The 144,179-nt window shown below is 39.9% G+C and overlaps 1 protein-coding gene and 1 long non-coding RNA gene across 2 annotated transcripts; one reads left to right on the plus strand and one right to left on the minus strand.

The window, feature by feature from the left end:
• Positions 1-339: 339 nt before the first annotated feature.
• Positions 340-78,543, minus strand: LOC147162138 (ephrin-A5b-like). The gene is made up of 5 exons (XM_086097463.1): positions 77,828-78,543; positions 15,365-15,657; positions 7,559-7,624; positions 7,392-7,472; positions 340-5,315 (listed from the first exon to the last, which is right to left on the minus strand). The coding sequence occupies exons 1-5, from the start codon at positions 77,950-77,952 to the stop codon at positions 5,191-5,193; spliced, it is 690 nt and encodes a 229-aa protein (XP_085953589.1). The 5' UTR covers positions 77,953-78,543; the 3' UTR covers positions 340-5,190.
• Positions 59,438-62,069, plus strand: LOC147162139 (uncharacterized). Its single transcript, XR_015097294.1, has 3 exons — positions 59,438-59,666; positions 61,109-61,182; positions 61,716-62,069. It is a non-coding gene; the product is annotated as an uncharacterized LOC147162139 (long non-coding RNA).
• Positions 78,544-144,179: the final 65,636 nt, after the last annotated feature.

Here is a 144,179-nt window from a genome sequence, read left to right on the forward strand (position 1 = left end):
TATATATATATATATTAGAGACGTGCAGGTGTGAAGGAGTGAACTGTAGCCATGGTAAAGCTGCCATTAACAATTTGCTTATTAATTTGAATTTAAGATACAGAAGCCATGCAGAGTGCGGAGCTCCGAGGCATAAGAAACCCTTTTGTGGTGAACCTCCGAGAAGGGCTTCACATTCCTGCAACATTAATCGAAGATGTTCCCCCACTTCTTCTGAACTTAGTCTGTCTGTGTGATGAAGCATAACAGCAATCCAGACAAACAGGCTCCGACTGAGCCTCTGTAATATTTTTGTCACTCATTTGCAATATCATTAATGATAGAAATCACACACCATGCTTACAATGACAAAGAAATATTTATTACATATTTTTTCCATGATTGTTTTGATTAGTTATAGCTGCTCCAACACGTGTATTTACAAATAGACGCCCTTTCTGTAGAAAAATCTAACAAGAGACTGAGCAGGGACACGGAAACATTAGAGGAGATGGAAAGGGATAAAGGGTACACACAATACAAGGGTAAAACAAACACGTTTGGGAGACTGGTTGTTGCAAACGTAACAAAAATATTTTCCCAGGCAATGCGCACCAGAGCTTTTGTAGGTGCAAAGGATGAGAAAATGATTCTGCAAACAAAGTGGCATTGGGCTGCCAGTTACATGGGAGCAAATTCAGGTCAAATAGAAACAGAACTCTTCGGACCAACACTCCTTGCGACATCATTTGTTCAGAACATACAAAACATCAGCAATAGAAGTTAAATGCATCTCCTGAAACATCGTCACAGCGAGTTTATAAAGCCAGAGGTGATGATTAACAAAGGACCACCAAGATGTACTTTAATCCAACACCTGCATGAATTGGAGTGACTATTAAAAAAACAAAAACAACAGAGAAGATTTTGTAGCTCTTAAAGATCCATCTGGTCTTCATTAAGGCCCTTTTCATGATTCATGAGTGTAAGATGACCACTGCATGTTCAAAATGCTCCACATTTTCCCAAGGGTGTTATGTCGCTATGTTTTATATAAAATACATATAACATGAAAGCCTTTTCTAATATCAAACATTATTTTCTTACTGATCACCCATCAAGAGGGGTGTGAACAAAGTATCTAACGGCGTATGTTACAATAGATGCATTGTTGGATACACAGTATCCAGGAAACTGGCTGTTTTTCTCATGGTGACAAGGTGAACATTTTAGGGTGACGAGACTAATATTGGTTGAAGTCTGATGTACGGAGATTTGTGGTAGATGTCGGGGAGACAAACCAAACAACTAAATCCATCTTTTGTTATCTGCACAGATCTGCAGGGATGTGAATACCCCCCCCCCCCCAAAAAGACAAAGACGAGAAGCGAGTTCAGTGAATCTGAGATCATGCAATGCAAAAATGCAAATAAGTTAGTGAATGCAGTGTTACAAAACATCAAACTTGAACATGCATGTGACCTATGAATGTGTTTAGCACCCACACTGAGCAGCGTTCTCAGCACTCGGCGAGTAAATATGCGCTTGAGAAAGAAAAAGATTATTCACATTAGAAGTGAACTTCAGACGACAAAATTAAAACTTGGTGATATTGTTCCGACTTTTCTAATATACAAGCTCACTCCTATAGATTTTTGTATGTAAAAAAAGCTTTGACTGACATTATAGGACTATTATTTTTATTATATCATTTGTATTTACCTACAGAATATCTGTCACTATTCTTTAAGTTCACTGTACTGACATTTGACTAAATCAAAACGGACATAGCTACAATAGCTGCTTGCTTTCTCTCCTATTGCTTGGCACAACAAAAAGAAATGAGCTCAGCACATCTCGCTTCCTCTTGTTTTCCTTAAGCCAGGGGTGTCCAAACGTTCTCTTTCGAGGGTCGCATAAAGCAGAATCGAAGGATGAAATGGCCACTTCAACATTGTCCGACTTTATTAAACATGCTAAAAACAATCCATCAAGCAATTATGTATTATAGTCACTTTAGTATTTTTAGGGTTGTTATTTTATAGGTGATAAAGCAAACACATTTTTCATGATTTTGGGGTGGCCCACAGCGCCGTATCTCAATATAACCACCCACGTCCTGTGCAGAACTCCGCATTCAGAACCAAAGCAAGAGTAATCGGTAATAAGATGACAATTTTGAAAGCAGTGTTTACTTGAAGATCTTGGATTAAGTGCAGCAGCAGTGGGAGCAGAAGGAGAAAGAGAAAATGCAGCGGCAATATTATTAATGTGATATGTTCACCCAAAAATATTTTTGCTTCAGAAACTGGAATATGTTAATTCGTGACACATTATAAAGCGATGTTAATAGTTTCTCAAGTCGAATTTAAAAGTAGCACCATTTTGTATGGGCTATAAGTCACACTTTTTTTCATAGTTTGGCTGGTCCTACAACTTAAACTCAGGTGCGTCGCTTTTCTGTGACAAACGCATGTCCATTTTGGTCTTTTTTGTGTGTGCATTTTAATGTTTTTTTTTTAAATAAAATTTAACACAGACATCCCAACAATGTTAAAAAAAAAATGGACGTAAGTGTTTTTCAGAGGACAGCAATGATATATTAAAATATTTAGAGCTCGGACTCGCACCCAAAATCCCCCGTTCCCTAATTGTGTGATTTTCTTTTTACATTTTTGTAGAGTAAATTTTACTAGAGTGGCTGTGTTCCATGCTGAAGGTTGTGGAATCATTCCTCAACCCTTGAGCATTTTTTTATTTTTTTTTGTATTTTACTCTCTTCCAAGTGTAAAAATGTACTCTGTTTAAAATGGGACCAAATATAGTTGTATTTTTTTTTACTCTTTGAAATTTACTGTGTGGTGAACTAGAGAAAAGGTTTTCTTTTGATTTGAAAACGGCTTACCTTGACTAGAATCCCGCGACACATTGTGGCCTAAATTAGGACCCTGTTTGGTTATTGCAAATAGTAAATCCTTGTTGTGGCAGAAGCCGCACGCTAAAATATCGATACGTCACACATTCCTTCCCATGATAACATTCTATTTTTACTTCTATTATAGCTAAGGTAAGCCGTAAAACTTTTGATCCAACTCCAACTTGATCGCCGCTACGATTAGGAAACAGGTATTTTGGGTGTGAGCTTTACTGTTCTTTCTCTCGATTTTTGTAAATTAAATTTCCGCCCACAATGCGGCTTGTGTGACTTCATGTTTTTTTTTTGTCTTCTTCATGGTGCATTTTTTCACTGTTGTAATATATACTCTGAAGTGGCTTCTACATGTAAAAATAAGGTTGTTGGCCCCCGAGCTGTAGTTTGGACACCAGTGCCTAGGTGGTTGAATTTCAGCCGACAATGCGAGCACAATTCTGCTTTTTCTTCTCTTTCGATGCGGTTGATTTTTCATAGCAGCAACCAGCCAGTAGGTACACCAGTGCAGTGCAATTTGTATAAAGGAGCTTTATACAATGTTGGGGCTCTATGTAAATTCTTCCACACCAAATCCAAGTGTGATTCTATGTCCCTTGCTTTGTGCCACAAATGTCAAAATGTTTTGGTAAGATGAATAACTCATTCGCTGCCATTGACAGCTATAGATGTCAAAAATTAATTTGGACTATTTTTATTAGTTTCACTTTTCCCCCCACTTTTGTTAACAAGAGTATGCAAACCTAGAAAAAAAAATATTGTACATTTAGAACAGATATAAAATTTGTGATTGATCGGGAGTTAACTAGTGAAGTCATGTGATTAATTACAATGAAAATTTTTAATCTCCCGATGCCCCTAATTAAAAAAAAAGATTATTAAAAATTAGGGGCGTCAGACGATTACATTTTTTAAATTGTAATTAATCGTATGACTTCAATAGTCATAATCATAAATGTTATATCTGTTCTAAATGTACAATATTTTTTTTTTTCTGTTTTCATATTCTTGTTAACAAAAGTGGGAAAAAATAAAACTAACTAGAAATAGTTCAAATACATTTTTGACGTCTATAGGCATCAATGACAGTGAATGAGATCATTTTGATTCCCAAGAAACAAAATATTGATTGATGAACCGGACGACATCATGATCGTTTGTCCAAATCTGTGCTGCTGAATATGAACAACAACAACAACAACAACAACAACTCACTGTTGCTATCTACATACTTGAATTTCGGTATTGAAACATCCCTGAACTCTTTTGGACATGTGTCACTATATACAATAATTGTGTCATGTCAGTGATTCACAAAAAGGAATAATGCAAGAACAAACCTACAACTGTGACATTCATTAATAACATTTTCCAACACATACTGTACGTATTCCACGATTTGTACACCCTGATAGCACATCAAACTTTTTTTTTTCCTTCCTGGACTTTGTTAAAACCACTAAAAACATTCAGATTAAAACAAATACACAAACTATTCAGTATTATTGTATGATTTTCCCAAATGAAATGTGTCTTATGATATCTAACCTGATGAGTTATCGTGACAATGTTTTTATTGCCTTTTTACCAGAGCTACAGGCTGACTAGACCAAAAAATCACAATAAATAAAAGGCATGTTACCAGGACAAAAAACAAAATATCCTTGCACAGGTCATTGCAATATTTTACTGTACACCGGTGTTGGCTGCTACACTTGAAGTATGTGATCTATTACAAAACAAACAAAACACCACTAAATTGCTTCAATTCAGACACTAAAGATGAGTTCTTCTTTAAATGGTCTCAATGTATTTTCAACAAAGGCTACTGTAACTCCACAAATCAATGAACACCTTTCTAACCTGAGGAAGGTTACAATTGTGAGAGGCTTGCCCTCACTCCCCACTCCTTTCTTCTGACCCGTGTGTCATCTTCTGATGTGAGATGTCGTCATGTTTGAGTGACCCTTCAGTGCTTCTGAAAACAATGTCAACACTGCAACAATGTCAACACAAATGAATGGTTATTTTTTCGGGAGGTGAATAGTAAGAGATTCGACCTCTTTCTCCATGGCGTACCTGCCACAAGGTCAATCACACAAGTTGGCAAAATGAAGTTTTCCTTCCTCTTTCACCGAGAGAGATTGTCAGTATTTATCTTGTTCTTTTTTTTTTTTTTTATGTAATAAAAAAGTGCTCAATAAAGGAGAGGAGTTGCAGGGTAGGGCAGCCCGCGGTCCAATCAGGACAGTCAATTCCTGGCAGTTTTCTCAGAACGAGCGCTATAAAGACAAGATGGCTGCCAGGAGTATGAGGGCGGAGCTAAGCAGGAGCGCGGAATTGCGGCAGCGGGCAGCAGAGTTCACGTCCGTTTTAGAAGGCTCCGGCGACTCGTGGCTGATGTCATCTGAAGGCAAAAACATAACAATAATTGTTATTATTGAATTGGTCAATTATCCAATCAACCTGGAAGTAAGTCAAGATTGTTTGAGAAACGAAACCGACTGTGAGTGTGCCTTTATATTACAAATGAAAAGAGCATCAAGAAGTTAAACACGCATGAACCTCAACCACCAAAAAAATCTCTGTGGGGCCAATAAAATAATGATTTGGCTGGTCTGTGGTGTTTGAAAATCAAAATCAAAACCACAAATACTATACTGAGAAGACGGCAATTACTTCACACAGTGAGGCGTGCTGGGCCTGTTCAGGCACCCACTTAAACAAGCAATCATTGTTTTGTGTTTTTAATAAAGGACTAGAGAAATGTTGGTATGTGCCGCGGCATCCACTCGTGACTTAAATATTGTAAAATCAAGTGGCGATGTTACGAGTCACAGTGTGAAGACATGTGTCAGACAGGCTGTCAGGATAAAAGGTAACAGATAGTCACTGACGCTGGGGGAAATCATACAAGTAGAATCACTTCTGCAGTTACAGTTATTTTCATAATTTGTGTGTGTGTGTGTGTGGAAGGGGGGTAGAGTTTTCATAAATTTTCTGTCTTAGTTTTTATGAGACATGGTTGGAATAATGTAGATTAGAAAAACATATTTACATAGATTTTTTTGGTATATTTTGCAGACCTCCAATTACTGTATATTACTGCATTTACTGTTAACGATTTATTTATTTTAGTTTGTGTTTATTTTTGTTTAGATTTGCGTAAAACATGAGTATCGTATATATAGTTTGCATGTGATCAGCTAATTTTCATAATAATGAATAAATTAGTTATATTTAAAAAAAAAACTAAATCGTCATTATTATAATTTGCTTATGCTGTATTGATAGATAGTTTGTGATTAGACTAAACACAGCATTGTTAGGTAAAGTATAGCAAAGTAGAGTAAATCTGGGGTGTTGAAATTGGTTTAACAAAATAAAACTTGTATCAGTAAATCATTTTGGCGTTGGGCTATGAGCACTTCAAATACAGAAAATCACGGGATGCACACAAACCGGAATTTATATTAATTACACAATATATATTACAAAGGGCTGTGCAATTACCGTACTCAAAATTCAATTACAATTTCAATTACACTCCACAATTAAAAAATCGGCATAATCGTAAACAAAAATAGAAGATTATTAATACTGATTTTGAGTTGTTTAAATTTATATATTTGCACCTTTTTTATTTTTTAAATGACTAATTTAATGAATCTTGTTTGGTCCAAAAGGAACTTGCATAATTATAGTGTTTCAAAGAAATGTATTTGTCTTAATATATTTTTTTAACATTTTCTTGTTTTGTACCAAAAAACAAATGATTGTCCTAATTGTGATTTCAATTATTACCAAATTAATCGTGATGAATATTTTCTTCATAATCGAGCAGCCGTAATATTCCGTAATATTACATACTGGGGGTGTGAATTGCCTAGTACCTGGCGATTTGATCCGTATCACGATTCATAGGTCACAATTCGATTCAATACAGATTAATCCCGACATAAATCTGTAAATCGATTATTGCGATTTTTTAAAAACTAAAATTTAGAAAATACTAATCAGTCAACTTGTACATGTACACTGATTTGTATGAAACTGTATTTATTTTTATGAAACTTCAACATTTAACAAACAAGTTGCAATCTGTTTCATATTTGAACAGCATTAAAATAAAAATATTAAGGCTTAGTGTTCTATTAATATAACATTCTTCCATGCTTAAAGTGTGAACCATAACCCTAAGTAAGACTTTTTGTTGAATATTTCCATTAAAAATTGATGTATAAACATCGATTCGGCCTCATAATGAATCAATACAACAATTGTGTGCTATATATAGATTTTTTTGCATACTGTATTTTGAATAGTATACTATAAAATATTATTTTAATGTGTTAACATTGTTAATTGTTAAACAGGGTCAATAAATCTACTTCACTGATTCTCAAGAGAATACCAAAACCCCTCCCCGCCCCACACACTCACGCACACACAAACATCTACATTGCCGTAAAACCCCACCAACCTCTGGGTTCTAGACTGTTGTGACTGTTTTCGTCAAAGTCGACCCCTTCCTGTACGCTCCCAGAGTTTCGCACACAATTGTCTTGAAACACAAAGAGGACAGAAGAAGACGTGTGATTACTGAAATCCGACGTCACTCATCTCCAGTTCCAACAATGTGCAACTTACTTTGGGGCCTAACAAAGACCTTAAGTCGAAGGCAGCTCCTTCTTCCTTTGGCGTCAGTGAGGGAAGCTGTGGGGGAGGGGAGGATAATAAACAGTCACTATTAATTTAAATAGTGCAAATGGTAACATACATGTTTCCAGTTTTGAGATATTCTGGTACATTTCAAACTAACCAACAATTTACATTTTTATGGCAGCAGCTATTGAATATTTTGCTATTCAGATTCAGAGATCCTACTAAAAATTCAATCAAATAATCACAAATTCAGATAAAATTGAAAAAATATATTTTTTGCTTTGGTTGATGAACAATTATGAATACACAAGGGAAAAGAGCACATCCCCCCTAAATTTTGGGCTATGAGACGACGTGACGTCAGAACCACAGTAGTGAGTTTGCCACCTAAAACAGCACCTTTGAGTAAGCCAGGTTTGTTAAAAATGGATCAGTAGGACCTGCTGTCATCATCAAAGTGTGCATAGTTCTTTTCCGTCTATTAAACTGCCTTTGAAAAGAAGTTCAATGGACCTGCCAGCCTATATGGAGCACTCGATTAGCGGCTACCTGCTAACCACTAGCCGCTAACGCTTGGAACGGGCGCTACATTTTAGAATGTCAGCGTACTTAATCTTTTATTATTATTATTTTTAATCATCCTTAATTAGCGATTGGATATAATTTAATACAATAGTTTGTGATAACAATTTTAACTTAAACTTGGCTCCAACTACCCAATATCAAGTCAGGAAGACGAGTCAAGTCAATCGCCACGCCACCATGCGCTGCCACGAGGAACTTCCAAATAAAAGTGTTACCAAGGCACTGATGTCTGTCTGGTTTTGATTACTGTATCTGAGAGGATTTTATTTTGAAGTTGGCCTTAATTCTGACCATGATGGCGGCGTGTAATTGTCATGCATAGCATTGCTACGGCTAGCTTGACTGTCTTCCAGACCATGCACACCAAATAAACGGGTACCCAACGCAGAAAAAAATCCTCAAGCATTTTTTTTTTGTTTCAAACCTAGTCACAGCAGTCTTTTTTTTTTTTTTTTTTACCTCATAACATCACTCTATGGCACTATACAAAAAGATATATACCTAACAAAACATAAATTCAATTGTACATCTACTACCAAATGAATAGTTACAATATGTCAGTTAAAATATTTTGTTGTTGTTGATTATGCGCTGACTTGGTGAATATATAGTAAATACCTAATTGGCATCCTCATCAACATCTGGTATCCAAACTGTGCACAATCTTTTCCTTCATTAACTGCTTCAAGTTTAGCTTCAAGAAATGAACAAGCCGACAAGGTCGATGTTTTTTCAGGGGAGGAATTCAACTTTATCTCTTTCAAAATAGTCCACCCCAGAGGAGCTTTATCTCTCTTTCTGAACTTCCTTCCCTCATCGTTGTGTAAAAGCGTTTAGACTCCATATACATTCCCATGAAGCAACTCAATGTCATCTGCACATTTCCATTCCTCATTTCTCTTCGGCTCACCTTCAAAATCTACAGCAGTAAATGTGTTTCCAGAAACTTTTGCGTTTCGTTGTTAACCGGCCTGCCTTTCATTTGTGCTTTCACTATTGTCTGGAATATTTTGATGTGTCGTTTAGCACTATCTTCATCTGACAATCTCCCCTCTCTCTGACTTCTCATAAGCATAGAAAGACTGACCTCGGTCATTTCCTGGTGCCTCAACCTGCTTAAAGGGTACATTTACAAAATAAAGATCTAGTAAAAACGGCAATGGTTTTCCTTTGTGTTTTTTGTAGATTATTTTCGACTGTGTCAAAATGACCCTGGTTCACATGAAGCTGCAAAAATGGCTCCAACCTCACTCATCTGGACGCTATCCGTGTGACAGATTGTGAATCTCTGTGTTTCCACTCTTACCCATGACTGAGGCTCTTATTTCAAAAAGTGCAATATTAGATGCTGTATGGCCGTGAAAGGAGATAAAAAGTCATCGTAAACCTCGCCATGAGTGGAATATTGGATGTCAAGTAGCAGAGGGAGGATATAAACGTGAGAGAAACAATGTCAATCACGCTGTGTCTGTCCATGTCAACCATATCCAGTAACTTAGCTCACAGCCAGACAAAACTTACTACAGTAGTCTCACTTTGCAAGATCCCGGCAACACACTTCAAAGACACCGTATGGTCTTATTCGGTTGATTTGAACTAATCTTGCATTTCTTGGACTAATATACAACAAATATAGACAATATTTCATTAATTAATTTGACAACTAACCAAAATAAAAATAAATAAAAGCCAACAAAAATAAATGTATGCAACACCTAAAGTAACAAGTATTGGTAATTAAAATTAAAACATTTGTTCAAGGTTCCGTAATGGATAATACACAAGTATGTAGAAACTTGTTTAAAAAAAAAAGAAGTGATATTATAATAATAAACATTTGTGTTTCTTGATTTTGCTGTGAAATTATAGTTGCCTAATTGCAGTTCTAAACTAAAAATAGTGGTTGAATGTTATGTTTTTAATTGATGCTTGAATTTGATGAATTTAGTGCCACATGCCTCCAAATGTTCAACTACTAGTAGCTCACTGAAATTAATCCACATTAAATCACTTCCTCACTACTACGGCTACTAACACAGTAAATACCAATATAGGCAATCAGTCTATGCATGTCCAACATTTTCAAATGCCGCAGAGGACATCAACAAAATGACCACAAAAAAAAAGAAGTTGCATTGTTGCTGTTAGTTCTGTAGTTATAACTTGCATCAACCATAACAGAGGCCGCTGTCATGTTTTTGAATGCTAAAAAGGCCAAACCACTTTAGAAATACAAGAAAATAAACCTCAGCACAAAGAGTGGCAAACACACAGCTGCTCTTGTTATTTTTCAACAACTTTGACTGCGAGTGCAATTATGCACCGTGAGGTGTCATATGACAGAGATTTTATTATTATTTTTGTCTGTGAACGCATTTACATTTGTCATGTAAGAATCAAGAAAAATGTTCCTGTGTTCTTATCAACAATTGCTCCAAAAGTTTATTTGGGTTTACTTTTTAACTTGGGCACTCACATTTCATTCCAGTGTACTCTGTTGAGCTACTTTCTCAGCAAATGCAAACATCCCTTCAGACTCCAACGCACCAGCAATTACACGAGTGTCTCCTTTGCTTTGCTCATGTCTGCTACTGAGGTCAAAGTCTGGCTTTTCTATCCCGGAGCGACACGGCTGAGCTCCACTACCACTCACTGAAACAACAGCTCGACCAGCAATTCCACCTCCAATTCCCACTCAGACCAGTATTACATGGTGTGTCACATGACTTAGTCACAGGCATACACAAACTCTGAATTTTTTACTTTCATACTCTTTGGTAAAAATAAAATAAAAAATACATTAAGGACCATTCATGGGCTGTCAAGTGAATGCCAAAGCAACAGGTGGTATTATAACCTGTAAGGTTAAGGCCATTTTAGCATGAGAAACCTGAAGGGTTTAAAGTACAACAAAATACAACAATGTTTAATAAAGAAAAATGTAATTACACTGACTCCCAGACTTACACTTAAATACTGTATACATAAAGTTAGTCACCTTTGTTACAAAAAAAAATAAGTCTTATAAAAGCATACATGCTAATAAGCATTACCTTGAAGTCTGAAAAGTCATTGTGCTTCATTTGATTAGGCGGTGTGTTTAAGCATTAATGAAAAAAATAAAATATTAACGGCATCTGATTCCTTGAAAAAAAAAAAGTTCAAGCTAAAGTTAAAGTATCAAAAATAATGACTTACCATGTGCAGCGCCATCTTGGCCATTTATGAGCTGTTTTTTGAGCACGGCCAAATCATACTCTTAAAATATTATATTTTTTTATTTTATTGACATCGTAAGGTTGCCACTTCATATGCCTCGCATAGAAGAAAAAACAAAATCAATGTAAAAAAGCCTTGATTGATTCATAACATTTTATGTGAACAGGCATATCTATGCCCAAACAGTAATCTAAAAATATTAGAACGAAAGCTGATTCTATTAACGTCATAACTGATATATTGCCTCATTCATATGCCTCCTAGAGAACAAACATTATGTTACTTAATTTATAAAAAAAAAAAAACATCGATTGTAACCAAAATTTATGTGCACGTATGTATGCTTGACAAAATCATAGTCCAAAAATATTACAAAGACTGTCCTAATATTTTGTATTTTATAGATGTCTTTGATCTGCCTATGAAGAGGACACATTGGGAGCCGGTTCCTGTCCATAAAATAAAATAAAAATTATGACTTTCATTATTTGGCCCTGCAAATACAGTACAACTGCACATACATTTTGATGAGGATCAGTCACGCTTTATGCGTCGTTGAGCTTTTCATAGACCGCCTTTTGGAAGCTCTCAGCCATTCGCCAGTTCCTTCTGCTGTAAATGTCTTTTTTTTGTCTCAAAAGAAGAATATAAATATTGCAATGGTTACGAGTGTTATCTAAATGATGACAATACTTGACAACATCATATTGCATTTTTATAGCGAAATAGACCAGGATGCAAGTACAAAATGAACAGTCTCATCACACACCCTGCACAGGGTATGTCATTATTTTCATATTTAATTGGCTTAAACTTTTTTTCAGAGAATCAGATTCTATTGATGTTTGCACCGTTAATGTTTATACGCATTGAGTATGTTTTAAGTAACCCTTCTAAAACCTGAATATTGGCAATATTCGAGTTTTGAAAGGCCATGTAAACACACAACACCCCAAATATGCTCTTAATTGGGTGGTTACCCCTTTTCTAAACTGAATTCTCTTGTCATATAAACGCATAAACACATTCAGAATACCTTGATGGTGGTGTCAAGCATACGGTCCGTGGGACAGATCAGGCCCGCAAAGGCATTTAATCCGGGATGATTTTGGAGAGTAAAAAAAACAAATTGTAATGTTGGACCAATTAATCAGTCGGCCACATTCAAAACAAAAATTCGTAATTTCATAAGCAGTCCTCAAATCAACAATGCAACTTGTACACGGAATTGTCTTGTATGTCATTATTTTACACACAACCTTAAGTTACGGTTTGTTTATTTTTTTTCTTTTAAATCATAGACCGCCATAAACGAGTTAAATACGACAAATTCAATTACTGGTAACATAAACACATATGACAAGGATTAACGTCCTTTTAACTTCATTAACTGCGCCACACAATGCATTCTGGGAACAATATATATGCAAAGCAGGTCGATTTAGCACGTCAACAAACAGGCAAAGTGCTGCCGCATGCCATTTGCATTTGTGATTTTTTTTGGAACAATATGATTACAGTTGAGCTACGGAATTCAAGGCAGGCCCAGAAATAGCGAAACTGCGTATAATTGATGGTAATTGTTTTTAAGTTATATACCATTATTTTACAAATCCGGCCCACTTGGTAATATATGTTCCTCCATGCGGCCCCTGAGCTAATATGAGTTTGACAACCCTGGCTTAATCGAATGAAGAACAACTTCTCATTGGCGTGTTGCTTTTAATGTAAAAGTTTACAAAAGTGGCGTCAAACAAATAAAATTACACTACAGCCGCCCCATCTACATTCCAGCTGTAGAAAGTGTTTCTATCTTTAATTTTACAAAAAGTACCTTCAGTGGGCAAAAACATGTTTGTCTATGGACAAAAGGTAATAATACACAAATATATAGTCTGTATGGTCGCAGTTGCAGCCTCATGATCACCATTATTTCTGGTTTGGTGCAAACAGAGCATAGCAGTGAGACGTGTAAGGTCTCTTTGTAAGGGGAATTAGGCCGACCCTGATATAAATACTGTGGGATCAAATGTGTAAGGATCGGTTTATGCCGGGGCCTTTTGTGCTTGTTTCTCTGTGAGAAGTTAAAGGGAAAGCTGCTTGTGCTATCCAAGCCCGCGTCATTATCGATGTAGATCTGCGCTGAGTATACACAAGCTCTGAGCCAGGCCGTTTGAAGCGTTGGGGGCTTTACGGGGAGTCAGTCATCTCTCTCACACGGGGAGAGCCAGACTCTCAACTGTCTCCGCTGAAAATTGGATTTCTATCCCCTGAGATTAGGATCAGGCTTCCCCTGCTCTACTACAGCTCTAGAAGAAAAACATGCCGCCCTCTGAGGCCTTGAGAAGCCAGCAGCAATGACTTCATAGTCATCTTAGTAACCTTTGGCCTTGCTGGACCAGCCGGCAATAGTGCTTGGCCCTTATGCCTGTCTGCCAGACGGCCAGTAGCCAACAGCAGGTGTCATCTATTTGACGTGACCCCGCCTCCACTTCCCTCCTGCCTGGGGCCAGTGACAATCACCGTGGAGGAGGATAAAGGAGTATCTGTCTCACTGAGGCGGGCAGACATGACCCCCACCCCCACCTCACTTTGTCACTTACAGAATCCCAACCCGAAGTTGACGCGTAATTCTTCAATGAGCTACCAGCTATTGTTATGCTTTGTCCCAATAAGACACAGTCTGCAGTGGGACCAATAGCAGCAGCTGCTAAAACATACTTTAATGTGTATACAATTAACATAATCATAGCATAATACAAACATCCAGTCTGAGTTCAATATCTGATTCATCACTGAGATATTCAACAGCCGTGCCACATTATTTTCTTGTCCATTTTGTACAGCGCAGCACATCTGATTGGCTTCCTGTCAACAACAACAGTTTAAGCTAAGGATTCTGGGTATTTTCCCTTTCATAACCCTCTGTACACGCTTTCAAAAACAAATATAGAACGAGGGGGAAAAAATGGCCGCACCGTATGCTTGCCGAGCTTAAAGCAGGAAACAATGTAGTTCCATTCATACAAGTACAGTGAAGCTGAGCTCAGCTCAGTGCACATCAAATATTGAGAGCCAATAAAAAAACATCTTGTAATACAACACAATACCAAAATCCTGCAAACATTTTACAGACTTAAATTTGAGACTCAATTCTAAAGGATCTGTAAGAAACAAAACATTTGAGTTTCCACATGAATATTCCATTCTTCTTGCTACAATTTAACGTTAAATGTCTGTTGTTGATTGCCAAACAACTTATTATTGGTTCATTTTACTTGTCCTTGACTCCAAGTGTTAACAAAATACCTCAAATCTACCATCGGGAGCCACTGTATCTGGTTTAGTCCCTCTGTTCTGCCCCTGCAGGGCAGTGACATCACTTATGAAAACAGAAGTTTCCAGCTGCTTGTTTTCCCGAGTCTTCTCACAAGGACAAAAAACGAAAGCTGAGCTCATCCAGTCAGCAACAAAAGTCAGTTTAGTCCAAAACCTAAACAGTTGAAGTATTTTTCTCCTCGCGACTTCTCATTTAAGTTGAACGTCACTCCAAAGAACCAGAACCAAACAGTTACAGTAAAATGTATCCTTATTTTTATGCAGTGTTGCTCTTAAATATATAAAATATTTCTAAAAGCTTAATATTTTCCAAAAACTGTATAATGGGAAGTGAAACACTCATGTTGGATGATTTAGAATGTATCCGAATTCTTTGGGTAAACATACTAAATGAATACTGTATAAAGTATTAGTAAAATGTATAATTTTGTAATTCAAACCACTGTTACGCATGATGTTGCTTCTGACACCGAACCACTGTCTTTAAAAAAAAATTGTGTTAAACTTAAGTGGTACTACTGTATAAATAACGTTGAAACCTGCATAACATAACTCATAGTGTTAGCCATCATTATAAAGGCAGACTTAATAGAACAAAGTCATTCGTTTGTCAATGATACAGATGAGTACTGTAACGGCCATACTCACAAATGTAGTAGTACTCTCTGCCAGGACGGAACTCAAAGCCTAATGAGAAGGGTGTAAATAGCTGGAACTTTTCGGAAAACTTGAGTGGTCCATTTGAAGACAAAGGCCTGTTGCACTCCCAGCGCTTGAAGCCCTTGGCGGTGTGGTCACATGAGCTGTAGCCATCATAGTTCACCATGTAAAGAACATAGCGCTCGGTCCGCTCATCCGACACCGGGCTGATGTAATGCGGACAGTAGACGTCAAGGTAGTCATTTATGCAGACGTCAATGTGGTAGTCTCCCCGGTAAAACCTGAAGAAAAGACAGAAAAAAGTCAAATATTAGCATATCAAGATGGGACGGTACAGAACAAGTGTCAAATCTCCAGGTTTTCTTTCAGGTGAATTTCCGAAATGACGTTCTGGGATTGTTGGATTTTACCCAGTCAAACCTTGCAAGACGGTTTTTCTCAAGTCAGGTCAGGAGCGAGACTCTAGAAAGTAACAGTCTTGAACGGGAACTTAACCAAAGATGTCAAAACTTTGTTATATTTCAAATGTGCACATCTTTATCATCTTTTTAGCTGCTGTGTACATAAGTGAACATCTTTTTATTTACAAACTTTTTAAATATACAGTATAACAATAATAACACACACAAACAAAACGCCCCTGTCTTTTTTCCCTACACCCTCGCGATCGACTTGGGAACAGTCAATGGTCTACTCGTCGCGGTAACAAGGTGCACTCCGCCTTCCATTTGTCGCAAAATGAAAACCGGACATTTTTATGACTGTATTTAAAACAAACAAACAAAAAAAACAGGACGCCCAGACAGGATATAAAAAGTGGACATGTCCAGGCAAAAGAGGGTGTTTACTTAAATCTACAAAGTATTTCTCCTAAAAAAAATACATTGTATTGTGACTTTTTTTGACGCGGTTAGGCAGGTAAAGGCAGTGAGGAGGGATCTAAGGAAGGTAATGTGATTTAAGTTGTGTTTAACACGTACAATAAGAATCAGGTGCCCTGTGCCAACAAGTCTATAAGTTAATATCGCCTGTATTTGCTCTTTTGCTTGATGCATGATGACAGTGTGCCTGCATGTATCCACTACCCAGTGCAAAATCGTCCAATGTCACTCGCAGTCATACCTGTGCTCCAAGTTGTAATAGCTGTAATGTAAATAAACAAAGACGAGCTAATGGTGTAATGTAGAATGACAAGTTTTGTAGGTAAAAGTTTTTATTTTTTTAAATAAAAGTAGACATATACATTAACATGTACATTAGACATGTACATTGCTTGCCCACGACACAGACGCCTTCCGGCACTTTGTCGCTACGATCGGCTAACATCGGTCATGCGAAACCTTGACTTTGCCTTGTACATTAAAAATGTAATGGAAATCTGTGAAGATTTCTTACAAGAATTTGGAAGATGTTTGTGGTAACCGACAGGGGCAGCAGACAATATTTGATCCCAGAAATGTTTGATTGGTTTGTGGTACTGTGTGTACAAGTTCGGTTTCGCCACTCAAAACTAATCTGGTCATTCCTTTGAAAAGATTGCTTTGTCTGATGATGCACGTGCTGAGCGAGAAAATTGACGTTCACAAAATGTACCAATAACGTTAAAAACATAGATAAGATGAAAAATTATGATTTAGGCAGAAGACTTTATTTGTGATTTTATCCACACTAATGCTTATACAATTACAAGCCTCTAAATGTCAAACCTGATGACAAAATGATATTATTGAAAAAGTTCCAGGCTACGTCTCCGTAGTGTTTATAAAATCGTAATACGTCAGACTAAATTACCCAAACCCTCTCATAAGACTCCACTGAATCCCTCAGCAACAAGCCAGCGCCCTGGCAGAAATCTTCCTTTGATACCCCTTCATCAGTCGAAAGCCATGTATCAGTGTCAGTGCTAACTGCTAAGCAGTGATGGCGTGTCCTGGTGTAGAAATGAAGGCCCCATACAGGGTTAATTGTCTGGTTAGCATCCGCCTTAAGAGGATCCCATTCTGGAATGTGATTTTAATTAGCAAATAAGAAGTCTTGAAGAAAGCTTATGCAGGAGTTTTGAAAAATGAGGCATGTGTTAAAGCTTAAGTATGCCCCCCAATTTTGCCTACTGTAAATTGCGTGGAAAAGAGATAGGGAGTAAAAATTCAGCAGGGATAAAACAGGTATTCATTCGAGACAGGAATGATTGGAAACATATATTCCCAAAGGCGCCATATAAGCTTGCATATTTGAGGCTTTTAGCGGACGGCGATTAAGGCTATTGCGGCTGGTTGTGTCACTATAACTGCTAATGGGCCTTGGATCAGTATCACTGACATGCTACAGATGTCTTGAATACTCCTCTGTTCACTGACACAGAAGTCATGAAGAGGGGGAACAGGCCGGCGACTGTGTCCAAGCAGCCAACGGAATGGGCCGATGCTGTTGCCAAACAACACAACAGGTTTGCTTAGTTTGGTAAGACCGCAATTAGCTGACTCAAGATCAGAAAATTAGACAAGTCCTGTTCCTATTGGAGAAACAGTAGCTGATCTGTAGTCAGGTAAGACTGGAAAAGAAGAGGTTTGATACACAGCTGTTGCAGCTGACATGTTGCAGCTGACATGTTCAGGCTACATGAGACATGAGTAGCATGGTGGAAGGTGTTCGGGGTATCAGGTTGTCACTACACAGATTGTACACGTGCTGCAGGATTAGTGACCACAGATGAGGGGATGTGTGTTTTGTAGCATTGTCATCAACATTCAAATCTTTTTTTGTCTCTTTGATTACAGTCTGGTCACATACGAAACCAAAGACCTTGTTTTCTCTAGAAAACCCCCATCACCCTGAGAGTTTGGCTCCAGGCAAACACAACATGTCCTACCATAGCCTTATAGTTTCAGTACGGCTTGCTGATGTTATGACTAGCAGGGGTCAAGCGTCTCCACGATATCATGACCTTAGCCAGAAGCAGTGGATGGTCTTGCTTTGTCCTTCTGTCTTTACTGAACCCCATATGTCAGCATTAACACGGCTAGTGTCAGCAGCTGTCATTCACTCCTGACCCAAATTGACGAACTTCCACCTAATCAATGATAAAATGTGCAACCAGTCTTTGAAAATGATGATCAACCTCTTAGTACACACACCAAGATTGTGTCTGGAGTGGGCACAGTGTTTACTCCGAGTTTCAACAAGTGTCTACAAAAGTAGTCTCTAGTGAACAATTCAGACTTCCTCTGCATACAAATGCATTTATCACCAACAAATGAGAAGTCAAGCACCAAGGGGCCATTGTTGCGTCTTGCAGTCAGGTCTAGAAATACTGTAGGTTGCTCTGTGCCAAAGGATTGGGCCCTTTTGCTACAGACAAAAATATAAATATATGTCATGTCAAACTTGACTAGATTTATACAGCAAGGCTGACAGCTCAAAGACAGTATCTCGCAACACACCAAAACATAATACAAATGCCTCAAGAGACTTGGGAAAGATATGACAAGGAATTGAGGGAACAGTAAAAAGAAAGATCAGGCAAGGAAAAGAAAAGGAGAAGTGATTTATCTTTCAGTTTTTGAAAAAGCACTCCAAAAATGCTTTCCCAGTGAGGATCGTACAGACTTTTATTTCCATCAGTTGATGACATCAATAGCAAGATCGACCATAATGGAAGGAAGTCCGGGGCCAACTAACCTTAGCTGCAGGGATCACTGAATGATTTGTTTCAAGATGTGGGTCAAAACATGTCTTTAGAGTGCTGACATATATTTTTGAGGTGCATATAATCTACGCATTCAGACAGCCCGTTGTCACTGGTTGTGTCTTATACGGTGTATAATTTAATGATGGTTTTTAGGGGTGTGTATCTCTCCACAGACGATTTGATACAGTTTTCGCACATGGGTTGTGAAACAATTCAAGGAATGTTTGATTTAAAAGTGGAAAGATTTGATGCGGTTTGCCTAAGTGGTCTTATGACCAATTCGATATGGTACGGGTCAGTTCGAGGGGGTATGATGCAATGACTATTTTGCTGTCATTTTACATACATTTGAATGAGCTTGTCAGTAAGGGTGTGCCATATCTTACCTTTCTTTGATGTTACCGCTATATTTTGTTTTGGGTGGTAAAAATGTTTAATATAGCAAAATTGACACTGTGGGGATGTGATGACGTAATCTGTAACATCAAACATCATTGGGTCCATTTGGAAGTACATGTTCGCTACTGCATAACAACACTGGAGAGCATGAGCGAGCAGCCAGTTCTGTCACATTCTCGGCCTCAAAAGAGGATTTAGTGCCACAAGTAACACAAAACTGTTACCGCTAAAGTTAAGATGAACCATAAGCTAAATCTTTAACACAGCCGAAAATGCGCAGGATAAAGACACATGAGGAGGACATGAAAACAGCTTGTGTTGTTCGGCGCAAAAGTGAATAAAAGTTTTAATTGAGCATTGCTGGAACACTTGTTAGACGGATTCCTTATGACCAAAAAAATTATATAAAAATAGCACACAATGGTTGGATAATATTGACACGGTCGCATATTGTTTGGCCAAGATAAACAATCCGCAGTAGTTATTTTTCTTTAACCGGGAACTCACCACCTACTTGCCGTGACTTTGCTAAGCTAAGTGCTAGCGTAGGGTGTCCATCTCGAATTTCTCACTCCTCTGATTGTCCAAGAGCTGTTCACGGCAAAATAACGTAAGCAGGAGAGAGTTGCCAGTCACAGCAAAATAACCACTGGCTAATCACTCACAGGGGGGAAAAAAAACATTTTACAACACATTTGCCTGCGATGTACAAAGCACTATGCCACAAAATGGCTACTGCCATATCATCGGTTTGGTTTTTTGCTACTACTACACGAGGATTAATCACACAGGAGAAAATATTGGATATGACTGACTCGTGGAATCTGCATATTGTCAAAAATATCATCACCGCAAATTTCCTTGAAATATCATGATATAATTTTTTAAGCTATATCGTGCCATTTTCCTTCTAAAATATCTCTAACAAAAAAAAAAGACTCGCTATGTATCTTGACATATTTTAAAGTAAAACGATTTGATTCAGTTCGCTTTGGCGCCATCAACTTTATTTTTATTTTTATAAAAAATACTGATTTTCTGATTCAAACCATTTTTTGTTACTCTCCTACTGGGTTCCCATCTAGGGGTGTGAGAATTCAGATTTCACAAATTCCATTTTATTATAGATTCTAAATATTCATTGATCCTTCTTCTTCAAATGAAATGTTACTTTACTGTATTTAATAAGAGTATTCTAGGGCAGTGAGCCAGAAATTTTGGGGGGAAAACAATATGCACATTAGGTGGATAATATTGCAATAGACAGTGTGGGAACTGGGAAGAATAAGCACAGCAGGGTGCCCCAGATGTTGGCCAGATGAACGTATGATGGCGCTTTTTAGCAACAGAAATAAAATACGGCAAAGCTACAAAAGCACAGCTTTAAGTTTTTATTGTCCTTTGGTTTTGATTAAGGAAGAAGCTGATCAGAGTTTTCTTTCTGCTGATGTCTACTTTGATGTTGACTATCTTTGCCCTAAGAGCATCCGGAATCCCCCACTGTGCCTTCTCGAGACAGTTTTCCTCCCAAGTCATCAAATACAGATGTAAAAGTGAACCGCTGGCAGTAATATGAGACACACCAAGATTTCAATTAAGTGAAAAGTAAACACATCGAAGATAATGTGAAAATGGGAATTCATGGTAAAACCCAATCTGTCAATGTAAAAAATGGTGTTCATTTCTTTTACTTGGTATTGTTATTATCAAAGTTGGGAAAACCATTGTTACTTTGGCCCGTCGTTGAAGAGTGCTTCCACATTTTCGGCGAGTGCTTTATAACGCCAAACCATGTAAAAATATACGGACTGAGAAGGACCGTCTGTATTGATTTTTTTGAGGCTTCGCATCATAAAGCACTCGCTGAAACACCCGCTGAAAGGTTGGCATCCGTCAATTACGGGGCGATGTATTGACGGTTTTGCCCAGCTCTTGGTATAAATTGGTTTAGTTGGTTCCTTGGTATCTTTGACTACAGATAAAAGTTTATATTTGCAGAAGGTGAAGGCTTGGTCACCTTGTATAAAACAATTCAAGATGTGAAAGTCTTTGACAAAAATGTTGACAATGTGTTGTGGATTACTTTGAAACTTCGAAAACAACTTTCATTTATCAGTATTTTTAGTTGGCTTAGTTTTTTGGTGGAAACTTGGTGACATTGAGCATTCACAGGCAATTTCAAGAGTGGGGATTTCCAGTTTTTTGTTTTGTTTTGTTTCTTTACAGCTACGGGTGGTAGTGTTTAGTTGTTTTTTTTTTGGGGGGGGGGGGAAACAAACAAACCTTAACTTTAAAAACAACACCACAGTTCACCACTCTAGTATTATAATGATCCCTCTGTAAATAAAATAACCTAGAATCCTAAATCCATTTGTTGTGTGGATTAATGATTCCGGATTGGTTGAATGTCTCAGCCAGTAAAAGGGGCTTATCAATGAATCTGTAACTGGAGCTCTTAGCAAGGCACATAACTACAGATAATCCCCCTTTTCAGTCAACTCCCTATACCTTGTTTGCTTTCTTTATCCCCATCTGTTGTGTTGGCCTGGCACCTTTAAGGTATGGCAGAGTCAGTATGGAAGGAGACGAACACAGTGTTTAGTTTGTGTGCATTTGGGAAGTGATAAAAAAGAGAGAAGGAAAAAGACTGCAGAGGGAGCGATGAAAATAAATTACGAGAGACGGCAACGTTTTGGAACAGGTAACCAATAAAGAGAAATGGACGGGAGCATAGGAAGGAAAATATTTCTATTTCATTTATCATGCATTAAGTGTGCTTTTAGATGATCTGCTGGAGATCTGCTGTGTAAAGTGCTGATTTGAACCAGAGACAGGGGAAAGAATCAAAAAAAGATGGTGTGAAGGGGAGGAATTAAAACTCTCATGTTGTTTTCCTCATGACTACAGTTAAGGATTCCCACAGACTTACTTGTCCTTTCAACATCTAAACATGAGTTCCCCGGCTTTCCCACTAGGGGGTGGTCTGCGCAAATAGGGGGGGGGAGGCAAAGGTTGTGACATGATGTCACTAAATGAGGTCAGACAATCTGCCCACGGGGTTGGGGTCTCCATCGAGCTCACTCCCTCTCTACGCATGTCCCATCATTCGTAGCATTGCCTCAAGGAAATTAAAGTCATTATTACAGAGTTAGCTAATTATATACCCACATCTGTTTGTGGGTTTTTGCTCATGTGCACATACACACATGCACACGTACAGTTATTAAACACATAATGTTCTTGTCAATGGACTCAGTCCGATGTGGAGTTGACAGCAGTAAGATGGGAAAATAGCGCTTGTAAAGTATAGACAGTCCTCAATTTCTCTCTCTCTCCCTCTCTCTGCTGGGAACAAAGCCAAAGGAGATGAATAATTGGTCTCAGATTGAAAACACATTGCTGCTTGTGGGAAGGCACCTAAGATACCTAAAAAATACAAGTGAGGCCAGGGAGCGACCAAGAGGAAACACAGACAGGAAGAATGTGCAAGTGCTGTCTGTTTATGGAAGCTGGTGGTCCTCACTGTGCAAATCACTTCTCTTTGACTACAGCTGGCTCCAGCGTGTGTGTGTGTGTGTGTGTTATGTGCTATGCAAATCTGTGTGTACAGTTCTCTATCCGTATGCATCATCCAAGTCATTGTATACACAATGTGTGTTTTCACTAAATTTTGCAAAATCATTTGTCAATCATAAATTACATATCTTAAGTGAAGCCATTCATCAAGGCTAAAAATAAGTTCATGGGTCAAATTTTGTATTTTGTGCCTCATTTCAACACACAGAATAGAAAACTACCGAGACAACCGTCAAACAAAAATAGAAGAACAACAAGAACCACTGTGAGGGTCCTAAAAAGCTTTACTGGGCTCACGTCACCTATCGGGTGAAGGAAGCTCTGTGCTACTTACACAGAAGCAGCTCACTAGCAAAAGCTTCCGCTGGCTACTAGCGTGCCTAAAAACATTGCAGAGTCGCACCTAAATCATTAATCATCACCTGCGTGGAGGCAATCAAGCTACATTTCTGATGAGTGTCATACTCACAAGGGAATGACGATAAAAGATAGAGAAGCCATGCTAAATGCTAAGCTAAACTAACATTGACATGGCTATTGTATTTAACATTGTAATTTCATTGTAAATTCTTGGGTGATCGATTACACTTTTAAGTTTTCACCGTCTGATTGGAACTGTGCTAAAGCAGAGCGTATCCAACATTGAACAAAACTATTGCAAGATAATCAATAGGTGTATGGACTCTGGAGTAAAAACCAGAATGGCTAAATTGAACCGGAAAGGAATTGATTTCCTTTATGATGTACGTCAGCCAGGAGGAGGGGCCTCATAAGATTAAAGGTTACTTTACATTGACATTACATTACAGCAGAGCTTTAAAAAAAAAAATATATATATATATATATATATTTTTTTTTTTTTCCCTACAGGTACACATTTTTATTAATTTTTTACAGGTAAAAAACACGACTTACTAATACACTTTTTATTATTTTTAGGTACAATTTATTTATCTATTTTTTGTTTTACGGTACAAATTACTTTTGCACCCATTTACCTCCATACCCTTGATTATATATATATATATAAAAATAAACCAATTGTTTATTCATATTTTATATATATATATATATATATATATATATATATATTAAAATAAACCAATTGTTTATTCATATTTTATATATATATATATATAACTGCTGTTTCTGTTCCCTGGAATTATCTTGCAAAAAAATACAAACACAAAAAAAATACATTGCTTAAACAAAGTTAGAAGTTGCTCCTCAAACAAAGTCGATATTGATTCTCAAAACTGCTTTGCAAAGAGGGAGAACAAATCTAATCAAATCTATCGAACACATCTCAATGACCCTTTTCGAGGAAACCAAAACCAAAAAAAGGGCAAAATGATTGTGGGACCACTTTTCTTGTTTTTTTGTGATCAATTAAGTCCTTTAAAAGGCAAATTTACATTCAAAACTGACATGAACTAGTTATAGTGACTAGCTCACGCAATAATGATGCAATAATGATGAATGAATTATCTTAAACTTAAGGACAAATATTTTTTTCCCATGAAAGGGAATTTTAAAATAATGATAATAAAACTGGTTCACAGTGGAAACATGTCTGTCCACTCTTAATTACTGTCATTACGATGCAGTGGCGAGTTCAAAGCCACAATAGCAGCATGGTGTTGGTGTCAGTCAACATACATGCACATACGCACGCACGCACGCACGCACGCGTACACCCACACGCGCACACCCACACACCCACAAAGGTCGACAAACCGAATTCATAAACCTTCTTCTGTAACAACGCTGCCTGTCGTGGTTGCCATGACACCAGTTTACAGGATAAACGCTGATCAAAGAAAGCTTCCGCTTTTGACCAGCACATAGTGTTCATACTTGGACCGTCTATACATGACATTCACGGACATACAAGAACATGCACCCTAATGCCAACATAACTCCAGGAGGCCCAGAGAAGGTCCCGTTAAAATAACCCCATTAATAATGTCCCATCATCACCTGCAGGTTGCAAGTGTGCTGCCGAATGCTAAAAGACACGTTTTAGTTATGAATGTGTTAGTATGATAGCCGTTAGTTTTGAGCACCCAGAAAATGACCTCTAAGAGCAAGCATCCCACGCTGCTGCTCAGCAAGCTGACATTGATCTGACACCGAAGACTGTGAGCTGAGGTCAAGGGTTAGTGACAGTCCATTATTCAGTTGGAGAGCCCAGTCTTTGGTCAGTTTCTGAGTCCAGGTGATGGACTGACCTCACCAATGTCCATCACAGTTGCTGATGAATGAAAGGTATAGTGCAAAACGCGTTGGCCTCCATTCACTTTCATATTAATACCCCAGGAATTTTTCTACCTGGTTAAACGCCACAAATGCTATTTTTTAGTCGCATATACAATTAGAATAAGGCTGATCTAAAATGAAAAAGAAGTCATTTCCACACAATAAAGTAAAGAATGTATTCCACTGAGCGGTGAAGGTTTGCAAGTGTTTGCGAAGTTAGCGAATGTTTTTTTGCCAGGGTTTGTTCAAGGTTGCAAACTCCTGAAAAGACATTGGCCAACAGTTTTATTGGTCGCAAACAGTTTTTCATGGCACAACGAAGTTTTGAACATGTTCAAAATTTCAAGTAAGTTTGAAGGTAGCTTTGAACATGTTCAAAATTGTAAAGAAATTTTGAGCATGTTCAGAATTTCAAGACAGTTTCAACAATGTTTTGTACCCCCCAAAAAATTTAATCAAGGTTTTGAATATGTTGAATATTTCAAGGAAGTTTTGAATATGCTCAAAATTTCAAGGATTCTTTTTTTTAAACACAAATCTCATGGAAGTTTTGAACATGTTCAAAATGTCAAAGGTATTTCAAGAAAGTTTTGAACATGTTCAACATTTCAAAACAAGAAGGTTTCAAGATTTCAAGGACGTTTGGAACATGTTCAAATTTTAAAGGATTTTTTAAACAAAATATTTATTAATAATTTTGAATGTTCAAAATTTCAAGACAGTTTCAAAGGAAGTTTGATGTTTCTTGGCGACAAGAAAAACAGTTTGCAACCAATAAAACCGCTGCTCAGTTGGATATGAGCTTAAATTTGTAGAGAGAAAAATGTGATGTTACAAAAATTTAGTTCTTAGTTTATGACAAAAATGTAGGATTACGAGGATATATACATTTACAAATATATACAAGGCTTATGATTGTAATGTATGTTGGGACAAATATATAGCTGCATTAAACTAAGGAGTGATGATGTCATCAGGTTACACTACAGTATAAGCTTCACGTTCCACCAAATGTTATATACTTAAATTCTCGTAAAGCCTTCATTTTTTCCCTTGTAACTTGTATATATTTGCAGTTAACAATGGACAAAGGACAGATTAACGTCATTGATCGATTGAGCTATTTTATAGTCTGTCAGAATGTCTATTTGGGTACACATGTGATACATCATATACATTATTTGTGATCTGAGTTCATTGGGCTGAACTTTTTGGGAGATGGCATAAAACTGTGAGCTGAGGTGAAAACAAGGACTACATTTAGTCATACGCACATTCACACACACGCACACAGAGTGGTTCACACCTGAAGTGTGTTTGACGAGCATGGCCCTGATCACCACAGTGCAGACTCAGACCCCTGACCTTTCTCCCCAGGGGCGATCGCAGCTCCCCGGCCTCCCCTATCACTTTACTGCACCCCAGGGAGCTCAGGCCGCCCCTCATGCTGCTGCTCCCCACACATTCTAAAGCCGCAATCCATGGGAGGAGGGGACGGCGGCAAAAGAGAGGAACCCACAACGTCTGGAGTCAATCACCCGCCCATGACAAGCCAGCAAAACTGCCCCCTCCAACACACACACACACACACACATATTATAACACCAGCACTTATCCACGAGTGAGGTCTCACACACTTCAAAGTGTGGTAGAGCTGTCTTGGTTGAGTAATATGTGCTCTATGGGGAGATCCTAAAAAATAAAAACACAACAAAATCCCCGAAGCATTTGTGTTGGAAGTTTGGAGCAGCGATAGGAGGAACAAGAGGAGAACATGTGAGAGATGGTGAGCGATAGAGAGCGAGAGAGCAGCAAAGTGGCAAATCAACTTTTGAGGAGTGAGAGGAATGTGAAAGACAAGAAGCCAGAATGATGTGAGAATATGTGAGCGCTCTGGAAGAAGGGAGTGGGAGAGTACACGTGCGACTTAGGCTTCCTGTAGGTCCTGTTTGTATGCGTGTCTGTACGAGCGCATCCAGTTCGGTTCTCAATTAAAACTCCAGTGTCGCAAAATGCAAAAGAAACACACAAAACAAGGATTTGAATAAATCTTATTATAAAAAGCCAACTTGTAACTTGCAGCATGGCAGCGCAGCTGGGGCGTTCCACAGGGAGTCTGCTAATTCATGCATGCTGAGGGCCACTTGGTTAACTGCGGCAGGTAAGGGCATCAGTAGGTTAATGCGACTGGTAGAAAATAACTGTAAGAGCAATATGCTAAAAGCAGGCCACTGAGACTGTCCTTGAGTTTCAACTAAAACTCACTCATAAGGTTCTGGAAAACATTAAACCATAGCCATATGCCTGCTTCCTCTCGATTTCCCTCTTGAGGGTGTTTAAGCAGACCAGGGGTCATATTGGTGCAGGCATGTCGCGTTCCAGCTTTACAATACATTGAGTGGATGGCAAAGAAAGGCAATTACAAATTAAAAAAAAGAGGGCAAACTTAATAATATGATTATTGTAGTCAACCTACTCTAAAATATCCAATAACCACTTAGTAGCTACAGTTCCTTCCCTTTCAACTCCCACAGCAGGCTCAGAAAAACAGCACATGTAACATCATGTAAGGGCTAAACATAGAAGTGCCCCGCATGCCAGTATGGAGCTGTAACGCCACCTGGTCCGCTCAATCTGCCCCTGCCGGGCCTCATAACACCACACAAGTGTCTATCAAAGTCTTGCCCATCAGTCAGCAAATCAGAGACCGTCGTCTCTGATCTGTGCATGCCGCTAAAAAGTTGAGACCCCTCTCCGATTTGTAAATGAGATTTTAAAAGTAACATGGTGTGTTTCATATTCACACCCGCTGAGGTATTCCAGTTCAAGGCCGGCGGTGGTTCTTTATTCACATGTTCCCCAATGAGCAAAGCAGTCAGTTATAGTACTAGGGCAACACCTTGGCTGTTTGTGGGTAAATATTCAATGCATACAAAATGAATACAAACTTTTGCCCGACATAATTGGGCCTGAGACGCATGCCAAAAATGTTATATTGTACCTACAGATGTTTACTTGTTATGAATCCGTGGGACAATTTGTGACAAATACTGTATAAATAGCAATTACCTCACCAAGCAATGAACTAAGGTACATCAGTAATTTAATACAGGTGGTTCCAGTTTTTAGCAGAATGGGTCCTACGACAGTTGAGCCAAATAAACAAATTTCAAAAACGTTTTAGTCCTTAAAGCTTTAAATGTTGTTAAAATACAAATATAAATAAATGATCTGTGTGCTACCAGTTGTGTTAGATTTAGTGTTGATGTGGACACAAATGCAGGGAAGCAAGGGGGCAAGGCCAGCTTGGACTCAAAATAAATAAATAAATAAATAAAAAGGCAAACAAAGTATTTTGGTATTTAAAAAATACAAAAGGAACAAAAGTCTAAGTTACAAGGTAATTAAACACATACTATAAAGATTTAGGTAGACACTCTACAGCAAGGCATGAGAATGACGTGATATGGACAATAAACCAATAAGAATTGAACGAAAGCAGCGAACTAAATACACACAAACTGAAGAGACAACGAGAGACACCTGGACAAGACTCACGAGTATGAGGGAGCTGATTGGATGACATGAGGGTCCGTGATGGCAGGCAAAGGTGGATATAACACTTATTTATTTATTTTTATAATAATATAAACATAATGTGTGTTTAAAACTCATTTGCTCCCAAAAACGTATAAATACATTCTATGTTAAATATTTTAAGTGTACCAAATATGTAGTTATATGTTTTTTTTTTTAATGCTAGAGCATACAGAAGGCTTTGATGCAGCCTCTGAACTGCACAGAAAGGGTGAAGCAATGGTAGTAATTACAAAAACGGCCAGCAGGTGGCAGCAGAGTATAAGAGATAAACCAGGGCCATGTTGCAAAAAGGAAAATGAAAAATGATGAAACTTAGCTATCTTCTAATGCTAATTGCTGCAAAAAAGAAGAGACTCTAATCTTTATTTTGGTGTTTTTATCGCAATAGAACACAATATTCTGTTGGCCTTGCAAAATCAGTCAAAATCCAGTAAAACAGCCGGGAGCAAAGGGGGTTGCTTCAGTGAAAATGGCTGGGAGTGAATGAGTTAAGTGGGGAATTTAGCTAAACCAGTAGTTCCAAATGAAAAAAATCCACCTCTAAGTGAAATGTAGGAAGAAAAAGACATTAAATGCCCAGCACGAGTCGAGTGCAAAGCACGGTCTAACTGCGCACATGGGTGGAGTTTTCTTTCTTTTAATTTTTTTTTAAATTAGGGTCAAAAGTTTTGTACTTCAAAAAATAAAACTTGAAACAATTTTTTTGTGTGTTAATCTTGAATTTTAAAAATAAATTATATATATTATAAAATAATAAGTGTGCGAATGTTTTTTCATTTTTTTCAGTTGAATGTTTTTTTCTTTTGAGATTCAAATCTTTTTTCACTTTTCAGTTCAAATCGTTTTTGGGAGTTTCACTTTTTTTATGTGGGGGCGTGGTATCAACTGAGTTGTCATTTACAACGTAGTGTTTACGGATGTAAATAAATATGATCCAGCATGTCAAGACCACAGACTCATACTTATCTACTGTCGTTTTGTAATCTCATATCTAAAGAGGAGCGATTTGGGAGGAGGTAATAAGGAGGGAGGAGGGCTTTCGATATCCTGATTTCATGGAGATGTCTACTAAAGATGATGCCACGTCATTGCCTCATGTAATAAATGCACCGTCTAATTGTCTGAATTACTGATAATTGATTGAACTGATTAAATTAAAGTAAAATATAACGTCACCACTGCTACTCAAAACAACTTTGCAGATTCACGGACGATTGTTAGTATTCTCCCGACTGCCATTGACTGCCCTGGCCGTTCATACCGAGGTCGCGTTACAAAAATTCGGGTACATGTTTGACACATGACTGACTGGCATGAATTAAAATCATATATATACAGGCAATAGAAAAAAAAATCTGAGTTGGGTCGCAATTGCCTGCAGTGTGAACCTAGCCTTAGAAAGAGTCGTTTGTGTCTTTATGGGCATAAACGCAGCCTACTTGCTTCATTGCCAATAAAAATGGCTCTTCTTATTCCCTTTAAATTCAGTGCAGGAGAGGTGCACACTCTACATGGCGCAAGCAGAAACTGACAAGCTGGAGTCAATGCAGGTGATCGACGCGCACACATTTATAAGGTGTTTATAAGTACGTTTATAAGGAACATCAAGAAGATCTCCACTTGCGGATGATGTTAAGTTGGCTAGGAAGATCACTAGTGTGAAGTATGCATTTGGAGATTTCTACCCCGATCGTTCGTGTCCGCGTGTGTAGTTTGTGATTTGAAAAATATATTATAGATTATAATAATAATATTGAATTCAGTAAATACATTTCTACAAGTTCACCAAGATCACATTGCACTACCTGCGCCACAACTTAGACCTGCTTCCATCAGGTGAAACATGTAGTGTATGTTCAACCAGCAACTTGGCAGGTGCGTCTGGGCGTGTAAAAGAAAACACCCTCGGTCCGCCAAAATGCCCAGCATGGCGCAGCGCAGTCTGCCAAAATCCTAAAACGCTAAACGAGGCTTGAACCTATATGACCGTCAAGATGCGCCCATTTTTACGCCCGAGCGCACGAGTGCTGACTGCGAAAATAGAGCCCATTATGTCAAGTATTAGTGTGAGCAGAGGGACCACAAAGAGCAAGAGAAATCTGGATCTGATAGGGAAGACTGGCCAAAAGTAATATCACCAGCTGCTGGCCACTCACATTCAGTAATGCACATTTCAAATATTTAACTAAACTCACATCCAAGACACGCTATCTACACCTCCTGCTCCTCATATCTCATGACCGATATCTCTGAAGTGCACAACTGACCCTGGATCAGCTATCAACATATTTCTCACTGTGATGAGCGACGTCCCTTGGATCAAGATTTTGGCGATGACAAAAAAGGAACCATGTCAGCAGATGCATGTTAGTTTGAAGAAGGATTTACAACTGGATGTGCTGATGGAGAAGGTCATAAAGAAGTGATGGAACCAGTGCTGATAGATCACCTCATTTCAGGCCGCTTTCCATCTCTCAGAAAAACACATGCGAGGAGACGTACGACACATGTGCGTCTCTTTTTCATATGTCTTAGTCAGCAAGTGCTCTTTCCTTGCCTGAGTTAAAAAAGGCATTTTCAGGCAGTCCATTCCAACACTCTGCCGGCCATTATTGGCCTGTTTTAGGGATAACAGACTGCAATGATTAGCCTCAGCCGCTGAACCGTGTGCCGCCTCGTTTAACACACCGCTTGATATAATTGTTATAGTAGTCTGCTGTCCACACCGCAGCACACCTGCTCTCACCCTCCGACCTGTCTCTTGACAGTGAGTGAGTGGCAGCACCATCAGTGTTGGAGTAAAAACATGCGGGTACTAAAAAAAAATTAAACAAAATTAAGATCAAAGGTAACTCATCATCCAAGTTTAATGTTAATCCGAAAACATTATTTATCGTCATTGATATTATTGTCAACGTTGCTTTCACAATGTCCACTTTTACAAGATTGAGTATTAATACTGTCTTGAAAAGAAAAAGAACGACTCCACTGATTGGTTGCAAAGTAGGAGGAAGTGATGAACGTACCTTTTGGCATTCTGATCGCTGTAGTAGTTGGCAGTGGTGGACCAGTACTTACTGCAGCTCAAAATGTGATGGTATCGACAAATATTCACAAAAATCAATGAAAAAAGTTTTTCATTGTTAAATATTGCCGTAGAATATCGTAAAATGTATGAGCAAATTAAAATACAAACAAGCAGTTGTTCAGAAACGCTGTCTATAGTTGATCTGTAAGGCGAGTGCTGATTTATAAGATTTTTTTTTGAATTTCGTCAAAATATTGTTAAACTTTTATTTTTATGTTTATTTCCTTTTAGCCTATATCGTCCACCCCTAGAAAACATTACCGAAAAGCTGTTCACACAGACCTGTAAAAATGACAAAAGGGATGCCTTGTTGGTCATCAAATAATTTATTAAAGCGACTTGCCTGGTTTGAGGCACAAGGAAAGTTGGAGGGCACTGCTGATACCGGTATAAAGAATGACCGACATACAATTAAAACAAAAAACAAAAAAAACATGCCCTCCTTCAAAGTGTAGCGTGTAAGATGAAGCGATGTTTACCGGTAAAGACACATCTGCTACAAAAGGAATTTTCATTTTCTAAGTGTGCTATATTTTCCAAATGGATTTCTATGACATTCACAAGTCTCAGGAAATCTCATGATTTACAGCCAGCTCCAGATTTTAATGATCAGTGCCTCTTTGGTGGCTATGCACAAATTTCCAGGTGATGCAGGGTGTGTGTATCATTACTCTGAATGGGAGAATGCATGTAACTAAAAGGTGCACAAATGTGACATATTAAAATAAAAGACTTACACATGAAACAAATCAAATTACGAGAGGGGACAGGGGTTTTGGTGGAAACAACAAATTCTTATATTGTAAAATAGTATAGCCTGTATTGTTACCTATTAATGTCTCTTTACATTATAGTTAATGTAATTGTCTTTTCTCCAGGAGTCTGCCCTCTGTTAAACCTTCATTCATGACTATATATTTGGTTTTAATCCACAAATTTTCCAGAGTTCTTTTAATGGAGCCCCCCGTTTATTTATGTAAAGACAAACATAAAGTACCTCAATGTTTAAGCACTGAAAGTTCAGGAATAATTACTTGAATAATTCCAACATGTTTTATTGTTGTAATGAGTCTGCAAATCCAGCTGATAAAGTAAGATTTTTAATACCGCAATATTGCATATCTTGCATATGTATCTATAAGTCAAATTGGCCATTATGAAAAGAGAAGGGGAAAAAAAATCTGATATAAAATGGAATTCAGTGGGAGTGAGTGGAGGTCAGGTTAAGAAAAATATACAGCCATACATTGAATGACTCCCTCATCTCTCATCCACTGCCCTAAGGGAAGCAAAAAGAGAGCAGCAGGGTGGACCTGTCATCTTTATCCTTCATCTCTGCTCATTTTATACCACCATCACTTCTTTCAACTCGTCACCTGATCTTTATTTCAATCATGGGCAGCCGTTTTACCCTTCATAATGCTGGACTTAACCCTTTTCTCTTTCTATATCCACATTTACTACCACCACTATGGACACTCCTCTGTTCTCAATGGCTTGACCATTATTACCTTTTGGAAAAAGCACCGTCATCTTATGTGCAATATTTTTTCATCCATAATCATTAGAAAGGCTGTAGAAAGAAATGAGCACTCTCACTGAGTTCTCACATAATGGACCTAAGCACTGGTTGGACTGTGGTTGCTCACAATCATCAGCTATCATTATTTTTTATGACTTTAAGTACTGTGGCCCTTAATGTACATCCTTCCTCTCATTGCATTTGAACCCAAAGAGGTGGGAGTAGGGGGTGGGGCATCCGGTTATCAAAAGTGCCACAAGTTTGATGTGTGTAACAATTAGAACTAATTAGTCAAGCCATTTGACCAAGGAAATGCAGCAAATACATTATTGGACAGTTGTGAGTTTAATTTTCATGACAAAACACACACACACACATTATATATATATATTATTATTATAATTATTATATATATGTATATATATATAGACACACACACACCATATTTTTTCTCATCCATACAGGCCAAAGGGATGGGGAAGGCAATACACAGCCACTCTGGATAAAATGCAAGTATAAAAAGGATAGAAAGCCGTAGTTGAAAACACTTGGAACCTGGATCAATCAGCACATGCATACACACTTGCTCACAAACGCACGGTCAAATACACAGTGTGCACACTGCTCTCAGCACTCACCGTGCTAAAACACACATAAAACACTTCAGAGGATCAACACTTCTCAGATAGCGTCCACCCTGTGAACAACAGCCAATTACGCAGACACAGAGGCTTTCAGCAGCTGACTCAGAGCCATTACAATCACGTATGGACACAAACAGTTGGATATATTCCATTTCCACTTTTTTCTGTTTGCTTCCCCGGTTAAATTAATTGGACATCACTGTAAATGAAACATTTCATTGTGGAAATAATAAATGGATTGACAGATTATTCATATGGTCACGTGGAAAACTGGTCAATGTGGCTAAAACTGAAGACATCATGTGACACATTCAACCTGTCCCATTGCACAGTCAGGTCATCTCAGTTGAGGAGAGGTCTCAGTTTAACGCCTACAGGTCACAGTGTGCTGCATTTCTATATCATCTGGCACTTGCTGAGTCTAACCCTGAGCGTAACCCGAGTGCGGAGCTTCAGGCGGCTAATCCACTTTAACAAAGCTTCTATGCTACCCTGACAGTCAAAGCCATCATCAGTCAGGTAAAGCAAACTGCTCAGATCCAACCATACACACAGGTGGCTTTACTGACCACTCTGTGTAGGCTATGGGTGTGGACTTGTGTGTGTATTCAAGTGGCTGGAGAGAGGAGGAAGCACATTTGTGCCTGTTTGCTTTTGTGGCTATATGTGTGTGACATGCCCGGACCTGAGGGTATATACATCACTCGCTTGCAGATTGATTAGATCGCCTTTTCTCACGGCAGGTAAAAACTCCAATCCCCATAATCCCTCATATGATTACGTTTAGGTCAAGACACACGCCCGCATACACACACAGTCACACAAAGACCTGGTCTCCCCAAAACCCGACTTACTAAAGTGTTTGCTTCGTTACGCCGCCAATCAATCTACATACTCTTAGATACAAACCTGTATTCTACCTTTACAAACATGAATTCTCATTTTGGATTGGTTTATTCCATAATAATACCATTTCTGACCGGCAAATAGCTTCAAATGTACGCGCAAATCAATACCCCATGGCAAAAAACGCTGATCGGAAATCACGCATTACAGACAGAAAAATCACCAATAAACAACGTTAAATTACTCATTTTCCGAATGTATTAGTATAATGTAGACCAAAAGCTAAAATAATAATAATAATAATAATAATAATAATAACAAGAAGAAGAAATAATAGTTTTTAAAAATGTTTTTAGCATTTACTACAAGTACGTACAAATGTACTTGCAAATATGTTCAAACATATTTGCCAGTCAAAAATGTTTATTTAATGTCATTTTATTTTAAATGTCTCGTCTATACAATGCTAATTGGATGGGGCAGTAATTATACATAAAGTTCAAATACTACAGGTAACAATCTCATTGCACATTAACAACCTACAAACACTTAATATTGAGACACTTAGTTGCTGGAACTGTACAAATGGAAATCAACGACAATGATATTGTGGCAGTTTTAATATTACAATATTGCTGTTATACTTCCTACTTTATAATTAATTGGAAAAATTTTGCTGTAGCATAATTTGGCGTACTACATACAAACATGCGACATCGTAATATTCTGATTAGGTTTAAAAGTTCTTTTAATTCCTCTTCAATGCTGCTCATTTTATGTTTGAACTGTATTGGTTGTTTCTATATTATTAAATGAAGTGCTTACTTTCACTTACAGGATGAATAAGATAACAGCTCAGTGGTGTTACAAAGTAAATTAGATTTTTTTTTTAATCCAGCAAGCTAGTCAAGATTCAGATGCCAGAGGCAAATAATAAAAATAAAAAAAGACTTGCCCCTAATAAACTAGGAAGACTAATTCTTACAACCCGCACACCGGCAGAGTGAAACTGCATTCTTGTGTGCCTTCTGGCTCTCGTCCCTCTACACTTGTCACCAGGAAGCGCAGGGCCGTGTGTGTGTGTGTGTGGGGGTGTGTGTGTGTGCGTGTGTGTGTGTGTGTGCGAATACGCCTGCCGGCCTGAAGAGCCTCTCACAGGCCCCGTTAGCATGCAGCCGGTGTCAGGTGACAAGAGCCCGAGTAGCAGTGTGCAGATGGGAGGCAAGTGGCTGCTGTAGCCAGATTACAGATTTGTTTTACAAGAGCAAAAGTAGGTTGGTTATGTTTAAAATTCAACATCCTGCATTAGCATGTCTGGAAAAACCTTCAGTGAATTTGTGTGTCTTGTGGCATTACATCTTTTGATGTTTCATCATTAAAAAAAGTGAAAAAAATGCCACCCAAAACGGTAATGGAACTTCCAGGCAAATATTCATACTGTCAAATTGTTGCAGACATTCAGTTATTGCTTTAGTGAGGTGTTACTTCTGCTAACCTCTGACCCGTGAATAAAGTACCAAAGATTGTATCAGAGGCGGAACTGAGGCGGACCGCCAGTGTGTAGACTCACTGCTCATCCCTCTTAATTCTGGAAGCTGCTATCATGCTGACATTGCCGCACATCAAATTGTCTGAAAGCTGTAATGGTGGTATGAATGCATACCTAAGACTACGTTACACCTTCAATTTGCCATGAAACCAGTGTAAAAATGGCTTCTGTCTTTCACTTTCTACAAGTTAAGCACATAAGAGTCTGACTCTCGTTGCAATCTACTTCTTTAGCCAGCAAACTCATTGAGAGCACTGCAAAACAGTAATTACTGAACAGTGTATCGTGGGTACAAAGTGTGCTGTGAGAGATCATCAGGTGTGCCACGGGAAATTATCCATTGTCAATTATTTGGATGAAAATTTATTTATTTTCCATTTAAAAAAAAGTCTGTTAATTTATCTATGCCAACCACGCATAGTAAAAGTCAGAACAATCAAATTATCTTCCACTACATGACTAATTTATATGAAAACAATTATGGTAAGTCAAAAAAGTTGACTTTATTTTATTTTTTTACAAAAAATCTTATCATTAAACATTACATTGGAAAAATCAATTGTCATCTTTGTGTTAAGTGGATTTGTCAGCGTCTGCTGAAAGTAACTAAAGCAACTTGTAAACTCATTGAGTAACTTTTACATTCAAGTAATCAGTAAAGTGAATTATGCTTTAATGATTGAAGCGTCTAAATGAATTCAGGGATGACACAGGCATCTGAGTTATAGACAGAGACAGTCAAATAAAAAAAAATAAAAAAGTCTACATAAATATATGTTATATAAAAGAAAAACAAATGGACACATGACATTGAAATTTAGATATGCCATACTTATAGTCATGAGAACTTTGAATACGATTATGGCATAATATTCACAATATATGGCACTAACAGGTAACATAGGTCAGCAACAAATATGGTATTTCCTTGTGTAATGTATTGCAGAAAAGATATCAGGCACTCAATTACATAAAGTAGGCATTCAGATGATGACTCACATTTTGAGAATATATTTTGTGTTCAGGAACCTGAACACATCTCTGCTCGGGAGGCCAGCCAGCGTGAAGTTGGGCCTAGTAGCTCCCCTGGACAACATTAACTTGTAGACTCTGAAGGACAGCTAGCCAAAGCTATGCAGCGGTCTGGGCATGGTAGAGCAGCCGTACTCCATCAAGCTAAAGCCAGATGCAGTGCCATATTCGCTCAAGACTTTACAACGGATTCCTCTTCCTTTAATGCCTTAAGTCAAGGCGCTGGAGCGCATGGAGAGGATTGGGGTCATCAGTAAGGTGGAGGAGCCCACTGATTGGTGCTCAGGCATGGTGGTGGTAAAGAATGATGATCCACGAATATGTGTCGACCTAACCAAGCTAAATGAGTCAGTGCGGAGAGAAAAATACATCCTCCCGTCGGTTGAGCAGACCCTGGGCTCACTAGCTGGAGCCAAGATCTTCAGTAAGCTCGACGCCAACATGGGGTTCTGGCAAATACCGTCGGCCAAGGAGACAGCAAAGCTGAGTACCTTTATCACTCTTACCCATAGCTTTATTGTGTGGCTCGTCAGCTTTATTCCTCTGTAGTTGCCACAACTCTGGATGTTTCCCTTGTTCTTAAAAATGGGCACCAGCGCACTTCTCCTCCATTCCTCAGACATCTTCTTACTATCTAAGATCCTGTTGAACAACCCAGTCAGAAATTCTACCGCTACCTCTCATAGACACTTCCATACCTCAACAGGTATATTATCAGGACCGAGTGCCTTTCCACTCTTCATCCTCTTCAATGCCCTTCTCACTTCGTCCTTGCTCATCTTTGCTACTTCCTGGTCCACAACAGTCACCTCTTCTACTCTTCATTCACACTCTTAATACTTTCATCAGTACGGCTCAACAGCACTGCAAACTATCCATTTCTTTAGAATTCCGTCCTACCAGTTTCTGTAGCACTTAAGCTCAAGCTTAATATTCTTAGACTATATTGGTGTTAAAAATGTCCTTTTTTTTTTAAATCTTCATTCTGCGTTCTCTAACTTCACCTTGACAAAATGCACACACATTTAGTCATTTGTATCAAATTTCTGTATAGGCTCCTAAGCCCAGTTGGGCCAAAGAGCAAAGGAAGTGAGCTAAGACTTCACCGATGGGTCACACGCCAGCTGTGTTCCGTGTCACTTCGGAGAACAGAAAACAGAACATTAAGGAAAATCAGATGTCTGCGTCATCTCACAATAATAATGCTGTCACTGGAGCACAAAATCCATATTATGACATTTTTGGAGCACTTACATAATTAGTCAGTGTATCTACATGGTCTTGTTTGTCACATGTGTTTTGCAAACTTTTTTCAGAAAGTGCTGTCAGCAACAGCATTCAGACAAATTATTCCCTGTTCAGTTTCCTGGTGATTAATTGATTTTTGATGAAAATCCTCTCGTTATTCCGCATTTCATTATCCTAAAATGCGACTGAGATCAGAAGATTGGCGACATGGAGAATTATAGAAGCAAAACAAGTACATATTAATGAGTGCAAAGTAATCGTTTTATTCAGTTTTATGTTTCCACTTCATCCTATATTTGTCTTTGTAAAGACACATTATGTCACTTTGGAATAAATATTCACTTCTTTGCTATCTCGTTGCAGCAATGATGTGACATTGGTGAGAGTGTGCACACCCAGAGACACACACACACACCTCGGGCTATTCTGCTTCTCATTAGCACTACACTGAAGTTCACAGATGTATGCATACAAAAGGCATGCACATAAGCGTAAAATTAAAAACGGACACGGGGAAAGCTCGCAAGTCACAAACCAAATGTCTTTCCTCCATCACAACTCACGTCATCACATATTTGATATAATTCTTTGAGTGTGCCACACACTTCAAACGGGGCTGCATTCAATCACTCACTAGCTTGTGCTCTAAAACCTTCTTGGGCATTGCCAGCTCAGCCCCCGGGCCTCTCGTCACGAGTGAACCACTCAAAGCCACACCATAAATGGAGCAAAGCATCAGGGTGGTCAAGCACTTAGTGGGTCCGCTTCACTAAAATGACAAGTCATAGATTCTGACTCAGCAACGGCTGATAGGCACATCTGTGGCCATGCTAAGTGGGTGGCGCTGACAGCGAACACAGCACAATTGGATAATAATCCCACGGATGAGTTTTTAAATGGGCCCAAGTGGTTCCTAAGCACAGAATGGTTGCTCTAACACCAACATGAACCCAAGAGTAAAGAACAAGCTGAAAGTGTGACTTGACATCATTACTGATTTGAAGGATTAAGATAGTAGAGAGGTGGCATGGTGCCTGAGTGGTTAGCGCATCCGGCTCCCACTTTTGAAGCTGGAGATTTGTATCTGACCACCGGCCTTCCTGTGTGGAATTGGCATGTTCTCAACATGCTTGCGACTGGCAACCATTCCAGGGTGTATGCCAACCTTTAGCCCAAAGTCAATTGGGATAGGCTCTAGCTCGGCTAATCAGGATACGCAGTAGGGGCTGGACTCGCTCCTAAAATGACGATACGCTAATCGAATCGGACTCAGCGATCGAATTGGATTCATAATTTAATATGACATATTTACGGGGGGAAAAAGACATACTTCCTGGAAATAAGCCGTATTGCTGCCGAATTGTTCTAACTACAGAATAGTCGTTCTTTTAAGTTTCAAATGGTTTACCTTAGTAGAATCTTGCATTGCATTGTGGCCAACGGTAGAATGTGTGTCAGGTATTGCACACTTTAGTGTTGTAAAATAGTGGCCCTCGCGCAAACATCCTGATTGCTCGATGAGTTAGCCTGCATGCTACTTGGTACAGGAGCTAGCTGTCAAGACGATAGATACATTAGTTATAGAGCAAGCTGAGTGTTTGGATCCAATAAGTTCATAATAACTCATTGAATTCTTTAGCAAATTTGACACGGATTGGTTTGTTACAAATGGCAGACATGTAGCTATGCTACAAGCCACCTGTGTCATTTTAAAAATTGTGGCTTTAACATATAGACCATCACAGGACTTGTTCAACATGGCGGCCACTCAGAGTGAAGGCTCTATGTATTGATAGCTATGCCAACGGCCACTTGCATGTGCGTGTTTTGCTTCCTTTTTCTAAATGATCGTGTAGCATTTCAAAATGTCTTGTGCATCTTGGCAACTTGTTGCGCTATTGGCATTTTAATTAACAACCAGGAAGAAGAAAGAACCGGGATCAACACCCGCTTGTGTTTGCTTTACGGCAAATTAGCGGACAACATTTGCAGGGTGCTATGAAATGATTCCAAGCATTGTCAAAAGAACATCAGGTATGGTTTAATGTGTATGGACTCAATACACTTTCTGATGTTCCCACATACTGGTAGTTTAAGTCTGTATCTGTCATAAAAAGTAACAGTTGCCATGAAAACAAAACAAGATAATTGGCTGCATTACAATAGTGGGGAGATGAGAAAATACTGGTTATAGTTTGAGATTCTTTCAAAACCTTTTAAAGAATAAAGCTACTAACTTGTAAACTCAAATTTTACTAGTACAGCTTCAGAATGTCAAGATAAAATGCTGCAGATCTTTCAGAGCAGTCAAGCATGCTAAACTCACCTTATCTATTTTCTTTATTTGCCAAGATTTTTTAAAACACTTTCTTGCACACATTTTCACCCTGCAAAGAATTAACTCCAAGTAAATATTGCAGAAACTTTTTTTTCCATCGGCAGGACATATTTACTAGTATATTTTAGGAACTTCTGGCTTCCAAGAAACTTGCTGAGCCATCCATAATTTAAGCCAAGAAGTGCCAACTTCAGTTTCCATTCAGTTCAAAATCACCGAAATGCCAGGTAGTTTTTTATTTTATTTTTTATTTCTTTAGCTAGTGTGACAGGTGAGATAAGTTGTACCACACTCCTACGAGCAAAAACCGGAGGCTGGTTCAAGAAATTGAAAGGCATGGTGAAGAATGATGGGAGCCATGGAGGAGGGGCTGTTAGGGCCTCAAATTGGGATCTAATCTGCATGGGCTCAAGTGAAGGTGTCGGCTTGGAGTGCCGGCCTGTCAGCGCCAACATCCTCCACCGTTTCCCCTTCATTCCCACATTCCTCAGATAAAATGGCAGGTAGGAGAGGAGAGGTGGAAGAGAGACTGTTGAAGGGGGTTAAGGCCAGTGGAGCTGTGTTGGTAAAGACTGCCACTGAGGTCTGATAAACGTATCTCCCTAACTTGTGTGTGCCAGACAGAACCCATTTGTTTCTCATCTGTTCCCTTGATTTGGGCCTGACAGGTTAGAGTGAGCTTTGGTGTTGCAGAGAAAAACACTGGGAGGTACCAAAAACAATTACGATTTGGTAAATTGGACTACTGACTACAAAAAGTAGGCATCAACTATACACTGTTTATCTTTTACAACTACAGTAATTTCTAGACTATAAGCCGCTACTTTTTTCACTTGCATTCGACCCTGCGGCTACTACAAAGTTGTGGCTTATCCATCAGATCACAAGGGGGTGCACTATAATGGAAGCGCAAGAACGTCAGGCAGAGTAAAACACACCAAGTGAGCCCAAATACAGTAGGAGAGAGAACAAGAACAAGACAATTTGAAACCTCATTATGGAAAAGAAAGTAGCGGGAACACGGTGAGTTAACATTAAAACACCTGCACCTTACAGTCGTGTGCGGCTTATATGTGTAACAAACTCGAGTATTCCCCAAATTTAGCTAGGCCGGCTTATAGTCAGGTGCGCCTTATAGTCCAGAAATTGCTGTAACTATGACCATATTCATAGGATCACCCAAAAAAGGACAATAATAATGAAATTAGTGCTGTCAAGCGATTATTTTTTTAAACTAATTAATCACAGAGTTTTCCATAATTAATCGTGATTAATTGCAATTAATCCCATTTTCCTACTTCTACTTTTTTCTCCAAAGCTTGTAGCAGATATTTCTTGAGAAAAATCTTGGAAATTAATGCAAACTCGTCAAATAGAAAGTATATTTAGAATCAAAGACTGTTCTAATAGCTTTCTTTGATCCTTGACTAGAATTCCTCTTCTGTAAAATCCATCCATCCATCCATTTTCTTAACCACTCATTAATTTTGAAAAAAAATTATCAAAATGGACTCAGCTTTTCTGGCTTTTTTTCCCTCATAGAAATAATTCTCAAAACTTCTCGTTTCCAGGTTTAGTTGTGCCCACCAGCAGCACACTTCAGAAGGGATGATTTGCGAGGCCCTGTGGAGGGAACTTGAGAAGAGTATTTTGCTCTGAGATGATACGCCAAAGATGTACTATAACATATTATGTCTAATATGGTATTAGAATTTGGCTGTGAAAAGTGCACAAATTACTTGAAAACTGTCCATCTGCGTGTCACTGGCTAAAAGTAAGTAAGATGCAGGATATTGGCCGAACACGAACTAAATAAAACTGAGTAACTAACCTCTTTAAGAATTTTAATTAATCCCAAAAAAATTCAAGTAACGCTTTAATTTTGACTTCCCTAAATGAAATATTGTTATTTTTAGGCTGTTTATAGATAGCGCTGATGGGACTCTGGGCCATCATATTGTTCAATAGTGGTTAGTGCTCGTGTTTTTTTTAAATCTGAAACCACTAGATCAATGCATTCACAAGCTGACGTCAAAGATGTCCAGTGTCCACATATATAAATATGTACAAAATGTCAAGGTCTTGTACTTTAGATCTGAGCATCAAAGTTTAGGACAAAAATTGGACAAAACCAGAACGCATCCCTCTGTTATGCATACGTGCCAGACGAGCAGAGTGTTCGGGCAGGTGAGGAGCGGCTTTGGGGTTCCCCCTCATGAAAATGTATTCATGTACAGTATGGAGAAGTACTTAGGATAATAGCTGGCTGTTGCAGGAAAAGAAAGGAGGAAAGGGGACAGGCGGAGAGCACGTCTGTTGATAGGAAATTAACTCTCACTCTTTCCGGGTTCTCCCCTTCTTCATGTTCTGCATGAATGTCGGTCTCTCATCCCTCATAATCCCTTCTTCAAACACAGATGAGTAAGTCCTGACACATCGCCACATTGTACAACTCGGCCCTGCCTGCTGGGGATTTACTTTCTAAATAAATTCTCCACACACAAACAAATCAAAGCAATGCACACTGATCTGTTACCAGTCCTCTTAATTTGATACGTTTCACTGTACTACAGACTGATTGTCAGAAGCAAATAGCACTATTCAATTTTCCATTGAGTGGGACAGTCGAGCAATGTCTTTCTGTTGAATTGCCTAAGAGATGCATACATTTTTCCCCTCCTTTCTTCTTTTTTTAAGACCAAGTGAAGTGAAACCTGAAGCTGCTACCATGGTAGCTTTCTACAATAAGAAAACAAAACAAAAAGGTGTCTCTTCACTGAGAGATATAATTGCTAGATCTAAAACCATTTTAAGAGTCTCTGTTTACATTTACTGTAGGCTAATTAGTTAAGCATCAGTCACCTGTCTACATACATAGGGTGTTTGTCCAAACTGTATTTAATTTTGAACTATTCTACACTGCCAAAACCATTACATTGGTGACCCTTGTAAACCATACAGCACAAAGGGCTGCATTTGTTTTCTTCACTGTTGATACATACAACCCACCCCCCTTTTTCAATTTAGAGGTTTCAATTTACCTAACTAACATGCATAGTTGTTTATTTTATTTATTTTTTGTTTAATTTGGGAGGAAACCCGAGTATCCGGGAGGGGTAAAACCCACACTCAGGAAGGCCTAAGCCAAGATTCTAACCCAGAAAGTCTCCACTGCAAAGCACAAGTGTTAACTACATGCTCTACTGTTCCCTCTTTTTCCAAAAAAACCTTTCAACCTTGCAAAGGACTTTATTTTTGTACTTTAATTAAAAGATTGCTTGAGGTTAAAGCTATATGCAGAGGGCATTAATTATGCTGTCTGTGGCCCCTTCTTCAACAAAAGTTGATAACATATTGATGACATTTTTTGCTGGCGCTTACTATTGTCTACTATTAGTTCATCCACATTAGTGGAATGTGGATGGTTTTTTTTGGGTTTTTTTTGTTTTACAAATTATTAGCCCCGCTAAAGATGAAAATGGCTTGCTCTCATTGATGATGTAACATTAATGGTTGAACAAACATGGAATTTTGGGATCTTCTGAAAAATGATGATTTCAGAAGTATGAGGTACATCAGTGCTTTCTTTTTTTTTTTGCGAACTTGCATGTTTGAAGTAGTTTATAAATCTGTTTACTTTGTGTGAACATACGTCACACTACCTGAGGAATTAATTAGTGTCACTTTCTTCGAAGACCTGAAGTTCAACTGATCTGTTTTATACAAGCCGCTGTTAATTCTAGGCCAGAATTCAAAGTTAAAATCCTTGTCCTAGTCAAAGGTTTATGTTTGTCTTAATGTCAAACACAGTTACAGAGACAGGAAATGCCTCCCATGAGGTTTAGGTTTCCCTCTTTTTTCGCTGTCTACTTCCTACTAATGACCATGCAGTCTGCTGGCACATGTCCCGTCTCCATCAATAAGCACCTATTTGGCTTTGTACTGCCTGTGTGGCAATTTGATGAGCCCATGATGAATGTGTACTCTAATTAATCAATAAATAGTGTGAGTTACACCACATACAACCTAACAGAGATCCCAGCACTGCGGATGCAAAGTTTTGGGGGTAAGCTGGGTTCTCTGGACACGTATGAATGAGTGAGGAATGTGGCACAGATGTCTCTTGACTCTTGGACCACATGCACTAATGGCTAAGACAGCAGGGGATTTCCGTGGATTTGATATGAAACCAACAAAGAAATCTGAAAGCTGAATTAAATCATGAGGCAAAGTGGTATAGTCCACCTGCCTGTTTAACAAAAAAGGTATTTAATTTTATTCAAATTTTAGGACCAACATATTGTTGTATGTACTTGTATAATACAAAATTCAATTAATCATGTGGCATTCAATGAGATCCAGAGTTTTTTTTCTTCATAAAATTATGCCTTTAAAAACATGAGAATATTTAGCCTTATTGCATATGTCTTTTTTCTATACTGAATTAAGAGGTATATCTAGTATTTTTGATTATTGAGTGAGCTACAGGGCTAAGCACCAAACAGTGTAAATCCACAATCATCCAATAATAATAATAATAATAAAACAAATAAAATCAAATACAATCATATTCAAGTGAATCCTCATTTTTACAAATGATAAATTGATGTTTTTTTTTATATGTTATACTTGGCAACAAAAATAATAATCTGGGGGGAAAACCCCCAATAACTACTTTGGAGCATTGATAGATCATAGGGTCTCCCATGGACAGATTAACCCAAACAAAAAATAAATACATAAAAAAAAAAAAATACAATCTAAACTGTGAATCATCCGACCTATCTCAGCAATGCTGCAGCTCCCGCTGCATTGCAAGACAAAAACACACAAACAACTTCAGCAAGGAGACAATGGGGCAATAACTCTTCCTCCCTAAAAGGACTGTTATGGCAGCACACCCATTAGCTAAATGGAGAATATGTACAGCATTTAGCGCTAGCTATTTCAAACTGCATTCCTCACACTGACCTCCAACAATCAGTACCCCAAAAAGAGTCAGAGGTATAATTCTAGATACTTCATGACAGCCTTCCCTGAGTTAGGTCGCATTGTAAATCTTACACTCAAAAGGGGACCTCTCTTTTTGAAAGCAGATAATTAAAGTAATGAGTACAAAGTGCTCAGCTCAGCAATTATTGGTCCGGAAGACAATCACATATGCTAGCTTTTATTTTTATTTTTTAAACATACCATATTTGTTTTCTTTCAGTCAGCGTAGTCAGTAAAGTCTGTGTGCTTCCAAACATCAATTTGAGTGTATATAACAGACACATAATCTATAAAAACAAAACCTATAGATTTAGAAGAAATTTGGAAAGATCTTGAACAAACTCTGGAACCCCAAAAGCAGACCAGAGATGGACATCAGCTAGGAGTTAATCCTGACAGATGAGAACAAACCAACCTAGGATCCATTTCTCATATAAGCATGACACCAAGTCATAGAAATGACATCAGTTGGACCCAGAAACATGTCAAATTGAGCAATAAATCTCCGTGCATAAGGATACACCAATGTTTTATTTACACTCTCATCAATCACTTCTCATTTCCGGGTTATCCATCCAGCAATCTTGGTCGGTTAGTGCGGCTAAACAGCATTTTATGAGCTTCCATGTAAAAAGGAAGGCAGGCTAAAATCTACATGAATCATCATTTTTATGAGCTACGTTGAGTCTGACAGCATGTATAAATTACATTACCAAAATATAGTGTGGAGCTGAAATCAGCATGTTTGGGGTGCATTTAAGTCTTGAAATGAAACACACAACACGAATGCTCAAAATGCCAAATTTCATAACAAGTGCAACTGTCAAAACATGCACAACTCCTCTAAATCTATGCATACTATTTATCAGTATTGCACATTTACCTCACTATATTAGATAACAAAGTGATATAAACTCTGATTAAACCTCATATATAGTGTTGCAATGAGAGTAAAACTTTGACCACAGATGGTCGTTCTGTCTGGGTGACTACGTTGCACCAACCCAAACAAATATCTGATATTGACCAGTGTTCTGGCCAGTCAATATCACTTGTCTGGATGGCTCTCTGGATGCATTACCACACACCGTATTGCTGCCCTTTCAATGTGTCACAGGCAGCTGTATTGAACTGTTTTGGAGCATCTCCTCTCATCTGCTGCATGTGCCTAAGAATGCCTGTGTGTGTTGGGGGGATGGAAAGCAGAGACACCCAGATAAAGTCCGTCCCTCATTACATCTATGTGCTGATAAAGCAGGCAACACACATGCTGAGACACCTACAGCAAATCATCAAAAAGACAGATAACACACTTGAGTTTATCTGTACCTTTGTCTTTATCATACTCATTTTTCCATGTGACCAGTTTAAATTAAAGTAATCAAACACTAGGGTGGAAAATTATTAAAAACAAACAAACTGTTATTTAATGATATTATGGCTGTTACCATTTATTGCAAATGTTGTTTTTTTTAATGGTAAATTATTTGCAATGAGATACTGTATCCAAATAAAATTCCTTTTGGATTTTCACAAGAATGATTTAAATTGTCATCATTGTGTTTGCAAATGACCCCTTAGTGTACAGCAGGATTAATTCTGATGATAAATAAACTAGACATTCTTTGCAATCCTACAGAATCTCAGACTTTCTTCTTGAAGGAATTTCAGCCTCTCAACAAAAGTCGTATTCCTCATTCAGTGCAAAGCCCATTCAGTCAACGCTTTCATCTGTGCAAACAGGGCTGGCGGTGGTGAAAACATTTGGTGGAGCCAAAGTTAATCTTTGAACAGTTTTCACTCGCTGTGCTTTGTTGAAACAGCACCTGTTGAAGGATCTTCACAACACTTTATTTTTTTTGTTTGTGTTTAAAGGCATCAATTTTCTTTGAGATTCATGATCTTCCCATCATGAACATTAAAGACACTGTAAGTGGATTTAGAGATTTGTTACTAGATAGATGTTTGAAAATTCCGAAGTAATGAATTGTGAAGTTGTTGTGATTTTCGGTTTGTCCCTTTCGGGGTTAATTGCAACTACAAAGCACTCGCATTATTTGCATATAGTTTTTTACCATTTTAGTTGTCCTGATTTTTGGATGCATGCGGCAAAAACGTCACCTTAGTCGCCTTTCCCCCACTAACAATATGGAAGAACTTCAGCGGCCCAGTGACACCTGAATGTGCATCATCCCTTAACACCACAGAACAGCTCTGTATTATTGTATATACATATACCGGTACATATTACATAGCACATTACAAATTACAGTTATAATACCGCAGACGAGCCTGCCGCCTGTCCACCGGCCAAGAGAGCCCTGGAAACCGGTTAGCTAACAAGCTAGCTGGTGGCTATTACCACTTTTCACAGCATGGAAAGCCCCGAGATGAACCAGTGGGCTATATTCCAGCCTGTGGAGGCTTTAAGCAAATATATTTTCACACCTGAATCTTTAAGGTGTGTGTAGGCATAAGAAAGTTGCTATAGACCTTGCATTAATTTTTCAGCGAGTATGGCTTCACAAATTCAACGGACATGCTAGCAACAGTGGCGAGAATAGCTTAATTTTTCACAGGTTTTGAGCCTTGTTTTATATACAGTATTTTTTATATTGTTGTTAACAATACTTTGCGGTGTGTCAAGTTTTGAAGAAATTCATTTTCACTTTGCTGGGACTTGAATTGTGCTGTGGATTGGGACAAAGAGTTTAAATGCATGCTATAAGTAGAACAAAGTAGTCTGTAATCTATTTTAATAAGGGAAAAAAGCAATATGGGGACATAAGATTATTAAACTTCTGAACCAGACAGGATAGTGTTCTGTAAGCACTATTGTGTGATTTCAGTTCAGTGGTGAATCGGGCTTGCACAAACTTTGCAGGCTAAAATGATCTGACAATATTTTTGTGGGTTTATTTATTTTTTTATCCGAATGTGAGTAGGTGATCTTCTAAATGCAAAATGCAGTTGACTGATGCCAAGTTCAGTTTGTGCCCAAGTCAGCTAGGATAGGATAGGATGGATGGAAGATAATGTTAATGCGAACATTTTCATTATTTAGCAACATGTCTCTTTGTCTTATAACAATGGATTGTTGACTATGGAACACAGCGGCTTAAACAGTATCGGATGTTACACAGCTGTAGGGGGAGGGAGCCCTGGATCAAATAAATCAAATTCATATTCATTGCAATTACAGAAAAAGTAAATATTATCTTTGAGTCATTTGTGCGGTTATGTGTATTTGTATGACATGTGTGGGAGTGACCAGTAGACACAACAGTATTTAAAAAAAAAAAAAAAAGATGCCAAAAATATGACAAGAAACCCAAAATTAATGATTAGTTGGGAAATTCAGGACCAATGACTTCAATGACTGAACTCATGCCATCACTTTGACCATATTAACATTGATATCCCAGAAACAGATGCGCAAGTTTTGAACAGGGCGAGACTCTTTGTAAAACCCGAAAACTGAGCTGCATGATAAAAGCTGTCCCGGCAAACTGTTGATAAGGTCATACATGTAAGTTATTAAAGGGCATGAAGTAAACAGCCAGACAGAACTCGACTCCTGCAGCACACCAAGCATCTATGTCACCCGAGCCTGGGGGAAGTCACTGCTGTAAATCAAGAGCATCCGAGATCAGTTTGTGAGACCAGACCACAACAGCACAGACAGGAACCGAGATGCGTGTCTCTAATAACACGCACGTTCATAAAAGTCTTGCTCATAGCACACATATTTGACGCAGCATTCATACTCGCATTACAATAGAGCCTGACATACAATAGGACAAGGAGAGATCACAGGACAACTGACATAGCTGTATACACACTAATTAGCCACACTGGCCAGGCCACAATGGACCTTTTCTTGGCCTCCATTCGCAAATCACTCGGCACAACACATACTCATAGGATGGCTATCATGTTCGGGATTGCTGCCACGTTTGCTATGATACCCTTTTTGATCTCGGGTGAGAAGGTCTAGCCCCCCGATGCTAAAAAAGAAATGAGACAAGCTGGTTTTCTTCTCCTTTTTAGAGAAGTTTGGACTGTTTATTCAAGTGTGTGACAGTCGCAGTGTGAATGGAGGATGCTGTGTTTTGTTCCGGCTCTGTATGAACGAGTGTTTTGTTTGCAGGGTGACATTTAGACAATGACGATGGGGCGGTTGCAGGGAGAGGGTGGGGAAGGGGAGGTGGTACGGGGGTTGTTGGTGACGATCATATGAGCAACGTCTGAAGCTTTTGTGGAAGGCTGAAGAATGGAGGGTCAGGAGGTGAAGACCGGCCAACATCAAGGCTCAAAACATAATGAGCAGGAAACAGTATTTCCTAGATGCCGATGTTCCCATTATTGTCAGAATGCAGTGAAAGTCCTGCTTTCATGTTAGTGCTTATCTTCTACATAAAATGCCAAATGTTTACACTTAGTGGCAGGATTGGCATTTCTAAAATGATTAAAACTCTAATAAACAACAAGAATGTGCAGTTCATTCCATAGAGATGAGTCTTTATTGTTCTCTGCCCAAATTCTTATTGGACTCTATGGAAAACCAAATAAAAAAAAACAATGAAGAGGTAATGGCATTCAATTATTTCTTTAGTCCAAAACAAGATATGTGCAAAGTTCCTCGGGATTGATACTATTGTGATCGGTACTGTGGGATGCAATAGTGAGTAGGAATTGACAAGACTTAAATACACATACTTCACAGCCATAGTGCTTATGCCACACATGTAATGTATTTGTAAAACAAATAGCTAATGAATAATGAAGTACAGGAGAAAACCTGATTCCTAACATTATAGTACTCACTTAAGTCACCAAGCAAATAACTATAAAATATAGAACACGAAACGCTGGTATTGAACATAGTGAAAAGCACTGTGGGAGTACAGTATTATCGTTATCAGCACATTGACGACTCACGTCTCCATATACAGTGTGAGGAAGAAAAGTGATTCACATTTCCAAGATGGTAGTACAGTCACTATTTTGAGTTTGTCAGTTGAAAACTAAACTATTAAAGCCACAGTGTGTAAGCTTTAGCACCGTCCAGTGGTGAACTAATAATTAATTCAATTTAAAAACCCTCTCTTGATTTCAGTAAGATGCAAAAAAAATTATATCACATCAATGTACGTTATTTTATATAATCGTATGTCTAGTAATCACTAATTTTATTACATGGCTGAAGTCTCACCTCACAAGAGGCTGCCATGTTTTGCACCCATTTTAATGCTACAGATGCTCAAAGGACAACTTCGTGAATGTAGTTAGCTTGCATCGAATGTTGGACCCAATGAGTCGACCGCCGCTTATTTCTACAGCTGGGCTCCCGTCGCTTGTCATGTTCTGCTTTACTCTCGCAAGCTTTTACTAGTTTTTTTGTAGCTTCTCCGGCTAGCCACTCGTTAGCCACTCCAGCCTATGGCTCTGACTAACTCCGGCTAGCCACACTTGTTAGCTGCTCCTGCTAAATCCGGCTCACGCCGGCTGACAAGTCGCCGTCGAGCCGAGATGCTCGTTTGCTCACGCAAAATACGAATTGGTGGTAGGCTTGTGAAGTATGGTCTCTCTGAGCCACCATAGGGTGCATGCTTCTGCGTGCTTCTAAATGCATGCATGTCGGCTGCATTTTGTGTTATAGCGACAACTAGTGGTCACTTGTTACGCGTTGTGCCTTTAAAAGGTTTATTGCCTGCACGTAAAAGTAGTCATTGTTACGTAACACTACTCTTCGAACTGTACTCAACTAAAATTTATGAAAATCAGCTGATTAAACAGTCTTAGACATTTCATGGTAAAGGAATATTATTCACAGGCTGTCAAATTGTGGCTTTAATGACTGCGGTGGTTTACAGTTTTGCCACTGACAACCCAGCTTAAAATCAGGGGCAGATCTCAATGATAAACACTGCACTACACGCATGTATATATGCAAGTATTCATGTAACTCCTCAGGCTGATGTGTCGTGTTACAGATGGTCACCAAGCTCGCACGTGTGCACACACAGCGGCGGCGTGGGTCCACGAACGATGATTGATGGAAGATTAGAGCAGCATGCATGGCGAGACATAAGAGCAAGACTCAACAGATCATCGCTGATGTGTATATGTTTATATTATTAAGTCATAAGGTTAAATCGCAGGAAAACAAAAGAAGATAAGGCCACTAGGGAGTACAGTAATCCCCGCATATTGACAATTCACTCAAATTCAGTTATGTTTTTATGGATTTGCTTTTCTAAAGGATACTAAGAACTTTATACAGTATGTGTGGGAGGAGCTAAGTTTAGAGTTGTCAGCGCAAAATGCACTTAACTTTCATATGTAAGTCATTTACTTAAAGTTTGAAATTATATTAAACTGTTTTGGAATCACAATTTGTGGTTTAAACTATTAATACAGGCAATTATTTTATTTTGGGGGGCAAATTACTCATGGTTTTTCACTATTTGTGGCAAACCTCATTCTCTATTCTCCGCAATTACTGTATTAATAATCTTCAATGAAGTTCATCCCTGAGCTCACTTTCCAACTTTAGCTACAATTCGTTTGGCATGAGAAATGCGCTATTGCTAGCTAGCTCTCATACATTAGCTATGTTCCAAACATAAGATTGATGATGATGGTTTGGACTGAGGATTTTTGTTTGATCAGCAAACTATGTGACTTTACTGTATATTCTACACATCATAACTTTCTATAAGCTCTTAGTGATAAAAAGATCCCAAAATATATACTTTGCATAGTCAAAAAAATAAACATAAGTTTCTCTGTCTGCTGGTTTAGAGGAGACTGACTCTCTGAGATGCTACAAGGCAGCGGTTAAAGGGAATCACATGTTTGGCTTTACATGAGGAAACTGTCAGAAGAGCAGAAAGCAAAACATTGAGGAGAAAGAGTGTGAGAGAAAAGAAGAAACCGTTTTCAATTCAGTTGTTGTTGCTTTTATGGCCAAATTCTGACCTCCAGTAATGTGGCCGCTGTTCAGCAAGATGATTTAAAAAGAACCACATTTTCTCGATGATTTAAAAAGAACCACATTTACTGTGTGTAAAATATGAGGTGTTGATAAGGCGCTGTATGGTTGTTGGGAAAAGAATAGAGAAAGCAAGAAAGACATTTTTTAAATCGTAAATGTTATATTTCATATTTTGCGTCTCTTTAAAAGTTCCAGAAGAGACAGAAGCCAAAGTGACATCCATCTCCTATGCATCCGCACAGCCCAAAGAAAAGTAATGAAAAAAAGTTGGTCAAGTTGTATGTGCCGGTGCCCACAAGAAAAACACCGTCTTTTGAGTAAAATCCTATCAATGTCACAAAGGTTACGCTCCCTCAAGATAACCCGCAGCGTTGCTGTGAGCTCAGACAGATTTTTTTTTCACTCCTCTCTCTTTTTTTATGTGATTAGGTGTCAGCAGAATTTTCTTTGGTGTGCAGACGACGCCTTTCATGTCGGAGGTTTCTCATGGTCTCATGCACTATCGAGTTGCCCATTTAAAGTCCACAAAAAGTGTGAACAAAGTACACAATGTCCTTTTGGAGTGTAGTCTGGTCAAGTGTGAATCCGTATGTATGGCAGCAAAATAATTATGTACTTATGTCAGTATGTGTAGGGGAAGGTTCGTTTCACAGAAAAGACACAAAGATGAATTTGAAAGCTTAAGGAAACGAAAGATCGGGTCATTTTTAAAACCAGTGGATTAATTGTCTGGGACTGGGCTGGGGATTCTCATGTCATCTTGACACTTCGCTTCGACAGTGGTATGGTATGACCTCACTTTTTATGTACTTTTCTACTCAGCTGTACAGTATGATCACGTAAAGACCACCACATGGTTAGGATTAGTATCCATCGAGTTTGCACTCACTGATGCTGTATTAAGAGCTTTTCACGAAATAAACGTGTCTACGGAATGAATATATCTGTGCCAAGACTTACAAGATGGGATATTTTAGTGCTCTGAAACATTATTATGTCAAGTATACTGTACACTATATCCTCACGTACTTACTCAATTGCTTACAGTGTCAGTCGTCTATTAAAGGGGGTGAGTTTGTTGCAATAAAAATATGGACAAAAAAAGATTAAATGCAAAAAGCAAAACAGTTACCGGTACCTATATATTCGGCTTTATCCCACTCGGATTGGGTCAGTTCCGACCTCAAAAAGCGTTTGAGGCAAATGTCATATGTTCACGTGACACAACATGATTTGGAATGATTGCGTTAACCAGAACAACAAACAATTAATCAGAATCTTTGTTGTTTACATTTGCCTTGAACACTTTGAGGGTGAAATGGGACCCTGAGTAGGACAAATCTGACTTCAAACCTTCCTTGAATGCAGCATAAGACCGCCATTTTGACTTGTGACGTAAACTCGGAATTGTCAATACCGCATCCATTCGAATCGGTTACTAACTGTGCTTTTGCCCAAAAATAAGTCATAGTCCCCAAAAAACAAAAGGAAAATCCAATTTGATCATAATGGTAAATAGAGTACATTTATATAACAATTTATCTATACCAATGTTCTCCAAAGCACTTTTTGAAAACATATTGGAGTGTACATATGCGGCTGATGCGCTAACACAGCCACGTCAACCTACGGAATGGTATTCCTTATTTGTTTACAATAACTTTCATTGACCTCCAGGATCCCTCGCCATACACTGGCCAACGAGGATGCTTTTTAAATTTTTGGTGAAGTTTTAAATCAAACCGTGTCGTGGCTATCGTAAAAGCTAGCTAGCGCTAAGCTTACCCCTGTAAGAATTTGTATCTCCAGTCCAGCGTCTGATTTTGGAATCTCCCTATGAAGTCATCAGAGGCAAAACGCAAATTTAACGACAAGCGTGTTGATAAACTGCCTAGATTTGCTTTATTGACTGATTGCTTAGCAGTTTAGTATAATGCTCATTAGCCGGCTAAATGTTGCCGTACACACACAAAGACTTGTCAGGTCTCAAAGTGTGCGCGTCACAAGACACTGTGCGCTCCCTGCATATGTATTACGTCACATGCGTGGCTGCTCAATCATTACTGTGATACTTTTTTTTGTTTTTTTACCTGGCAACCAGTTCACCAGAGCAAGGGTGAGCGGCTAAAGACCGTAAAAGCATCCACTTGTGTTTTTACTCCACATTATCATCATGTGGAGTAATTTGTTAACTTTTGCGTGGTTACAAAACCCTGTCAAATACCCGCCAAGCAGCTCACATGCGATTTGTATACATGCAATTAAAAAGTCAGTTTTCCATAAAATGTCCCCCTTAAGTGTTATTTCTTTCATTCGTTTCTGCCAAACGTCTGAACTGATTGATATGCGACCAGACTTTTCTTTGGCATTTGCAGTTGTACATAAGATGACATCGCAGGCCGTCCTAAATAGTTTTTTAATGCAGTGCTGCTGTAGGTTAGCATTCAAAGGGATGCTTGAAATGTTAATGGGAATGTGATTTACCATGGGAACTTCATTGCATTCTTCTTGTTTTAGACAACACTGAAAAGAAGCCGACTTTGGCCAGATGAAAAGAACAGTGAGGTCTCACAGCCAGGAAGCGGTAGCAGCGAAGCTAAATCGAGAGCGCCATATAAATCTTGGCTTTAAAGGGTGCGGCAGCAATGCGCAATTGCACACACACATGCAGACGCATGCACACATTGCAGCTCTGCGGCAACAACTGCTCACAGCTGATATGTTAATGGTTCATGTGAGGCCAGTTTGGTGCCAGGGTTCCACACCAGGCCCAGTTCTGTTGAAGAGGCATTCATAAAATGTATTCGGAGGCCGGGGGAAAACACGAGAGGTGGTTGTGTAATTAAACAAGTCTTACAGCCAGTCTGCATGTGCACATGTAAGATTGTGTGAAATGTGTGTGCGTGTTCAGTATGTGTGACCGAGAGGGAGAGAAGAGGTTCAATGGCAGGGAGACGGCGAGAGGGTGCAGTGTGAGCGTCAAATCTAAACCGCCATCCTAGTGCTAATGTGCACCTAGGGCAGAAATGTCATTAGCAAGCGGGGAGGGAAGAATGAGTTGGGGAGTAGTACGAGCGGTCAGTGTGTGATCCCAAAAAGACTCAGGTGAATAGAACTAGCAATGGAGGGGGCAACAGAATGGGAACGGGTCACCTCACGGCTGTAGAAACAGCATGTGACGAAAAGGTGAGGAAGAGCAAGTCGTTAATGTGACGATGGAGGAAGCCAAGGGTGAGAAATGTGTCATGATGGGGGAGGCCTTTCACCAAAGCTAACCTCTGACTGCCTCAGCCTGCTTGATGCCTTTCAAGCAGTGGTGCAACTATCGTGATTTTAATTTTGGCTTCTCTCGAAGATTAAAACATAATGAGCGAATAAAAACGATTAATGTGCCGAACGCCGCGGCGCGTTTACAACTCCCCTATGTTGTGAAAGTACCCTGAATGCACCATGTTGCTTGTAGCAAGCCCAGAGCGAATCAGTGTGTTTCGGCCGTCTCTTGTGGATAAGTCTCCAAATTTAAATTTTTGTCCGAACGACTTATTTTTTTTTACTCAAAATTAATTTCCGCGACATACGTCTGATTTTGTGAAAACACATCACAAAGGCAAACCAATTGTGATTTTATTTTAAGTCTATAATGCTGTATATTTCTGTAAAATAGACTACATCTTCACCCTAATTCAATATGATGGTGCATAAAATTTAACTATTTAATACAATTAATAATTTTTTTAGAAACGTTTAACAATGTTGAGTAATTAATTACCATGCTTTTTGTTTTTAGTACCATTAATTCAAGCTCTTCGTTAGATCAGTGGTTCTCAAATGGGGGTCCGTGAAGGCACTCCAGGGGGTATGTGATATTTCAAAATATATTTTAGAAGTACAGTATATGTAATTATTTCAGAAAAATGTAAGTTCATAAAATAAATGTTTATATTCAGTAGGCTATTAAATTTTTTTGTGCCCTTAAGTCCCACCATCTTCCCCATACCAGAATGGTTCAACCCAACTTGTCATATGCCACCTGTCAATCACTTGTAAACTTTTTTTTAAAGTTCAGTTATTTATTTTTGAGAACAGAGCTTTATTATGATACCAAAGGAGAACACTTTGTGTTGATTTATGTGCACAAATGTTTGTTTAAAATAATTTCTTTCTTTTTAGCTATATCTTTTTATTTCCAAATAATTCGAGAGACCATATAAATAAAAATAGAGTTCCAATGTTTAATAAATCAGACAATGATGGCACAGCACTCTTAATTATTTTTTATTTTGTTATCAACCAGAAATGGTTTGCGTTGGTTAGGGGGTACTTGGCTGGAGAGAAAAAAATCACAGGGGGTACGTCTCTGAAAAAAGGTTGAGAACCACTGCGTTAAATAATGAGATAAGACAAAACTTTTTTTTTTCTTTTTTATGTTCTCTTATGGTTTCCCCCTCATTCCCCAGCTCAGTCAGCACGTGCTCACACTCTATCTGCAGGCCAAGGCCAAACATCCCGCAGGGAGCGACGCCATCCTTCTTTACACATTGTGCAGCTTCTTACCACCTCCCACTTAACCCTCACCACAATCACAAATATGCTTCCTGCTGCCCGGAGACCAAACAAATACGCTGATGTAGTTCGGAAATGCGAATAAATGTTGAGATGCAAAGCAAAAATTGGACGGACGCGAGAGCCGACAGCTGAAGGGATGCTGGCGAGTCACCATCACAATTTCACACAAACACACTCACGCACACACGCATTTAGGTCTGCAGCAGAGCGAGGTGTCAGAGCCCGTTAGAGGCCTTTGGCTGGACGCAACCAAAGAACAAGCTGGACAAAAGCGTTGCCTGTCTCCCCTCATTAAGTGATTTAGGATCCCATGTTCCCCCTACTCCTTTCATCGCCATCCAAAGTGAACACACTTAAAAAGCTCAAGAAGAATGCCAGGGCCCGCTGACACGAATGGGGTGAAGAGGGGCAGGAAAGCCAAGTTCATGGCAGAGGACCAGGGTATAAATTTGAGCTACGCTTGCCATGCTTATAAACCAGCATTCAGATTAAGAGGGTGGGTGAATAAACTGGGCTACGCTAGAGGCCTGGCCCTCGGGTGGGAAACAGCAGCCACTTAATCCATTAACAGTTCTTCCTCCACAGAAGAAGCCACCATTTCCCATGAAAGTTGAGTTAAGCTGAAATGTGCCGTTCCAATGCTACACATTAAGTGGGACACAAGATGAAGGGGGGTGTGATGGAATATCAGCGAGAGATCCGTAATCGGCCTTGTGAAAGGATGGACTTGGTCAAGCCGTTCGAGGCTCAAGGGGTTAAAGTGGCCTATTGTATACCATACAGTTCGGAGGATTTGCAATCCAAACTGCGTTAATGCATGTGATAGAGTCAGCCTTAACATACATCCACGGACACATCTCAATCTAATTGTGCTACACTATTGAGCCTCATTATATTGAATTAAAACAGGCTACTATAAATGTTCCCTTTTCAAAATGCATCTGCTTGATTGATGAGACAAGACAAAATAATTGAAAGATCGAAACAAAAACTTTCTAGAAATGAAAGACAAAATCCTGAAATCTGTGCTGCTACATTTTGTGATTTTTATTTCAAGTGCCTCATAAAGGCTCCTGTTTGATTGTTTAGCCACGGCAGTCTCATTAGTAGACCCAACAGTCTCAATCCAAACAGCCACTTTAATACATGCACTGCACTATTTTCTTCAGTAAAATAAAATAGCTCATGACTTAATAACAGCAACGTCCCCTTTGATAAGAGAGAGGCAGCATAACTACATTTTAGCTACACGACATACAAGTAGAAGAAGACCCAAAAGCTTCGTCTGGGTCATTATGTCATGGGTTAGCCTTTTGGTGCTAAGAAGCAGCTATCTGTCGATGAATTCTCACATGCGTTTGAGGACAGATGTGATGTGTGATGTCGGGAAACCTCTAATTTGGACTTCTCGATACAGCCCTGTGACGCATCCGAGCCATCTCTCCATGGAAGAAATCTTTAAAGTGCCATTAAAAGTAGGCCTAATTGGAGAGAATGTGTTTTTGGAGGTGTATGGAACATGCATAATCTGGACATGGAGGAAAGAAAAGATCCTCTTAGGAGCCAGTGTCCAATTAGTGCGGCATAAAAGGTGGAAGCCCAAAATTTGTTTACAACAAGGCTGCTTTTTTTCCCCTCGCGCGCTGTGAGACGAAGGGAACCCGGTCGGAGACAACGGAGTGGGTGTGGCTATACGCCCTGCAAACCTTTGACATTAACGCTGCGCAAACCGTGAGGTCAGAGGAAGGTTGTTTCTTCCGAGGCACAAAGGAGTGATTTTTCACTCGCCCCGTGAGAACAGCGAATAATAATGAACTGTCGAGCCCACTGCTGCTATCGCGTTCGGATTCGCACGCGTCAACCGCATTCTGGAGCGGAACAAAAGGGCGGTAGACCAAACATCGGTGGGGAAGGCACGGCATGAGCTGGACATGTCGTGCCGGGTGAGTCGAACTCATTTTAAAGCATTTGTGCGAACATTGAATGCTATTTCATAATATTTCTCACTCAACAAAGACATAACAAACAATCATCTGAGGTGACGTGATGGGTCGACAGCTGCTGTGTAACTTGTAGTGATACAAATAAAAGCAGATGTTCATAAGTGCACATCTGTTTCACACAATATCGGCATATTGACAAGTCAACATGACTGTGACGATGATTCTTGACCAGTAGGGAGTCATTGAGTTGCTCATCAAATACAAGATGGAAGAAGACAGCTCGTTTGGTGATTAAATGTAGCAGAAAACTAGCGAAGTTTAAACCTAAGCCAAAGTTTGCCAATTTTTTTTGCGTACACGTTTATAAAAAATTTAGATATTTTCACTAATTTTTTTTTATGTGAGCTGGTTTTCCTCATTTGTATCTGTTATATTATTTATTTTGTATTTTTAATCAGGCATCAAATCAATAGAAGAAATGATCCGTAAAATCCTGCCACCCAAAATCAACCTTAAAAAGCATTTCTATTTCTTCTGTACTAATAGGCTCCCCTGATTTGCTATCTTTTTTTGTTGTTGCAAATTTTTTTTATAATTCATTGGCATTTACAGTAATTTTATAGTTTTATAGTTATGTATGGGTAATTCCAACTACAAAGGTCATACGTATAACATCTGCATCAACCCCATAATGAAATATGTTCCAACCAAGGGTTTCCAATTGTTTGCAATTTAATGTATTCCAGTGTCATAAAGTGAATATGTAAATGGTACCTAAATAACAGCTCAGCATCAGACCAGTAATTGGACACCCTTTGCAAATGTATCAATAAGTGATATGGTGAAATGGTGAATCGCTGTACAGAAAATTGTCATTGCGTGCAACAACAGAGATTTTTAAACAAATGTTTTTCTTCTTTTCCAATTGTATTAATATATATAACTTAATTCACTTAACTTAATTCATTAAAAGTTTTCATTGTCTTGTGCTGGTTTGATGTCAAACCTTGGTCACACAGCTTTCACGATCCAGTTGAATGTTTGTGTACCACTTTAGGAATGAGACTTTAAGTTCTCGCAAGCCTTGATTTCCATTGCTCATCTGGGAGTATTTCAGCGGAAAACGTTTGTGGCCTGGCAAATGGCTACACTTGAACGAACAGCTGCAAATCTTATTCCCCAAGCAGATGCTGCATCCAAGGCAAATGTTGGTGAACATTTGAATGGATATAAATGTTTTGATTTTATTTATTTTTTAACTGATTGAGTACAAAATAAGAGAATTACGTATGAGTAAGCCCTATATATAAATGAATGAATATCAGAATTATTTAACCTTAGTAAAAGTTTAGGATCTGATTGACATTCATTTGAAATAAGTTTCAACAAAGGAATAACTCATATATTCCAAATATCAATAGATATTCTTCTTTTTTCCTCAGTCTGCTGCACATATCAAAGGGGCAAAAATGGATTGTTCTCAAGAAACTCCAGACTAAACCCTGCCGCATTCCAGGTACGGGCCGCCACCATGCACCCTCCTCTGTCATCGTCTGCTCGGCTAAACTAGAAAGCATTTTGGACTGGCCAGACGGCTCAAGCTGCACTTACTCTGACATGAAAAGCCGCGCTTAATTCGGACTGTCTCATGGCTGATTAATCACAATTTATGATCAAACAGCTGACTTACAGGATCAACATATGACACCCTGCTCACAAGTCCATGTGGGCTTCCCTCTTGTGCGCAGGCACGAGTGGCATGTTTGGGTCACACTGTCTCCCCCAAAGTTTGCTGGCACTGAAATATGCATATGAGTGTCCGTGTTAGATAAACACCCTTGTTGTTTAGAGGCAAATAGAGGCAGAGATAATTAAAAATACCTACAATAAAATCAAACATTCCACTGACCCAAATAGTTAATTTAAAAGATAAGTATTAATACTAGTAAAGGTTTAGTCCTTGTATGTCTCACACATGGAAAAGTGAAAATTGGCAGAGTCCTCTGAATAGTCGGGGATTAAGGATTTTATTTAGTTTTTTTTCTTCAGAGCAATGTGAATTCTCAGACGGAGCAGCCTTAATCAGTCTGTCCTATCTGATGGCAGAGCGGCAGCAGTCAGCATCTGGATGGCGGGCAATGTGACAGAGTGCATGCACGCCACATTAGACATTTAAAATGTCATTTATTTGTCTTTCGTTCAGACTACAACTGTGCTCATTCATGTTGGTTTCATAACATCGACTTTTGACCATAAAATATTTTAATTTCCATATAGAGTATTGTATACCTTTCCATATATTGGTTGTCATAGTTGCTACGGCCCAAATACATACATACATATTCATCTGTTCTTGTTATGTTAAATTGTATGCAATAAAAATAAGTATGACTGCAAGATACAGAATTACCCACATTAGATTTGTGGATTTTGGTTTGTCTTCATCTTTATATAATATAATATAATATAATATAATATAATATAATATAATATAATATAATATAATGTAATATAATATAATATAATATAATATAATATAATATAATATAATATTTGAAATAAAATGCATGTGGTTTGAAACAACTTAACTCCATGAATTGATAAATCTGTATATAATGATGTATACACGATGTTTGTGGCTGACATATTGAAACCAAGTTACTGAGATGGAAAGACTGAAAAGGATTAATGATGAAAGTATTTGCTTTAAATATTGTGTGACTTGAAATAAAAGAGTTGAAGAAGCAGCACTTTTATTAGCTGCATAGTTCAGTAGAGGTCCCCATGGTGATGCTATCAGCAGTGTGACAATAATCAAGCAGAGAAACTTGAACCTAAATGGATTAACCAAAAGCTTTTACACTTAAATGCCTCATTTTTTTGCATTAACCAAAAACTTAAATAATTACCACAAATATACCAAACTGTTAGCCTCACCAAATGACAAAAAAGAAAATAAATCAAAATATCGGTGTATAATGAATGGGATGGGAACAACTCGTCAAACGACATACTGTATAATAATATGGAAACAAATGTATTTTTTTGTAAGAAATAAAATAAAATAATAAATATTACAATGAATACATATGAAACTGTCTCCGGATAATTTTTCTTGTTTTTTTGTTGTTGTTGTTTTTAACTTCCTTCTGTGTGTGTGTAAGAGACAAAGATCAGGAATCGGGAGGATTTGGGACTACCACGACACATTTAAATGAAAAGTAAAAAACGACGGCTCCTTGTAACCTTGTAAAGTCCTTGGCAGGATACACACGCAGATCATACAAATAACAAATTACTGAAAAAGTTGTTGCCTTTCACTTTCCATCCCCAAGGAAGCGGCAAGGATGAATCCATCTCCCTGCTCCCTTCGGGCGAAAGGAATTGTGGGTTATTTCTGCCCTGGTGTATCTGGCATAGTTTTGGTGATCCGTCCTCAGCGGGCCAATGACAGTACAGCTGCTTCATGGCTCATTGGTTCTTTTAGGGGTGCAAGCTAAATCCTGATTGGTGACTTTCGGAGAAGACGCGGCACTCCTTCGCCCCCTCCCCTTCACCCCTTAAGTGAAGGGAAATCATTTGCATATCGATCCCTTTTTTATAGCAGAGATGAGGGGCAGTAACCTTTTTTTGTACATTTTGGGAGCCAGATGGCAAAGTATTTTTTTACATGATGATGACGTAAATATAAGTAACTCTGATCTGGTAACTGCTACTGAGTTTGTAGTTCATACTGTACAGTAATTAAAAAAAAACGATTGAAAATGCTTTGCTACTTGACAAAATATAATGTAGTCTAAAAAAGAAATTATACTATTTTTTGTAATTCTAAATACAGTTTGTAGCGGTGTGACCGCGTAACTGTGTCAAACAGCACCGCATCTCCGACTATACACGGTTGCGTTGCTGGGCAAACTTTCCAGCGGGCCTGCCTCCATACAGGAGTGGCTTGGCGTATGGTAAACGTGTGTGACGACGTCTTAGCTGCCGTGCTTCTTGAAGCACCCCCACCGCCACAGCGTATCGTGTGTCAAGACCTCACTTGCACTACTTCTTCAAGGACCATGCGAACCCGACGATCGACCATACGACCACAAGTATCTTTGTAGTCGATCTATTTGTCCCCTTTAGTCAAGCTCATAACCGAACAGGCTGAAATCATGAAACTGAGGGCAAGTGACAGAATTGGAACCTGAGGCCAGTGACACATGGTGCTATCAAAGCAAGGTCCAGACATGCAAATTACATTTTTGCCTACAACATTTTTTTGCGGTTAAATTCAATATAATTCTTTATAAGACAAAAAAGCTGATTAATTTGCCTGAAGAGTCCAAGTTTTAAATAAAATAAAAACAATTGACCAAATGATGCATGAAAGTCAAATAACAAAAATGTTATGTATAGAATCCCACTTATCCCATATTTACCCATTTATAGGAAAATTATGAATAAATTGAATAAATGTTTTTCAAACATTTTAACATTAGGAGTATAAATATTGGTTACTAACAAAAACTTTAAATAGATTGCCACAGTTGATTCATGAAATTAAATACAATAATTGGCTAAATATGTAATGTTAAAAAAAAAATTATGATTACTTCTTTTTTTTAAGTGGAGCCAATATGTTTTAAAACCAAAATTATATAAGCATGCTTACAATTGTATTAACTAAAATAATACTGAAATAATATCACACATTTTTAGCATTTGGGTATTTTTTAATTAATTATACACATACTTTCTCTTTTTTTTTCTTCTTCCAAAATCAGGATTCATGCCAAAGGGACACAGAAAATGATTTGTCAAATTTGGTGACCATGTTTTTGTAACTTACAAAAGTCCACTTAAAGCTTTTTGTCCTCCCACCCGTGCCAGATTCAGAGACAGAAATATGAGCAGCAAAGCCATAAAGACTACTGATGGAAACCTAAGCAGCCAGCATACTCAGGAAACAAATAAAACATCTTTATGAGTTTGCTTTTATGACCTTAATAGGCTGAGTCAAGGTCCAGTGACCTCTAAGTGCTCGGCTGGACAAGTCGGGTTTTCTCAAAAGGCTTCAGACACCAGCTACTGTCGACACAAATTCGTCTACAAGTCTGCACAGCGTCACTGTTTTTTTGTTTGTTTTTCATTAGGCTGACATGTAGTCTTTCAACAAAATGACAATAAATTCTCATTAGCAGTATTTAATGTGTACTTTACACTTAAGGGCATTAAATAAAAATAAATAAAAACAATACATGACCAGTTACATATAAGTAGCAAATCATTGAACTATTATAGGAAAGACACTCAATAAATTACAATTTTTAATTCTTTATGTACAAGAATTACAGAAGTATACAATAGTTTAGTGCTGTTGTTTTTTTTGTTTTATTTAAATGCTTGTTTTTTTTTAATGATAATTAGTACTCATTATAACAGCACAATTTGCGATATACTTGCATTTTCTTTATTATCATTACTTTACCTGCATTGATCTGCTAGGAGAAATTATGTGAGCGGATCTTATTTTTATTTATGTACTAATTTCCTGAATTAAAAAATGTCATAAAATCTGAAATGACTACATCTTGTTTGATATATAATATTAATATATAATATTCAACAGTTTCACAGATATATAAAACTAATTTATTGTAAAGACATATATAGTAAATTTTGCTTTTAGTTTTGAACTTGTTTATTGATTCATTGTTTCATTACAGACAAGAATAAATATGAATTATGATTCTTCCCTATAAAAAACTTTTCATAATTATTTTATTGTATTCCAAATAATGTAATACTTCACTACTAGAAATGTTTTCAGCACTTTATGTATGTAGGCTTTTAGTTTTTTTGTTTTTTGTAAGCAGTCTCTATTTACACCTAATGACAATTTGTGGAATCAAATTCATTTGTCTAAAATGAGTTACCGTAGCTGTTTTTATTAATGATTTAGTGAGTAATTCATGCTTGCAGGTCTATTTCATTCAAATTCAGATTAGCAAATATCTTTGCTACATTGCTATGTTGCATTCTCTGAAAGATAAGCGCGACACAGAACAAAAGTTTTATGTAAAGCGAGCAGAAACCGAAACCTGTGTCCCCTGCTGCTATCAGGTTGGCTTTCTGTGACATTGTCTCTTTTGTTAAACAGACAATACAGGCTTGTTGAACTATTAGCTTCTCTTTGTGGAAGCTATGATGTCCGCCCTGTCACCACTCGCACTAAAAAAGCCTGCTAAGAATTCTCTCTGAGCGCCAAAACCTCCCTAAGGTAAATTCTTACATTTCAGCTTTCTGTTCAAAGTCTTTAGTAAAATGTGAATGATCTTGCGAAACTGCTGTGAAGCCTTACTGGAACAAGTAACTGGCAATGGAAGCCAATATTATTATATACTATCAGAGAATGAACGGGTCTCTTGTTTGAGGCCGTAGTACTCCGCTGGAGTAGAGGCCTCTCATTGGTGGAGAACGGACCGCTGTGGTTGGCTAGCGCGATGACATATTCTGTGTCAACTCAGCGCTGGGACCTGTTCCGCCAGATGCCCTCCTCTCGTCCCCTGCAATGTTTGCAGCCCCACGCACGCGATCCCTCGCTCCGCTTGGCTGCACCCTCTCATCGCATTACTTCTGCTATTCTAACTCCTCCATCAATTATGCACAAGAATAACTCTGGGCCCTGATGGAGCCAAGACATAAAAGAGGATCATGGATGTGAGCGCTCGCAGCGTTGGCCCACGTGCTGCCGTTGTGCTGCTCCCCTGACCACTGATATGAGCGCCAAGGTACCAACTCAAATAGGTGCACCAGGTACCCGCACAACAGTTTGCGCAAAAATGCAGCTTGGACAATGTCACTGAGATAATGGGACAAAAAATAAGACAATTTTTTTTTAGAGTTATTACAAAATATTATTTTTCAACTGACTGGTTTTGATTATATAATTTCTATATTTATGGTGTAAAAATTTACCAAAACATAAATATGGTAACTTAGTTGAAAACGCCGGCCAACTTTCAGTAGATTTTGTCACAAAGTCATTTCAGATTATACCACTTTTATAACATTTATTTACTATTTATAATGATTTTTATAGCATTTATTATTATTATTTTTAGTTCTAGTTTAAACCGTACCAAACATCAGATACAGTTCGGACTTTTGACTTTTTTTTAACAGTGTATATACAACTTGCATGTGTGCTAACATGTATGAGCTTGTATAATATAGAAAAAATATATCATTATTATTATTGTATAAGTGAAGTTACTTACATTTGTATGATGGGGATTAGAATTTTAATGAAAACAATAAAAGCTTAGATATTTCTAGGGGGTGCTGAAAGTTTACTTCAGGAATTCAAAAGAAAATCAATGAGAAAATGCCAAACCAAAATCGATGTGGATTTGAATAATGCAAACTATAAAGATAAAAACTACACTGCTAGTTTAAAACATTGTATCACTATTTCAGAAAACTGGACAATTTCTACGTAACTTAAAGATGCATTAGGTTGAGTGTCAGATCTTAAACTGCTCACGTGATTCCTCAAGATTCGTAACCTACTTTTTAATTCATCAAGACAAAATGGAGTCTAAGTCGGAAAATGGCGGCCTCAGCTGGGCGCTCCGCCCCACAGTGTGGAGAAAAAGGCAAAGCACAGACGTCGCGGGAAAAAACTCTAGACAGTCTAAAAGTTTAGCAAATGAACCTGCACTTAACTTGGTTTAGCGATAAAATAACTATTTAATCCCCTGAATCAAAGTGACAATTCCAGAAAAGTATTTGTGTTGGGAAAAGAAGAAAAGTTTAAATAACGGCAAGGCTTTGATTAACGTCATGGTGGTCCTGACCTGGATTTCTCCTGGTTGCGTGTGAAGGTTTGTCCAAGCTCTATCGTGAGATCACAAACAGCCTATTTAATATTTCACAAGTCCCAAAGCACCAAGTGAGCAGAAATCCTCCAGGAAGAAACATTCAATGGGTCTCGGAGTCACACAAAAGGTCCAACAAAGTCACACCGAGTTCATCATCACCTGACACTGACGAATCATGTTCTGGTCGAAAATTCATCAGACAGCTAAATTGCAGAAGCCCATTAAACCAAATGATATATTCAGGGAAAAGATTGTCTATCGTATTGAAACTCTATCAAATTAGCTGGCTCTGCGTTTTTAATGCAGTCCAAGAGATGTATTAAAATACATCGCTCGAACAAAGACTATATGAAGTTTATGTTGTGATCTGTTATGAACCACGAGTTTGAAATATAACAGAAATGAAAATATTCACAGTGTAATTCTCAGTCTTGACTGAGGAATTAATTTAATATGTTTATTATTGTGGTGTAGTTTGCAGTGGAATTACACACTTTTGCAAACGGGATTCAAATGAATATTAATGGTACTAAAACTGATTATAAGAATGTTAGGACAGCTCTTCCATTATGCGTGGACGTATCACTGCTGAGTGTATTTTAAAGACATTTCACATTCCAGATGTAATCTCTTTTTAACAAACAGCATATAGGCAAAAGCTACGAAAACCAAAACACAGTACATAACGACATTGTAGTTGACAAATTGCACTTCTTTAAAGATTTAGGCAACAAACTGAACTCATGTTTTGCAATTTTAAGAACATAAGGTGAGGGCGAGAGGGCGCAAAGCAGCCACTTCGCTATGCGCCCTGCAATGTGCAGCAGGATTGTGCAAACTGTTAGCAGCTTAGTGGCTCTTTAGGAGTGTCTTGGAAGCAGTTTTTAGGAGCTTTACTGCAGTCATTAGGAGGTAAGACTGATTAATGTGAATGGTCAGGCAGGACCTGGCTTTCTGAAGGAGGAACACAGAGGGGTGAAGGGTCCCACAGGAAGTGTTTTGTGTCTCCGCACAAAAGGAGGGCTGACCTCTTAAGCCCCTTAGAGCCTCTTTGCTAATACCCTCACCGGTGCCTACAAAGACACAGGGGATGCCATTTCAACACTCACTTTTAAACAGCATTCACAAAAAGCCTCACCGAGATTCGAACAGCAGAAAAGTGAATCTCTGTGCAGCGGAGTGAAACTGAGATTAGGCCTGAAGAGTCTCCCGCTAATCCATTGACTGGGGCACATATCAAACAGAAGAAAGCTGAAGTCACACAATATCTTATCACAACACGGGGGAGATTTATGAGACCTTTTTGGTAGCATAGCAAATCTTCCAGAAAAAACAAAAAAAACAATATAATCTTCTTTTTTTCCCAGATCAAGAAGCCTTTTTTTCTTTTTCAACACAACCTTGTGCATGGATGTATCAGAGTCAAATGAATAATCGATAAAAGCATTTGTGTTGCAACACTAAGAGGGCAAGAAGTTTTATGTTTTTTTTAGTCAACTTAAATTAACATTTCAATATTTTTTTCTGAATGTCCCTTCAAATGTAATCGTATGTGAAACTTGATGATTCCAGATATGAATACAAATGGTTGACTGCATACCGTTTTAGCTGTTTTTCAAATTAAGTACTAGTACTAGATTTGTTTTTTCTTTAAGAGAGAATACAGAGATACGTATTTTCTCTTTCTAGATTCAGTATGCTAACACTTGAGATCGACCCAGTCGCAATAAAACTAGTGCTTTCAAAGTTAAAGCGTTAACTAATTAATTAATCACTAAAAATTATTGCATTAATCATGTATTAACGCAGATTATTCGCACTATTAATTCTGGCCACAGATTATCCTTCCTCTTAATAGCAGATGGTTACGTTAAAGGTAATACAGGTGTGTTTGAGCAATAAACATAACTACATGCATTAAAGTAAAGCATTTAATAAATGTTTGCGTATGACATTCAGAATATTTGTTCATGTCAAACTATTGGGGACATTTTTTTTCTATTTTTAATTATGCAAGTAACTAACTGATTAGAAAAGAGGACAAGCGTGTGCAGTGGATCAAGAAAAGTTGAAGACGTCCTCAGAACATTAAATGTCGAAAGAATTAACACATAACAGGTGCTGCAAAATGTTTTGATAAAAATACTCTTTAATTAAGCAATTAATCGTGATTAATCAAAATTCTAAAATGTGATGAATCTGATTTAAAAATGTAATTGTTTGACAGCTCTAAATAAAACCAAAAACATGTTTCACTTCCTACACTCCTAACAAATCAGTGAATACACAGCCAGTGTACAAATCCAAGTCCAGAAGGTCCAAGGAGACAATCAGATTTTGCAGCAGAACGACGCTCGACCTCTGTCATTAAGTAAGTACTTGCCCAATCTGCAAGTGCGCTGAAAGTTCAGCAGACCTTAAATGGAGCATTCACACATCAGAAAAGGTCAAGCAATTTCACACATTTGCCGCTATCGACTGTGATGTCACTTTTCATTTATAGGTAAATATAACTATTGATACAACCTGTATTTTTGTTTCAGAAAGATTGTAGAGTTTGAGTGACTGTTAATTTACAATCGATGGGTCATGCAAATAATTAGTGGGCATTATTTAAATGCTCGACTAGATGGGCTAATTATTTTAAGCTTAATGTTTTGTCAGGTGATAATTACAAGCATTTCTAGAGTTTGCTGAAAAAAATAATTATGAAAAATTCTAATTCTATAAATCCTGTTGCATAGATATTTTACTTGCGCGGATGTGTGTGACAGATAATTAAAAATAAATAAATAAAATATTTTTTCCCCCACGTTACAATGCTAGTTCTACCTCTTAAATGTGCTGCAAAAGAGACCAGATCTTGTATAAACCAGCATTCTTGCCACACAAGACATCACTACTGGCTGTCAATCAAAGCCGAGCTGCCTGAGGGCCTTGCCTTATTAGTCAGAGCGTAAAAAAAGAGGGCTGGGGTCACTCCTCTCTGCAGGCAGGGTCATCGAGAGCATGAGGAATGACGGGCGTCTCCACAGGACCATTGATACCCGCTCTGCACGGAGTTACAAATCAGACACTACTAATAGAACGGAAATTCACAGTTTAACTCATCTGGCGGTTAATTCTCTTGAAGTACATAAATAGATGCTATTGTGTTAGCTACACATACACGTAGGAAAATGATACAAATATGTAATTGTGCTATAAAGCAAAACTAACAATAAACTACAAGGTTTGAAATTTTGTTTGTGGTCAAAATTAGGATTTTACACCTCATAAAAACCAGTGATGGGAATAACTGTGTTTAAACTAACTACATGCGTTAGTTCTTTTTTTTCATAAACGGACTATCCGTCCAAATGCACCTGCCAACCGTAATAAGAAAGAAGTCATGCATTACCGCCAGTGGCCTTCTTTGTAGCCATAGGTATCTATGCTAAAGAAGGGGGCGCTAATGAATCAAAAGTATTTGACAACCATCAAATGGAAGTAGAAGAAGTAGTCCGTAGTCTTGTGTAAATTATAGTGTAGTATGACTTATTTACTATTTAGAGTAGCAAGTTGCACAATAAATGTGACGCAGAATTTAAGTTAAGGTAAGCCATTTTAAACTACTGCAAAAAGAAAAGCTTTTCCATAGTGCATCTGTCTAAACAGTGTGTGTTTGCATGTGTGTATTTTTCGAGAGGGAAACTCGCGTTGCGATCCGCTTGTATTAAAACGCAGCCCATTTTTAAAGTTATATGGCGATCAGCAGCTCGGAGCAGCTCATGCTTGTGCTGTTTCCTTTCTTTGTAAGCACTGGGCTCCTTTTGGGGTACTCTGAATAACAGAAGGGTACTTTTGAACAACGATCACACGAGGTTTTGAACAAGTGCGGGCTCGCCTCAAAGCGCATTAATTTACCAGAAAAGGCCGTATTAAAAGTATCAATACATGGTTTTATGAATCGATATTGGGCTATGAAAAGCAATATCAATTTGATATTGATATATTGATATTTTAAACCCAGCCCTAGCGATGAGCGACAGTAGAGATTTGCCGAAAAACGGCCGCCATGAGGAGGGATTTGTTGACATTTCTGTTCCACCAAGAACCATTAACATCGCGACTCCACAAGCAAGCACCATAACAGCCAGTGTCACCGGCGTTTGGTAAATCATAGCGACATACTCGCCTAGTGTAATTAATAGCGCCGACAATTGTATTTCTCTTATTTCACGAGTGCTAAACACGTGAAAAGTGTTGAAAGAAATATCCAGTCTCGGCAAATCACACTGACGGAGGCCATGGAGGCGAAGTCTGTCGGGAACACCGAACTAATTAAAGTGAGAACGGTGTGCAGTTATATAACATTTGTATGTGAATGATCCAAGCCCAGAGTTGGGCAGTTTTCTGACATATATCAATCAATTAAAATGTCTTTAAATGTGTAGAATTATAAACTGAAGATATATCACCATACTCAATTGAAAGTGTACAAACGTTTTCCAGAGAGATCATGTGGAAGGTGATGATTTCAGGAAATGGAGTAGTAGTTTTTGGCCATGATAGCATTAAGCACTGTATATTTCATAGCATTGGTGTATTTTTTTTATATATATAGCTATTTATTGATTATTTTAGCCCGCAACAATGCGCGTGATATCCTGGAGGGACTGGCTCGGACTGTCTACAAATTACCTATCGATGACATATGTGCCACAAATCACCATTAATTATTATTATTATTATTATTATTATTATATGATATGTCATTATGGAGTTAGGCATTTGTGTGACATATTTTTTTTCTAACTGCGAAGACTTTCCTAAAAAGCTTCGCTGGGCTAGACGCACGTTAAGGTTGCCACAGCGGGCTTAGTTCCCTGTGCACGTGACGTAGGAGGTCGACCGTCAAGGCAAGCTCGGTGCTACTCTCTAGCAATAAGCTTTGCTGGTTACTAGTCTATTGTGGACTCGCTCCTGAGTCATTAATCACCAATCTCCATGGTAGCAAATAAGCTGCACATCAAATATCATTCTCATGAAGGGATGACGAGGAAAGCTTGAGAAGCCATGCTAACTACTAAGCTAACCCAAGGCTGACAAGGCTAGCATGTTTAACAAATTAAGTGCTTAGGGTGATTGACACCACTTTTCACAGACATCTAGCTGGTACCGTGTTAAAGTGGAGAACATTCAACAAAATAGCAGGCAAATAAATAAGTGTTTGGACTCCGCAGAGAATGTCTACTTGCTAAACATGAACCGGAAACAAATTATGCAATGGTACGATGTACATCAGCAAAGAGCAGTGCCCTAATATGCTTAAAAATATGTTAAAAGGTGGTTGGGAAAATTAATGAATGAAAGAATAATATACAAGAAGTATACAGTATTTACAATATCACTAATAGTATTTGTTTGTTTTCACAATAGAGTCCTGAGTTTTGATTTTCTTTTATTTCTTTTTTCTATCAATTTAGCTTTGCTTTGAGACAAGAACATGCAGTTTGCTGTTAAACACAATGTGTACATCGCTGGTGTCGCTGGTGAAACATTGTAAAATGGTCATATTTCAGGAGACCCCAAAAACAGCATGTTTGTTCAACCATTAACATTACATTACCAAAGACAGCAACACATTTTCAACACTTTAGATTAGTCAATAATTTGTAAACACCCACACGTGCAGACTGACAAATAGTATAGTTTTTTTTTTTATATAAATTTTGCAAAATGGTTATGATGATTGAAATGATTATGAGGTTTCGGCTCGATGCCAGCAATATATAATAATATATAAAAACGAAAACCTATTGTTCATTCGTTATATTGTCATATTCTTATTGTAAACCCTTGCTTTGAGTCCCGGGGATAAACGTGAAAAAATAAAAAAATAAACACTCCACAAATTAGAAACAAATGAAGTCATTGATTTGCAAAACTGCTCCGCAAAGAAAAATAATTATTTCGAGCACGGAGATTGTTTGAGGTGGGAATATTATGGACTCCATACTTGGTCTATGTTCTGTCTGAACTATGATTCTATAAGAAATGTATTTCAATACATGATAGAAACCGTGTTTCTTTTTAATTCATAGTCGAGTTATTGCAGTCTATTCAAACGAAGCCCATGAGTGGAAATCTTTCCCTGCGTGAGATGTGATAGTCTTTAATTTGGGGGCCTAAAAGACTGGAGCCCAGCGAGGGGTATAAATGGTGCTTCACTAAGTTAATAAAATGAAAGATAAACCCGAGATAAAAACCTTTATCCTTTTGACCTGCACTTATTGATACTCTCTAAACCTCCTGGGCAGGAAATCACATTCATTCACATCTCTTTGATCCTCCTTGTCAGATTGACACTTCCTCTCAGTGGACACGCTGGTTTTGACCACACCCTGTGACTCTCAGCCCTGTCGCGTAGCCTCTGGCCTCTTCCAAGGAAGCTCCTCTCACCCCCATGACTGTGTTGTCCTGTTGTTATAATTCCCCTTCTCTACCTCTGATAACACATTCACACTCTGCCCTGTCTCCTCCTTCTCCCGGTCTGTCTCCCTGCGCAGTGAAATGCCGGCTATGGGCTGCCGAGACAACAATAGAGGTCTTTCAAGCAGACTGTGCTGGCTCTGGGAGAGAGATTCGGTCCTGAGACCCAGTCAATATTTGGACGTGGTTGCCTTTTTGTGTCCGTTTTTAATCCAAGCGGAACCAAGCGGCGGGGAGCCGGGGAAAGGCTGAGAGGGGGAACGCGAGGGTAAACACTTGACACAATGCAAACGGGCCAACTCACAATACCACTGGGAAACTATCACAATATCACTCTGTCACCCAGTGAAAAGTGGAGTATTGTTCCTTTAAGTGAAGATTAAAAAGAGAAAACAAATAGCGGAGGTCATTGCGCGATGGAGAGGAAAAGTGAACGAGTGTCATATTGAGGGACTCGCATTGTGGGGGTATTAGCTCCAACACAAATCTCAAGTCCGCACTGAGAGTGACAGCGGGAATAAACAGTGCATGATCAGAGGTCATTTAGGTCAATAAGCGCCCTAATCAAACATGAAAACGAGCCACTGAAAAGATTCTTTGATTACAGGATAGAGATCTGGCTTGCATCTGCTGCAGAAAGCTTTGGATGACTATTGTCACGGATTAAGGGAAAACCCCTGGGGTGACGGTGCTCCCACAGAATGCTGGGATACCTTCTCTCTCCAGCTGTCATCTTGTTAGTCCCACCCAATGAGCTTCTTTGAGGAGTACTGGTATCAGTTTCCATGGCGTCGGAGACACAAACAGCTTGAGAGAATAGGAACGGAACCCGGCCCCGAATTCGCCTGGTGATCCCACCTATCAGCAACAAATAAACACCTTAGGCCACACCAGTGCCTACGTGCGGACCATATGGACCCAGGTGGGTTTTAATGAAGCAGCTAAATAGCGGGTGAGCGGGGAGTTCACTAATAGCTCCTTGTCAGAGCAGCAGTAAATACCCGACTCACACAATTTCTTCCATCGTTTGGTTACTGAAACAGACGGCGAAACTGACTGGGAACATCTGCGGCTCATTTTTCTCACAGGAGCGTTCCCGCCACAAAATGAAACACTTTTTATTTCCATTGCTTTGATTGAGATGTTTATGTCTTTGTACCAATTTCTAGTGGTGGGCCATTAATATAACATTTGGAAATTGTACAGAATGAACGGAGGATAAATGCAAGCAAAACCTGCTTTGTAGGTCAGATATCAAAGACAACTTTTGATTCTTCTGCTCGGTCGGATCTATAAGGACGTGCCAAAAACATTTGAGATGTGAGCAACTAATGACTTATTTTTGTCTGTCATTTATATAAAAATGTTTCATGGATTTTAACGAAGATTTTAGCCCATTTTCGTCATCTGAAAAAAACCTAACTCCTTACCATTTGCATTGCTTGTTTTGGAAAAGGGTGTTTAAAATAATGACAATTGAGCTGGAAAGCTATTTCAATGCTGTTTTCACTCGAGAGTTCAAAGTGACTCAAATCCACTGTGCTGCACAATTACACGACCTAGCAATCTAAAGAACAAAAGATAAAGATAAATTGATTTGAAATTATGTAAAAACTAATGAAAAACTTCTTACATTATACGATTTCCATTTTTGTACAAACAGTGTACATATGTGTGTGAGTAAAAAGCAAATTTTTGGAAGAGAGCTTTTCTTGACATTCTTGCATTTGTAAAATTTCCGCACAAGCGCCATCTCCATATTTTCGAAATCTGCGTAGCAACTCGAGTAGAAGCGCACCATACAGCATCCCTCGAGTGGCAGATCAACTCTGAGGGTAGAAAACAATATTAAACAGTTCCAAATCATGTTTTCTTGCTGCCTGTAGACTGAACAAACTGCTCAGCAAAGTCTAATAAGTCTATATTTGGGCAATTTGGCATTAAAAAACATGAGGAGTCGCATCACTCGAGTCTCATGAGTTTGTTCTCAACAACATTCCCAGATATTGAGAGTTCTGCACAGTATAACTCCATTCAGTTTTATGAGCTCCGCCGTCATTGTGGAAGCTTTTCAAACAGTGGGCAAAGCTGAATCATCCTCGGGTTGTAAATCCATCCTCTAGCACGCTGAGTCTTGCTGTCTGAGTCTTATCAGCAGCATGCATCAGCACAGGGAAAGATGTTTCCCACATATCAAAGCATCACAAACAAAGATGGATTTTTATCAAAATTACAATAAGGCTTCTTTGTTGCCCCCTTTGAAACAATGTAAACAAAAAAAAATTGTATTTCCATATTTCACGAATCACTTGCCATTTCAATTCCGGAGCTCCTGTTGGGAATTTCATGAATGGCTGAGTATGGACTGCTGTTTTGGATGCCATTCCTCCTCACTTTGGACAAATGTGCGGCAGAGATAGCAGAAGAAGGGGGTAAGAAAGCTAATCTAGAAGTTGGGACTCAAACACAGCAGGTTCTCCGAGCTCCAGCAGTGGCTGTGGTTACATTAAGCAGCAGGGTTACGGGCGACGCAAGCATGGTTGGAATACTGAAGGTCAGAAGGGAACCGGGCTTTTAGAATGGCATTTGCTTACATTATGCAGCTCAGGTCAGATTTAGATTAAAGTCATGAATGAGAAAGGGACACAGTCATTTAGAGTTACTCATTTATTTAGCTGCCTTTCTATCGAGACAAAGCCCAGGCGGGGTGCCGTGCCGAAACCGTCACTGGGCCCCCCATAGCTGGCGGTACTGCCCTGGTTTTGACCCTGACAACGGGTCTCCTTCGCGCTGCTTAACCTGGAGCTCGCTTAGTTACTACCAAGTGTGTGACCTCAGCATGTGTGGATCTCTCACAAGACCCAATATCATGCTGTGTCTTGGCCGCTGCTAAAATACCCCTGTATGCCCCCTTATTGTCTGCCCCAGCTTGAGTCGGGTGGAGGGGGTAAAGGCGGAATTGGGGTTGGGGGGTGTGAACCAGACTTGGGAACAGTTTGAAGGCCAAGAGAAGGGACGAAAGCCAGTGAGAGGAACCGAGAGCCGTTATCAGCCACAGATATCTGCCTTTTAGCAGCCCACCGGCTACCTTTGATCTTACTCTCATTTGCATTTGTATCTCAAACATCCTGTCAATGTATGGGCTAAAAAGCAAGCTCTCAGCAATGGCTGTCTTAGTTAAATACACACAGCGGATGCCTTGTTGGGTGTTTTGACTGTAAATCTAATAAAACCATTTCTTGTTCTAAAGAAAATACGGAAATGAAATTTAAATATAATAGAAATAATAACAATAAAGCCTTACTAAGTCACTATAGATGTATATAGCACTTTTAAATGGGACAAATTTAAGTTACACACACTCGATAGATAGATAGATAGATAGATAGATAGATAGATAGATAGATAGATAGATAGATAGATAGATAGATACTCGCATGCCTCTCGTGTTTGATTTTCAAATGAGAAGTGGTGCAATAAAGCAGAATATTAAATGTGTAGCCTAATAGTGCGTAATGGCGCACAGTGTGAAAGAACTACTGCGAGTCAGCTGTTAATATGCATATACTTTTCAAGGAGAACAGTGGTTGGGAAATACGATTCGTGAGTCTATTGGGGGCGGGAGTGCAGCAGTAACGCGTTTTCAAAGTATTGACTTCATCATTGTGTTAATCTAAATTAAACATATCTTCAAATAACAAGATTTACCATTGTTTTGTGTTGTTGCAAGTTTGTTTTGTTTGAAATGAAGTCATTTTCACCGAGTTCTGTAAGCCGGTGTGTCCGTGCAAGGGAAGCCGACGGACGAGCACTTACTTGGGGTTAGTGCGATTCCAGAAGACGGCGTAACGGTCGGAGACCACCTTGGAAGCGGGGTCCTGGGCGTGTACACACACTCCGACGATGAGGACGAGGAAGAACATCATTTCCACCTGCGGCATGCTTGTAATGAAGCCGAACTGACGACAGTCCTGGTTTGATTTAAAGGTTCTGATGGATGCTGCTGGAAGTCAAGTCCGTTTACCTCTGAAGTTAGTTCATAAATCTCTCTCTCTCGCTGGTAAAACAACACTTTGCTGTGTTTTCTTCAGGAAAAGTGAAACAAAGTAAATTTCGCGGAGAAGTCCAGTTTACATAAAGTCAACTCAGTTTGGCCAACTTGTGCAGCGAAATTCCCTGAGAGGGGGCACGCTTAAAACAGGGAGCAAAATATCCCAATTAATCATTCGCTGGGTAGTGATCAAGATTGGAAACATAGTCCTTATGCTGCCATTGTAGCTGGAATCTTCTCAGGTGTGGATCTCGAGCCGATGTTACGACTCACCAAGAAGCCGAGGAGAGCAACACTAAAAGCGGCAAAACGCGGAGGATGCAAATTGAAACGAGTCCCCGAGATGGTTCACAAACACGCAGGCTCCACGCTGGAACGTCCACTGTCCGTGTCACACGGTCGAAAGCGGCCGAGAAGCAGTGTTAGCAACCAGAAGGAAGCAGCCCAAGTGTGCGCTTTGGATCTTGCAGCCATGCTCCCCCGGACCAACCCCCCACCTTCACCCCCACCCCCACACTCCCTCTCCTTCTCCCTCTCCCTCCTCACTGTTGTACCACCATAGCCCGCTGCAAAAAGTGTCTACATCCTAGTGGTTGTTACTGTACCACTCCAAATTAAAACGGAAAGTTTCCCAATGAAAATACAGCAATGCGAAATTAAAGGATCGAAAACCCATACGTACAACCAATGCATTCTCCATAAGTTGCACATGTATGTTTTGAAGCATCCCCGGTGATTTTTTTTTTGCAGCGTACAGTCTCAAGCGTGCACGTTTAGATTTTGAATGACGGCGGTTTCATTTACAAGAACAACATCCTTCCTTGCGGGGTGCATCTCAGATTCCCGAACTGATCATATCGTAAACATGGAAGCACAACGAGAGTCTTTTGACAGCTCATCTTAGCACAACAAGGAGGTAAATTTCTATTTTTGTTTCCAAAGCTCCCCTTTCTATTTGCTTTTAGTTTTCTTTCATTTACAGGTGCCGGCATATTTTAAAATGTTCACTATTGTTGGAAAGCTGAATGAAAGTCAACAATCTGACCAAAAACACTTGTTTTATTTTCTGTATTTATAGGCTACAGTTGGTTTTCCATCCTAAAATTACCATTTCAAACACACACTCAAACAATCAATTTCATTTATTTATTGCTCATTCCCTTGTGGATTTCTTTTTCTTTTCTGCTGCATGCAACATTCCCTTATGTTTCATATCTGTGGAACTAGAACGTCACTGCAGCGCAGCTATTTTGCCTGGTGACTCACTGCGCCGCGCAGTGGTGACTATGGAAACAGCATCGTGTGTTAGAATCCACAAGTTGCCTTTTGCATGAATTCAGTCTCCTCACTAAAATGGATAATTCAAGCTTTGTTGAATGGGGTAATAAATTGTGTTTTGTAGGATATATTAAATTGTAAAACAGACTACAACAAATTAATTTTTTTTGTGAGGTTTGAAAAAGAAGGGGGAAAAACAACTAAACGCAGCGCAGTGAAAAGGTGATTTTCACATCCGCCTCACATGCAGTTCCGAGGTTCTCGGTTTTAATCTCAGCTCTCTGTGTGGAGTTTGCATGTTCTCGATTTTTTATTCTGGGTAGACCGGCATCTTGCCCTATTCCAAAAGCATGCTGATTAGTTGAAGATTCTAAACTGCTAATAGATGGGAACAGGACAAGCAGTATAGAAAGTGATGGATGAAAAACACACATTCCACTCAGTTGCTTAATCCTCAACAGTCATGTCTGCTTGCCAAAGCAGCCAATTTCTCCCCCCAATATATTCCAAGTAATGTTGGTGACCCTTAATAAAGCACTTGATGACCTCCAGTGGCATCGTTTTAGCATTCAGAAGTAGTGGGCTGACAGAACGCATGAACCAAAATAGATTATGAAAATGAGATTTCATATTTATGGGCAAGTTCCAGCAATGTGAAATGAAATTGAAAGGGATTTGGTAGATCCCAGACATTCACTAGCCAATTTATTTGCCGCACACAGACACATACATTAAATGATATCCGGTCCAAGAGCTGTGACACAAAGTTGGCCAAAGTTATTTTTGCTTTTGTTTGACACTCTTAGTAAAAATGACGTCACATTTGCTCATGGCTCAGGTAACGACCAATCATGGCTCAGCTTGTGAACATCACATGACCAAACTCAGACAAAAGGTGAGATGTGATTGGTCTTTACCTGAGCCCTGAGCAAATGTGATGTCATTTTCAGTTGACAGAAAGTGGCAAAATGGCTGCCGCCTGCGATGGATAAAAATGGGTGGATTTTGCTGCTTAATTCAAATTACACAAACAAAATATTAATCAGAATACCGTGTTTACACCAATAGGGCTGCATAGGACATATTATTGTGAAAAAAATGGATTGACGTCCTCTTTAACAAAATACATTAAAAATAAAATGCTCTAAAAAAAACAGAAACTAACTGAAACTGCATCTTACGTTTATAAAACTTACTCAACTAATTATAGTTATAATTTCATATTTAATACTACATGACCTTTCAGGGTTGATTTTAAATGTTTATTTCAATGCATCTGTAGCTACAAATAAAGGAAGGTCTGCTGTGTAAGAATTGTCGTTTACTGTTATTACACGATAGAGATTTTGTTTTTCTTGTACTCAACAAATACTCTATAAAAAACTAAAACTAATACTAAAACTAATGGAAACTAAACTTAAAAGTTAAAACATTAAAACAATTAACAAACTTGCTCTAAAATATAATAAAAAGTAACTGAATTTGGAAAAAAAAGAAGGTCAAACCAAAATGAAAACTAATACAAATCCAAAAATATTATAACCTTGGTAGCCAGTGATTGTAAGATTCGAGCTTGCTTACTTATCACTAGCTGCAAATTGATGAATCAGCTTTCTGCATTTAGATTATTGAGAATTTTAATTACATGTTTCTTTTTTTTTTTTTAACTTTCATCAATAAAGACAGACTCTAAAAACAGTTGGCTCAAAAGTAACCCAATTATGGATCGAAAATGGACAAATCCACTTTATGGGCCAATTTGACCCAACCTTCTGGGTTGTTTTTTACAAAATTACCCAACTTTTGGACAAGTAAAGGATCTGACCAATATTTATGAGTTTTACACTAAAAGACCCATTTCTTGAGTCAAAGTTGGGTCAAATTGACCCAAGTAGAGGATCGGTTTATTTTTCACCCATAGTTGAGTTATTTTGTGTACAATCACCGTCAAAGATGATACATCTTTTCTTTATTAACACTCACACAGAGGTTGTCAGCCAAGCCCTCTAATCTCACATCAGTTACTACTGAAGTCTCAAATTCCACAAATTCAACCATCCCCAGAAGAAACTTTTACAGAGCTGGATTTTTTTTTAGTTGCACTTGTGGCTGGCAATCCTAATGAACCAATGAACACAAAAACTATTGTTTTCGATTGTTTTATAGCAATAGCAGTAGTGACAGTTACTGACTGGTTTGTAAATATTTTCAAATCCAATAGACATCCATCTTTTTTAGGGTGAGTATTTTTGTGAACGGCTGTGAACCCAAACATGTCTCAGATCACCTCACATATGAACAGCTGACCCCAAATACGCTGGAATAATTTCAATCACAGAGCCAAAAAAGTGTGTCGCTGACCCGAAAGCTGCCATGACCATCTCTGTGGTTTCGGTTTGTTTGGGTGTCGGCCAGCGTGCTTGCAGATGAGCGCGTGTCACGTAAATGCATAAATTGAGTACGTGCAAGCGTGCGGCCGTGACACTTGATGAGCTTGCATGCGTGATTCTTTTGTGTGGGAGTGTGCGTTGTGTGCGAACGTGGGGCTGATCACCCGGCTCGATACGGCAGACTGTTGCATGAGCAATAATCACCTCATCTCCTCTCGAAAGTGGCTGTCCTACTTCATTTATGCCTGATACACGTCTGTGTTCCCCAAGACAATGGAGTCGTTATAAATTAGGGTCAGTGGGTCTGCCAGCACAAACCGCAGCAATGTATGCCAATGTTTCTCATGATTGGGGCGTCGCACTCACAAGAGCAATTAGATCTCCAGATGAAGTACATATGACATGATGTTGAGGAGGGAGGGTAGGAGAGATTGATCTTTTTACTGTCCCTTTGTTTTTTTCGAATGCAATCTGTAATCAAACATTTGTATTGCCACAGTAGCCTCTAAGGGCTTCATTAACTGCTATTATTTACTCGTAAGCAGAATGTAATCACATTCAGTGTTGAAAAGCACAACGTGTACTTTTAATACAGTGGAACCTCGAAGTTTGAACGTCTCGGAACTCGTACAAATCGGACTTCAACTAAGAAATCGGAGTAAAAAATGCCTCGGAGTTTGAACTCATTTTCGGAGTTTGAACACCCAAGCAAAGCAAGCTAAGCCGAACATACCTTGAAAACGGGTAAACGAGCGAAGCCGAGCAATGCCAAATGCTCACGTTTTGAACTAACTGAACCACAGTGGAATTAGGAAGGAGATTATCGCGCCATTGTAACTACCGTGACTACTTCTGTAAATACTGGCACGAGGACCCCCCGTAGCTGTTCAACAACGTGCCTGACGTTAAACAACGCATGCAAGGACCGCTTAGTAGTCTAACAATATACCTAATTTAAAATACACAAACTCAGCACTGAACTAAAGCTAGCTTTAACACAGCATTTATCTTCCACTGATGGCATCACACCACAAAAAGGTAAGGCATTTTTTAAATACTGTACTGTACTGCAAATGTAAAAAACATTAATAGATATTAAAATAGGATTTTTTTTTTTTTTGAGCTTGGGGACGGATTATCTTCGCAGGAACCAATTATGTTCAAACTCCGAGGTACCACTGTATATCAATTTTGAACTGAGAGCTATTTGTGATTATATCAAAACATAAGTTCATCCACTGCATGATTACAAGTTATATATACATGGTTACATATATTATACTGTAAGTTCATACTATTGTTTCAAAATTCTGGGAAAAAAGGACACAAAAAAAAATGTCAAGCAGCATCTCTCTGGTCACATGATGCCTTGTATTGGTTTTGGTCAACCACTTGGTTGATCAAATAGTACTTTTTAATATGGTTAAGATTTTGGATCATAGTTAACAAAATTCCCAATCTGATTAATACGCAAAAGCATCAGAAAAGTAAACAAACAACAAGTCATTTTTCACTAATGAATTGCAGTTTGTAATAACATTGTGATAACAAAGTTACAACATGATTATATAGTTTCACATTTTGGATTTGACTGAATGTAAAGTTGTTATATTTGCACAGCATATTCAATTGTTTCACAACAATTGCAATTTTTGAAACATTTACCCCACATTAATATTAGTAGCTTAAAACAATGTAATACCAATGTAATAACATTGTGGTTAATAAGTTTTTATTGTATTACTTTTGTTGTTGTTGATTGCTTAGGAAAATTGGCATGGTTCTATTACCTTATTGAAAGTATGGTATCAGTTGAAACACATTCGCAATGCGGCATTCCAACAATGCTTCAGCCCACTTGACACCTACAGTAAAGTCCAGTACGGCTTGTGTGAATGCTTTGATGTGAGCTCTGGCACAGGAGGCGGACCATGGCCTGGTTCGATTACCACACACACTCACAACATGGCCGTGACGTACAAAAACTGGAATGCGATTGTTCCTTCCAACTTACTTATGATTTATTTAATTATGTTTTTATATGTTTAACCGCTTGACGGATAGGTGCTTAATCCTATTCGTCAATGTGTGTAGGCGGGGGGATTGTTTGGGTGGACCAGCCATTCAGGAAACACCTGAAATTGCAGGTGGCCAATCCGGCCTAAATTCTCACATTTATCTATCTATTACTTCCTTTGATCCCCCCCCCCCCCCTCCCCCCAACAGTAATATGATTAGGCTGTAAGAACCGTTTCAATACAGAGAACTCTGTTTGGAGTATTGAGTACATTTTACCAGTTTATTAAAAAAAAAAAAGTTACTCAAGCATTGAGGAATGAATTCATGACCTTCAGGTTGGGAGACAAACACTGTACCACCTGAGCTATGCCAATCTTGTTTGTCCCTGTACTGCATTGCTGGTGTGTCCAAAATTAGGCCAACACGGAGTTACGATTCCACCTGACACTAGCAATATACTAACACACAGGTGGTACACTGCACTGTAAAAAACAATTTTGGAGAGAGGTAAATATAATCCACAAAAATCATGTAAAATTTACCTGATTACTTTAGACAACAAAGGAATTACCAAATACAGGGTGAATTTAACTCACAATATCTAATATATAATTAAAAAGTGTTACAGACAAAAATTTAATAAATCATACACAGAAAAATGTAGTAAAATACACCCAACAGCCACTCCTCTGTACTGCGGTATATGTGTCATCACTTCTACTCGCCACGATGCCGACTCAGCCGGACTGGACTTCACATAAGGTAAGACTAGTGGGTTTACCTGTCTTTCATTCACAAATATAAACACTAAGTTTTTAAATGTTAATATTTTCTACATGATTCGCAGTCGGTGTGAGTTTGTGTTAAGTGCCATGCATGCTCAAGTTTGATTTGGCGATTTGCGAGGGTTTGTACAGCTGCGGCTCATCACGAAACACCGGGAAAGTAGCAAGCAAGCTAGCTAGCTAACTGTTGTTAAAACTCTTGTGTTAATGCCAAAGCACTGTTCTTTTCACATATCTCACTAACATTTCCTTTTTTAGTTATTAGCTCAAGTATTGTTGCTGTGTAGCTGTGACATGCGGTGCGGTGGGATTTTTGTTCCTATAGTTGCGGTCCTATCAGCTAACTTTTGGGAATGATGATGTGCTCCCACTAAATAAAAAATAAAATAAATATATAAAATCGGGGCTGGTGCTAAGAGAGTAGGTATGAACTGCTGGAATGCTCAGAGATGACTGAAAGAAAGAAAGAAAGAAAATACCATTTTGGAGGTGCCTGGTGAGGAATTAGCATTTTAGCATGGCAAAATTCTTAAAAATAAATAAATAAATAAATAAAAACTGAACAGTTTATTTTTACTGAAAAGTATTTCAACGTTGTTGAAAGTAATTACTATGAAAACCTTGTGGGTTTCCTTCACTTTCACCTGATTTTGTGCCAGTGGATGCCCTTGTTATAGGAGTTAGAAGACAGGCTGATTCAGTCTGTTCCACTGTCACCATTGCGATGTGCTGATAAAATAAATAAATAAATGCATACCCTGACTGCTCTCATTGACCATTCATTGCTTTATTTGACTTTTTATAAATGACTTCATCTGGTGCAGTATGTATGCCTTGTATTGGTGCTACTAACTGTTTTTTTTTGTCCTCCATTTCTATGTGGCGATTGCTGGAGATGATATGGTTGCGAGTGTGTAGTGTCTGTCTCAGTGTCCGAAGCATTTCAGATAGCCGAGATGCCCTCCTGCCGATGAGCGGGGGCGCAGGGGTGGGGGTGCAAGTGTTGGAACGGTAACGGTGCTGATGTTTAAAACCCGGAAGTCGGAAGTTCGTGGCATCTACCCCATACAGTATGTTTTTAAAAAAAACTCCTTGTGCAGATTCTTGATAAAACCCTTGAAACATAAAAGGGTTCTCAGAATAACTTGCTGTGTTAGTTCTAGATGAAAGCCTTGCAATATAAAAGGGTTCTTTGTGGAACTCGCGGTGAAGGTTCTCAATGAAATCCTTGTAATATAAAAGGGTTCTCAGTGGAACTTTCTATGAAGGTTCTCTCTGAAACCCTTGATATATAAAAGGGTTCTCAATGGAATTTTCTGTGAAGGTTCTAGATGAAACCCTTGAAATACAAAAGTGGAACTCGCTGTGAAGGTTCTGGAAGAAACCCTTGAAACATCACAGGGATCTCAGTGGAATTCCCTTACAGGGTTCTTTGTTGAATCTCTCATACAGGGTTCTGGGTGGAACCTTTCAGAGAGGGTTCTGGGTATAACCCATTATATTCTCAGTAGAACCCTTTGGAAGGGTTCCAGGTGGAATCTTCATAAACGGTTCTAACAGGAACCAAAAAAGGGTTCTTCTATGAGGATAAGCTGGGGAACCTAAAAAGGTTATAACAAGCACTTTTACTACTAAAAGTGTAGAATAAATGCAATCGAACACAGTGATTTGCAACAGCCATAATGAACTATAGAAAATAAACATAGCGACTATCGGAATAATATAATGTTCATCTACAAAACAGACCACCAGAACACTGAAAAAGCAAAACAGTTACCCCCCCCCCCCCCCCCAAAAATGAAGTATCATATATTTTAAGTTTTTCTTTTAACAAGAACAAACACAAATAAAATCTACGCTGGTCTTATTGAGTCATGTTTCGGTTCTGTGGAGGTTTTTTTTTTTTTTTGTTATGGGTGTTCTTGGTTGCTTTTTTTGTCTGTGGTTGGTGTTTTTTGTTTTGTGTTCCTGGTTTCTTCCCTTGTCTCATTATGTATAAACACGTCCACCTGTGTGTGTCTTCCCTTCGCCAGGTGTGTTTCATTAGTGTTGGTGTATTTAGTCTGTTCTGTTCACAGCCAAGTAGCCTTCATAACAGCCAAGTCGTCCTCGTCACAGCCAAGTCGTCCTTGTCACAGCCAAGAAGCCATAGCCCCCAGCCGAGGCATAGCCACTCCTGTCAATCAGGTCCTGTCACGTCATGCTCGTTCCAGTCAATAGCGACCAGTCTACTCACAACCTTTCCAGTCATGGTGACCAGTCTACTCTTGTCCTTTCCAGTCATGGCGACTAGTCCACTCATGTCCCATCCAGTCATGGCGACCCATCCAGTCATGGCGACCCATCCAGTCATGTCCCATTAGATTCCTGTTTCCCTTTATTTGGGTCCACCATTCCTCAACCACTCACATTCTCTCATGACACATTAAGCCTTACAGGCACAAACATTTGAGTCATTATATGAAGGGGGGATGTGACCCTGGGAGGATGCAGCAATGCAGTGACAAGTAATAATAAAATATTGCTGCCTTTGTGCCTTCCATAGAGACATCTGTGTTGGTAACCAGCCTGAACTGAAGATCAGTTGACTTTTTGTTGACTGGAATGTTTTAAAAGGTTTCCAGGGAGAAACAAATCAAAGCTTTCTAATGAACTGCATGTCTGCTACAGTCTGATGAGTCATGCATTTCCTTTTCTGTCCCTTTTACTTCCAATCCTTTTGACTTCCTTATATTTTCTCCTCTGTATTGAGTTTCCCATTTTCCAACTGCTTGCGACGCTATTGCCAATTCCTCATGGAAAAGTCAATGTGTATCTCGCTCACATGGGATTAATTTCTCCCTCCATCTCATTTTGAAAACTTCCCAGCTGGTCTAAAATGACGCTCGGTTCAGAAGACAGCAATATAAATGATAGACAAAAAAAAGTCAAAGTGGTAGAAAGATACAGATGAATGAGGAATAGTGAGTTGGGGTCAGGATGACCAGAAAGATGTGGGAGGTCTGAGATATTCTTGTCCAATCTGCACTTGTGGGTTTGTGTGTGGCACCTGGTTGAACTCGTTTTGTATATATGACCTCCTGCAAACACAAACACACAAAAGCTATAGAGTGTGTGTAAACTCACAAGGACAGGCGCGCGTACACATAGAAATTCACATGCGCACACACCTCACGTGACCCTTTCTTAGCTTTATCCATGTTTTCAGAGCAATGTGGGCCTGTTTGTAGCCGAGTAATGTCCATGACCCACGGAGCTTGCCATGCTTGGAGCCATTACCACTTAAGGGCTGCTGACAGTGGAATGTTAGCTATGTAGTTGTTGTGGAGGAGGTTGGTGTGTGTGTGTGTGGGGGGGTCACCAGAGTTGTACATTTTTATCATTGGCATGTAGAATATGTCTGTGTCCAATCGGAGCAACTTTTGGCTCTTCTGATCCTGTTGCCACGTCAACTTGGTAAACCAGCGTGGCCCACTTCCAAGTTCTGCTGTGTCAAAGCGTCTCATTGCATGTTGGAAAATTATTGTTTTTTTTACCTCTCCCATCACAGCAGTAAGAAAATGAGACTTACTCATTTGTACGAGAATTTGGACAGGGAAGCAATGATTGAAACTGAAGCATAAACTTAAGATGTATTGTTGGGAGGATTTGATAGGTAGCAGCAATGGCGTTGTTAGGCCTATTTTAGGGGGGTTGAAGTCCCCTTAAAATGTTCTTAAGCCACCCTAAATGATTTGGTTGCATTTAAAAAATATATATATTTTTTTTACCAAAATCGTTTTTTTAACAATATAAAGTGGCCACAAACTAATTTTAAATACATATTCTTGTAACCTACTGTATAATTAGGGTTGTTTGATAATACTTCTTACCACTAATACTGATAAAATTAATGATAAATAATATGAATAAAATGTTGTTGTTTTTTAAGTGAAAATGAAAGACCCATATATCCCAATATAAATTTTTTCCTTAAAATTGCATGAAATTAATAGTAATTTTGTAGTCTTCTAAATTCATAAAACAGCCACATCCTATACTGGTATACTTGATTACCGATACCTTGAAATAAGGGTATTATTGGCCCTATAACGATACTTGGTATTAGTACTCGGCCATCCCTACTTATCATTATGGTTGGGGGGTGGACCATTCCGTCTTCTTCAATTCCGCTTATCCGGGGTCGGGTCGCGGGGGCAGCAGCTTTAGCAGGGAAGCCCAGACTTCCCTCTCCCTAGCCACTTCAGCCAGCTCCTCCGATGGGATCCCAAGGCGTTCCCAGGCCAGCCGTGAGACGTAGTCTCTCCAGCGTGTCCTGGGTCGTCCCCGGGGCCTCCTGCCGGTAGGACATGCCCGGAACACCTCCCCAGGGAGGCGCCCAGGAGGCATCCGAACCAGATGCCCCAGCCACCTCAACTGGTTCCTCTCAACGTGGAGGAGTAGCGGCTCGACGCTGAGTCCCTCCCGAATGACCGAGCTTCTCACCCTATCTCTAAGGGAGAGCCCGGCTACCCTGCGGAGGAAACTCATTTTGGCCGCTTGTATCCGGGATCTTGTTCTTTCGGTCACGACCCACAGCTCGTGACCATAGGTGAGGACAGGAACGTAGATCAACCGGTAAATCGAGAGCTTTGCCTTTCGGCTCAGCTCCTTCTTCACCACAACGGACCGATACAGCGTCCGCATCACTGCAGACGCTGCACCGATCCGTCTGTCGATCTCCCGCTCTAACCTACCCTCACTCGTGAACAAGACCCCAAGATACTTGAACTCCTCCACTTGGGGCAGGACCTCATCCCCGACCCGCAGAGAGCACTCCACCCTTTTCCGACTGAGGACCATAGTCTCGGATTTGGAGGTGCTGATCCTCATCCCAACCGCTTCACACTCGGCTGCAAACCGCTCCAGTGAGAGCTGGAGATCACGGCTTGAAGAAGCCAGCAGCACCACATCATCTGCAAAAAGCAGAGATGCAATGTTGAGGCCACCAAACCGGACCCCCTCGACACTCCGGCTGCGCCTAGAAATTCTGTCCATAAAAATTACGAACAGAATCGGTGACAAAGGGCAACCTTGACGGAGTCCGACCCTCACAGGAAACGAATTCGACTTACTGCCGGCAATGCGGACCAAACTCTGACATCGGTCGTACAGGGACCGAATAGCCCGTATCAGGGGGCCCGGTACCCCATACTCCCGAAGCACCCCCCACAGGACTCCCCGAGGGACACGGCCTTCTCCAAGTCCACAAAACACATGTGGACTGGTTGGGCGAACTCCCACGCACCCTCAAGGATCCTGCTGAGGGTGTAGAGCTGGTCCACTGTTCCACGGCCGGGACGAAAACCACACTGCTCCTCCTGAATCCGAGATTCAACTTCCCGACGGATCCTCCTCTGCAGCACCCCCGAATAGACCTTACCTGGGAGGCTGAGGAGTGTGATACCTCTAAAGTTGGAACACACCCTCCGGTCCCCCTTCTTAAAAAGAGGAACCACCACCCCGGTCTGCCAATCCAGAGGCACTGTCCCTGATGTCCACGCGATGTTATAGAGACGTGTCAACCACGACAGCCCCACTACATCCAGAGCCTTTAGGAACTCCGGGCGAACCTCATCCACCCCCGAGGCCCTGCCACCGAGAAGCTTTCCAACCACTTCAGTGACTTCGACCCCAGAGATAGGGGGGCCCACCTCAGAGTCCCCAGACCCTGCTTCCTCAAAGGAAGGCGTGTTGGTGGAATTGAGGAGGTCTTCGAAGTATTCTCCCCACCGATTCACGACGTCCCAAGTCGAGGTCAACAGCACCCCATCTCCACTATACACAGTGTTAATGGCGCACTGCTTTCCCCTCCTGAGACGCCGGATGGTGGACCAGAATTTCCTCGAAGCCGTCCGGAAGTCGTTCTCCATCGCCTCACCGAACTCCTCCCATGTCCGAGTTTTTGCCTCAGCGACCACCGAAGCCGCATTCCGCTTGGCCAGCCGGTACCTGTCAGCAGCCTCCGGAGTCCCACAGGCCAAAAAGGCCCAATAGGACTCCTTCTTCAGCTTGACGGCATCCCTTACCGCTGGTGTCCACCAGCGGGTTCGAGGATTGCCGCCCCGACAGGCACCAACCACCTTACGGCCACAGCTCCGATCGGCCGCTTCAACAATGGAAGCACGGAACATGGTCCATTCGGACTCAACGTCCCCCGCCTCCCCCGGGACAACGGAGAAGCTCTGCCGGAGGTGGGCGTTGAAACTCTTTCTGACAGGGGATTCTGCCAGACGTTCCCAGCAGACCCTCACAATACGTTTGGGCCTGCCTGGTCGGACCAGCATCTTACCCCGCCATCGGAGCCAACACACCACCAGGTGGTGATCAGTTGACAGCTCCGCCCCTCTCTTAACCCGAGTGTCCAACACATACGGCCGCAAATCCGATGACACGACTACAAAGTCGATCATCGAACTGCGGCCTAGGGTGTCCTGGTGCCAAGTGCACATGTGGACACCCTTGTGCTTGAACATGGTGTTCGTTATGGTCAGTCCGTGACGAGCACAGAAGTCCAACAACAAAACACCGCTCGGGTTTCGATCGGGGGGGCCGTTCCTCCCAATCACGCCCCTTCAGGTCTCACTGTCATTACCCACGTGAGCGTTGAAGTCCCCCAGCAGAACGAGGGAGTCCCCGGGGGGAGCGCTCTCCAGCACACCCTCCAAGGACTCCAGAAAGGGTGGGTACTCTGAGCTGTTGTTCGGTGCATAAGCACAAACAACAGTCAGGACCCGTCCCCCCACCCGTAGGCGGAGGGAGGCTACCCTCTCGTTCACCGGGGTAAATCCCAACGCACAGGCGCCCAGCCGGGGGGCAATGAGTATGCCCACACCTGCTCTGCGCCTCTCACCGTGGGCAACTCCAGAGTGGAAGAGGGTCCAGCCCCTCTCGAGAGGATTGGTACCAGAACCCAAGCCGTGTGTGGAGGTGAGTCCGACTATATCTAGTCGGAACTTCTCAGCCTCGCACATCAGCTCGGGCTCCTTCCCTGTCAGAGAGGTGACATTCCATGTCCCCAGAACTAGCTTCAGTAGCCGAGGGTCGGACCGCCAAGGCCCCCGCCTTTGGCTGCCACCCAGCTCACTGCGCACCCGACCCCTTTGGCCCCTTCCACCGGTGGTGAGCCCATGGGAGGGGGGACCCACGTTGCCTTTTCGGGCTGTGCCCAGCCGGGCCCCATGGGTGTAGGCCCGGCCACCAGACGCTCGTCTTCGAGCCCCACCTCCAGGCCTAGCTCCAGAGGGGGGCCCCGGTGACCCGCGTCCGGGCAAGGGAAACGAAAATCCAAAGTTTGTATTCATCATTGCGGTCCTTCGAGCCATGTTTTGTCTGGTCCCTCACCTAGGACCTGTTTGCCATGGGTGGCCCTACCAGGGGCATGAAGCCCCGGACAACATAGCTCCCAGGTTCATTGGGACACGCAAACCCCTCCACCACGATAAGGTGATGACTCACGGAGGAGGGGGGGGGGGGGTGTGGGGGGGGGGGGTGGACCAGCGCTAATGTATTAAAAAAATGACTGAAAACACTACAGTTCTAATGCTGACTTTTAACTTTTATACAGTATCATCAGTCTTCGTTGGCTGCTTGTGAAAATTTGTGCTCACGCGCTGCATTTATTTGCTCCTTGTGGATCTCATGGAGCTAATTACCCCTGTCAAAAAAAACTAGTAACACCTGTGGGTTTCAGTGATATTGAACTACTTTCCACAAAAGCTTTCAAAAGGGGAAATTTTGGTGAGGAATGGATCTTATTAAAATACTGGTTACACAAATTCCCTTTCACTATATTTAATATTTTAAACCACAATAATAATAATAATAATGATGATGATTACAGTATATATGTATACAGAATATAAATAAAACTAAAACGAGCAGTTTGTGGTCTGCCTTTTTACTTTTATGATTTTCAAGACTTGATTCTAGAAGCACTTTGGCACCGGCCCTACAACTCGAGTAAACATGGTGGCACGTGGCCAAGGAAGAATTCATTGAATTTTGCCAATCCAGAAATGTCACCTTTTCACTCACGGTGACACCAATACACCCATTCACGGTATCCTGAATAAAAAATGACACCATGTATGTTTTTTTTAAGATGTTCGGCCACATACAATATTCCAGTATCACACCCCACAGATTAGCTGCCCTCTTGTGGCCATTTCACGATCAGGAACAAGAAATTAGAAGAATAAAAAATTGCCGTTGATTTCATGCAATTTTCAGGAAAAATGCTATATTGGGATATATAGGTGTTTCTTTAAAATGATCTGAGATTGTTTATTCATCAAATGTACTAGTGGTATCACTGCTTGGTTTCGGTATCTGTGACTACAAAAGAGTAAAGTACTCATACTGGAATTGGTCTGAAATAATTTGTTATTAAATATCCCTCAGAATTTTTTTGGGGAATAATTGTGTAGTTTGAGAAGTATTTGACAAATATGCACATCAGTTCCTAAATGATCAAAATGTATAAAACATGCGACCCGGAAGGCCTATATCAACTATTCGTATTCATACATTTGATCACTAAAAGTACTCTCCATTCTTGATTTTTAACCAAAATGAATCATGTTATCAGATACAAAAGGAAGACAGACAGGGTTTCAACTCCTTTTGAGGAGTTGGAAAGAGGGGAAGACCATATGTCAGGTTGGAAAGGAGATCAAAATCTGCAGGATGTCCATAAAAAAAATACAGGGATACAAAAAAAATAGGCTCAGGCTTATCCTTATCTTCCCTTGCCGAAATCCACAGAAACAAAGAACAGAATTGTTTAAAAAAAGAAGAAGAAAACAAGAATGGTGAACCGACTGCAGTTGGAGAAGGCTTACAAAGAAAGACAAAATAAAAAAGCTGAACAGGAAAAGCAAAAGAATGAAAGAAGAAAAGGCCTCTGAAACCTGCAAATCAATGTTTTCTATTAAATTTGTCTTCCTTTTATATAGCATTATCGTTTCTGAGATTGAAATGATTCTTTTACTTCAGTTATATGCACAATTTACCCCACTAAGATTTCATCTGAGGAATTTCAAGCTGGACTTTTGGTCACTTCGAGCAAAGTAATATACATTGAAACCTAAAGACGGATAGACTCATCAGCTCATATGTCTCTGGCAGGTCAAGATCTCGACCTGACATGCTCTAAGCTTTGGGGGACGGGGCAGTGTCAGGTCAGTTGTGCTGCGTTTGCAACAGATACCTGATCCACCTCTGGGAAGGTCTGAGTGAAAATAGAACTGATGCTTTTCAATAAAATTGGTGGGTTTTAAATGTTGGTTTTGAAAATGAATTGCTAGTGTAATAACCACTTTGTGTAAGAGTCCTCTAAAATGTAACATCAAACTAAAACACATACATTAATAACAAAACAAAATATCTTTATAGAGCCCTGATGCAAATTAGTCATTCCTTCTAAACATGTAGTTTAGATTCAGTAGCAACTAACATTTATGTTGTAGCACATAGGTACAGACTAGAGTCATTAAGCAATGTAAGGATACCATTAGTGCAGCAGTCCCGGACAATGACAGCTATACAAATAATGCGGAGAGTCGAGGGCAAAATCAAGTGGCCAACAGTGCAGTAATTAATATGATACAAAGACAATTATGCAGATGATGCAGTGTTGTCACACAATTTAAAGTGACCGGTAGTGTAGTCATTATGATACAGCGACAATTTTGCAAATGATGCAGAGAAACCTTGAGCTGTTTGAAGTGTGTAGTGGCATAGAGTAGTGATCATCAACACTTATGCAAATATGCAGGGAGCTGAAGCTCCAATAATAAATACCGTAACACTGTAACACAGGGATATGCAGAATTGGCAAAGTTTGGAAAAAGCCAGCAAGTCAGCTGATTGTTGACTACCCCCCCCCCCCCCCAAACCTCCCCACCCCCCGCCCCCAGTCCATCACAGAAACTGGCAGTTGAACTTTGGGCTAATAACAATGATTTCTAATAACAATTTGATATGTGGACTCATCAGACCACAACACACTCTTCCACTTTATACGATAACTCATTCACTGCCATTGACGGCTATAGACGTCAACAATTTATTTGAACTTTTTCTATTAGTTTAACATTTTTTCCCCCCACTTTTGTTAACAAGAGTATGAAAACCTAGAATTTTTTTTATTGGACATTAAGAACAGATATAAAATTTGAGATTAATCGTGAGTTAACTATTGAAGTCATGCGATTAATTACAATTTAAAAATGTAATAGCCTGACGCCCCTCATTTTTAATAATCTTTTCTTTAAAAAAATAAAAGATTATTAAAAACAAAATGTCTAGGTTTTCATACTCTCATTAGCAAAAGTGAGAAAAAAAATGTAAACTAATTGAAATAGTTCACATGATTTTTTTTACGTTTATAGGCGTCAATGGCAGTGAATGAGTTAATAAATCATAATCTTAGAGTATTTGCATATGCACCACCCTTGCTTGTGAAAAACTGAGCTTTTCGGGAATGCACTTTTTACTTTCTATTGCCAATCATGACACCTGTTCCAGTTAAGCTTGTGGAATTGTCCTACTAGACTCAAATCAGTTTACTGTACCATCTGACATCCAATGGAAGAGCGTTTAATTTCATGAATGAACAAAGATAAATTTGTATTTAAAACATATTAATTCCAGACAAATTTTATAAAACTGGATTTTATTTTCCCGCGGCATGCTTGATGATTTCTCACAGCACACCCTCATTGGGAATCATTGCTTTAGTAAACAGCATAACTGTGCTTCTCCTAATTAGCAGACAGCCTGCAGTGAAGTGTGAGATTTAACTGACGGGCATTAGCTGTGGTTAGTAATGATGGATCACAGTTGTCTGTGCCAGCCCAGCAGTGTTGCACAGCCAAGACTCAGGGATTCATTCTTTCCTGAAATGAGTCAAAGAAACTCTTCAAATTTCTAAAGGTTTTAGTACACATCATAAATATACATCTTTAGTGCTAAGATAAAGTTCAAAAACTGTCAAAGACTGCTCTGTTTGCTTCTTTGATTAACAAAAGTGCACCAAGCTATTGGAAACCAAAAATTCTGAATTCTGTTCTAATCTCATTTAAGATTTGAAGTTACGCTGAATCAACTTGTTTTTTGAGTTACTTGAAAATGTGATGTACTGGAGCGATGAATTGGAGCGATTTTTCTATCTGATTAAAAATCACAGACAAGTACAAAACTGGGAGGCACGGTGGCTGAGTGGTTAGCACGTCCGCCTCCCAGTCCAGAGGACGTGAGATCGAGTCCGGGCTTCGGCCTTCTTGGGTAGAGTTTGCATGTTCTCCCCGTGCTTGCGTGGGTTTTCTCCAGGTACTCCGGTTTCCTCCCAGATTTCCAAAGACATGCATGGCAGGTTAATTGAACACTCCAAGATGTCCACAGGTGTGAGTGTGGATGGTTGTTCGTCTCTGTGTGCCCTGCAACCAGTTCAGGGTGTACCCCGCCTACTGCCCGAAGTCGGCTGAGATAGGCTCCAGCAACCCCGCGACCCTTGTGAGGACAAGCGGTTAAGAAAATGGATGGAGGCACAAAACTGCATGTTTTGTTATAAATTAATGGTGCACATGGTTTAAGACAATAAGCATTAATACAAAGATCAAATCTCAATGATAATTGTCTTTATATTACTACTTGGGAAGGATAGATTTGTTGCCCACTTCATGACGTATTATTGATGTTGTTGATTGTTGGATGGAATTCGAAAGAAATTAATGTAATTAAGCCATATGATCATTTTCCTGTGACAACCTGTGATAAGATTTGCAGTAAATGTGAGAAGTGATCAATCGGCATGTACGTCTGATATTTTTAAATTGATTTTTGTTGTTTTAATTGTTATATTCATTGTTGTCACTCAAAGAAGAAATTGACAGTGCATGCGGAAATGCTGGCATCCCCTGATTGTCGTGCAGGCGTAAAGGCTTGTTTGCCAACTTGGCAGATCGTTTTGTGCCATGCTGGACATTTTGGCATAGCGAAGATATGTCCTTGAAGATACACCTGGCAAAAATGACAGTTTGGTAGCAGAAAGTCGGTCTAAAGTTATACCTGCTTGGACCATGTCTAAATAGTGGCGCAGCTGATCCGGGTTTCAGTTTGTTGTATGTTTTTGGAATGTGGACGGAAGCTGGAGAAAATCCACGCAGGAATGGAAACCTCACACAGGAAGGCCGGAGCCTAGATTTGGAATAAAATAACTTGTCAAGAGGTGATTAATTCATTTCTAGTATATCTTCTAGCAACCCTAATGGAGGACAAGTAACACAATTATAGCTTGTATAAAATCCATTGGTATTGTTTACTAACAAGGTAAACGATGTTGAACTTTTTTCCCCCATTTTTTTTAATACAAAGTAATTATTTAAATCCTTCGTTGTGGGATCGACATAAAAATGGTTGTGTGTCTGCGCATTTGGAACATGCCAGTCTAGTATTACCTCCTTTTTAGCTACGTGTTGGCTTTCTATTGACCCACAGGGGATGGACGGCTCTCAAGCTGTTAAATGTTCTGCTTAACCCACCAAGCCATGCCAGCATGTGCCTTGCAGCCAAACAGTGGGTCAACTCCAGATTGGCCTCTTATTCTATGGAGACGTTGGTATGTCCTACGCATGCTCCTTCTTGATGTCAATTCATTGTCACTTTTGGGAATTTGTCGTCACTTCTGGGATGGGATACTAATGGTTGGGGTTAGTATTAGGCTTTCAGTGACGTTGTACATGTTACGTCTTCACATTGGACACTAATGGTTGAGGTTAGGAAGAGGCTGAGGTTGACGTTACAAAACGTAATCAACATAACACTATTACTCGCCTGTTAGCTCAGTCAGACAGATGCTCGTCTTCCGACCAGGCAACCCGGGATTCGAGTCCCGGTAACCCTTATAGTTCAGTTTACAATTGTTTCGCTATTTACATGGCTGATAGGGGTCTCTACCTACAATGCGTAACACTTGGTCGTAATTTGGCACATTTCAAAATGTGACCTATGTGGTCGTATTAATTGGAGGACTGTCTTGATGTGACATAGACAAGACTGGACAATGAACACAAAAAGACTGAACAGAAACAGGTAAACATGACAACTAAAATGCAACCCAAACCAAACAAAACACAGACCATGACAACAAAAAAAGTATTTTGGCGCCATATGCTAACCCTAACAGGAAGTCCGCCATTTTGACTTTATATTGGAATTTTTACACCATTTTTAGATGTCATATTTTTTTTCCCGATCATCTTCAAACTTTTGGTGTTTCAATTAGGTGTTTTTAAGATGAAAAGTTATTATAAGCTTTTTTATTATTATTATTATTATTTTGCACGCTGTTGCCACGGCGATATGCCATTTGCAAAGAAAGATTATGCTATTTTGGAGGGTCTAAACCTGGGATAAAACTAATGAAACTCTATGCACACATTAGACCTCGCAAACACTTTATTCTTTTAGAGGGTTTTTGTGCAGTTTAATATAAAGGGCTCAGTTGTGCCCGCTACAAATTTTTAACGATGCATGGTTGTAAATTTCACCCGGGTCTGTGAAAATTGGGAGGCCAAGACCAACAGGAAGTCCGCCATTTTGAATAGGATTTTATAGAGGACATACAGTATTTAAATATATATTCTCCTCCCATAGATTTTAATTTACAGATGTTTAAGGTGAAGTTTTTGAAAGTTTTGTTGTTGCACGCTGTTGCCGTGGCAATGCACTGTTTGCAAAGGAAAATGATGCTGTTTTTGAAGGCCTAAAGCTGGCAACTAATCATCAGACTTTGTATACACATTAAGGCCTGGCAAAAAACATTCATATTTTAGAAACTTCTGTATCAGTACCCCAACATGCCAGTACCTCAATATGTTAGTATAACATGTAAAGATCAAGATGATTATTAGAATAAGATTCTTGATGTGGCACAAGCTGCCTTTCTGTGCCCGCTCCAAGCTGTTTCTGTCACGGTGTGGTCACGGAGCGGCGTGGTGTCTGTCAGCGTGTGAAGTGGAGGACCCAAAATGCAGGGAGGCAGGAGAACCACAGCAGGAGTGCGGGCGAAACTGGCGTGCTTTATTTTACAGAAAACACTAACCAGGGTACTGGTTAATGCTAACTAAAGAACAAACTGAAAAGATACACAATCAAAATGACTCCGGGGGTGACCGTGACAAGCCGCAATGATCCCACGCCGACTGATCACCACCCGGGAATGAAATACACTCACACTAATTGGGTAACTAGCCACACCTGGGGCCAGGCATAAGTGGCTGAGGGCCCGGATTGGTCAGCCCGGAAGGGCTGGAACCCACTCAGGACCAATCGGGACCCTCAACCAAAACCAGATCTTCCCAGACATGACAGTTTCAAGCACTCAATATTGCCTCTGTGTTAAAAATGAAAAGTATTGATCTTTTTTTTCTTTTTCTTTTTTTTACCCCAGTTGTGAGTTATGATTTTGATGAGGGGAGTCAAGGAGTCATTTTTACCAACCAGTCCTTTATGCCACGCTGATAACAGCTTTATCTCTGAGACATTTCTGTCTTCCATCACATTTGGACACCTTCCAGGTGTCAAATCGACTTGTATTTTTGAGCGAGGGACTGGGCAGATACAACAACATGTTTATAGACAGTACTCCAACAGGTGCTGGCAAGGTGTCTAAACTGAAGCGAAGACCGCTCCTTTCTTTGCAGTCCGTCTGGGATGTGGCTGCGGGCTATCAGAGTCAGGCCAGACACAGCTTGTCATTGAGCAAACGGTAAGATGGTGACAGACTGAGATCCGTGTTCACCTCGGCTGCAGTCCATTTCATAAATGCCTTCTCGCTGAGCTCACAGCTGGGCGATTAGATTAGTGTGACCTGTAATCCAATGATAGGGTCTGCTGACACACAAACATACAAACACAGAGTTAGGAGGTGGTTTCTGCCATTGGCTCCACATCACAACCACGCGTGTACCTACTCCTGTCATGCTCAAATCGACCAGATAAATAACAAGCATGACACACATCAATTGGATATATTGTATGAATTATCTTGTCTTTTATTGTCTATGAGTTATGCAGCTGTAATATTTGACATTAAGAATGAGCAGTAAGACTATTTGATTTAAAGAAAAAAATACAACCGCAGTCCGTTACATTTACTTGAGCAACTTATTGAAAAAAAAAAAGCACTTCTAAGAGTAGTTTTACCACACAATACTTTTTACTTTTACTTGAGTTGAGAAGAAGAAACGCTAATCTTACTCCGCTATATTGGGCTAAGAGTCATTACCCGCTACCCCATTCATACATTGGGTGCGCCGCTTGACTGACTGTATGGGAGCATTTCCGTGGACACATTGCTTATATACAGGAAATGCAACCCTGGTTCAGGACTGGCAAGCATGATGAGAACTCAAAAGAGTCAACTGAAAGATGACGTCTTGGTGTGTTCGCTTTAAGAAACTTCCACCTATGGTTGTTAGACTGGGAGGCAACACCCAGCGAGTTACACCACAATTTGTGAAAGGATTGTGCATGCTTGGGCTAACGTGTCTGCTTGCATTGTTGTGCGAGCTCAAAACTTATTTTTTTTTCATTTTATGATTTGAAGATGCCAGCATTTGCACATAATTTTATGTTTTTGTCTGTCTGATGACATTGTTTTTAAAAATAGATCAAACTTTATATTCAAGCAGTTACTCAGTACTTCAGTATTCTTTTCACAAATGCTTTTTTACTTGTACTTTTTTCATGACTACCTTTTACTTCTACTTGAGTAATATTTTGAAGTAACGCTACTCTTACTTGAGTACAATTTTTGACTACGTAACCCACCTCTGACTACAATGTTTCCTCGCTACTTTTTGGTTCAGTTATTGCGGCTTCACTCTATCGCTGGTTTTCATTTATGACCATAACTTCATCTATTGCAGTTTTCTCTAAGTATTTTGAGAAATTCTTGCTAATGTTCTTCAGACCAGTCCAGAAATTAATTTTTGTGTTGGGGTACTTTGTTTTACAAAAGACAAGACATTAGAGGAAATTCATGCTGATGCCTGTGCACTACTCTAAGGCCCCGTCCAGACGGAAGCAAAGCTGGCTCCGTTCCTCAAACAAATCTCGTACACACAGACGCATTTCAAGACTTGCGTGTGTCCAAAAGAAGACGCCGAGGACGTTTAACGGCTGTAATATATATGCCAAGTCTGGAGTGGCGCTGTAGCGCAGCCACAGGGAGTTAACGGAAAGCGTAGAAGAAGACAAACACTTTTTTTTTTCCAACTTTATTGCAATCTACAGAACAAACATAGCTTTACATGTATCAAAACAACATGAAAAAGACGAACACAGGAGAAGTGACAATGGCGGGTGATTCAAGTACAAAATCGCTTGTTGAACGTGGGAATAAAGAAACAAAATATTTATTATACAATGCGTCGTCATCGAACTGCGACTTTTACGCCATCACTGGAGGAGTATCCTGCATATGGTGTCCAGACGGACGCTTACAGGGCGCGTTTTGTAATCTTACCACTCTGGAGCCCGGTTTCAAAAGTGATCGGTTTTAAGCTCCGAAATATATTTCCATCGTGTGGACGAACGGCCTAAACGGTAAGAAGTAATGTACACATTTGTCATAAATGTTCAGTAATATGAGCAAGATGTATATCTGTGCACCTGCTAAGTGGCTGCAGCAACTGCCTGCAGACCAAATATATGTTGTTTGTGGTGCAACAAAATAGGAATGGCAGTAATTGGCCGACAGACTCCCCTTCAACAAAAGGGTGTAATTACATTTGTTTTAACGTAAACAACGTGATTACTATCTAGTATCTACAGCACAAAACAGCCAAAAGCACCATTTTTACACCGTTCCATTGACATCCAAATTGAACTACATGAAGGACTTAAGCATCTTATAATGTCAACGAGAATGATGGAAAAGATGTGAGAGGTTAAGAGTGAGATGAGGAGTGGGTGGAGGGAACACGAATAATAGGAAAAAGAATGACCGGTGAGATAAGATTAAGCGCTGAAAGAAGATACAGAGCAGAGTGCCAGCAAAAAAAAAAAAAAAAAAGTTTTGTTGAAATTAGAGAGAGAAAGAGGAGAGAAAATACAATCTCAAGGAGAGGGAAATGCGAGAGAATGACAACTTCAGGAAGATGAGATTGAACGGCAACAGAGAGATGGCAATGAAGGATAGGTAGGAGATGAATGACAAGTGGGAGGAAGAGGAGTCAACAGGCCTGCAGGTCATGGAGGCCACAGCTGAATCCACAGATGTTCCTCACACTGGAGGATCCAATGGTGGCCTCCTCCCAGAAATAGGAGGTGATTTATCACAGAGGCCATAAATCAGCATGTGACCTCCCCTGCACTCAACTCGCACCCTCAACTGGTTATTCTAATGCCCGACTATCCATTATGAGACATTTGCTACAAATAGTGTACACCAAACTGTCATTCCCTTTTTATTTGTAATTTCCTATGTAGTTTTTCATTTTTCATTAAGCAGGATTGTATATTTGATATGGAAATCAAAATTGGAAAGCAAATCGAATTATATTATGTTTTAATTTGTTGTTCTAACATGTTTACTTGGAAGAAGGACATTCAGATGTTTGAGCTGCTTTGACCCCAGAATAGTTAAAACAATAACTGAAGCAAATGTCCTCATTTTATGACTTACTGCCATCATTGAACAGACTTGAAGTGACTGAGAGCATAAATCACAGCTGTCTGTTTGCTTTGAATAGGGACAACATGTTAACTTTATTCAACGGGCCATAAACTAACTCCAAGGTTGAACCCAAACCATTCTGGCATGTTGCTGACTTTCATTTTCTTGGGACTCGGAAAATAATTGTCTATAGAAAATAATGAAAATATACTATTTCAAGGGAAGAGTTGCTGTGCTATTCATACCAACTCCATTGTATAGCTACCTTTTTTGAATACTGATTTGCTGAATAGTTTTAACAGCAGGTTTACATAAATACTGTACATTTTACTCAGATAATACAAATTGATCCACAACATTTGGGAAAAGATCACTTCAATTAAATACACTGTTTAAAAAAAAGAAAAATATTGACTTGAAAAAAAACATAGGAAAGTTTTTTTCACTCACTAATTCTCAGTAAATTTTACAAGGAGTGTTTTGCATACAGTTTACCAGTATATTTCTTAAAAATAAATAAATACATAAAATAAAAGCCACTCAAGGGTTCACTCTACCACCTGGTCCATGCTGCTCCTGCTTTGTGTTAGTATATTGCTGTTGTTAGTGGAATTATCGGCCCGTCAAGAGCCCGTTTTTTGTCTCATTTTGGACACAGCAGCAATGTAGTATAGTGGCATGGCTCAGGTGGTAGAGTGGCTATTTCCCAAGCTGAAGGTCATGAGTTTGTTCCTCAAAGCTTGAGTAACTTTTTTTTAAATAAACTGGTCAAATGTACTCAAAACTATACTTGTAAAATAACTTGAATTTTTTAAATAGTTTTTTTTCAAGTAAATATCACTTTGTAAACATTGTACAAATAATTTACATTTATACTGCATATGTTTTTACTTTACAGGTAATTTTAAAGGAATAGTTTATATTTTGGAATAATATTTTTTCTATGACATTTGTCATAAGATGACATTTTGGGCTCTATTTTTGTGATCGGCGTAAATACTGCTTGGCCTATGGCGTGCCCGTGTGTGCAGGTGGGTTAAATCTGATACTGATAATTTCGCAGATGATTGCAGGTTTGCATATCTGCAAGAAGGAGGTCTGCAACGCTGTAGGAGCTGACACAGCCAATCTCAGTCATGGCCAGTCAAAGTAGCTCCTTTCATTCCTTTGTGTGGAGCTCTAGTCACACTAGAGTCTCAACATTGTGGAAGAAGGTCTGCACCTTTAAATGGGCACTTGGAGACTATTCCATACCTGTGCCACCCAGTGGCATGATTTAAAGAATATAATACACATAAAATAAGAGTTCTATTTTGAGTGACAGAATATATTGTCAAATTTATCAGAACATATCAGCATCATGCTCCGTGAGCCCATACAGTATGTGCTGTTCTAACATATTAAGAAGAGACAGGGTGCAAGGCAAGCAGACTATCACAGTCACTTTACCTAGAAGCTCTCAGGGTGGGTTTGCAAAAAACAAAACGGAATGTCAATATCACTTGGTATCTCTACATAACTTTTTTTTTTCCTGGAGAGCTCAGCATTGTTCATTCGGTAATTTTACCGATTTGACATGTCATCATCATTGGTCTCTCTTTTATTTTTATATATATATATTATATATATATTTTTTTTCATTAATTTTTATTTTGTATGTGGGTGAGTAAGTGTATGTGCATGTGTGCGTGCGTGTGAGTGTGTATTCATTAGTTCACCTAAAACCTATTAAAAAATCTAAACCGAACACTTCAGAACCCAGCCAGAGCCGCGAGGCCGACAGGAGACCCGAGGAAGGACCAAAGAAAAGAAAGGAAATCCAGCACCGACCAGACACCACCCACCGGGCCACCAACCAGAGTCCTTCACCAACCCCAGAAACATCTAAATTCCAACAAATCAGGGAGACCTCAAGATACCAAAGGAGAGACTGAGGAAAGGAAGGAAGGACAGACGAAGCAGAGTGAGATCCACAGACACCAGCCTCCACCGATTCAACGACCAGAGGAAGAAGCAGATTGTGTCTGAGTTTCGATAGATGCTGATGTGGTGGATCTGGCATGCATGAAAATCCCCACCAAAGAGGGGAGCCGTCGACCCCTGCCAGGACAGAGCAAGCGCAACACCTCAGGGTTCCCCAGGCCACGGCAGTGCCAAGGGACAACCCCCGGACCCCGCAGGGGCCACCGGCCGGAGAGCAAAGCCAGGAGCAGGAGCGCCCCCCAATCAACCACCCCCCCACCCCAACACGGTCCGCGCCCCCAACCCAACGCAGCAGGATGGGGCACTGCAGCTGCCAGCTGCCCCCAAACCCCCAGACACCCCCCGACCCCCAGCACCCTCCCACCCAGCCACCTCCACCAACCGCCAGCCCCCGGGGACCCCCCGTACCCTGGCATCGGTGCCGAAGAGGGGCCGGACAGCGTAGCGGAGAATGCACCCGCGCCCACCCCACCTCCCGGCACGTGGAGGGACGGAACACCGGGGGCAGAAGGGGAGATGGGGGCACCGGGGGACGGGCGGCACCCCCGAACCCCAGGCCCAGCGGGGAAAGGCCCCGGTCGTCACTCCAGCGTTCTTAGTAAAAGCTAACCCTGTTACTGAGTTCGCCAGCTCGCCGACACCTTGAATGTGACCCCACCCAGTGTATATACAAGTGTGTGTGTGTGTATGGTGCATTAAAATTGGGAACAGGTGAGCCGCAGCAGAGGGAAATTATATCCCCACGCTCCGATCCACCTGCCTCCCAGTCATGTCAGTGAGTGTATGTGGTGCATTAAAAAAATAAATAGGGGGGGAGGGGGTATCTCTACCCAACTAATGTGACACATTCTGTACATGAGGCCTGTGAAAGTACTCACGGTGGAACACATGGGATCTTGTTAGCTCAGATCAGCAAGGCAAACAAGTGGCCACCTTCAGATGGAGAGAATTAGATCAGAACCGCACATGCTTGGAAACATCGCTCTGCACTGTTACATTGACGACATACACACACATACATAACACAGACAGATAAAAGAGCCAGTTAAAAAAAAAAGAAAATTATGGTATGAAGTTTGGTCTGAACATATGGTTTCCTTGCACATGTGAATTGGATGAGAAGATATAATATAAAATCTGACAGTATGATGCAGTGTAGTTCACCAGCACTGAAGACTATTCATCGGATCCAGCCATCCATTTTCTAGAACAAAAGCACAAAAGAGACAAAATGAAGCTTTATTGTCATTGTAAATGGACAATTTAGAATACAACTTATGTATAGCTTGTCTTTGTGCAGTTGAAACCAAATGAAGTAGCAAGAGCAGTGGTGTGCAAATTATGGCCCGGGTGCCATTTGTGGCCCGACATCCATTTTTAAGCGGCCCGTGTTGTATACTGAAAAATGCTATCTGCTACTATGCTGTAGAGCTTTCATAAAAATGCAAAGATGTAAATTGATTATTTGAAAGTAAACAAGTAACAATATTTCTCTTTATAACATTGTGATGAATACAAATAATTAATGGTGTCCTCCAATTTCTGCTCTATGTCAAGATCCAAATTGTGAACATATCACATGAATTCCCAATGATTCCCAAGTAGGTGCTTTAAAAATGTTCATCTTATGACGGATTGCTCCTGTTTTGGTTCTGAATGTCGATATGGGATTCGGGTGCTGATCAGTGCAGCGTCTGATATTTTCTGGTGGGTTACAAGGTCTCACCCGCCTCAAAATCTTGTAAAATTCTCAACAATATGCCTTTAAGTCAAAGAAAGCTGTTCAGATAACAGTTTTCTTTATTTAACCCCTTTGGACCCATACATGATTGCAGTGGACATTAAATATTTGCTCAACCAATAAAAAAAATAGAAGCATAATTTGGATGAGGTCAACACTTCTGGTTCATAATTGGAACCTAGCTAACCAATCACAATTGCAAGTTGATTTCCATGATGTTCATGTTAAAAATCTGTTAAAAATAATTAAATAAAAATAAATTGCCCAACAGAAAAAAATGCGGGTCTGAAGGGGTTTTAAACCACTGTAATACATAAACAATTTGAGATTGACTGATTTTGGTGTGCTTGATAAAATTAAAAAGAAAAAAATCCAAGTGGCCCTCGAAAGAAAACCTTTGCACACCCCATATCTAGAGGCTTAAAATATTTGAAGTCTAAAAAAATGTAATAATAATACTTTGAAAATTCAAAAATAAATTAGACTACACGGCCAACTGCTGCTGTTTGTCAAATTATACAACGTCAGCTCCCTTCCCCTCCACGCCTGTGAAATCGTACAGATGTAATGCACTGTCACCTTATCTCGCGTCATGAGAGCAAAGCTGTGCTAACTTTCCCCCGGCGCACACGAGGAGTCCGCATTCCACTGGCCGGGGCTGGCCACAGACCTCCAAACAGGGGTCCTCATTAGCAGGAACTTTTCTCTTAATAGCTCTTAATTTCACATGAGCGTGGTGACCTTTTGAATGTGGGGGTCAAGGGTCGTGGCCTGCCTCTCGTTAGCTCCATGAGAGAACATTGGTTACATTTTATATCCTGGTGATTGAACCTAAAGCTGGGTCTCACCCTCATTTCAAAAGAGTCTATTAGTTTACTCAACCTTAACACTCAGCTCTGTTTAGAGCGGAGGAGAGGGACACGACCTTACGCATAAGCCGAAGGCTTTAAAGAGGATGACTCACCCCCTGCTTTTTTTCTTTTTCTTTTTCAGCAGATACGTCAGCTGTAACCATACTGACTGTGCATCTTGAGGAATGGCCGAGTTGGAAATAGGGCAGCTATAATTTTATTAATTACATATATTCTTTCAAGTACATTGGTCAATAGGATGAAAATACAATTATCTTATTAGTGTAATTGTAAAACTGCAGATGCAGAATGCAGCAACCAACGTGAAGTCATTTTTACGTAAAAGAGCTCATCATAGCAGGAAAAAAAAGTGTAGATATTGAAGGTCAGCTAGCAGAGCGAGTATCTATTATTTGAGAAAAACACACCAAGTATTTAACAAACATTGAAGAAAACTAGGAAGGGTTATTTTGGAAGTTATCAATAAATGTTTAGGAGAAAAGTCAGGGCTTTTGACATGACCTCATCACTTGAGTTAGGGGTCTAAGTGCGGAAGCTGCAGTAGAATCAAGACCGAGTAGAAATTCACACATCTGAAAAGAAGAGAATGCAAATACAAGGATGAAGTTACCTAATATAAGCAAGCAGCAGGACAGAGAGTTCTCTCAAATAAACCTTGGAATTTATTCATGTTTCTACTGTTACTTGATAGAATAACTGCAGATTAAGTTCGGTGGGAAAGAACGTCAAAATGAATCAAAGTGAATACAATTCTCTTTTTAAGAAGTAATCATTATGAAGCACCTTACGGTCAAAAGTGAAAGAAGGTGGTGAAAGGGACAGTGTGTAATATTTAGCGCCATCTAAGGGTGAACTAATATATTCATTCATTTAAAAAAACAGTTTATTTCAGTAATGTGCAAAAAATATGTTCTATCACATTAACGTACCCTTAAAAAAAAAAAAGGTTATTCGTGAACATGTTTAGCCTCTGGTGGTGCTTGCAGCTAGTCTCGGACCTAATGATCGACCATTACTTACCTTCTACAGCTGAGGCCTTCAGGTGGTCATCGCTGAGTCCTGTGATTCGGGCTCCCGCCGCTCAAAATGATTGCATGATTAGTTCACCACTAGATGGCACTATATAATACACACTCTATCTAGATGGCACTAAATAATACAAACTCAACACTAGTGATTCTCAACCCTGGTCCTCTAGGACCCCTTTGCAGCCATGTCTCCCTCAGCCAAGACGGGTGAGGATCGTTATCAGGCTTCATGCAGAGCTTGCTGACGAGCTGATCGTTTGAATCACCTGTGTTGGCTGAGTTTGCATGGTGTTGTTGGACCAAAACACAGGAAGCACGACAAGCCAGAAAGGAGAGCAGATGTATTTACCAGTGGGAACTAGTGGCCACTCATCAACAGAGTGTGCTAGGGTGCCACACTCCCGCCCAGCTGAGTCACATTGAAAGGGACAAAAATGAATTAGTGAAACTGAAATATTATAATAATTGTTTCAGTTTTTAGATGTGTAGGATAATCATTATATAGTTATTGATGAGTAATTGATTCATTGATTCATTAAAAGTATGACATGCACAGTCGATCTTTGTGTAATACAAACATATTGGGTGCCAAATTGCATTGCCTAGTCAATAGAACCAAAAACTTTTAAACGGAGTTACCGTTAAAGTCATGTCACTTCCTGTCCAGCTCCGAGTCACTCCTGCCTTCAATGGAAAAGTGCCACAGCCAAGATGGACGACACGTCTAGGTATCTTCCACATTGGATAGGGCTCATATATATATATATATATATATATATGAAGCCGGGCGCGTGTATAATGAAACTAACAAGCGAACTCACTTCTAAACGCTGTACAGAGCGGTACACAAAACGGCAGTGGCAACTCTGGAGGAATACAAAAAATACATTCATGAATTAATATCATCTACTAACAGATAGATTACTACAAGTGGCCCAAACCGGCTTTCTCATCAACCAGTCTCTGCTGAAAATGTCCTTCACTCGTTCTCCTCACGAGATATCAAGCACGTGCAGGAAACAAAAGTGACTTCCGGGTGTACTGTAACTAGAAATGAATGGGGAACCACCACCACCTATTGACACAAACAGGCATTACATTGGTGAAATTGCACACCCAAGTAAATGTTTTGTTATTATCTGCCTCTTTTTGAAAATGTGTTTGTGGGCACTGGGCAAGCTGTTCTACACTTTAGTCCTGCTGTTACAAAACAGTGGGGCTAATTAACAAACTGTAATAACCACCTATACCAACCAACCGACAACTTTTCTCAGTCAGTGACTTGACAGCGAGGCTGGTTGAATTTCTAGAGCTAAAGCTGAAGCTCATAATGTTAAAGCCAAAATATAAATACAACTCTATTGTTAGCACAGATACGTAGCAATGTTAAGAGCATTAGCTTCTAATAATAAAGTCATTATAATGTCCAGTTAAGTTGTCGGTGTAGGGGTGGGGGGTATTTGCGTTTGGCGATGTAATGTACAGTGAATGTAGATTAGCACAATATAGCAACATTAGCTTGTCATAAATGACACTTAACGTCACATTGAGGAAGTGAGGGGGCTGTATGAGGGAGAGTTTGTGTTTGGTGATATGTCAAAGCACTACAGGCACAGAATGAATGACCGTCTTCGTGATTTTATTTATTTATTTTTTAAGCTAAGGGCACTCATTTGTTTTTCACACTGTAGTCTGTCAGTCAGCACACCACCGCAAACACTTGTCACCGAGCGAGACAGAAGAGGAGACGGGCCAAACGATACAGCCCACTGGTTGTCAAGCTAATGAAAGCCTGACTCGCCAATGGCCCAGCAGTATGAGGGGCTGACCCACTTGCATGAGATAGATGACATGTAAAACTGCTTGGCTTTTGCACCAAAGTTTAATAGTGTGTATAAAAAAAAAAAAATTGAAAGTAGTTGAATTTCTGCTCCTTGGGATATTTTTAACAAAAGCATGCCACATTATTTGGACACATGGGACCTGTTTTAAATTGTGAATGAAAGTATAATATACTGTATGTAATCATCAAAAGGAAACATAAGATAAGGCATTAATAAGAAACAGTATGATCATTTCAATCTTCAATTACACTCAAACACATCATGCGATCCCCTCTGGGCCCAACAACAAAGATGTAAACTGGAACGAAGAACTCCTAATGATAAACAAAGGCACACACAAACATCACACACTCACACAAATACTGAGAGTCTAATAAAAGTGGGAATTAATCCTGGCAGCGGATATGCGTCTCAGCTGGTGGCGTGACAGGAGACAACAGAGTGTTCAAGGACTGATAGAGAACATGCTTATGCATACTCGCTACTAATATCCAATAGCGCCTACTAACTCCTCAGCACTGCAAGCAAATAATGCCACTAATGATTTTTGCAAATGCAACTGGAGGAATCATTAAACACTGTGACACGTAATGTACGCATCAGATACTCTTTGATTATATTTTGTGAGGATTTCTATCTTCTTTTTTTTATCAAATGAAAAAGATAATAGGATCAGAGTTCTGATGATAGAGCTGACAACAATACTCCAGATCTTGTTGGCATTTTCTGTACTGATATATCCCTGAACATCTAATTGTTTCTGATGTCTTGTCGTCGACATGTGTGTGTCTATGTTGTTGTTGTTATTATTAGTAGTAGTATTATTATTAGTATTATTATTTATTTTTTAAGTTGTGGAGTTGAGTGTATTAGTGATAGCACTATATATGATACATACTGGAGTGGCTGCAGAAAATTAGCAAAAATAGAAGCTACTTATGTTGCTAGGTAAGCTAAGTACTATAATTATCATTCATCTAGTGCCACTTGAAACAAAAAAGCTCATATCTGAAAAAAAAAAAACCCACTTAATTATAGGCCTTTAAATCAGTAATATCTGCAGCGAAAGTGCAGGGCTTCACTTTGAAGGGACATGCTAATGGTTGGAGTATACATATATGAATATATATATATTAATATAGCAAATATCTTATGTAAAACCAGTTGTGGGAGTTTTCTGGCAAACCTCGTGGACTTAATTTTGTTTCTTAAATTATTGCGCTTCTTTGGCTTAATACATTCTATAATTGGTTTAGCTTTATTTAGGTTTTGTGGCAAAAGCTCTTCTACTGCTCCAGATTTGAATTAACTTCAATGTCAACGTTTGATTCTTGTCTTCTTCTGAGACAAAAAATGTGTTTTATTATAGTGTTTTTTTAATGCAACATAATCAAAACCCAAAAGTAAAATAAGCAACAAATGTTACAAACATGTAAATGATTTTCATTTGAGCACATTTGTTTACGGACTATTCCATTCCAATGATTACAATTACCCTGCCTCTGCTGGCAGGACATTAAAAATATCATTCTCTCCTTTCTTTCCAACAATTATGCTAAATAATGTTACTGTGGTGATTAAATGAAATAGAAATATCATACAACTGATCACAGTTTTGACTTCAGGGAAAAACCTAAGCAAAAAAACAACATTCATTTGCACCAAATATGGACTAGAGGTCCCAGAATCAAGATGGCAGACTCCTCCGAAGGTGGTTGAGAACAACCAGGCCGAGATCATGTGGGACTTCCAGATCCAGACTGACAAACTGACTGACACAGTGGTGGTGGATAAACATCAGAAGACAGCAGTCGTGATAGATGTAGCAATCCTGACTGATAGTAAAATCAGGAAAATGAAACAGGAAAAGTTGGAGAAACACCAATGATTGAAGAAAGAACTAAATGTGGACTGTAAAGGCATCAGTGGTGCCAGTAGTGATCGGGGCACTGGGGGCAGTAACCCCCAAGATGGGTGGTTGGCTCCAGCAGATACCAGGCACAACATCCGACATCTCCGTGCAGAAGAGCACAATATTGGGAAAAGCTTGGATCCTGCTCAGAACCCTCGAGCTCCTAGGCTTCTGGTCGAGGACTCAAGCTTGAGGGTGAGACGGCCCGGGTGGGCGAGGAAATATATATACTCCACCAGGCACCAATGATCAGGATTTATATATGTATACTGGATTATGTTCTTGTTGCCTGTGCACACATACGGTGTAGTTGCACGTTCAAAAAATAACGATCTACCTCATAATAGTCTATATGCAAATATACATCCCTAATGTGTAGGAATCCACCAGTACATCACACTTGCCTGCGGCTGCATAAGCAACGCTATTAACATACATGTATCAGTGTGAACGTCTGTGCAGGTATGTGTGCGCGTGGAGTCATGTGACAAAGGAACCCTATCTAAATGCAGTCAGCATATTTGTATTATTGATTGATAATCTTGTTGTCTCGGGCTCCTGTGGGCTGGTGCACAGGGATTTGCCACAGGCTTTGTTAAATCCATTCAAATGTTGCTCACATGCCTTGTCCCTGAGAGTATCCCCAGACCAGCATCCAAGCTGAAATTAGAATATGTTATATGTATTAAACTACCAAGGGACAAACGTTTTGAAAAACTTAAAGCAACACTAAGGAACTTTCAGTTTACGTTGATTATGGAGACGCCATATGGACAAAAACGGTAATGTTATGCCTAAAGGAAGACCACATTTTTGTTGAGCTCACGCCAGCAAACGTTGACATTCAAATAGACTTTTGTCTTTGTAACGAATGGGGAAAGGAGGAAGTGATGTATGCTATAAAGCAGTAAGCACATTTGTAGTTTTTTATTTGGAAGTGTTGCTACTATCCTCATCAAAGTTGCTTAGTGCCAGTAAAAATTATACAGACCCCCTCAGGCCATGGCTAAGGTAACATTCAACTAGTTTCGAGTCAATGTTCCATCAAAAGCGTTATGAAAATATTTTATTAAAATTTAAAAGTTCCTTAGTGCTACTTTAAAGTTCCAGTAGACCACCATGTTTGTATTTACAGTGAATGAGAGAAATTGGATTTATAATACAGTGGTACCTCGGCGTTTGGACATAATTGGTTCCTGCGAAGTGTTCAAAGTCTGAATTGTTCAACCTCCGAAACATTTTTCCCATAGGAAATAATGTAAATGCAATTAATACGTTCTCAAGCTCCAAAAATCGAAAATTTTAATATATATTTTGTTTTTACATTTACTGTAGAGTATGTATTTATAAAAATACCTACTTTTTTTGTAGTGTGATGGCATCAGTGGAAGATAAATGCTATGGAAATGCTAGCTTTAGTTCAGTGCTGAGTTTGTGTATTTTACATTAGGCATATTGTTAGACTACTAAGCGGTCCTTGCATCCGTTGTTTAACGTCAGGCACGTTGTTGAACAGCTACGGGGGGTCCTCGTGCCAGTATTTACAGAAGTAGTCACGGTAGTTACAATGGCGCGATAATCTCCTTCCTAATTCCACTGTGGTTCGTAGCACTGTATGTTTTTCTTTGCTGCCACTGGCACTTTTGTCTTTCTTTGGGCCCATGGCGAAGAAAATTGTTGTGGAAAAATCAAAATGCACTCACAAGTATGGAACACCTCCAGGAGTATTCACAATCTGACTGGAAATGAGCAGCACATCGTCTCAACTACCGCAACGTGAGCATTCGGCATTGCTCGGCTTCAGTCGGCTACCCGTTATCAAGGTATGTTCGGCATAGCTTGCTTTGCTTGGGTGTTCAATCTCAGAAAATGAGTTCAAACTCTGAGGCATTTTTCACTCAGATTTTTTTCTGAAGAAGTCCGATTTGTATGAGTTCCGAGACGTTCAAACTCCGAGGTTCCACTGTATATAATATTAATGAAATATTTCAAAATTGTTGGTTATTGGATAATCCTATGAATCTGAGTTTGTGTTGCTTTGTTGGTTTTGTTTTGTTCTTACCAATTGTATGAAATCAAATACTCAGAATCACGATTGTTGAGGATTCAACCTCTGAACTGATTATTTAAGATTAATTAACCAACACAGGGCGCTCCGGTAAGAGAGAATGCAAGTCTCCAGTTGAACTCAACCATTTAATTAACTCAAAATGCAGCCTTATTTGCATGTGCAGATTTAAAGTTTCTGGAAAAGTAAAAGAAAGAAAACAATTACATTTGAAGCAACTATCTGAGTGCTTCTATCATTCAAAGCAAATTACACTCCTAATGAAATTAAACTCAAATAAATTGTTTACAGGCTGTTTTGGGATGAAAAGTAACTATATTGTCAGTCTACATTAGATTACATTGGCAAATTACTAATAGCCACACGCTAGCAGTTAGCTACCAACTACTGATACGAAGTGCAAACATTAGACAAAAGACGAACATATAAGAAATATTAACTATGGAGGTAAATTTGGTGCAAAACTAACTTGTGCAAAAAATGTGTACCTGTAGAAAAAAGTCTAAATTTGTATCTGTAAAAGTCGTGATTTGTATCTGTAAAAAAAATGTGTGCCTGTAAAAAAAATTTTTGTGTCTGTAAAAGAAATGTGTACCTGTAAAAAAAAAAATTGTGTCTGTAAAATAAATTTGTACCTGTAAAAAAAAATTTTGTGTCTGTAAAATAAATTTGTACCTGTAAAAAAAAAAATGTGTATGTGTAAAACAAATTTGTATCTGTAAAAACAAATTTGTACCTGTAAAAGTCATGATTTGTATCTGTACAAAAAAAAATTTGTACCTGTACAAAAACTATAAATTTGTATCTGTAAAAGTTGTGATTTGTACCTGTAGAAATGACAACTTGTAGTCAAAGAAGTCGCCACTAGGAGTCACAAGTGGGTTTTCTGCTGCTGTTCTGTGACGTGAGTTTTGCCCCATTTGTTGCGCTACAAATGGAGCAAAACTAATTTGTACTTGTAGAGCGCCGTGATTTGTACTTGTAAAGAAGGGGGCGGGCTCTGGTGTAATGAAGGGTTGTTTTGACCAATCAAGTGAGAAGGATTTGAGCGGATTGGAGCGCAACCTCATTGGTTTAGCGAACGACGGTGGCGGGACTCGCGGAAGGATACAAGCAGGACACATCGTCGCCAACCAACATACATATTAAGAATACTTCTTAATATGTATGTTGAGGAAGAATACTTCAGTATTCTTAATATGTATGTTGAGGAAGAATACTTCAGTCGACTGAAGTATTCTTAATATGTATGTTGGTTGGCGACGATGTGTCCTGCTTGTATCCTTCCGCGAGTCCCGCCACCGTCGTTCGCTAAACCAATGAGGTTGCGCTCCAATCCGCTCAAATCCTTCTCACTTGATTGGTCAAAACAACCCTTCATTACACCAGAGCCCGCCCCCTTCTTTACAAGTACAAATCACGGCGCTCTACAAGTACAAATTAGTTTTGCTCCATTTGTAGCGCAACAAATGGGGCAAAACTCACGTCACAGAACAGCAGCAAAAACCCACTTGTGACTCCTAGTGGCGACTTCTTTGACTACAAGTTGTCATTTCTACAGGTACAAATCACAACTTTTACAGATACAAATTTATAGTTTTTGTACAGGTACAAATTTTTTTTTGTACAGATACAAATCATGACTTTTACAGGTACAAATTTGTTTTTACAGATACAAATTTGTTTTACACATACACATTTTTTTTTTTACAGGTACAAATTTATTTTACAGACACAATTTTTTTTTTTACAGGTACACATTTCTTTTACAGACACAAAATTTTTTTTTACAGGCACACATTTTTTTTACAGATACAAATCACGACTTTTACAGATACAAATTTAGACTTTTTTCTACAGGTACACATTTTTTGCACAAGTTAGTTTTGCACCAAATTTACCTCCATAATTAACCCTCATAGTTTCTGACTAAGCACAGATAAGAACTTAGCATGAATTTAAATTGGAACGAGTCAGAATGGACACTCACGAACGGAGGACGGGAAAACAGGAAGTGGAAATACGGCGCAGCCTTTCTAAACAAAAGCTTTCGTTTCAAAATAAGACATGAGTAAACATTACAAACGAAACAACTTGAAGAAATCTTAACAACGATTCAGTTGTAAACCTGGACGATTCTCTGAGGTTGTGTTCACTGTGCAAGTCTCTACTAGGGGTCTTTTAGCCTTCATTTCCTGCAGCAGTACTTCAACGATCTATGTTTTATAGACAAAGGTCCAGGTGGCTTTAAAATATGAAGTCGATGGATTTATTTACAGAGGTGTGAGCAATTCTATAGGAACTATTCATGATTGAAGCTCATACATAGGTGAAGAAGACATTAACATAAAATCATAGTTTTATTTAATTAACATCCAGGAATTATATACTGTACAGTCTAAAAAGTATTTCAGCTCAACCATACAATGGAAAATTCTTATTGCTGACTATATAAAGTACTGATGTGTTGCTGAAATCGGTTAGAATGCTCAAAATTTCCAAAACTATTACTTTGATTTCATACAATTATACACTGCATATATCCTACTAATGTCAGCGGCTATGGGCTCATATAACTAGCCTACAGTCTCATGCAGACCGTGTGATCCTGCCGTCCTTGTACCTTGTCTGTTTTTTATTATGTGCTGAGACATGGGATTAAGCTTCACACATCAGCCAATAAAAATGTTTTATGTGTGGAGAAATACAGTACTGTACCTTCAATCTGATGTTTCAGTTTTAGAGTCACAATGAAAATATTATTATTATATTACACTTGAGTACATTTAAAATAAAGACTGTATTTATTTTCTATTTATAGAGGAACTTTAAGATTCTGATACACCTCAGATTCGTATTCATAATTCAAAACTATTTTTCTATTGGACCCAACATGTTACATTGCTGTGGGATGAGGACCCAGCAGGGAGACAGGGCGAGGAGGTGCAGTAAAAAAAGGGGGAAAAAAGGGATTTAATTAAACAAAAAAAAAGGAGGTAAACAAGGATCTGGCAGACAAACAAAACAACAACATCCAAAAAACTAGGCAAAACGTGGGGGAACTACAGGACAAAAAAAACGACAGCAAAACAGTCAAATATTTTGTCTGTTATTTAAACCTTTATTAATGTAAGTGCTAAAGTGGCAAAACATCTTATATATTTTGTAAATAATAAGACAATTTATGTGTTATCAGAATTTTATTCTGCCAACTATTAGAATAAATCCTAAAAAAAATCTATATTGGTTGTTATTATTAGAAATGAATGATACTCATTTATATGAAGACCATATTAACTACATATTAATGATTTCTCATAATGATTGGGAAACTTATCATTATCAATATACGCTACAATATTTTATTTTGTTTGCATAAATATCTGCCAGATATAGATCTCAGCTCCAAATGATCACGACAATATTTCTGGGAGATCACAATTGTCCTATCACTGGCGAGCCCTTTTTAGAACAGGCCTGCAGGCTACGCATGTGGTCCTTGGGGATCTGTTGCTACTTTCTACTTACTCTATCTAAGTAAAAAAATTAATAAAAATAATAATAATATATATATATATAACTGCCTATAGTAGGCAATGTTACCAAACCATCACTCAAGTACATAAACATTCTCAACCTAGTAGAACCTGCAGTGACCTTCAAATGCATTTCTTCCCCTTGACCTCCTATTTTATATTAACCTTTTCAATGCAAGTGTCCCTTGCCTTTCTTTATTAGAATTCCTCACCATCCCAGGGGCTCTTGCAATCAAAACTCTCTAAACCCACAGGAAGCCAGTCAGTCTGTTATTACTGGCAACTGCTGGTGCAACCATGACTTCAATCCACCAAACCCCCCGTATCAAATAATTTAATGCTGGAGAATGAATCGACCTTATCAACAGTTCCAAAAATGCCCTTGGATGGGGGAAAAAACTACATTAGAGTTGCAGTTACAAAAAGGGTTATCATTAGATAAGAAGCGAGAATTCCTCTGTCAAACTTTCCGCCCATTTTAAAGGAGAGATATTATGCATTGTGCACAAAGTTTCTTAAATACAGAGATACCCAATTATTTACTTGGTGGTTTTCATACTTGATGAAACACATTTTGTATACAAGCAAATAAAAAGTCAAATTTTCAAACATCCCCTTTTAGGATAACATATGAGCATAGTTTGCTCTCAACAACATTGTGGTTGACATAACGGCAGGTGACTGTGTATACAGTTTATAGCCACAGTTTGTCAGAGAGAAGAGAGAGAGTGAGGAAAAAATACATCTGTTTACACTATTTATTCATTGAGGGCATTTGAAATGCAAATGACAAGAGCATACATTAAGCACTATTCAATTTTGGTTGGACCACGATTAAACGTAAGCCGTAATTTAGACACATATCGAAACTACAGAGTGTAACGTGGAGTAATATCACAATGGAATACCCGCTTGATTAATGAATCATCAATAGTTATCCTAGTTACATCATCATTCGACTCCCAGACTGAAACTGACAGCTGGATTGGCTCTGTCACATCACAGAGTGAAGGCCGATATCCAGAGTGGGCTGCAGTTAATCCTACTGGGCAAACAAATTGCCTCTCATCTCTCCTCAGAGGAATCAGCTTGTCAGATCATGCCGTTTAAACACATAAAGCCATTAGTGTGCCATATTTGAACTTTTCAAGTCCCTGGGACTTGTAAACCCAGTTTGAACGGGTTGAAGATCAGCAACTTTGAATGCAGAAACTAGATGTGATTTGTCACTGGTTAATAGGTCAGCCATGTTTTTTTGTTTTTTGTTTTAAAAATATTGCTCTTAACACCTGGGACAATACTAAAACCCATTCCCATTTGACAGACCTTAAAGAGCTTCTTCGATTCTCAGAGACCCTCACTTCAATCAGAGGCCGGCTGTCATTTATCTATTTGGAAAAAATAAAGGATTTAAAGCCTGCTCACTAGAGGCATGACAAGGGGCTTATTCAGGTTTTTAGAAACCCGAATAAGATCATATTTGGGTTATTGCGCGTGTTTATATGGCCTTTCAAAACCAGAATATTGCAAATATTCGGGTTTTAAAAGGGTTATTGCCTACATGTAAACGTAGCCAGTCTAAACCAGCTCACTGAGTGATACAGCAAGAGGGAAGTCAGGCAGTGGGGGGACCTCCACCATGACCATGACATTATTCTCATTGGGCGCCTCGGCCGCAGCCTTCAGCATGGCACGTGTCACCTAACATGCTGGGGCGATCTCCTGTGAGTGTCAAAGGTGGAGGGGATGAATCTGACCACATCCTACTACTGGCCAACTCATTGCCCCAAATCAAATAGACTCCCTCTATGGGCAATGCGGGCCGAACCCCAACGGACACCTCACCCTGCACCAGTTCACAATTGAGAACCACCTTGTGTAGGGGAATGGGCAACACAGTCAAACCCATCCCACGGCTGAGAATGCAGTCCCCTGTGTCAGTCTGATCAGAAAAAGGCAGTACAGAAACCCCAATGTAAGAATCATAAGCCCCCGTATCCCGATACGATTTTGACAGAGACAGGTAACTAACTGCCTATCAAAGACACAAAACCATCCCGAATGAATGGTCCATAAGCAGCCAAAACATTGGGCTCACAAACAGGAACAGGAGTTTCAGAATTTCTGCAACTGACAGGCACTGCTGCCACTGCAGGCTTTACCTTTGGTTTGGCCATCTTACTCCTGGCCTACAAAACAGGACAGGCAGCCTTCCAATGCCCCACTTGATGTCAGTAATTACACATGCTGCCTTTGTCAAAACCATGTCGCGTTCCATCCACTTTGTCGAAGTGGCGTGTCCCATCACCGTATTTGAATGAACTGACCAGGGGCTGCCTTCCCCCGCCAACCAAAACCATCTCGCGCAACAGCCAGCTCGCGGAAGTTTGTTTTCCGTAATTTCTCGAACTTGTTAGCGATCATAGCAGCATGAGATACAGTTTTGGTGTTTCTTTCGCTAACGAACGCGGCAAACTCGACAAACGTCTGGTTAGGACGCCTCTCCCACGACCTAAATTATTGTCTATATGCCTATACGGCACAAGTTTATATGCCCTGAGCCACGGCCACCACAACAGCTTGTTTGTCCCAATCACTAGTCAAAATGAGCTACATTCTCCTCCCCCTTGCCCCATACGCACATACGAATGTTTACAGCCAACACGTAAACAAACAAAAATGCAGCAAACTGTCTAACGCATGTGCACGCGCCCGCGCTGTTAGCAGCACCAATGAAAAAAAAAAGCGGAAACCCCTTCCAAACAAACCCAGACCTGCAACCAATTATCTAAAAGCTGCAAGTATTAATTACTACAAACATGGCAATGTCACTTACTTGCGTGACCAAAACAGGGAAAAATATCCCAGACAAGCCCCCATTTTGTCATGACCCGACTCGTAAGCCATGACAAATAACCGGTGGAGACCGCTTTTGCAAATTGATCGAAAAAATTTATTACAAATGAAATGCTAAATCAAAGAATAACCAACAATGGTGTGTGTCTTGTCTGCAATATCAGTAGTGCATGATGTGAGTGTGTGGAAATGGTGTGGTGTGTGTTTTAATGGTGTGAAACTAAAACTAAATAAATGCGAAGTTGAGGTCCCTGTGGCATGATTCATCAGTTGAAATCTTCTTGAACCTTTTAATTACTGGTTTTGGCCTCGCTTGGATATTCTCCTCCAGTCGAGTCCAATGTGGTCTCATCCTCTCCCACAACCTCGAGTGTCGCCGCAGGGAAAGGCAGGCTACTGGTGACCTCTTTCATGGCTCACTGCAGCTGCTGCTCCTTGGCTTCTCTCTTATGGTCCCACCTAACAAACATACAAAATTATGTTACACTGAACAATCAATTAAGGAGACAGTTTTGAGGATTTTTGTTGTTTTTTGTTGTTAGCAACAGGGGTTAATATGTGTTGAAACAGGATGCACTTCCCCTTATGAACTCTCCGTTGGCACAAAAGTGGGGCATTTGCACAGTCCAAGCTAATTTTCCCCTGCACACTTACGTCACAGGTGTCATCGGGAATATCAGGTGTCAGGTAGGCTTACACCAGGCTGCACTGCAGGGGCCCATAAAAAGGCCATATGTTTGCAAGTGGCTTTCCAAGTGGGAGAGCACAGCCCAGGACCTGATGCTGTGCACCAGATGGTTGCATTAAGCACAGTCCTTATTCCACTTTCTGTGAATATGTTCTGAAGCACGCAGTGGGAAGAGCGGGTAAACAGAGCTGAGGACACGCATAAAGTCGACACACACAAAAAACCCCAGCTCTGTCCTAAAGTGTTTTTAGTTTGTCACGTCCATCACAGTGTCACAGGTAAGCTGGAGCCTATCCCAGCTAACTTTTGCCCAGAGGCAGGGCACACAATCAGTTTTGCTGTAATTTCATCCAGACCGATGGACAATTTTTAGACGTCAATTAACACAACATGTAAACTCCACACAGGAAGGCCAGATCTGAGATTTGGACCCCAAACTTGAGAACTGTTCATTGCGAAATAAATCACTTTTTAATTATTTGTACCCATCAAGTGTGAAATTAGGCAACCAACTAAATATTTTGCAAGCTATCTTAATTCTGACATCACAATAAAATACGATAGACTTATGACATACAGCGCACACGTCCACGGAGCTCTCAATCTGTTTGCCTGCTCCTCGATCAAATACACCAAAATCGTGTATGTTACACGCGCCACAACTTTGACCTGCTTTTAGCTGGTCAAAATTCTAGTCTGCTTTCTCTCACCGAGTTGTCAGTTGATCCGGGAAGGTGTGTGACAGAAAACGCCCTTGGTCTGGCGGAACCAAGTTCGGCGTGAAAATGAATCCCACTTAAGGGCGATATTTGTGTTAGGCAATTTATCCGCGTGCGCTACTTGCACAATGAAGATAAACTTATTTGCATGTGTGAATAAAACACTGCTTTTATTTCATCTTCATGTGTGCCTATTTTTTCTTCTTCATGTGTGCCTATTTTTTCTTCGTAGTTTGTTTGGACTGTTGCTCATTTCTATGAGACCGTTCCACCTCGACAAAACTAACAATTATTCCTCCCAAATTCTTATCTATATTCCTTCTTTATTTTCTTGCTTGCAGAAGTTTATGTACAGAAACACAATTTGTGGAAAGTTTGTTTCCCGCTACAAGAACTTGGGCCCCTGTTACAGAGTCCTTGGCCGGCAAAGTTTGACGGACAGTGTCTATCATGAGATGATCGGGTGGGCGGACAGGGCGTCCAGCGCAGGTTGTGGTCAGTGGCGCGGGTCGATCATCCTTAAGGTATAGGCGGGTTTCAAGCGGTCGAGCCATTTTAGCTAACGTCTTGGTGCTAACCCCAATAGCTGCTATTCATATGAGAACGCAGAAAAAAAAGACAGTGGAGAGTATCAAGAGTAACCTACAGTGACCAAACATTTTATTCCGCCAATAGAGTGACATAGTTAATTGTTTGCTCCTGAGATGGGATGGAATAAAGCCTCATTTGAATAAGCAATGGTGTCTCGTTTATTCGGCTTTCTGTCACTGGCGAGAGGTTAGCTACTAACTGCACCTTGGATGGGGTAGAATTCCTGGAATTGGACCTAAGCGGAAGGAGGAACCAGCGAACCCGGGATGCTCAGGGCCGGTGTTCTTCGACTTGCCTGCGTGTGTATTAACATATTTTCATTATTATCGGTTTAATTTTCGTTCCATGTCGCCATCCTTTTTTTTTTTTTGGTAAAAATGCATCTCTGCGGAACTGAAACAGGCTTCGGCCGTCCTCCTGTCGGTTTGTACAAAAACTGGCAACGCAACGAGGCGGCATAATGCAAATTAACTTGAAAATGAGACGAATCAGGGTGAGAAAAAATACATGCACATGCACAGCCAGCAAGTAAACAACAACTCTTATACTTCATATCTGGTTTGGCAGCTGTGATCGCCCTGCTGGGAAGATTTTTGGCGCATGATTAAAAAATCCTGAAATAATTTGTATTGATTCGAGGACTAATTATGGCGTGTATATTATATTATTGAATCTTCTTTTCTTTTCGACTTTTCCCTTCAGGGGTCGCCACGCCGAATCAATTGCCTCCATCTAACCCTGTCCTCTGCATCATCTGCTCTCACACCAACTACCTACATGTCCTCTTTAACTACATCCATAAACCTCCTCTTTGGTCTTCCTCTAGAACTTCTGTCTGGCATTTGGAAACTCAGCATCCTTCTGCCAATATACTCACTATCTCTCCTCTGGATATGTCCAATCCATCTCAGTCTGGCCTCTCTGACTTGATCTCCAAAGCCTCTAACATGTGCTGTCCCTCTGATGTACTCATTCCTGATTCTATCCATCCTGGTCACTCCCGAAGAGAACCTCAGCATCTTCATCTCATCTCCAGCTCTGCCTCCTGTCTTTTCCTCAGTGGCACTATTTCCAGACCAAACAACATTGCTTGTCTCACCACGGTTTTATAAACCTTTCCTTTCATTTGAACTAAAACTCTTCAATCACACATCACACCTGATGCTTTTCTCCACCCGTTCCAGCATGCCTGCACACGCTTCTTCACTTCTTTTCCACACTCTTCATTGCTCTGGACTGTTGACCCTAAATAATTTAACTCCTACACCTTCTTGGTCTCTTCTCCCTGTAACTTCACTCTTCCACTTGGGTCCCTCCCATTCACACACAGATACTCCGTCTTGCTACGGCTAACCTTCATTCCCCTCCTTTCCAGGGCAAACCTCCACGCCTCTAGCTTCTCTTCCACCTGATCCCTGCTCTCACTACAGTTCACAATGTCATCTACAAACATCATAGTCCATGGAGATTCCTGTCTAACCTCATCTGTCATCCTGTCCATTACCAAAGAGAACAAGAAGGGGCTCAGAGCTGATCCCTGATGTAGTCCCACCTCCACTTTGAACTCCTCCGTCACACCTACAACACACCTCACCACTGTCTTACAGTCCTCATACATGTCCTGCACCACTTGAACATACTTCTCTGCCACTCCAGACTTCCTCATACAAAACCACAGTTCTTCTCTGGGCACCCTGTCGTAAGCTTTCTCCAGATCTACAAAGACACAATGCAGCTCCTTCTGACCTTCTCTGTACTTTTCTATCAACGTCCTCAAAGCAAATACTACATCTGTGGTACACTTTTTTTTGGCATGAAACCATACTGCTGTTCACAAATGTTCACCTCTGCCCTCATAGCTTAATTGTGTGGCTCATCAGCTTTATTCCTCTGTAGTTGCCACAACTCTGCAAGTCTCCCTTGTTCTTAAAAATGGGCACCAGCACACTTGTCCTCCATTCCTCAGGCATCTTCTCACTATCCAAGATCCTGTTGAACAACCCAGTCAGAAATTCTACTGCTACCTCTCCTAGACACTTCCATACCTCCACGGGTATATCATCAGGACCAAGTGCCTTTCCACACTTCATCCTCTTCAATGCTCTTCTCACTTCATCCTTACTCATCTTTGCTACTTCCTGGTCCACAACAGTCACCTCTTCTACTCTTTGTTTTCTCTCATTTCCTCATTCATCAACTCTTCAAAGTACTCTTTCCATCTTCCCAACACACTACTGGCATCTGTCAACACACTTCCATCCCTATCCTTTATTACCCTAACCTGTTGCACATCCTTCCCATCTCTGTCTCTTTGCCTTGCCAACCTGTATAGATTAGTCTCTCCCTCCTTACTATCCAACCTAGCATACAAGTCATCGTAAGCCCCTTGTTTGGCCTTTGCCACTTCTACTTTCACCTTACGCTGCATTTCCATGTACTCCTGTCTACTTTCTTCAGTTCTCTCAGTGTCCCACTTCTTAGTTAACCTCTTTCTTTGGATCCACTTCTGCACCTCCTCATTCCACCACCAAGTCCCCTTATCCCCTTACCATCCAGATGGCACACCAAGGACTGTCCTACCTGTCTCCTTGATCACATTTGCTGTAGTTGTCTAGACATCTGGTAGCACCACCTGATCATCCAGAGCCTGTCTCAACTCCTTCCTGAAAGTCATACAACACTCTTCCTTTTTCAGCTTCCACATGTCATCCTACACACTACCATCCTATGCTGTCTGGCCACACTCTCACCTACCACTACTTTGCAGTCGCTGATCTCCTTCAGATTACACCGTCTACACAAGATGTAGTCTACCTCTGTACTCCTACCTCCACTCTTGTAGGTCACCCTATGTTCCTGCCTCTTCTGGAAGAAAGTATTCACGACAGCCATGTCCATTCTTTTTGCAAAGTCAACCAACATCTGTCCTTCTGCGTTCCTCTCCTGGATACCAAACTTGCCCATCACCTCCTCATCACCTCTGTTTCCTGCACCAACGTGTCCATTGAAGTCTGCACCAATGACAACTCTCACTTCTAGGGATGCTCTGCATCATTTCATCAAGGTCCAACCAAAAATGTTCCTTCTCCTTCAGCTCACATCCTACCTCTGGCGCGTACCCACTAAGACCATTGATTATCACACCTTCGATTCCTAGCTTCAGGCTCATCACTCCATCTGACACTCTTTTTGCCTCCAGGACGTTCCTAACTAACTCCTCCTTCATGATAGAATAACTTGGACCCCGCTCCTAAACTTCTAGCTTTGCTCCGTTTGCACCTGGTCTCCTGAACATACAATATGTCCACCATCCTCCTCTGCATCATGTCAACCAGCTCTCTACCTTTTCCTGTCGTAGTTCCAACATTCAAAGTCTTGTTCCTTCCTCTTCTCTTTCCTCCTACGAACACACCTTCCTCCTCTCCTTCTTCGACCCACAGTAGTCCAGTTTCCACCGGCACCCTATAGGTCAACAGCACCGCTGGCGGTCGTTGTTAGCCCGGGCCTCGACCGATCCCGTATGGAAGTCATATATTTGATTTGCATGTTTGATTTGGCCAAAGTTTTTACTTTGGATGCCCTTCCTGACACAATCCTCTGTATTTATCCGGGCTTTGGACTGGCACAAGAAGACACTGGCTTGTGCCCCCTTGCGGCTACATTATATTGTTGAATAGAGCATATTAAAATTTGTCCCGGTGTCCCAGACACTTCAATCTCTTGTCATTTTGTACTTACATGTGTGATGAGAATGTTGAAATGGGAGTAAGGGACAAATATGACTTGCATTATGTGAGTATGGTCTTATTTTAAAGCACAAGAATACAGTACATGCACACAAGATGTTGACAAGGCAAGAGAAGACAGTTCAGTCGAGAGACAAACATGATTAGTGATGACAAATTGTGTGTCTTGCTCTGCTCTACCCTTCAGTCATTGTCATATCAAATAAGAAAAAGGGCAGAATTAATTCAGGTGACTCTTATTATTATCCATGGCAGGATATGATCCTCGTCTAATCTCCTCATAGCCAGGGGTGAAGGAAACCAAGCAAAAGTGACAGAGCAATTTTAAGACACTTGATCATTCATTTATTAAACAGGGTTTAAACAGAGCTAGGCCTGGGATCTTTTCTAATATTTACCTCTGTGGTAAATGGTTAAGTGTCGGGACGTGGTAGTTAGGGTAGGCAATGTACATTTGTATAGTGTTTTATTTTTCCAGGACGACCTGGCTAGATATTGGAAGGTTGTCAGTTGAATTCCTGCTTTTCAATTCATCCTTCAGCTGTTCATATTACACTGTCCTAGGGGTTTGTTTGAGCTATTTTGCACCCATTATAAGATAACAGTCAACATTGCATACAATACACAGTGGGCCCCATGTATTCGTGGCTTGGCACGCACAAATATACCTGTATACACAAAAACTCCTCCTATTCCACTCCATTTTTCTATAACGTGGCAAAACCGTCCAAACAAAAATCAAGTATTTTGGGATCATCATTTTGTGATACATTTATTGTTAAACTATTAATATAAGCAATTACAATCCCTTTTAGTTGAACACCAATTATTATCTTTAGACTCGATCCCTCTCTCCCAAGAATAAGTAGGCTACTGTATATGGAGAACCTTTATGATTGTAGTAAATTATACATTTTATTATAGACAACTACAGTAGAAATATTTTTAGAGTGGGAGGTTGGTTACTTCCTTTAAAAAAAAAAATTAAATTAAATTCTATGAGTATTGACTGGAAGGCTTTGTCTGTATCCCACGCAGATCACATATTCTTTCACTCCCAGCAATGACAATTTCATGAAGATAACAACATTGATTGTGCAACATTGATGTAATTTTCAGTCGACAGCAAGTGGCAAAATGGCCGCCCCCTGAGGTGGATAAAAACGGCCTGACTTTGCTACATAACTCAAATTCCACAAACTATTAATCAGAATGTCATGTTTAGAGTAGTGAGGTCACAGAGAACATATTATTGTCAATAAGTGTTTAAGGTTGACTTCCACTTTACAGTAGATGGACAAAGACCAGGTCTGCAGCTATAATACAAAGTACGTTATTTGTTTCATATTTACCTATGTTAAAAATAACACTCTACTGTCACAGCATGAGTCTTAGACATTCATATTGCAGTGGTAGTCAGAAACATGATTGTCCATTGTTTTTTAAATTAAGTACTCATTGCTTCCTCAACAGTACAATTACAAAATAAAAACCTGGTTTAGCAACTTTTGTCATTTTTTCTCCGGCTCTTCATCTTTGATGAAGCTAAAAGTCAGGACTGATTTAAAGTCAGAATTGACTCAAGGCAGTTATGACATCTTTGTTATGATGATGATGATGGTCAGATACGACATGACATTTTTTATGTTTTTGTTCCTGTAATGATGGACAGGGCATTTTCTTATATATTGTTATTAGCTTGACTTCTGATGATAGACATTTATCATATTTTTCAGGGGGTTTTTCTTACTATTTCTGTACTGATTGACAGTTGAGACATTTTGTTGTTTACGTCTGTAATGATGGACAGCTATGACATTTTCTGGTTAATTTGTTTTATCTGTGTGATGAAGGTAAGCTACTGCATTTCTCGTTTTACTGAGGGTCCTTCCTCCCTTAGCTCTTGTATGTCACTAACCTCTTTTGCTTGCCCCCTTGTAGCAGGTGCTTCTGCTTTCTGTGCCGCAGACAACAACATGACTACTAAATTCATTGTTTCATTTCATACTAAGAGCCTGGACTTCCAGAGGTTCACCTGCTCCATTTATAAAGTGCCTTTTGAATATTTCTGTTGTGAACTGGTGCTTTATAAATAAAAGAGACCTGATTTGAACCCTACAGCAGACAAGCGTGAAGAGTGTGCTCATTACTCAGGCAAATGCAGTCACGGCATGGTCAATTGTTGAATGAGAGTTTCAGCTCACATGTGGGCACAGAATGATTACACTGTAAAATGTAGTAATTACGCAGTTTTTTTTGTTCTCTAGATGAAAAGACTGTGAATTTCTCACTGTAAGCTGCTGAACTCACTGTCTAAACATGCATCTGGCTCTCAGATGCCAAATAATTGTGTGAAGGCTCTTATGTTATTCCTTTTTTTATTCCTCCCATTGTTTGGCATCTATCTACTTCCACATAATTCATCCGATTCTCGTTATTCCAATTTGAACATAATTCAAATATTCAGGCCATTCTTGCTTCTATTTTTCTTATTCCAAATATTCATGCCTTACCCACAATTCTTGATTTTGTAGACTAATTTTCCCCATTCATTCTTAATGGCAGATTCAACATTACACATTTACATCATTTCAAAGTGATATTCAAATCATTCAACTCATTCATTTCACTTTAGATTATTAGTCCATTCACTACTTGATTATTCAAACCTTACTTCATACCCTACTTGATTCTTAACACCTTACCCCTTTCTGCTTTTTCCACTACAATTTCCACATTTATTCAACGCTTCAAACTCTTCAGCGTTTACCTGCCGACTACTTGAACATTTCTTGATTGATTCAAACCATTTCAACTTCAACATGCTCAGCTATTTCCAGCTGACTGTGCATTCCATGTCACTTATTATTCTTCACATCATTCAATATCATTCCAGGTAATTCTTGTTTTTCATTCAGCCTATTAGCCTTCATATGCAATTTCTTCAGAAATTGCACATTATCTAGCTTAATGTCAAGTGGTACCACCCTGGAATCATGGCAACATTGCAAGACTCAAGACTCATCAGTCCCAGTGTCACACCAAAAGAAGATTTTTTTTAATGGTTGCATCAGATTCAACCTCCTTTATCATCTCTTTTCAAACTACTTTTTTACTTCCCCGTTACTCTCCAAAATTCAATTGCATTCCCCCGGTCCCATTTTCAAAATCCTTTTAGCATGAATGTCTTGTTTCCTGTCTGAGACAAGTAGTCATGCTTGTCACAAAAAATCTTTCTATCTTTCCCATGAATGCATGGTATAAATAGCATCTACCTAGCATGCAGCTTCCACTGCAGTGTTACAAATGGAAATGTTTTGTTGAAAAATACGGATCATACATTTCCCTCAAGAAGCCGTCAAGTAAGTGCTGCACTGCTGGCAATGCTTAGATTTGTATTTTTCTGGAAAATGGTTAATGTATTGATCACATTGGTCCAAAACATGGCAGCCTATTTGGAAAACAATAATATAAATACTTTACAAACCAATGTCTGTGGTATTAAACCATGACAATTTGTACAATGCAGTACATGTAAGCAGCTAGAATGTCTTTTGAAACTATTTACTAGTTAATTTTTCAATCAGTGCTGCTTTTTCATTATGAATATAATGATGTAATAATAATAACTTATATGTGACAGCTACAAGTGTTTTTCTTATTTTGCGGGGTTCACTGCTGTTCGTCTTGGATTGCAATTTCAGTGCCTGCAGTTTACAGGAACTATGCACAATGGGGGTGCCCAGTAGGACCACCTCAGCCTATTCCTTGCATCACTAACTAACACTACAACATGGCCAGACAATCTGGTCCTTAATGAGTAAAAAAACACACACAGGGAAGAAGTGGCAGCTGTAGTGATACCATGGTTGTTGGCTCCACTTTATTCTCCACTCAATCAGTTTTACATGCAATGGGAGGACATCAGTGGCATCAGAGTGGACGCTGTCTAGTAAAATGGCAATTATAATAAAAACAACAACAGAGGTTGAGTAAAATGAGAAACGATTTGTCTGATCAATGTCAGAGGTTCAGTGGCGTCTCTGGCATGAAAAGTTGAGTGGGGCTCAAATGTGGCACTTTACATCCACAAGCAGAAAAGCCTACACAGTAAATTCTAATTCAATTCAAGATCACAATCCAGTGGAAAAAAGCTATATAAATGAAGTAGCCTACCAATTATTCATAGCCTTACAAATTAAGGCTATGAATAAAACCTTCCAATGGTTCAAAATAGGGCTGTGCAATTAATAGAAAGCCAATTACAATTTCAATTATTATAATCGTAAACAAAAACAAAAGATTATTAGTACTCATTTTGAGTTGTTTATTTATTTAAATTTATATATTTGCACCTTTTTTAGTTTAAAATGACTACTTTAATAAATCTAGTTTGCTCCATAGTGTTTAAAATAATTTTATTTGTCTTAATGTTTGAAAATGTTTAAACATTTTCTTGTTTTGTATAAAAAATAATAATCATTTGAATAATTGTGATTTCACTTATTACCAAAATAATTGGTTTTATTATTATTATTATTATAGCCCTAGTTCAAAATAAAAATGCTACTCACTAGTGCTGTACATTCAGCTCCGTTTTTTCTAGCTTAACTTTATTTCTAACTGGCCAGATTTTATTTGCTGCTTCAAATTTAACACATGGAAACGTTTTCCTGAAATTACTGAAAAGTGTGCTGTCCACAACAAGTACTGCTGCTCTAAGGTGGCCACTCTTGCAAAATGTCACCTTCACCTAACTTGAGCCACAAGCTTCCTTAATAACGAGACAGCTGGAATGTTTTGTCCCCTCTGTTTCCGCAGTGCTGCCTCTCTCTCTTGAGCGACGTCAACACTGAATCTTCTTTATTCATATTGTTGGTTTGCTATTACGTAGTCTTTTATCTAGCTTACTGCTTTATGCTGCCATCCGCCAAACCGACAGTGTGCTGTTTTCAGCACAGTCACCTGGCGATCGGACTGCGGTCAGGCCAGCCTCCACTCGAAAAGGCGAAGTCAAGCCAGCCTCCTCAACGATTGTTAATACTGTGCATTACGGTAACATGCCGACATGCCGCTGCGTTGGCCACCTTCAAAATAAAAGCTAGTCAACACCTGGTTTAGGGTTTAAATAAAAAAATCATTAACAATTCAAAGTTTGTTATCCCAGAACCAGACCAGTTTTACAGGACACTACACCACCCCAGGTATCCAACCAAAGTACTTTGACCATAATCTGATGTTGCATTTAAAAATAAAACTCAGTCACCGTACTTCTGTCATATTGTACACCAAATAAATAAATAAATAGAAGAAAGACAAAAAGTTCAACTCAAGGAGAAGACTTTGAACTTTGACTTGGACCTTTTTTGATTATGGTGACCCGGCTTTACATGATTTCAGATTAATTTGATTTTTGTGTTTGTTATTATCTATTATTTTTTTAGTGTACTGGTAAATGTTTTGTGGAGAGAATGATTTTTTCCCGTGCTTATTATTGTTTGTTTTTGCCCCTTACGTATTTTGTTTTGTGTTTTTTATTGTATTTTTTCTTTTTGTTATTTGCATGTTTGTATTTTTTGGGGGAAAACTTGAAAACAATGAATACAAATTTAATAATAAACCACACACAAAAAAACTGTCATTCTAGAACTAGTAAAGATATTCCTATTTCCCCTCGGTCTCAAAAATCTTGAGAAGCCACAGATGCGCAACCTAGTGTGACCTACTGCTCACACTTGAGCGCAACTTTGTCAGATTTAATGTCTTTGTGTGACATTTATTTCCAACCCAGGCATAGAGGAAGCCATAAAAGACATTTCAATGCCACCAAGTATACCTAAAACTCAAAACATAGTTGACTCTTAGCTGTTTTATTTTGTCAAAGTGGCAAAAGGTAGAGAATACCCTTGATACAGATTGAAGGGGAAAATCTGACTCCAAATGTAACCCTACTTCAGAGTGTTCTTCACACGTGTACTTACAGTATTCTCCAAAGTCCGTATGCCTGAGAAGACACATTTTTAAACCTAATAAAATTAGAACTGGGAATTGCATTGCTGATATATTGCTGCCGTGAGGATTAAACTCCCGGGCATTCAGCAGAATAAACAGATAGACGAGTTGCAGGGGAGGAAAGAAAAAGAAACTGAAAGGGAACAAATAAATGGATGAAGGTCATTTTACGAGAACAGGGAATTTGCTGTGCGTGTCTCAGCCAGACCAGGAGCAGGTGCTGGTTTGCTCCTTGCTTCAGTGAGCTGTGTCTGGGTGGCTCTGGTCCCAGCTGGGGAACAACAACCATGAGAGAGAGAGAAAGACAATGAAAGAGAGAGAGAGAGAGAGAGAGAGAGAGAGAGAGAGAGAGAGAGAGAGAGAGAGAGAGAGAGAGAGAGTGAGAGAGAGAGAGAGAGAGAGAGAGTGAGAGAGAGAGAGAGAGAGAGAGAGAGAGAGAGAGAGAGAGAGAGAGAGAGAGAGAGAGAGAGAGAGAGAGAGAGAGAGAGCAGTTTGAATCATAAAATCTTTTTTTAGAGCGTGATGAGGTTAGGTGAGGTGGTCAGATTTTCGGCATCTGAGGGCTGTGTTGCGCGTATGCCGGAGGCTCAGGGCTCATCACATCACCGCACATGCAGCTGCTGATGGTCACCCAAGTCACTTACACTAAAGTGTAAACTTACACTGGAGCCAACTTTCATTTTCAACAAGGTGACTGCGTTCCAAACTTGTCTCTGCTCGCATAGAATTAATGAGAAATGTTTTTGTGTGAGAAGTTGGGTTGTCAGTTGGCTCTGATTTCAGTTTTTGTTCAACTCCAACCAGGCCTTTACACATTGGTTCTCATAATAACTATTTGGACCCAATATACAGTATTCTTGCTTTTGGGGATTTCCTGTCAAATGTACTGCAGATTTAAACGGCTCCATCAATTGGAACCACTGGACCACTTTTCATTTTTGTACCATCGATCAATGAGTTACATATAAAAGAAGTCACATTTTTAACATTGCCTTTAATTTATAACAATGTAAAATATAAAATGGAACATTTTCTTTGTTTCATTGCCTATTTTCTAGTTATTTCATGTTCAGTTAGTGGTCAAGCTATTATGAATATGTGCAGCTTCCCCACTTGAAAGAGATTCATTCATCCACGCAAGATTTTATCAGATTTTTTTTTTCAATGAGTAAGCAACGTTTTTCTTTTGCCTCTTTTCTTTTTTTTTTCTACATTCAGTAGTTTCAATTTTTTTGACGCTCCCTAGAGACCACTGTGCACTTAACATCTGCCTATCTTGCCTAATAGGCAAGCCGGTGCTCCCTGCAGTAATGTATTAGCGTGTGTACACACTTTTCATTTGAGAAAAGATGCACCTTTCAATGTTTAAACAGGGACACACATTTTTAAATTACTGCACTTTGAGTTCTTAAAAGTTGCAATTTTGTGTTCTCCAAAATGACAAAACAACAGTGCTGTGTAAATGGACTTTGAGAAAATGGTAAATGTGTTGTCAATTTATATTAAAGCTGCTGACCTCAGAAAAACAAATTTTGAATCAGTACTGCCACCTGTGGCCAAAAATGGAACTACAAACCCCCTTAATGTACATAATGCGCACATCGTCACATCTGCAGACAGAGGGGAGGAAATTCGAACCTGAACCCATTCTGAAAACTATTGGCCAGAGGCTTGCAAGATTACCCATTGTGAATAGCTAAAGTGTTAATCTACTACTTAGAAGATACTTAAGTCATAAATGGTCAAATAAAAGGGCTATTGTAAAGATAATTTTGGGCAAATTGCTACATGGAGCAATTTTAACTTGGCTTGATAGATAATGGACTCGCCAGCTACTAATTTTGATTTACCTTGTGAAAGTTGTTGCTTTACAGCAGTCTGAGCTAACAAATCATGACTGTTTAATGTTTACAGACTACATTTACTGAGAATTCCTCTTATCCAACATGCTACACCAAAAAGCTGTTGCTCACAATTAAATTTCCCCTTCAGACAAACTTTTCGCTTGAGTTTTCCATCTTCAGGTTTGTTGCTGCATGTCGTTGCCTCTCAATTGTCTCTTTGGTTTTGCTTTACAACCATCTGAAGCTTTTTGTCACATACTCATTTCCAGCATCCTCCTTCTAATAATCTCTCTTGCTCAGCGGCTCACTATCTTAGGGCTGCTCATCTGCCTGTCTCGTCCTCGCTTGGCTTGGTTGGGACTGGCAGATGGAGGAGCCCAGGTGTGGTTGTGGAGGTACCCAGCTGTGAGCTACCAGTTTAAGCAGCGTACCCTTGTCATTCTGTCAGTCACGGCTGACAGAGGCCACTCCAGGATGCCTGGTGCGCAGGATGACACGGTGTCTGGTGGTAAACGCGCGCAGGAGGCCACTTCATTAGTATGTGTGTTTGAATTTGTGTTTGCTGCACATGTTCACAATAAAGAGTGCCTCACTGTGCAAATAAATACTACACATTACCTAAAAATGCTCAAAAGCCTACCTAAATATTTAATGTGTAGTCAGTTTATTGAGTTTAACACAGGGACAAGACAAGAAACAAAGACAGGTAAGCTACATTAACTTTACAATTTTGTTCTCCAATGGCTAGTCAACCCTTTATAGGACAAGAAACTATTTTTGGTCATTTCCGCACCCTTTGCAAATGGCCACCCTCCTGCACCTCAGTGAGGTTAAGAACCATGTGGTCCTCACAGATCACACGACTGTCGCATTTGACCAATCAGAGACCTGTAGTGCATCTTATGCTGCCTTCATGTGGTCTCGAGTTTCCGAGCTGAGAGAACTTTTCAACAAGTCGGAAAGTGACGAAGAATTCGTGAATACACTAAAGGCATTATCGTCTGCTAGCAGGTTTTTTAGAAATTACACAATTACGTAGCATACATAATACAATGTCCTGTCCTTTACAATTCATTATTTGCTGTAATTGTTCGATTTTACAAGCAAAACTACAGCAGCTAGCAGTGTGCAGGGTACAAATGTGAATTTAACGAAGTGTGTCTGTGAAGGGAAAAAATAACCATGGTTTGATATGTCCTCATGTAACCTCTTATATAAGGATATGTTGTTGTCCTGAACTGTTGTACTAATCCAGGTGTAAATAAAGGGCGGGATCAGCCTGGGAACTCTTCCTTGTTTATACTACAGCCTTCCCTGCTTCGCAAACATGTTTTCGAGAGTGTCTGGGAGAGGGCTTGGACAGCCCGGTTTCTCCGCTCACAACTTTTTGCTAACGAATAAAAGACGGAGCAGCACGCGGTCCGGACGGAGTCAGCTGTGGAACACGTACGATTGCCCAGCCGTTGTTGCAGCTCGCTTCACCCGGAACGTAGGCTCCCCGGTCTAGTGTCAAGGTAAGCGCTGATGATGATCATATTATGCTGCTTAACGTTGTAGTGTATTGATTGCTGTTTGCGGGGAATAAAAGGTACAATAATTCTAGCAAAGCAAGTTGTGATTATTGCTGTTTGCGTGGAATAAAAGGTACAATAATTCTAGCAAATCGAGTCGTGATTGTTGCTGTTTGCGGGGAATGAAAGGTATAATCATTCTAGCACAGCGCAGGTGTTGATTACTGTTTGCGGGGGATAAAACGTACGATTATCCTAGCACAGTATAAATGTTGATTGCTATATGCGGGGAATAAAAGACACAGTTATTCTAGCAAAAGTATATCAAGTCTCTGTGTATTCATTGTTGCCGCCAACCACTCACGATCCTGCATAAAAATATAAAGGTGAAGTAGTGTTTTCCACAAAACAGTCTGCCACGTGTATTTTTTTTACGACAACAAAAGCACATGAACAGGACTCATTCCTAATTACGAGTTTCAGAGTGGTAAGATCCACTGAAGATGGAAAGAGATGCTCGTGAAGTTTGTACAAAACTTCTAGTCACACAGCGTGGGTTTTCTCCGGGTACTCCGGTTTCCTCCCACATTCCAAAAACATGCATGGCAGGTGAATTGGACACTCCAAATTGTCCATAGGTGTGATTGTGAGTATGGTTGTTCGTCTCTGTGTGCCCTGCGATTGGCTGGCAACCAGTTCAGGGTGTACCCCGCCTATTGCCCGAAGCCAGCTGGGATAGGCTCCAGCAACCCCCGCGACCCTTGTGAGGACAAGCGCTACAGAAAATGGATGGATGGATTCTAGTCACACATTTTATAGTTGTATTCATGGTATTCGCTGACGTCACGAGATCGCAAGTCGGCACCATCTGGTGTGGCGACTTTTCAGGGTAATCAACCGCGTTCCCATTGTGTTTCCCCCGAATGTTATTTTGTTATTGATAAATGTCATCCCCAGCTTCGTCTAATGTTGCTTGTGTAAAGAAGATGTATGCGGAAGGTTTAGATCAACATTCCTTGGAGCAGTCGATGTTGAAACGTTTGATTAATGGAATTGATTGGATTACAAACATTTGTTGGTGTCTGGACTCCATGGCGACATTCACGTATCCTCGGAGGTAGGATGACTCCCAAAACACGGACATTCTTGCGTCTTCTGTACTTTCGGCTTTTGTTGGTTGCTATGTGTGCATTTATCGTTTGTGAATTAGATGCGAAGAATCTCGGGTTATTTTGAAACCAAGTTAGCTAGTTTCCCGACCGCTAGGGTTGCCACCTTGGATTTCTGAAAAAAAGGGACACCTGACCAAGCTCGAGCAGTTAACAGTCAAACCCGAAATTATTCATACCCCTGTGGTGGACTTTAGGACCATGCCTCTCACCCAGTAGGCATACAGCAGGGGGGGTGTTTTATATGAATGTTTGTTGGCGCAATATTTGCCATTCTGTTGTTGGCAGTCGATGAAAAAAGACGTGTTTCCAGTCAGTGGTATACGCTCCTTACTACTGCCACATTGCTAACCGCCGTTTGATTGACGCTGTTTCTTTCGCCACTTTCCCGTGTGAGGCTGGGGGACGCGGACCATTAGCACACGCAAATTTTTTGGCATCGGGCGACGTTTATCAGCGTTTGCTGTCTGATTTTCCGTCGTTGACGACTCCCGCCTTTTCCACCGCCGATACTAAGCACGGGGTGGAGCATTTCATCCCCACCGTTGGCCCGCCAGTTTTTGCCCGCGCGCGCCGACTTGACGCGGCCAAATTGGCAATTGCGAGGGAGGAGTTTGCTACAATGGAGCGTTTGGGGATTGTGAGGTGTTCTAACAGCCCGTGGGCTTCACCCTTACACATGGTGCCTAAAAGCGATGGTTCCTGGCGGCCTTGCGGTGATTTTCGTCGGCTAAACAGTGTTACTACGCATGACCGTTACCCCATTCCACACATTCAAGATTTTTCCGCGCGTCTGGCTGGCACCACAATTTTTTCTAAAGTGGACTTGGTCCGTGGCTATCACCAGGTGCCTGTGCAGCCGGTAGACGTGCCCAAAACGGCAGTGATAACCCAGTTTGGGCTTTTCGAATTCCTGCGCATGCCTTTTGGCCTGAAAGGGGCAGCACAGACTTTCCAAAGATTGATGGACTGTGTTTTACGCGACCTCGACTTTGTGTTCGTCTATCTTGATGACATTTTGGTGGCCAGTCCTTCACCGGAGGTACATCTGTCGCACTTAACGCAGGTTTTCAAGCGCTTCGATTCACATGGCCTAATCGTCAATCCGGCTAAGTGTCGATTCGGTCTTACTGAGATAGATTTTTTGGGCCACTGTATATCGGCGCAGGGTGCAGTTCCCTTACCTGCCAAGGTACAGGCAGTGATTGATTTCCCCCGACCAGCCTCGGTTAAGGCGCTGCAGGAGTTCTTGGGCATGGTTAATTTTTATAACCGCTTCCTTCCGCGTGCAGCCCACCTCCTGCAGCCTCTTTACAGTGCCTTAAGGAACAAGAAGGCTAAAGACCCCCTCGAGTGGTCTCCGCAACGGGCACAGGCGTTTCAGCAAGCTAAGGACGCCCTCGCGAGCGCGGCCCTCCTCGTCCATCCGATCTCCACTGCGCAGGTGGCCTTGACTACAGATGCGTCCGATATAGCTGTAGGGGGAGTGGTTGAGCAACTCGTGGCGAATGTGTGGCAGCCCCTTGCGTTTTTTAGTCGTAAGTTGCGGGATAACGAACGCAAGTATAGCATTTTTGACAGGGAGTTGCTGCCGCTGTATCTCGTGACGCGACATTTTCGTTTCCTTCTTGAAGGGCGCCGTTTCACGGCTTATGTGGATCATAGGCCGCTTACGTTTGCGATGTCAAAGGTTACTGAACCGTGGTCGGCCCGCCAGCAGCGACACTTGACGGCCATTTCCGAATTCACGACAGACGTTCGGCATGTGGCCGGTAAGTGTAACCCTGTGGCTGATTGTTTATCGCGCGCGATTGTATGTCCAGTCCAGCTCGGGGTTAATTTTTCCGAGATGGCTGCCGAACAGTCCGACGACCCTGACATCCGCAACCTCAAAGCGGCAGGTACGGCTCTTAAACTTGAGGATGTGGTGATGCGCGAAGGCGATCCCGCTCCCCTCTGCGATGTGTCCACAGGCCGCCCCCTTTGGGATGGCGTCGGAGAATTTTTGACTCTATCCACTCCCTCTCACACCCTGGCGTTCGTGCGTCGGTCAAGCTGGTTGGTGCCAAGTTTGTCTGGCCTGGACTGCGTAGGAGTGGGCGGCGGCGTGCGTGGCTTGTCAGCGTGCCAAAGTTCACCGGCACACCAGGGCGGACCTCGAACCTTTTCCGATTCCAGCTAGGCGTTTCGACCACGTGCACGTTGATCTGGTAGGCCCCCTCCCTCCGTCGCAGGGTTTTACGCAGCTGCTCACTATGGTAGATCGGACCACGAGGTGGCCGGAAGCTGTCCCCCTGTCCTCCACAACTTCGATAGATGTAGCCCGCGCGTTCCTGTCGTCTTGGGTCAGGCGTTTTGGCACGCCGTCCGATATCACCTCGGATAGGGGGCCCCAGTTTGTGTCTGGACTTTGGTCTGCCTTAGCGGAGTCCTTGGGTGTGCAGGTACACCGCACTACTGCCTACCACCCACAGGCTACCGGGTTGTGTGAACGTTTTCACCAGTCGCTTAAAGCTGCGCTGCGGGCTGCGCTTTCCGACGGTAACTGGGTCGATCGTCTTCCTTGGGTTTTGCTTGGGTTGCGTTCGGCTCCGAAAGAGGATCTTAACGCCGCCCCGGCCGAGTTGGTGTTCGGTCAGCCTCTTCGCGTCCCGGGTGAATTTCTGCCCGAAGGTCCCGACGCGCGGCCCTTTCTGTCGGGGATGCCCCTGACTCCTGCACCGGTTCACCACTGTGTTCCTAAGGTTTTTGTACCGTCGACACTTATGTCTGCCCGTTTTGTTTTTGTGCGCCACGATGCCCACCGGTCGCCCCTCATGCCACCGTATGACGGCCCGTTTCGGGTGCTTGAGCATGGGGTTAAATATTTTGTGCTTGATATGGGTGGGCGTAGGGAGTCTGTTTCGTTGGATAGGCTCAAACCAGCTCATTTGGTTGTAGGCGATATGCCGTTGCCAGCTCGGGTCCCTCGCCGTGGTCGTCCTCCGAAGCCCCCAGCCTCGTTTCCGCACGATGATGTTGAGTGTTCTCCTGCTCCTTTTTCGCCTGCCCCCCCTGCTCAACAGGTTTCACTTGCTCCACCGGGAGATGGGCTGCGTAGTCGATGTGGCAGGCTGGTGAAGCCCCCTGTGAGGTTTTCCTTTTGAGTGCTCTTCTGGGTGTTCGGGGGGGGGGGGGGGGGGGGGGGCTGTGTGGTGGACTTTAGGACCATGCCTCTCACCCAGTAGGCATACAGCAGGGGGGGGGGTTATATGAATGTTTGTTGGCGCAATATTCGCCATTCTGTTGTTGGCAGTCGATGAATAAAGGCTTGTTTCCAGTCAGTCGTATACGCTCCTTACTACTACCACACCCCCGGCAAATTTTGAATATGTGGATATTTTAGCATGACAAAATCCCAACACACACATCAAAAGTGGCTAAGAAATGGTTCGCGGACAAAAAATGTTAATGTTTTGCAGTGGCCCAGACAGTCCAGACTTGAATTCAGTTGAAAATCTGTGGGGGGAACTAAAGATCAGGGTGATGAGAAGAGCTCATCGCCAAAGATGAATGGGGAAAAATACATGATGTCATGCGAATGAATACCAGGTATAGTTTCTGATAGAAAGCTGTAAACAAAACACATTCACACTTTATGGTTAAAGCTCTTGAACAATAATCCGATCAAACCTGGGTTGTTTTACTTTATTAATGTCTTCACAACTACAAACTGTTCCTAACACTGTAATCATTATTATTCATATTGTGTCTGTACAACTTCATCAATGCAGGCCTTTTCAGTCAGTGGCACTAATTAATTTAACTGCAGTGTGAAACATGAGTGACAGATGTCAGTGACTTCACTTTTCAATTGAAATCTTCTAATGACACTCTTAACACCTTCCGTGTATGTGGGCTTAGTAATAAGGGAGCTCATCTTGAAAATGAAAATGCACTGCAAATTACAATTACAGATGTTTAGGCTGTTAGCCGAGCTTGTCATTTGAATTATGATTGTGATTCAGTCCATTATCTTTCAGGTAATGTGGAAGCGCCCCTTTGCTGAGTGCAATATGCAACAGATGTCAAAATGCTACACAAAATAAGATTTCAAGTGGGTGCTTTGTTGAGTGCAGCACTTCATACAGGCTTATTAGAGGATATGCCTCAGTGGCTATTGTAGATTTGAATGAGTGCAAGCAAATGTTTTCTCCATTTTGTCCAGCTACAACATGAGAATTTATTAAGATAAAAAGTCTCTGCAAGCACTCCCTTTTAATTTCCATGTGCCTGAGCTACATTATATAAAGATGGGAGGTTCTTCCCTTAACAAAAAAAAAAAAAAAAGTTTCAACATTTAGGATTGAAAAAAGCAAAATAATGAAATGAAAAAACAACAACATTATTTACATAGTAATTTTTGCGCTTTGCAACCCCCCAATCAGCTGTAATTAAAGGAAAAATAACAATACATCCAATGTATCATTACATTCCAGTTTTGCTTATTCTGAATGCTTTGATTTCACATTTGTAGTGCTTCATGAAGCCTGTGCATAAAAAATGATTACAATGATTTGTTGTTGTTTTTATTGTTCAATCTGAACCCCATAATGACAAAACAAGAATGGCTGAAGAAAAAAAAATTGAGCAGTTATGGTCAGCTTTTACTTTGTATGGTCCACCATTTAGGATTATAAATATTCTATTACAATGACTTGCCACTATTACTGCTATTGTACCCTTGACACTTGACATAGTACACCTGTTTGTGAAAAGGCATACTTAATGACAGTTCAAATGGCAAGGGTACTAATGTTTAATTTACACTTGTTTTTATATTACATATTGTATTTTTAGGAAGTACTGATAAAACACCAAATAGGTACTCTTTTGTTTATTCTCAACATGCTTATTCAGGGGAATAAATTTCCACGTGTCATACCTGATAACATCCATGTTTTGCATGTCAAAGGCATTATTTATCTGTGAAAATGAAGCCTGAGAAGCAGAGAACGAAGCTGACATCTCCTGGGAGCCGACATACCAGGAGGTGCCGTATCGCGCACTGTTTTTGACACGGCTCTCCACCTTGAATCATCAATTTTATGCACTTATGAGACATGACTAAAGCAAAGGTTCAGTACAAGTAAATTCATATTTATGCCAGCAAACCATGTGTGGGTATCTGCAACACTGGCATGCAAATTATGTAGAAAACTTACTGAATTGAGTAGTCTATTAATATGAAAACATTTGTATTATTACCATAACATTTCCTGTGTCAGACGCATTGTATCACAATTCATTCAATATTATGAGTGCACACTTTGTTGGCGGATGGAAAATGGGCCAGAAAAAGCTGAAAGTTGGCAGTACTTCAAGTCTGTTCAAGTTGTTTTTTTGTGTGTGTTTTAAACTCAACTGTTTCATCATTGAAAGCACAACATTGGTACATTTAGAGCTTTGGGACTTGCACCCTGTCTTCTTGACTTGACTTTGATTTTGAAATAAGCCTTAATGCTTTTTTTTTTTTTTACTGTATTTTTTTGTTTTTCAGTGCCTTGACATGGAAGCGTGGCAGACTATTGCTGATGAAACATTAGGTGTCGTACACACAGTGTGTGTGTTAATGTTATTATCCTGGTCTACTAATATTATTGTCCGCTTAAGTAGGGTCACCATGGAAATGACAAAGGTTATAATCCTTATGACAGGCTGTCATAATAATTATCAAGTAGTAATGTTACATATTTTCTGCATATAGCTTGTATTTATACTAAGCACATTCGGAGCGCTCATTTTCACAATGACAAAAAGCTCTTTGCAGTTTCACTGCCTCCACACTCGTCTGGTCATTATCTAACAATAAACTTCTTTGATAGGAATATCAAAAGTGGGACCAGGTATGGTGTGGATCTGTCACGTGTGTCATCAGTTTCACCCAAACCTTGAGTCTCCTGCATTCATATTTTTTTTATTTAACAGCTTTTTGGGGTGATGGGGGATTTTACTTCTCTCCTCTTTTGACTGTAGTGGCGTTATGCAATATTAACTAGAATAGTGCGAGAGTCCATTAAATGAACTATAAACAACGATTATAATATATTTAAAGTGTTTTGTTCCATTCCCATTTGTATCATACAGAAAATCCTATATATATATATATATATATATATATATATATATATATATATATATACATACATACATACATACATACACACACACGCACACACACACACATACACACGCACACATACATGTTTGTTTTACTATCTTTGTGGGGCCATCTCATTGACATAATGCATTTCCCCAACCATCAAAATGGTTTACCCTAACCTCAACCATAACCCAATTCAAACCTAAACTCTAAAAGCAAGTCTTGACCCTCAAAAAGAGGTATAAACATGTAGGTTCCAGCAAAATGGCCCCACAACTCTGTGAAATCCCGCTATATTGGCCTCAACATGTAACAAAATCAATACTACACACACACACACACACACGCACGCACGCCCCCCCCCCCCCCCCCCCCCACACACACACACGCACACACACACAGACAGCATCACTGGAAGATATTTCCTTTTATGCATAGAATTCTCAGTTGGACCATGGGCATCCTAGTTTTTTATGTATCCCAAAATGTACACTCCGTATGTGTTTAAAAACATTTATCTATTGTACATTATGTGCTGGGTTCCATCCTGAATTCCATTGTCATTGAAATGCTCGCTCTTACACTCTCCTACTCATCGTGATTCAAGTGCAGAGCCCCCCTGCTGCTGAGGGCGACACATGGATCCACCACTGATATTCCCGAAGTTGCTCTGTGGCCCCAAGTTTAAAAGCAAGAAGCCAGGTAGGTGCCAGAAGAGGGTACACGCTGGGTGACTTAAGAGGGAATAACAGAAGGGAAAGAGGAAGTGCCGCCTTATTATAACCTGACCCTAGGACTTTGGATTACTATGTGGAGGATCTTATGGTCGCTGGTCTTTTAAGTGCTGCAACACGCACATACACACACACTCAGGCTCACACACAATCAATCAGGAAACAACCAGTTGTGGATGCAATACAGCCATTTAATTTGTGGTCACATACAGTAACAAAACCATTTGCATAGCCATGATAATCAACATTAGCGTTCCAAAGAATTTGATCCAATTGTAGCATATAAAGGCTGAACAAAAGAGGTCCAAGGACTGTGTGGGGGGAGTGGGATCAGGGATTGTTCGCCCAGGGTGCAAATCGAGCCATCTGTCGATCGGGGTGAGTACATACGGTCCCTCTAATTGCGTGTATTTTTGCGAGCCTTCACGTCACAAAACATTCGGCAAATATGCAGGAGCACGCGCCGAAAGGTGGGCATCGTCATCGATGGGAATTGGCGATTAACGGAAGTGCCCAGCTCTGAATTCTGGACATAATCATGTGCACTCCCAAGAAGCCTGTATCTGCACAGGGTTTGATAAGATGATAAACTGCATGTACTGTCGAACAGAAATTCTGCCATTTTTAGCTTGCAAGTAAACACAGTGTTACTGTAGGTGGGCCGCTGATCTAGTATCATTCTGAATCCTCGTCTGTACATTAATGTAATTGTGTCATCATTCTTAGATTATCGCATTCACTGCCGTTGACGGCTATAAACGTCAAAAATTCATTTGAACTATTTCTATTAGTTTAACATTTTTTCCACTTTTGTTATATAGTATGAAAACCTAGAATTTTTTGTATTGTACACTTAGAGCAGATATGAAATTTGTGATTAATCGCGAGTTAACTAGTAAAGTCATGCGATTAATTACAATTAAA

The sequence above is a fragment of the Leptonotus elevatus genome, chromosome 15, assembly GCF_054856555.1.
Source record: "Leptonotus elevatus isolate MCC_2025b chromosome 15, RoL_Lele_1.0, whole genome shotgun sequence".
NCBI lineage: Eukaryota > Metazoa > Chordata > Actinopteri > Syngnathiformes > Syngnathidae > Leptonotus > Leptonotus elevatus.

Bases quoted from the DNA above. Each gene is read 5' to 3' on its own strand.
- LOC147162138 (XM_086097463.1), bottom strand. From the start codon at position 77,952: ATGCCGCAGGTGGAAATGATGTTCTTCCTCGTCCTCATCGTCGGAGTG. The intron at 15,658-77,827 runs GTAAGTGCTCGT...TCTTTTCTTCAG, and splicing joins TGGAATCGCACTAACCCCAA to GTTTTACCGGGGAGACTACC. The intron at 7,625-15,364 runs GTGAGTATGGCC...CCTCCCCCACAG, and splicing joins CAGAGAGTACTACTACATTT to CTTCCCTCACTGACGCCAAA.